The 131219-nt window shown below is 42.0% G+C and overlaps 26 protein-coding genes across 40 annotated transcripts; 9 read left to right on the top strand and 17 right to left on the bottom strand.

Moving 5' to 3' along the window:
- Window positions 1-476: 476 nt before the first annotated feature.
- On the bottom strand, window positions 477-7826 carry LOC106653566 (purine nucleoside phosphorylase-like). The gene is made up of 3 exons (XM_014373065.2): window positions 7399-7826; window positions 3019-3292; window positions 477-1799 (listed from the first exon to the last, which is right to left on the bottom strand). Exons 1-3 carry the CDS (start codon window positions 7536-7538, stop codon window positions 1197-1199), a joined length of 1017 nt encoding a protein of 338 aa, XP_014228551.1. The 5' UTR covers window positions 7539-7826; the 3' UTR covers window positions 477-1196.
- A 4564-nt stretch (window positions 7827-12390) lies between these two features.
- LOC106653452 (phosducin-like protein) lies at window positions 12391-14760 on the top strand. Of its 3 annotated transcripts, none has more exons than XM_023457950.1 (4): window positions 12391-12670; window positions 13243-13549; window positions 13623-14037; window positions 14104-14760. In XM_023457950.1, exons 2-4 carry the CDS (start codon window positions 13346-13348, stop codon window positions 14334-14336), a joined length of 852 nt encoding a protein of 283 aa, XP_023313718.1. In that variant the 5' UTR covers window positions 12391-12670; window positions 13243-13345; the 3' UTR covers window positions 14337-14760. The 3 variants fall into 3 exon arrangements, with proteins under 3 accessions (XP_023313718.1, XP_014228383.1, XP_014228384.1); XM_014372897.2 differs by having other exon boundaries at window positions 13238-13549; XM_014372898.2 differs by lacking the exon at window positions 12391-12670 and adding an exon at window positions 12990-13107 and having other exon boundaries at window positions 13238-13549.
- A 72-nt stretch (window positions 14761-14832) lies between these two features.
- LOC106653568 (DNA-binding protein Ets97D-like) lies at window positions 14833-16556 on the bottom strand. The gene is made up of 2 exons (XM_014373067.2): window positions 16312-16556; window positions 14833-16233 (listed from the first exon to the last, which is right to left on the bottom strand). Exon 2 carries the CDS (start codon window positions 16180-16182, stop codon window positions 14845-14847), a length of 1338 nt encoding a protein of 445 aa, XP_014228553.1. The 5' UTR covers window positions 16183-16233; window positions 16312-16556; the 3' UTR covers window positions 14833-14844.
- A 399-nt stretch (window positions 16557-16955) lies between these two features.
- Window positions 16956-19956, top strand: LOC106653567 (SUMO-activating enzyme subunit 2). The gene is made up of 6 exons (XM_014373066.2): window positions 16956-17184; window positions 17324-17478; window positions 17563-17850; window positions 17924-18471; window positions 18549-19168; window positions 19251-19956. Exons 1-6 carry the CDS (start codon window positions 17044-17046, stop codon window positions 19623-19625), a joined length of 2127 nt encoding a protein of 708 aa, XP_014228552.1. The 5' UTR covers window positions 16956-17043; the 3' UTR covers window positions 19626-19956.
- Window positions 19957-20015: 59 nt separating this feature from the next.
- Window positions 20016-21212, bottom strand: LOC106653370 (carbohydrate sulfotransferase 10-like). Its single transcript, XM_014372769.1, has 3 exons — window positions 20686-21212; window positions 20465-20608; window positions 20016-20400 (listed from the first exon to the last, which is right to left on the bottom strand). Exons 1-3 carry the CDS (start codon window positions 21210-21212, stop codon window positions 20016-20018), a joined length of 1056 nt encoding a protein of 351 aa, XP_014228255.1.
- A 312-nt stretch (window positions 21213-21524) lies between these two features.
- On the bottom strand, window positions 21525-27522 carry LOC106653525 (YTH domain-containing protein 1). Of its 6 annotated transcripts, none has more exons than XM_014372999.2 (6): window positions 27383-27522; window positions 24430-25069; window positions 24142-24358; window positions 23869-24073; window positions 23531-23789; window positions 21525-23437 (listed from the first exon to the last, which is right to left on the bottom strand). In XM_014372999.2, exons 2-6 carry the CDS (start codon window positions 24960-24962, stop codon window positions 23089-23091), a joined length of 1563 nt encoding a protein of 520 aa, XP_014228485.1. In that variant the 5' UTR covers window positions 24963-25069; window positions 27383-27522; the 3' UTR covers window positions 21525-23088. The 6 variants fall into 6 exon arrangements, with proteins under 6 accessions (XP_014228485.1, XP_014228484.1, XP_023313684.1 ...); XM_014372998.2 differs by lacking the exon at window positions 27383-27522 and adding an exon at window positions 26896-27341; XM_023457916.1 differs by lacking the exon at window positions 27383-27522 and adding an exon at window positions 26896-27341 and having other exon boundaries at window positions 21525-23428.
- Window positions 27523-28077: 555 nt separating this feature from the next.
- On the top strand, window positions 28078-31453 carry LOC106653528 (dolichyldiphosphatase 1-like). The gene is made up of 5 exons (XM_014373004.2): window positions 28078-28621; window positions 29617-29717; window positions 29792-29970; window positions 30042-30269; window positions 30355-31453. Exons 1-5 carry the CDS (start codon window positions 28549-28551, stop codon window positions 30482-30484), a joined length of 711 nt encoding a protein of 236 aa, XP_014228490.1. The 5' UTR covers window positions 28078-28548; the 3' UTR covers window positions 30485-31453.
- On the bottom strand, window positions 31445-35079 carry LOC106653527. The gene is made up of 3 exons (XM_014373003.2): window positions 34349-35079; window positions 33792-34266; window positions 31445-33724 (listed from the first exon to the last, which is right to left on the bottom strand). The coding sequence occupies exons 1-3, from the start codon at window positions 34367-34369 to the stop codon at window positions 32667-32669; spliced, it is 1554 nt and encodes a 517-aa protein (XP_014228489.1). The 5' UTR covers window positions 34370-35079; the 3' UTR covers window positions 31445-32666.
- Window positions 35080-35919: 840 nt separating this feature from the next.
- On the bottom strand, window positions 35920-37639 carry LOC106653446 (60S ribosomal protein L9-like). The gene is made up of 4 exons (XM_014372887.1): window positions 37580-37639; window positions 37026-37173; window positions 36227-36554; window positions 35920-36112 (listed from the first exon to the last, which is right to left on the bottom strand). Exons 2-4 carry the CDS (start codon window positions 37161-37163, stop codon window positions 36006-36008), a joined length of 573 nt encoding a protein of 190 aa, XP_014228373.1. The 5' UTR covers window positions 37164-37173; window positions 37580-37639; the 3' UTR covers window positions 35920-36005.
- A 707-nt stretch (window positions 37640-38346) lies between these two features.
- LOC106653472 (dolichol-phosphate mannose synthase subunit 2) lies at window positions 38347-39001 on the top strand. The gene is made up of 2 exons (XM_014372926.2): window positions 38347-38491; window positions 38615-39001. The coding sequence occupies exon 2, from the start codon at window positions 38738-38740 to the stop codon at window positions 38981-38983; it is 246 nt and encodes an 81-aa protein (XP_014228412.1). The 5' UTR covers window positions 38347-38491; window positions 38615-38737; the 3' UTR covers window positions 38984-39001.
- Window positions 39002-39119: 118 nt separating this feature from the next.
- LOC106653371 (nicotinamide riboside kinase 1) lies at window positions 39120-39811 on the top strand. The gene has a single exon (XM_014372770.2). It carries the CDS (start codon window positions 39129-39131, stop codon window positions 39789-39791), a length of 663 nt encoding a protein of 220 aa, XP_014228256.1. The 5' UTR covers window positions 39120-39128; the 3' UTR covers window positions 39792-39811.
- LOC106653445 (COP9 signalosome complex subunit 3) lies at window positions 39805-42182 on the bottom strand. The gene is made up of 5 exons (XM_014372886.2): window positions 41848-42182; window positions 41418-41678; window positions 40893-41337; window positions 40542-40812; window positions 39805-40466 (listed from the first exon to the last, which is right to left on the bottom strand). Exons 1-5 carry the CDS (start codon window positions 41900-41902, stop codon window positions 40167-40169), a joined length of 1332 nt encoding a protein of 443 aa, XP_014228372.1. The 5' UTR covers window positions 41903-42182; the 3' UTR covers window positions 39805-40166.
- A 721-nt stretch (window positions 42183-42903) lies between these two features.
- On the top strand, window positions 42904-49991 carry LOC106653372 (IQ and AAA domain-containing protein 1). The gene is made up of 7 exons (XM_014372772.2): window positions 42904-43473; window positions 43543-44689; window positions 45303-45547; window positions 46631-47011; window positions 47121-47238; window positions 47321-47518; window positions 49968-49991. Exons 1-6 carry the CDS (start codon window positions 42904-42906, stop codon window positions 47431-47433), a joined length of 2574 nt encoding a protein of 857 aa, XP_014228258.1. The 3' UTR covers window positions 47434-47518; window positions 49968-49991.
- A 606-nt stretch (window positions 49992-50597) lies between these two features.
- LOC106653506 (fatty acid synthase) lies at window positions 50598-65542 on the top strand. Of its 4 annotated transcripts, none has more exons than XM_014372961.2 (7): window positions 50598-51047; window positions 56822-57485; window positions 57569-61556; window positions 61645-63509; window positions 63596-64146; window positions 64225-64461; window positions 64552-65542. In XM_014372961.2, exons 2-7 carry the CDS (start codon window positions 56984-56986, stop codon window positions 64645-64647), a joined length of 7239 nt encoding a protein of 2412 aa, XP_014228447.1. In that variant the 5' UTR covers window positions 50598-51047; window positions 56822-56983; the 3' UTR covers window positions 64648-65542. The 4 variants fall into 4 exon arrangements, with proteins under 4 accessions (XP_014228447.1, XP_014228449.1, XP_023313751.1 ...); XM_014372963.2 differs by lacking the exon at window positions 50598-51047 and adding an exon at window positions 53760-53932; XM_023457983.1 differs by lacking the exon at window positions 50598-51047 and adding an exon at window positions 53760-53937 and having other exon boundaries at window positions 63599-64146.
- Window positions 65543-65583: 41 nt separating this feature from the next.
- Window positions 65584-67277, bottom strand: LOC106653507 (2-oxoglutarate and iron-dependent oxygenase domain-containing protein 3-like). The gene is made up of 4 exons (XM_014372964.2): window positions 67037-67277; window positions 66532-66969; window positions 66304-66457; window positions 65584-66235 (listed from the first exon to the last, which is right to left on the bottom strand). The coding sequence occupies exons 1-4, from the start codon at window positions 67165-67167 to the stop codon at window positions 65969-65971; spliced, it is 990 nt and encodes a 329-aa protein (XP_014228450.1). The 5' UTR covers window positions 67168-67277; the 3' UTR covers window positions 65584-65968.
- A 662-nt stretch (window positions 67278-67939) lies between these two features.
- On the top strand, window positions 67940-83982 carry LOC106653418 (serine/threonine-protein kinase ICK-like). Of its 3 annotated transcripts, none has more exons than XM_014372848.2 (8): window positions 67940-68173; window positions 77624-77823; window positions 77955-78902; window positions 79951-80130; window positions 80405-80587; window positions 80735-81076; window positions 82923-83224; window positions 83404-83982. In XM_014372848.2, exons 3-8 carry the CDS (start codon window positions 78058-78060, stop codon window positions 83523-83525), a joined length of 1974 nt encoding a protein of 657 aa, XP_014228334.1. In that variant the 5' UTR covers window positions 67940-68173; window positions 77624-77823; window positions 77955-78057; the 3' UTR covers window positions 83526-83982. The 3 variants fall into 3 exon arrangements, with proteins under 3 accessions (XP_014228334.1, XP_014228332.1, XP_014228330.1); XM_014372846.2 differs by having other exon boundaries at window positions 82902-83209; XM_014372844.2 differs by having other exon boundaries at window positions 82902-83224.
- LOC106653373 lies at window positions 69682-71155 on the bottom strand. The gene is made up of 3 exons (XM_014372773.1): window positions 71141-71155; window positions 70028-70801; window positions 69682-69933 (listed from the first exon to the last, which is right to left on the bottom strand). Exons 1-3 carry the CDS (start codon window positions 71153-71155, stop codon window positions 69682-69684), a joined length of 1041 nt encoding a protein of 346 aa, XP_014228259.1.
- Window positions 83983-84521: 539 nt separating the features above from the next.
- On the bottom strand, window positions 84522-91412 carry LOC106653395 (equilibrative nucleoside transporter 4). The gene is made up of 6 exons (XM_014372805.2): window positions 90880-91412; window positions 90268-90422; window positions 90074-90202; window positions 89817-89891; window positions 89001-89597; window positions 84522-88046 (listed from the first exon to the last, which is right to left on the bottom strand). Exons 1-6 carry the CDS (start codon window positions 91113-91115, stop codon window positions 87109-87111), a joined length of 2130 nt encoding a protein of 709 aa, XP_014228291.1. The 5' UTR covers window positions 91116-91412; the 3' UTR covers window positions 84522-87108.
- A 5461-nt stretch (window positions 91413-96873) lies between these two features.
- Window positions 96874-99514, bottom strand: LOC106653374 (serine/threonine-protein phosphatase 6 regulatory ankyrin repeat subunit A-like). Its single transcript, XM_014372774.2, has one exon. It carries the CDS (start codon window positions 99331-99333, stop codon window positions 96922-96924), a length of 2412 nt encoding a protein of 803 aa, XP_014228260.1. The 5' UTR covers window positions 99334-99514; the 3' UTR covers window positions 96874-96921.
- Window positions 99515-101911: 2397 nt separating this feature from the next.
- LOC106653462 lies at window positions 101912-103607 on the top strand. The gene is made up of 2 exons (XM_014372910.2): window positions 101912-102845; window positions 102920-103607. The coding sequence occupies exons 1-2, from the start codon at window positions 102077-102079 to the stop codon at window positions 103486-103488; spliced, it is 1338 nt and encodes a 445-aa protein (XP_014228396.1). The 5' UTR covers window positions 101912-102076; the 3' UTR covers window positions 103489-103607.
- Window positions 103608-107357: 3750 nt separating this feature from the next.
- Window positions 107358-109522, bottom strand: LOC111693412 (zinc finger protein OZF-like). Its single transcript, XM_023457969.1, has 3 exons — window positions 109366-109522; window positions 109176-109290; window positions 107358-109109 (listed from the first exon to the last, which is right to left on the bottom strand). Exons 1-3 carry the CDS (start codon window positions 109419-109421, stop codon window positions 107745-107747), a joined length of 1536 nt encoding a protein of 511 aa, XP_023313737.1. The 5' UTR covers window positions 109422-109522; the 3' UTR covers window positions 107358-107744.
- A 1766-nt stretch (window positions 109523-111288) lies between these two features.
- On the bottom strand, window positions 111289-112625 carry LOC106653375 (zinc finger protein 596-like). The gene is made up of 3 exons (XM_023457973.1): window positions 112577-112625; window positions 112385-112499; window positions 111289-112319 (listed from the first exon to the last, which is right to left on the bottom strand). Exons 1-3 carry the CDS (start codon window positions 112609-112611, stop codon window positions 111459-111461), a joined length of 1011 nt encoding a protein of 336 aa, XP_023313741.1. The 5' UTR covers window positions 112612-112625; the 3' UTR covers window positions 111289-111458.
- Window positions 112626-114637: 2012 nt separating this feature from the next.
- Window positions 114638-116147, bottom strand: LOC106653376 (zinc finger protein 182-like). The gene is made up of 4 exons (XM_023457933.1): window positions 116067-116147; window positions 115877-115991; window positions 115235-115810; window positions 114638-114940 (listed from the first exon to the last, which is right to left on the bottom strand). Exons 1-4 carry the CDS (start codon window positions 116120-116122, stop codon window positions 114638-114640), a joined length of 1050 nt encoding a protein of 349 aa, XP_023313701.1. The 5' UTR covers window positions 116123-116147.
- Window positions 116148-117120: 973 nt separating this feature from the next.
- Window positions 117121-119035, bottom strand: LOC106653423 (zinc finger protein OZF-like). Its single transcript, XM_014372856.2, has 3 exons — window positions 118954-119035; window positions 118761-118878; window positions 117121-118695 (listed from the first exon to the last, which is right to left on the bottom strand). The coding sequence occupies exons 1-3, from the start codon at window positions 119007-119009 to the stop codon at window positions 117481-117483; spliced, it is 1389 nt and encodes a 462-aa protein (XP_014228342.2). The 5' UTR covers window positions 119010-119035; the 3' UTR covers window positions 117121-117480.
- A 643-nt stretch (window positions 119036-119678) lies between these two features.
- Window positions 119679-121352, bottom strand: LOC106653377 (zinc finger protein OZF-like). 3 transcript variants are annotated; one of them, XM_023457976.1, is made up of 3 exons: window positions 121170-121352; window positions 120147-121090; window positions 119679-120062 (listed from the first exon to the last, which is right to left on the bottom strand). In XM_023457976.1, the coding sequence occupies exons 1-3, from the start codon at window positions 121278-121280 to the stop codon at window positions 119804-119806; spliced, it is 1314 nt and encodes a 437-aa protein (XP_023313744.1). In that variant the 5' UTR covers window positions 121281-121352; the 3' UTR covers window positions 119679-119803. The 3 variants fall into 3 exon arrangements, with proteins under 3 accessions (XP_023313744.1, XP_023313743.1, XP_023313742.1); XM_023457975.1 differs by having other exon boundaries at window positions 119679-120122; window positions 120207-121090; XM_023457974.1 differs by having other exon boundaries at window positions 119679-121090.
- A 2250-nt stretch (window positions 121353-123602) lies between these two features.
- On the bottom strand, window positions 123603-124980 carry LOC106653478 (zinc finger protein 182-like). The gene is made up of 3 exons (XM_014372931.2): window positions 124900-124980; window positions 124718-124832; window positions 123603-124651 (listed from the first exon to the last, which is right to left on the bottom strand). The coding sequence occupies exons 1-3, from the start codon at window positions 124953-124955 to the stop codon at window positions 123761-123763; spliced, it is 1062 nt and encodes a 353-aa protein (XP_014228417.2). The 5' UTR covers window positions 124956-124980; the 3' UTR covers window positions 123603-123760.
- Window positions 124981-131219: the final 6239 nt, after the last annotated feature.

The following is a 131219-nucleotide window of genomic DNA, read 5'->3' as shown; positions in this document are numbered from 1 at the left end:
GGGGGGGGGGGGGGGGGGGTGTGCATACATATACATGTATACTCGCGCACGCGTTCCGCAATACACGTACATACGGAATATGTGCGTGTGTGTGTGTGTGAGCGAAAGATTTTCGCATGTGTATTCGGAGTCAGTCGGCGGAGGCAGTGGCCGCGCTGCAGCGCAGCACTGACAGGTGATCCTCGCGCTCTCTCTACACACTACTACGATACGCGTATGCGGTATAGTATGCACCGTAGGCGCCGGTGTGCGTATCTACTATAACTACTACGGGCGCCTCGTATAACCGACGTCCAACGACATCTCTCGGAACGTTGGCGGACGTTGGCGGCGCAGGACGGTTTATCAATAATTTAAAAAAAAAAATAGAATCCGATTTCGAACTTTCTCTCTCGATCTCTCGCGGAATGTTGCTCGAACGTGTTTGCGCGTAGAAAATGTTTAATACCATTAAAAATGACAAATCGAGCGACGTGTTTAAAATGGTGAAATTATTTTAATCGTTTATTTATAATCTTATATGCGCCATGCGTTACAACGTTATACGAAACACCTCATCGCGACGCTTGTACAAATCGTTACTTATATTATAGACAAAACAAATATTTGAATATTTTTTTTTTGTTCCTTCTTTTTCTTTCGTAGATAGAAAAAAACACTCAACGCGACGAAATTATAAGCTACGAGCCAAAACTTAAAATTATACATTTATCGATCAGAGGTATAAAATCTTGCTCTCGAGCGTACATCGAAATTTGCTATAGTAACACAACTTTTATATAATAAATAATAGTAATTATTCTGTGCAACTAAATATAATGACATTTACGCATCTAACCGTGAATGCATGTGTTTGTATGTGTGTACAAGACGTGATAACAATGAGTCATTCTAGTCATTTATGTATTATATATATGACTTAAAAAACGAATTTGAAGCTTATGAATTATACAATCGACGAAGAAAATTTCACGTGTCGCGCCGATATAAAAAAAAAATAATATCGATCGATTCGACACTCGTACTCGTTCGCGCTAATACGAAAAATCTCGATAATAATAACGAGTGCTTATTTGGACTTTCAGCGAGTATACGATTATACGTTAATTAATTATAAATAAATTCGATATGATACATGAGACGTGTGCAATATTTATAATAACAATGATAATAATATCCTTAAAAAAGATAAGCGTCTATTTGGCCTCGTCGTCGCTCTTTCCGTCGAGCTCCTCCTTCACGTGGGCGACGATCCTCGAGACGAACTCCTTCAGCGTACCCTTCATGCGATTCGCCACCTGCACGACGTCGTCGTGGCTCGCCTCGGACTCGTCCTCGTAATCCGTCGCCCCGATATTGGTGATGAGCGAGAAGCCGAGACACTTGATGCCGCAGTGCACCGCCGTGATGACCTCGTACACGGTGGACATGCCCACGGCGTCGACCCCCAACATCTTGAGGGCTCGCATCTCCGCCACCGTCTCGAAATTCGGCCCACCGAGGCAGGTGTAGACGCCCTTGCGGACGATCTGCGACATGCCCATCTCGTCGACGACCTTGTCGCAGACGCGCAGCAGGTCGCGATCGTAGGCCTTGTGCATCATGGGGAAACGGTCGCCGAAGCGATCGTCGTTGGGCCCCTGGAGGGGATTGATGCCCGCGAAGCCCATGAAGTTGATGTGGTCCTTGATGAGCATGATGTCGCCGACGTTGTAGTCGGGGTTGATGCCGCCCGCGGCGTTCGTCACTATGAGGTGGGTCACGCCGACGAGCTTCATCACTCGCACGGGCATCGAGCACTGTAAATGAAAAAATGTAAATTGTTAGTTATCGATACGATACATTTATAATGTATTAATTTTAGATCGGATATTAAGATTATTTAACACTTTATTTTTCTTTATTTCAGTTCAAGTTAATTTATATTTTTTATTAATTGTAATGAAAAAGTTAACAAAAAAATATTTAATTCGGTACTACGAATTCAACATTTTGAATGAAAATGTACGTGTTTTTGTAATTGAACAAAAAAAATTATGAAATGTCAATTGTGTTTAAAGTCACTCTCCACCGCTAGATGGCGAGTACCTTTATCAGCAAATCCACAAGTGACAAAGTCGAAAAAATGGTATACGTCAAAATAAGATTTTAACAAAATTAAGTTGATCGTTTTCTCCTCTTAGAGTATTTCCACGTATTTTAACCCGCTGAATCCGAATTTTCAACTCTCACCTCGCTCAGATGGTCGAGTAATTTGTTATAAATAAATTAATTGATTACACTGCTATAATTCCCAAACTATTGAATATTTACCAAAACAATTATTTTTCCTTTATATTGCACACGAAAAGACAAAAATTTCCTTTTTTTATTCGTCTTGATACGAACATTAAAACCAGAAATATTATTAGTGAAAAATTGTGGTAGATGAACGATATATGGACATGGCAGTCCAAGCTCTACGCATTGATCTTATGCAATATCGTCATTTTTTACTATTTTAACGATATCTCCGGTTCTATTGGTCGTATCAAGACGAATAAAAAGAGGACATTTTTGTCTTTTTGTGTGGAATGTAAGAAAAAAAATTGTTTCTGTAAATAGTTTAGGAATTATAGCTGTATCAACAATTAATTTGAACATTCGGATTCAGTGGGTCAAAATACGTAGAAATACCCTTCACTTTTTGTGGGACCTTTCACACTCTTAGATTAATTCGATACAAGAATTAGCGAAGAATTCATTAAATTTAAATTTACAGATTCGATTCAGTTAACATTTTACATCTGAAATGTAGACAATAGCTAATAACTACTTGAAAATCAATGTGTAAGGCTCTAAGAAGTTATTTTTTTTACTTCTGAATCTACTTTCATGTAAAACATGCGGTCTGAATTAGATTTGAAAAATATTAAATATTTATAATTAAAATCGCCCTGGTTCCAATGCCTTTATACACAATCAAATTTCGTAAATATTTTTTCCAATAAAACCACGATACAAATAAAAGATAATCACCTTCCAGATGGGATATCCCTCGTAGTGATGGTATCTGCCCTGCATGCACATGACCGGCATGCCCTGCAGATAGCCGAACACCATCTGATTGGCGTGGCCCTTGACCATGGAGGTGGGGAAGTGCGGTATCTCCTCGTAGGGGAAGCACTGGCGCTGGGTCAGGGCCTCCGCGACGCTGCCCAGACCCGAGCCGCAGATGATGGCCACCCGCGGCCTGATGCTCGTCCGCTCCAGCATGTACTGGGCGCTCTCGTGCAGGGCGTCCCAGCAGAAGCTGCCCAACAAAAAAGTAAAGAAAATTATTTTAATTATTCATCGTAATTATCGATCGATTAATACGTTATTATTGATCGATCGAAAACTATCGCTCGTCTTATGCAAGTTTCTGAGCGGACCCCCAGTAGTCTTGAAAAACGTTTTGTTATCGCGTAATTTTATCTCCTCGCATGTGCATGGGTCGCGCAAATCGCGCTGGACATTACATGCGCGAACGCATATAATACGCAAACACATTCGTATATACGCGCGAGTATCAATGAGCGATTGGAATTTTACTTATCTTACCGAGATATTATATATATGTGACTGATTGATCGGCGACGCTCGCGCGCGCGCGTGAAACCGATTATTATTGACATGTTTTTCCGCTGCTCCGTGTGGATATTTTTTAATATATTTTTTTCCTTTTTCCTCGATCAGAGATTATACATACGAGCCTTGTGCTTAATAGACACACACGTACACACACATATTCGCGAGCGATGTTTTCGTCGAAATATGAGTTACGAAAAATTGACAATCGGCGAAATTCAATTCCTTTCCTGCGCTCGGTGCTGTGTGTGTGTGTGTGTGTGTGGGGAGTCAGAGTCGGTGTCTCGTATTACGGGAGACAGACATCTCGACGAGAGAAAAAAAAAGAACCTTATGTTTTCATGACGATTACGTTTCTCGACTTCTCGACTGCGTCGAATATCGCGCGCCAAAAGCTTCGCGAACGCCAGATGACCCCCTCTCGATTATTACATGGACAATATTTGCGTCGGGAATATATACTCGATCGATTGTAACTGACGATTTTCATTATGCAATTACATACATAACTAGATCGAACCAGAGACGAAAATCACAATGTCATCCTAGACTTGTAACGTAAAAACCTGCTCTATACTTTTTTTTTTTATTTTTGCATTTCCGCGATTGTGGCGCGCGCGACGCGGTATTAATTGCTCTATTTGCGTCGTCCATTATATATTTATCTCTCGCATACTCTATTCATTTACATCGAAGAAGAAGAAAAAAAAGGAGAAGAAGGCCTAGGCCTCCATTTCAAAGTCCCTTGAGCATAATGACACGCGCACGCTCGATTCACGCCTAAAGCTCCTCCATTAACTTTACGCTAATTAAGTTGTAATAGCTCCGCGTAATATACACGCATCTATTAACGCGATTTTGCGAGCAATAATTTAAAGCACAAACACGTGTCTATGTGTGTAGTAATGATGATGTTCGATCGCACTCGATCGAGCTTTGATCCATTGGCGATCGCGCGGGGGGTCATACACTAGAGAGAGTGTGTGTGTTTACGTTCGTAATATAACGTGTGTACGGTGTGATTAAAACTCGACGTTAACAACGTTGCGTCACGATTTTTTTTCTTTCTTTTTTTTCTGCTCTTTTTTTCGTAATCGATCGTTTCCACGATATTCGCCGCGATAGAGAAAGAGAGAGAGAGAGAGAGAGAGAGAATGTTGTATAAGAAGCTTCTGTGCGCGCAGAAATCTGAATAATCGATGCGCGCGGGATCCTCGGGCAATTACTTGGGCCAAGAGAGAGAGAGAGACAAGAAGAAGGAAAAAAATTGATAGTGTGTATAGGGGGATGAAGGGAGGAGAGGGTGCAAGGACCCGGGGATTAATTTATTAGAGTTAATGGCCCTTCGATCGCGATGAAGCGACTAGGAGACTACTACTCGTTACTTCTTTTCTTGTTATTTTTTTTTTTTTTTTTTTGCGAGGCACATCGACGATCCTCGCTCTCGGTTTTTGCTCGAGACGACCCAACGTCTTTTCTCGTAAGAAAATTTTTTTTTCTGGAAGGGTCGATGAGTTTTTTTGACATTGGATATAATTTCGTGCTCGATTGACTTTTGAGTAATATCCGAAGACGACGGTTATAGTATAGTTAAAAAGAGGGCAAATTTGCGTAAGAAAGAAGGAAGCATCGACGCACGAGACAGATCGTTTTGTTATAATAAATTACTCGCGCATGATTAAGATATTAATTTTCGCTGGAAAATAAGTGACGAATCGGCCACCGCGCGCCGAGTAGTTGCGCAGCGATTTTCATTGTTATCCGCCGCGGGACGATATATTATATCCAACACATTCTTGCCAGCGCGACACAATAAAAAATCCGAAAAAATCGCAATCTCATTATCTCGTCGTCCACGCGCTCGTCTATACTATCGGGGGGAGGGGGGGCTAGAAGCGATATTATATTATTCGAACGGACCGTACATACGGGATCGATAGCGTATTCGAGCGATTGAAAAGTTTTTTTCCCCCTTTTTTTTTATATACACGCGAAAATATAATCGAAATTAAACGAGGAAGAGTTTCATTTCGCGGAGGCTCTGTTGAGAGTACTAGACGAGAGCAGACCACCGCCGCCCTTCCAATAAAGGCTACTTTTTGCATTTAATTCCGATGTCTCCGCTGCTGTGTGTATACACTCGAGAGACGAGAGTTGGCCCGATACTTTCTTAATTTCGCGAGATCCGATCGCCGGTTTCCGGTGTATCGGTTGTAAATAACATTCGCGACTATATACGCGAGAGGTTGTAATAATAATAGCCGAGCGATTCGAGGTGGACCAGTGCACGGGATTATAAAGTCATTTAAAATCGAGACGAAAATAGAGAGAACATCGGCGATGGTATCCTTAATATATAAATCTCCCGCGGAGGAATGTCGAAATACGAGTTCGCGATCTCGTCAAAAAAAAAAAAAAAATGCAAAAAAAGGAAAGAGGAAATAATACGTGACGTTGTACGCTGATGCAATTTTCACACAATTGCGTGTCGCCCGAGACAGTCGCTTTGTTATAACATACACAGACTTGACGTATATTATAAGATCGCTCGGATCGCGTATCGATACACGCGGCTGTAATATATATACCCGCGAGCGAGCGATCGGTCAGCGTTATATACAACCAAGTTCAAGATCAACGAACGGTCGTCGATTTTTCATGGCCACGCGCGAATGATCTCCTCGTTGTTCCTGAATTGTGTTTTCGTTCATATTTTTTTATTATAATCATAGGAAACAAAGCATAAGCGTTAATGCAAACAATCGACGCGATTCGATTCGCGTCATTACGTATAAGCCCAAAACGGTGCAACTCTTTTTTTTCGTTGTCTCGTTCTTTAACCGAACACACAGGCGGACATATAGGTGACACATCCTTCGAGCCGCGCGCGCGCGTTTACAACTTTTTTTTATATATGTATACGGCCACGAGGAATTTGACTCCCCTCCCCCGCCGCTCTCAGTCCGGATAAATGTTATTTTACACGTGCTGTTAAATATGTCACTGACGCCGTTAAGTTATGTACGATTCGAAAAATGCACACGCCGATCTACATTAGAATACACCAACACACACACATAGATGTATGTAGATCGCGGAGAGATATAGGAGTAGAGAGAGAGAGAGCGATTAACGGGTCGCGGCGGTGCACACGGTGGTGAATGAAAATTCTCGACTATTTCTATATAAACGATATACTATGCGACACATCTTATGTAAGTAAATTACAGGTTTTCGCCACTCACAGTGCCGCAGCATGCACACACAGAAGCAAAGAGTGAAACCTTGACGCACGCACCGAGTGTTTTTTTCTCTCTCTCTCTCTCTCTCTCTCGTTTTTTTTTTAATTGCCACTTTATGCACAACGCGCGAATATTATCGATATTATATGCTACACTAATTTCTGACATGTTATCGCGTGGCGCAGATGAAGAAAAAAAAAGCAGCAGCACGCGCAAAACAAAAATTGAATCGAGAACGATCGAATTGTGTTGGCTTCTGTTCTGATTTTTTTTCTCTTTTTTTTTATATATATTTTGAGTATAGAAATTTTACATTCATACACGATATCGATTTATCGTGTAAAACGAGCGTAACACGATGATTCTCATAAGGGTTTCGTCGTCGTCGTCGTGGATAATCTTGTCAAACGGAGGGTGGTGGTATTTCGACACCCCCGCGTGACGATACTACCCCCATCGCCGAGTAATACGAGTGCGCCACTTTCGTCGAGATGAAAAAAAAACAACAAAAAAACAGGAGAGGCGAAAGGCAAGAAAAGAAACTCACTTTGACTGGACTGCATTGGGGGCCTGCTGCTGTTGCTGCTGTTGCTGTTTCACCACCGTGTGCAAGAAGTCGTTGTCGCTGGGCCTCTTGTTGGCGGCGCTGATGTTGTTGTGTCCGTTTTTCTTGTCGACCATCGGCATCTTGTTTGTTGTTGCTGTTTTTTTACCTCGAAATATCCTCACAAAAAAATCTGTTCACTCCTTCTTCTAACTCTTCTTTCTCGTAGAGAGCTTGCAAGTATAACTTTTTTTTTTATGTATAAATACAGTACGACTTGGTTCACGCTTTTATTATTTTTTTTTGTCGTCGTTGTGCTTTGCTTTTTTATCTTAGCGTCGAGACACGCGATCCGCCCGAAGGGTACTGAACGACTGTCGGCACGAGTATCGGTTTGAGTCCGGCCGAACCGCTGGTCTTTATACCGATCGCAGCTCCCCGGAGGAGGCCTCCTCGGCGCGGCGCGATATTTACTCGCCGTGACTGCACACACACACACACACACATACACGTACACACGTCTATATTATATATACACGTAACGTAGCATATAATGTGTCGTTGCTCGCCTCATTGGTGCTGGTTCACGAGATGTGACAGAAGTGGGGATCGGGAATTGGCTCGTATACATGTGTGTGTGTGTATGCATATTATATGTATATGTGCGAGATCGTTTGACGTTTTGTGCGCCTTCACTATATACACACAGACGAGTACGTACGTGTATAAATATTTATTATATTTATTTTTGATAGATAAAAAGAGCCGATCGCTTGCTCGGCCGAGCGATACGGCGAAATAATAATAATAAAAAAAAGAAGAGAATTAAGAACAAGAAAAATCTCCGAGGGAGAGGCAATATAATAATTATACATACACTCGAGTGCTAATTGTTCTTTATTCTCTCGAAAAACTTCAAATTATAATGAATCCGAAAACGATCGAATCGAGTGCTCGAGTCGAGTCGCACAATATATACGACCAACTGCGTTACGCCGATTTCTTTATTGAGATATTATTAACAACCTAAGCGTTATCGAAGATAAGCAATTTGTATATATGATAATATATGCAAGTGTGCGTAATACGCGGATATCGCACGTTTACGCACATGTGTGCGTGTACATCGACTCGGACCCCCTATACGGCTAATATATCGCGGGGTATCGGTAAATCGTTATTTTTGTTGTACTCTTGAAGTATCGTCGCGTGACCGTGTACAGAGACTCGATGATTATCCTCCCGCGCGTGGAACGTTACAGCAGGTGTATGAAACAAAGCAAACGATCTTCGATTGTGATTTTTTTTTTCTTTCGTTAGATACTGTACAAAAACATAATCCGACGAAACGAGATCGGCAAGAGGAATAATAAGTCACGCGCAGAAGTAAAAATCTGTTTTACGCAATCCGATTAATAATTTCGACAATATTATAAACTTCTTGGCGAGTGACTTTGATTTGATAAATATACAGTGGCATAAACACACACACCAACGTGTGGCTTATATTATGCGTTGTATATATAAGTATATACGACATGTATAATAAAACGTAATAACAAGTTTACTGGCGAGTCGAGGCGATGATCGCGTCGAAAGTAAAATATTTGCAAATTCAGCCGATAATCTTCCTTCGCTCGCGCGAGTCTCAATGACGTAATTGGAGCGACACATACACACACAGATGGATGGACAGGCGAATTATAAATGTGTGTTTATGCGTTAATATTGGCAGTCAAATATATAAAAACGAATCGAATCGGGCCGATTTTTCTGCTCGCTCGCGCCGAATGATTTAGAACAAATAATTGCTGTATTATTATTACGTATAATCTTTATTTTTTTTATCATAATTATAAAACGGAGGAAAGCTTCGAGTAACGCGAGGCACGGAAATTTCTGGCTAAATTTATTACTTCGATCTCGCAGAAAGCGCAGCTTTCGATACCGATCACTGTCTCTCAATTGGCGCCTGCTGCCGGTTGCACGTGTTTATGTTTACAAATTATTTTTCGTGTAAAAAAATTATCCGATCATCTTCCTCCTCTTCCTCCTACTTTTTTTTTTACCGATCATCATCGCGATCATCATTATTTTGCGATGTTAAAGCCGCACAGGAATGCATACATCACACACGCGCGTCGACGACGATTAACATTACATTAAACGCCGGTGTGGAATTCAATATTGTATGTATATCGAAGAGATATTGCGCCTCTCGACCGGCACATAATGCAGGGTCAACAAACCAAGCTAATATGCGTGAGCGCAGAAAGAAAAGAGATAAATAAAAAAAAAAAAAGAAAGAAACGTAGTAGTAGAAGAAGAAGAGCAAACATATAAGATACACGAGTTCGAGATCTCCGTATGCGGATTCACGTGCGCAATTCGTTTCGATTATTGCGACAAAGTCGTGTGCTGCGCACCGACAGATCGATTGGAAAGTTTTTTTCGATTCGCGATTATACTCTCGCTTAGCGCATCTCTTGTTTGTCCCCGGTAAATACATGTAATACAATAATTCCATTATTAATTCACGTACATTCAATAATTGCATTACGTTCGATAATAACGCAGCGAATGCGTCGTCGTCGATGTTATAGTTGCGCACCTCGATATATATACGAATGAATCCGCGCGATTTTTCGTCGATTAAACATCATCCATAGATTCCATTATTATTGTAACGCGCGCGGCCGGTTATAAAGCGCGATAAGCGGCCACTTGGGAGGTGTGACACTTTATTATTACCGATATATATGTATATAAAACTCGCCCCGCGGCCTAGCTCGTGTTTGTGTGTGTGTGTGTGTTCGTAGTGAGTCTGACGAAATGCGAGGCTGTTTTATCGCTCTTGTTATTGTGTTTTACTCTCTCTCTCGATATCGCGCACTATAATAATGATTTGATTTTTCGGAAATATATAGTGTGTGCGTGTGTCGCAATCGACGAGGTCGAGCCTCTTTTTTTTTGTTGTTTTTTAATTTCTCGATTTCGTCTTTTAAATTCGAATACACGAGAATTACATTTTTTACGTCGACTCGTTCGAGGTTTGATTTTTGCTGCGGGGCCATCGATTAATCATTGCCGCACTACTAGTATGAAATTCAAATATTATACATCGGTTACCTTTTGCATATATATATAACCGAGGGAACAATCCTGGCCCGACTTTCATCCCGCGCGGAGAAAGAGAGCTATATACGCGGAGCTATTATACACGGTTATAACAGCGGCGAAATTCTTAATTAGAATTTCGCTTTTCCGAATTATCGGTTTCGTTATGGCCTGTGCTATACGACAATTAATGAATATCCTCTCTCTCTCTCTCTCTCTCCTTCATTTTATGAATATTTATTATGGTGCACTTCATCGGCAAGGAGGAAGGAAGGTGTGTGGGTGGGCACAACGAAGGTTTATGTATATATAATGAAAGAAATATAAGAGAAGAGAAGAGAGAGACAAAGAGCGCGAAAAATAACCGAAGAAATGCTAAACGAGCTATCCGTGCGCAGCACCGAGAATTCACAGTACTACGCTTTATCGGCCTCGGAATATCCATCTCGAAGTTTCGTTCGGTTACGGTTCTTAAAACTAATAGTAAAAATTCATAATTTCTCGCTGCCGCCGCCGCCGCCGCTGTGGCAACTGCTTAAAAATCTTTCATCAGCGTCGGGAAAAACTTATTCCGGATAGCGTGCGCGTACTCGTTGTATCTTTACAATGGAAAATTTTATCGAAATTTTTTTTTTCTGTTTCGTTGCCGCTGTTGTTGGCTATATACTTCCCCCCCGCGCGTAAGATGAGAGCTTTTATTTTATTTTTTTATTTACTTTTTTATTTTTATCAATCGCGACGCGTTTGACCCAAGCGAGATCACGTTGCTGTACACACACACACTCGTACACACACGCGCGCGCAAAAACAAAAAGAGAACTTTCGATTATGAGAATATAAACAATTGCGACAGCAGCAGCAGCAGCAGCTCCGGAGTTCGACTTCGAAGGCGAAAAATCTTTATGAATATAATAGGCACACATTATTGAAATAATGAATCAACTTTTATTGGACGTTCCCGATAGTCCCCGAGGCCGTGATTTTTCTCCTACATCGTCGTGATTCGTGTCGCAAATGAGTTGCGACATACATTTAAATAGGCCTGCGCATCCATGCACAGGACGCGCGAAAAAAAAAAGTATCCGATCGATCAAGCTCAATGAGAGAGAGATTTTCCCTCATCCTCCTCGTTCGAGAGGGTATTAAGCGCATCGGCGAGTAAAACTTTCTCGAATCTCTGCTTCCACGTTGTGGTATATACGTGATTGATACTGTATCATCGATCAAAAACAATATTATACGCGACGCGCGAGGATCATGTCCGGCAATGATCGAACCAAATGCCAAGAAAGCGAGAGAAGAAGGAGAAGACGAAGAGGGAAAAATTATAATGGAATTTAATATAATTCTATTAAGCGCACGGGGGGATTCGATTCAATTGGCTTTCATTATCGACGCAGGAAATTGTGGAAATAATAATGAAACGCGCAAAAGGCCATCGTCGATTAATAATTTATAATAATATATCGCGCGGCCAATGTGGGATATATGCATGCGCAACACAATAATTAATACTGCATAGGGGGGCTCTCTCTTGCTCTGCTGCTGCTGCTGCTGCTGCACATCTCGCGCGTCGTCTTATCTCTCCAGCGACTCTGTTTTTGCTGATTTATGCGCTTATTTGCGACGACGACGACGACGACGACGACGACGACGACGATGACACTCGGTTGGCGCCGAGTGTACTGATTTTTTCATCCTCTCTCTCTTTGCATCGCGTGTTACATGCCGCCGTTTGAAATTTTTCCGCGGGAAAATTGGCGCGAGATTCGCGCGCCATCGGACGACGACGAGCTCAAACGACGTAATGTATAGTAAGTAAGGGCGTGCCTCGAGGCTCAGTCATTCATATACGTTATATATCGCAGCGTGTGTAAAGTAAAGTCGATAAAACAGATTCTCCAGCTTTTATTTTAGGCTCACCCAAATAATGCTCATACATATATAGTAGTATATGGCTGCTGCCCACGCCGCGAATATAATATTGATAAACACACGTTGCTGCTGCTCGCGTCGTTGTTGCATGCGTGGTGATCTGACCCGCGCGTTTACGTATTTTTTACGGTAATATACTTACACCCGCGGAGCGGAGTAGAGTCGAGGCAGTCATCATCATCATCATCGCCTTACTATACGATAATACGCGGCATAATACGAGGTGAGTGAGTAATCTTGTATTATTATATATACCAAAACATCGATCTCAGCAGAAACAAAAAACTCGTGCGCGCGATCCACGTCCTGTTTTTATTTTTAGAAGGTAAATAAAGAGGAGCATGCGAGTTAGATGCACCCGCGAGACTCGTGCTGGCCAGTGACACATTATATTATTTTCATATATAACAACACCAGCACTACACGCGATTCATCATAACCTTGGCTATCGATCTATATGCTTCTTATAATACGCTGTGCACTGTGCACTGTGTTTATATCGCGTATGTATGTGCATGTGCATTCGACGCCTCGCGCGCGTCGTCTCTCTCACGACATTCATTATTCATATCCTTCGACTCGAACGTGTGTGACTAGTGGATTTCGAGAAAACGATATCTTTTCTTTTCGTCGGACTCCGAATTCTACGCATTTATAGAGGTAGCTGTCATTGATCCTAACTCGTATATATCCTACCCCTCATACTGACATCGATCCATTTTCATATTATAAGCTTTTTTTTGCAAGCTCAGGTTTTCTCAAGGCTTTTTTTTCGTGTGTTTTGTTATAGTATAGGCGAGAACGAGCGGTGGTGAGCTGTGTGCCGGCTCACGGAATATAATAGATAATAATAATTGAGCTTTAATCGAAGAAGAAGAGATCACACACAGAGACAGTCATGGCTACGCTCGAGGACAAGATTTTGGGCGAGAAGTCGCAGTACTACTGCAGCAGTTCGTCGGAGGACGAGGATGAGTCGAATTCCGACAAGGAGGAGGACGCGGCAGCCGGGGCGGCGTCGGCCCAGCCCGAGCAGACCTCCACCGAGTTTTCGGAGTGGGACGGCACGTCGAGCAACACAGGACCCAAGGGTGTCATCAGAGTGAGTTTTTGTTTTTTTAGAGCTTTCCTCCGTAGCAGAGCTTTTGTAAACAATTGTTGTTGTTGCGACACAGGATTGGCAGCGATTCAAGCAGATCGAGACGGAGAAGCGCGCGGAACAGGAGAAGGAGCGCGTCGAGCTGATGAAGAAGCTCAGCTTCACCTGCCAGAGCCAGCTCGACGAGGAGCGGGCAAAGATGCTGGAGACGGATCCGGACCTCGCCGAGCTCATGGCCGACCAGTTCCTCCTCGACTATCAGAAGCAGCGCATGATGGAGATGATGGCCAAGGCCGAGAAGCTGCACTTCGGCCAGCTGTTCGAGTTGGCAGGCAGCGAGGACTTTCTCAACGCCATCGACAACGAGGACAAGACCGTGACGGTGATCGTGCACATCTACCAGAAGGACGTGCCGGCCTGCGACGCCATGAACGGCTGCCTCATCACCCTCGCCGAGGAGTATCCGGCTGTCAAGTTCTGCAAGATAATTGGTACGTTATTGTGAGCTTTTTTATTGGGATATATTGACTGACAGTGCTTTTTTTTTACCTTCTCAGCGTCCAAGGTTGGTGTCAGTAAACACTTCAAGAAGGAAGGTGTTCCTGCCTTATTAGTCTACAAAAACGGCCAGATCATCGGCAACTTTGTTCAATTATCCGCTAGTCTAGGCGATGACTTTTACTCATCCGACGTAGAATCATTCCTGATCGAGCACGGCCTACTCAATGACAAACGATGCGTTCCAGCAATCATCAAAAGCAAAGAAGACGATGATTCCGATAGCGATTAAAGTATGACATGATCTCTCTCTCTCTCTTTCTCACAATCCCTCTGATGCGAATGAGGAACTATAGAAGACTGTATCACTACATTTACACAACTTATACTTACCACTGTCTCTAAAAACTTAAATCCAAAGTATGATATTTTTTGAGGAGGATTGTATGTACTCATTATAAATTATAGTTTGAAAACTCATGATATTTCAAATGTCATTAATCTGTATTAAACACCTTTGTTTATAATTTATTTAATAGTATTAACAGTGTAACAATCTTATTTTGTTTTGTTTTTTATATTCGTAATTCTAAACATGTTATAAAAATATTGTGAATATAATTTTTACACTTCTGAATTAGCATGATAGAAAAACATTCAAAATGTATTAATAATATATAAATTTAGAGAAATACACAATTTATTAAAAAACTATATACAGAGCTACTATTATTATAAATATTACAAAAATGTACAATCTTAGAATAATCTTGTTTACCAAGAATTACTTTTAATAGCACTCACTCCCTTGAACCACAGGTAACTTCTTGAGTTTCAAGAACTAATTTTTTTAGTTCTGATGCAGAATAACCTATTAATTGTTTTAAATCACACACAAATTTGTAAACAAACCGTTTACCTGGAACCTTGGAAATCATGTCACCGTCATAGTAGTACCTCAACGCTCTGCTTAATTTTTCATAATTCATTGATGGTTTATTTTTTCTTGTGCCCCAAAGTCTTGCTACTTCTTCTGGGACATTCAATTTAAATTCACCTTCTTCCCCAATCCAATGAATTATACCTAGATACGCATGATCTGTCAATAGCTCGAGCAAAAATTGCCATAACTGAATTTGTCCACTGGTTGCTGATCTATTGACAGTCATATTTGGTTGTGGCGAAGTTTCTTTAGTTTCAAAAGATTGGTAATTATATGCTTCTTGATTGTTTGACACAGCCACAGGTTTTGGTTTGCTACTCTTTTCAACTTTGTTTTTTACAGGGCTTTTAGGTGACGGAGAAGCAGAATCGCTACTACTTTCTATTTGTGGTTTTTGTACAACTGCAACAAATTTGCATTTTCTTAATAATTCAAAATGAGTCCAAAATACATCACCAGGATCATGAGGAACTTTTCTTTGAAACTGTTTTATATCTAATTTACAAAGTTCTTCTCCTGCAATATTCCAATCGGCTAATTTCACTGAAATTAGTTTAAAATGCCTAACAGCCCACTGTATCCAATGTTTCACATGAGCTATGCTCCATTTTTCAGGATCACATGGAATTTTTAGTCTATCTTGTTCTTTTTTGTACTGAGCATCCACCATCCACCGGATGACATTCTGATCATCTGGGATTGGTGTTGGTTCTGCGCTCGATTCGTCCGATTGACTGTTACCATTTCTTTCTGGATTATTAACATAATCGTTCGCTGGCTTAAGTACATCGACTATATAAATTTGTTTTTGGCTTATTTTAATTTGGAGATTCACTTGGACAATGCCCGAGCCTTGAACACACTGATCCACCAGAGTTTTATCATCCTCTATCAGGATAGTACCTTGCAGATAACAAGCGTAATCGGCCAATGATATTTCTAGTTTCTTTTCCAGTAAAATTTTCAAATTAGCCATTGTCTCCGTTATATCCATGTGCTGCATAAATATCTGGTCCTCGTCGATTTCATGGTAGGACGAATCGTCGCTCTTTTTGTATGAATTATCGTTGGGACTGGTCGACATTTCAGTCATGAAATCCTCTCGGAAGCCCATGACAACGGGCTCCATTTTAATCTGTGCCATTTGAAAGTCGTCGTCGAAGTCTTCCATCGAAGTGTCGTCGTTTAAATCCATCCCGTATAAATTAATAATAAATTATTAACTGGCACATAACCTAACACTGGCCTTAACGTGTAGAATTTTTTTATTATCTTAATTGTATACAGTCAGGAAATACTCCTTTGTTTTTTTTAATGCACTTACGGTGTCAAGTACTCATTGTTGACGATTTCGGAATTTTCGCTCGAACAACCGCGTTGTAATGACACGAATCATTACTTGTCGTTACATACGAAAACAATACACAAAACACCACGAGTACGGAGGACAGTAGTAGCAGAGCACACCGCACGAGTTTCACAATTGAATTTCTGGTTCTCTTTTTACGATGATTTTTCTCACCAGATCCTAGGGTACTTTGTGATCTCGTTACAAAGGCGGTGTAAATTCGAAATCGTCTTTTTCAAACTAGTCAACGGTAAATAAAAATAAATTTTCGATGCTTCAGAAGTGTTTGTTATTGTTTACGTAAGGAGACATCGTGACGTATCATTTATCCATCAAAATTTTAAGTTAATTCACGAATCAATTGAATTCTTTAATTTTTTGCAGCGCACATAGTACCAACGTAAATTCAGTCTTTATGAGGTTAAGTTCGCCCCCATTGTCAACATCAGTTATATACGCCAGAGACTCTGATTTCAGCTTGATTACCGGCAATATCCACCACGCATCGGCGCCGCGCTGCAACACGTTCCATAATAATCATAACAATAATAGGCGCAAATCCATTGCTCGCGCGGCGCGGCACATAGCGGCACTCGGCGAATCGCACGCAATCGTGTGTGGTTAATACACACATAGTCTCTCTCTCTTTTCCTCGAAGTACACGTTGTTGTTGTACTTTTACAAGTAAATATTATTTAAGGCGCAAAAATGGCAGCGATCGAGGGTGTTTTACAAGAGCCCCTGAGGCAGTCCATCCTCGACAGCAAGGTACTCGTCGTCGGGGCCGGTGGCATCGGCTGCGAGATCTTGAAGAATCTCGTGCTGTCCGGCTTTCTTGACATCGAAATCGTAAGTAGTTGTAGTAGTAGTAGATACGAGACTTGGTTGTTTGGTTAACCACAACACAGACGTCTCTTGATTGATCGTTTACGAACGCGAAAAACAATGGGAAGTACGATTGAGAGTGAAATTTGGGTGCTTTTTCCAGATTGATTTGGATACCATTGATGTGAGTAACTTGAATAGACAGTTTTTGTTTCAAAAAGAACATGTTGGCAAGTCCAAAGCCATAGTTGCGAGAGAGTCGGCTATGCAGTACAATACTAAGGTCAACATCATTGCTCACCACGCTAGCGTGATGAAGTGAGTTATTGTTTTTATTCTGTTGACGATGATGTATCGGAGAGAAATTTTATTAACAATATATTTGTATCGCTTACTTTACAGTCAAGAATATAGCGTTAACTACTTCAAGAAATTCAACCTTGTTATGAATGCATTAGACAACAGAGCTGCTAGAAATCATGTAAATCGCATGTGTCTCGCTGCAGATGTACCGCTGCTTGAATCAGGAACAGCGGGTTACGACGGACAAGTTGAGCTGATTAGAAAAGGTTTGACCCAGTGTTATGAGTGTATGCCCAAGGCACCTCAGAAAACGTTTCCTGGTTGTACCATTAGAAATACACCAAGTGAACCAATTCATTGCATTGTTTGGGCAAAACATTTGTTCAAGTAAGTGTTTCTTTTTTGTTTTACATCATGAGTAAATTGGATGCATTATAAATAATTGAAATTATGTTTACAGTCAACTTTTTGGGGAAGAAGATCCTGATCAAGATGTGTCACCTGATACTGCTGATCCAGAAGCTGCTGGTGATACAGCTGGAGAAGAAGCTCTACAAAAAGAAGCTAATGAACAAGGCAATGTTGACAGAGTATCTACTAGAACATGGGCACAATCTACTAACTATAATCCAGAAAAAATATTCAACAAACTTTTCCATGATGATATAAAATATCTGTTGAGTATGGATAATTTGTGGAAAAAACGCAAACCTCCAGTACCACTAGAATGGAGTACATTACCTGAACTTTTAACTGAACTCAACAAGGAAGAAAATCAAGCTGGTCTTAAAGATCAGAAGCACTGGAGTATAGCCAAATGTGGAGAAGTGTTTGCAGATTCTATAGGTAAATTGAGCAAGGCCTTTGAAGAATGCAGGAAAAAAGCAGCAGATGACCATCTTGTATGGGATAAGGATGATGAAGCGGCAATGGACTTTGTGGCAGCTTGTGCTAATATCAGAGCTTACATTTTTGGCATTGCGCAGAAAACGAGATTTGATATCAAATGTAAGTAATATTAAGTAACCATATTGAATTCCTTGTGATCAATAGTATGTTTTACTAATTTAACTCAATATTTCCAGCAATGGCCGGTAACATTATCCCAGCTATAGCCACAACAAATGCCATCATTGCCGGTATTGTTGTCCTTTACGCTTTCCGCGTTCTTCAATCTAAATTTGATGAATGCAAATCTGTATACCTGCGACCCAAAATGAACCATCGCAATCAGCTCATTGTCCCAGAAAAACGTCTGAATCCACCGAATCCAAACTGTTACGTGTGCGCCCCTACGAACTGTTGTGCCATGGCGGTCGACACAAAGACAATGTCAGTTCTAGAATTTCAAGAATACGTATTACAAAAAGGCTTGAACATGATCGAGCCAGACGTAATAATTGATGGAAAAGGAATTGTTGTCATTAGCAGCGAACCCGGCGAGACCGAAGAAAACAACAAGAAGACATTGGAAGAAGTTGGCATCGTAGATGGAACAATACTGGCGATCGACGATTTCCAACAGAATTACTCGTTGAAAGCAACGATAGTGCACAGAGAAAAGCCGCCCGCGCACATGAAACTGCCAGATTGGATAATAGAGCACGCAGCTAAAGATTTTACGCCGCAAGATTTGATGACAAACGAAGAAAGAGCCGATAAAGAGAAGAAAGCCGAAGAAACGCCTTCGACGTCAAATGGCAATGTAACTATCGCATTAATTCGATTTGCGCAATTCCTATTTAATTACCTCATTAATATAAATATTTTTACCATCTTTTTTACAGTCCCATCTCAAATCAGTCTCGTCCGAATCTCCGGAGCCGTCAGGACCGGGCTCGGCGAAGAAACGCAAAATCGAGGATTCAACTGTAGATGATACCCCGACCAAAAAGCTGAAAATCGAGGATTCGACTATAGATACACCCACCAAGAGGCTCCAAATCGATAGCAACTCGCCGATGTCCGCTGACAGCGACGACGACTGCTGCATAATTATGGACGACGACGAAGAGCAGCCCTCCTCGGCTAGTGGTGAACCAGTCGCGTCGACCTCCAAGCACAGGCCAACGGAGGACGACGACGACGACTGTTTCATCGTGGAAGACGACGACGACGACAGCGACGACGTCAACATGATCGGCGAGGTCATCAATAACTAGATTTATAGCAAAGAAAGAGCAGAGGGGAGGAAACTTATTTTCTGTAAATTTATACAATAAGTTAGCTAGTATACTTTGTACTATTACTATTAATATTTAATATTTCATTTTCTTTTGTCAACTTCCATAGGTCATTTTTCACTACGAAAATAATTTTTTGTAAACAAATGTTTTCATATTGAAAAACTTCTTATTTAATAGCAAAATGAACGTGTAACGCGCGTTCAACTCTTTTCCTATATTTACAAGCAAGTGTACCTTTGTATCAAACGTTATAAGATGACATATATTTTTCTTTCTTCGAATAAATCATTCGACATTGTACACAAAAACTCCGCAACTGCGTCAACTACTCATTCATGTGTGTGTGTGTGTGTGTGTGTCTGTCTGTCAATCGCCCTCGGTGCACTCGAAGTACCGATCGAAGTCGTAATCAAACATGTCGAAGTCCACGCGATACCTGTCGTACAGGCTGACGACCGCCCGATGCGTCAGATTCTTGAAGTAGGCGCAGGTGCGCTCGAAGTCGGTGGGGCCGCTTCTCGTGCTCTCGAGCCGGCCGAGTCTGACCCCGGCCACGTCGCGGACGTTCATACGACGATAGACGTAGTCCAGAGCCTCGCGGGTCTGATTGTCGAGCTTGAGCACGTAATCGTAGCGCACCGAGCACAGCGAGCAGTGCCTGTGATACTGGTTCCAGTGATGGTCGTCCTTGGCGGGGTCTTGCTGCAGCAGCCAGTCGACGAATTCACCGAACGTCGGTACGAGTTTGAGTCTGTCGAATATAACAAATATTTGTAACTCGATGCTTCGTACAAGAGATCTTATGAATCATATACCTTCTGTCGTCGTGAAACATCCTGCTCAGCGACAGATCGACGGTCCCTGGAGACTCGAATATTTCCGGCCTCGTCAAGTGGAATATCTTCGGCACGTAGATCCACGCCTGCGCCGTGTATCTCGTGTTATCCTCGATTCGGTCTCTTTCGAGCAAAGGAAAGATCTAAATCTTCGTGTTACCGGGCCCGACTTTTAGGGTCAAAAGTTACATACAGCTTACCTGTAGGCCGAGACCAGACGCTCGAAGGGATGCCTGACGACGAGCAATTTAAAGGTCCCACGGCTGCCGAGCAGATCGACCAGCTGCGAGTCGCTGCGCGGCGTTATGTGATTCAGCTCGCGGTAATAATTGTCGCCCGTGATCCAGCGATTGTTCAGCTCGGAGAAGAGCTTGGTGAAGCTCGTCGAGCCGGCCTTTCTTATCCAGCAGCAGAGGGCTCGATTAGCCGAGCTGTAGAGGAAGTGTCTCCTCGTCGCGATCGTCGTCGTTGTCTCGGTCAGATTGTTTTCCCGACAGGTTTGCGCTATCCGATCGAGCATCGCTCTGTTGTCTTTGAGTATCTTCGCGTCGACCTGCCATCGTTTTTTCGATGCGAAATCACCGAGGACGAAGTTGCCGCGATACTTTGGCGCGTATTTCACGGTCGACGGTCGACGAGCGTTGCCGATCAGATTGTTGTAGACGATTCCGCAGAGGAAGAGCAGCAGGATCAGGGCGAATCTGAGGAAAAAATCTCTGCGTGTCATGGTGTGGAACTCGCGTTGCAAACCACCTCGACGGTGGACGATTCGAAACTGAAAATGTGCCTGTGTATACATATGAATTCCCTCGCATCTGCGAGCGCGGCGCGCAACTTCCTGTGTCTCGAGATCTCGGCGCACACATGCCGACACTATATATACACATCTCGTGTATATAGTAGCAGTAGTAGGCGTACTGGGATGAAACTGATAAATTCTTATCTCGCTCGAATTTCCCTGGCACATTATTATATATTATTATACATGGAGAGTAATTTTTTGAAAGGGGGAGAAAAAGAAGGAACCGCAGCGGCGAGATTCGGTTTATATAGAGGCTTCAATCGTCTGTCAGCCGTGATTTTTATTATTTTTCTCAATCTATATCGGTTTATAATCGTCTATGCCACAAAATTAAATAGTTTTTCATGGAGATCGCTAAATAAAAGAAAAGAGCTTCCCGCTTGGAGAGGAAACCAAAATAAAACGGGAGTTTACAGGCGGTCATTTTTCTTTTTTCGTCTAGGAATAATTAGTCACAAATACTGTTATCGTAACGCAATATATGATACTTTTGTTTGCGTTTTCATTTTCTTTTTTAAATTATAAAAAATATAATCGTATACAAATTGTAGATCATCGAATTTTTTCATCATCTTTTGCTGGTATCGAAAAAAAAGTAGTTAATGCTTTTCTCGCTTGTGATCGTGCATTTACGAATTTCTTTCGAGAAAAGAAAGTATCGTCGGTTGTGGAATAATTTATTATGCATGGATATTCGGTGAAGAATGCATGCATGAATGAATTAATTCCAAACGAATATTAACTAATTTTTTTTTTATTATTTTACTTTATCGTAATCTAGTGAGAAGTCTACGTTTGATTTACAAAAAAATAAGTATTTATGTATAGTGAATTACACAATCTATACAAAGATCTTCTGCTTTGAGGAACAAATTTCGTTTTACACATTTAATCATAAACGATTGTGCTGAAATATTCTTTGTCGCAATTTACAGTGAAAAATCCACCATTCACACTTTCATCCTTGAATTTAGAATGTCTTTTGTAGTAAAAGGCCAAGACCGCATACATTATCATCGATCATTTTTATCCTTAAGTTGTACATTTATAATGTAACTTTATTTCAATCACGAGAAATCGTGAAACATCTCTTGTACACGATTATTGGCATTTGTTATTTCTCTTTTTATTCATCGGCTTATATACGCATCGCTCTACCATAATAATTTACCTTGTAAAAAGAGAAATGGCAAAGTCTAAGGCAATCCTTCGAGTGCTTTATCATACAACGACTTAATTCCATAAGTTAAACAAAAAATGTTACGTTATAGTCCATGGCTATCAGCGCTTCGCGAAAATTATGGAACAAAAAAGATATACTTTAGCTTCATTAAAAAGATTAAATCGTTCGCTTCAAGTTCAGGTTACATTTTGTACAAAGTTACGAATTAATTTGTATGAGATCGATACATGATTTACTTTCTCATTCACATTGAATCATATGCAAAACTAACAACCGAAATGATATATCATTTTGCGTACTAATCACCTCGAAAGAGGCGTTACAAAATCTTATAAAAGTTACTTGATAATCACATACACACACACGCGTACATTAATTTTTTTACACCGCAGGTAAAATAAACAGCTTCAACGCTACTTTACTCTCATTTACTTAAAGTAAAAAAAAAAGTTAAGGAAAACGAATGTCATTCGCAACGGAAGACGCACGCCATCGTTACATACACACGCGCACACACACACGCATCAGTGAGAAAAAAGATTATACAGTATTCGTGAATTTTCGTCGTAAAAAAAGGTCGTAGTTTTTTGTTGTTGCTGTTGTTTGTCTCGTCTCCGTTCATTTGCGATCGCGATGACGATGATGGTGATGATGGTCGCGCGACGACCTGCTGCTGTGCTCGTGCCTGCTGCTGCTGCTGCCGCTCCGACTCGTGCGCCACAAAAACTCGTCGACGCTCCTCTCGTAGCTGCGCTTCTCGAAGTTCTTCGCCACGGCGGCGGCCGCCGCCGCGCCGTAATCCGGCGGCAGCGGTAGGCCCTCGTAGTAGCGCGGAGGCGGCGGAGGCGCCGCTGCCAGGGTGTCGTACGAGATCGGGTACGGGAGTCGAGGCAGCTGGTGCATGCTGCGCATGTAGTCGGCTACGTAGGCCTCGGCTGCTGCTTGCGCCGCCGCTCCGCTGTATCCCCTGGGCGGGGTTGTCGAGAAAGAAAAAAACGTGTAACAACGATTTACCGCAGAAAGAAAAAAATTTTGTTCGTCAATGGGGTTGTATACTGACTTGGCGTAACCCGCTCGGTTGAACCAGCCCGGATATCGGTGGGCATCCCGATGATTGCGATGATCGTTGCCCAGATGATCGCCACGAGCCAGCGAAGCCAGTCGAGATCTCGACGTCAGGAACAGTCTCCTGCCTCGTCCACGAGTGCGTATGAATCGGGGCGTGATCACGGTGCGATCGCGGTGTCTGTTCGATGTCGATTTTACAACGTGTTTGGCGGCTTCTTTCGATTTACGCAGTATCGGCGTCATCTCGATTCCTGTTGAATGCATAAATCGTGAGGTCATTGAACCGTTTGTTTACATTAATTTTACTTTATAAATGAGTAGTTCAAGTACCGTCGTCTTCGGGAAATAGTCTGCACAGTTCCTCGGCCACTCTCGGCTCGATTTCTTGACCGTCTCGACCGATTTTCACCTGCTTGCCGTCGTTCCAGGGATTGTACAAGTGTAGCGTCGATGTGAAAGGCAGCTCTTTTCGACAGATCCAGTCGACTTTGAATACACCGCCCAATGCCTTGGCTGACAATCCGGGTGGTAGCACCTGATAATTGAAAAATTCATAGTACAAAGGTTCTAAAAACTATTTTATAATGTCAAATAAAATCTTACCCAAGACACCGGAGTACCATCTCTTCTCGATTCTGTGCTGAGTCTCGCGAATCCAGCGAATTTTCCTGATTCTTTGACGGAAAATATAAGTAAAACGTTTCTGCACTCTTTGTACGCAGAATTCAAATTGGCTTCATTTTGAGGAAGAGTACTCCAGACTCCTTTAGCTTTTGACAGGGTAACGTTTTCTGCATTATTTGATTTTATTATGAAAAACCTGCAACAGTAAATAATTATAGTCAAGCTAGTTAAAAACTCTATAGTTTTATTTCAACTACAATGAATTACCTAGCATCTCTGAACAAGTAATTTAACTTGGTTGTATAATCATATGTTTTACTGGAAGAATTACTTTTACTCTTGGACTTGGAGCTTTCTTTCGATCTAGCTCTCTTGTTAGGCTCTGGACTGGAAGACGAATCTCTGGACAATCTACGCTTGACCGCACTCCGGCTGTTATTTCTTTTTGTAGCTTCTTTCGACGATTTCGACGAGTCCGAGTCTTGTGATTTTGTGCTCGAGTCGTCGTCGTCTTCCTCCGATTCTTCTTCGGATTCGGATTCCGAACTGCTCGACGATACCTCGCTTCTCGTGTCGTAAGTTTCGTCAGCGCCGATTTTTAATTCGTCTCCAGCGTCGTTTTCTCCGCTACTGAGATTTGCATTATCATCAGTGTTTTTATCATTCTTTTCCTTGTCCTCATCGTGTTTGTTTTTCGAATTTTTTTCCACCACTTCTTCTTTTACCTTTCTTTCTGGCTTTTCACGTTTTTCTGATTTGTCGTGCTTCTTTGCTTTGTCGTTTTTTTCATTACTGTCCATTTTGAAGAGGTTTAATACTTGTAAATTTGAGATTCAAGAACAATCATCCAGGTAATGTGTCCTCCGAAACACCGATCAACTGATGGTTAATAGGTAAACCACTGTGCCTGAAATGTAAATAATAATTTAGATAAAATTTAGTATTAAGTTTGATTAAAATATTGTAGCCTTGGCTATTGAAATATATTAATAAGTGCATGGTGGCTACAGAAGTAACTATTTACTCTAAATTGTCAAAGACCACACAAGAACAGGTCTGCGACATAAAAATAATCCAAGTTTCAACTGCTTCCAATTCAGAAGTTTCAATTTGTTTGACCACCATGCTTTAAAAGTGAGAAAACAATGAAATTTGAAGCTACGTTAACACAATCAGTAATTTTTGAGACAATTTGTAATATGTTGAACCAGACCTCCAGAAATAATAATCATTATGCATGATAGTATAATTGCTGTTAAAGTTTTTCATAGCAATTAATAAAAGTTGATCAATTTCCATATCACTTATTCAATGCGTTAACAAGATATTTATAACAACAGAATTGATATAAACAAATATCAATTGGCATTGATATGCCAAGTTAAGTTTATATCTGACACCATAAAGCAGATCATCACTTTTTGAATACTAAACGTAGTTCTGCTTTTAAAACTACAGAAACAAAATACACAATAATGAGTCCTTTTGTAAGGCAATTTGAAGAACGGTAGTTCTATTTTGAGGGAAAATCTACACGACACTTATAATCACCAGGGAACAATTTGATAGCACTTTGGATTAGATATATGAGCTGAAAAGTTCATTGATAAATCACAGATATCGAGGCGCTAAGAGAGAATTAGAATCAAGTTCATTGGCTCAATAATCCTCAGAAGAAACGACACACTCTGCAACGAATGCACTTGTCTGACAAGAGTGCAACTGCAATTTTTACAGAGACATGATCCACACACACACACACATACACACAATCACCTTTTGTATATATCCTACACGTAAATAAATTCATGAGGTTTGCCTCAATTTTTTATATCAATACGTATGTGTGTGTGTCTATATAAATGCCTACGTAGGGACATAAATACATTATTCGATTATCAATAATGGAGAGAAGAGCCGCGCGAAGCCGATCGGTCGTTGTTATATTATTGATTTTTGGACGAAAAAAGCCAGCCCTTTCGTCTCTCGGATTATTATGCTATTAATTTTTTTTTTTTCACGCTCGTAGTCCTCTCGGCCGCTCTCACTTGGATAGATTTTTCCTTCCTTTCTTTCTTTCTTTCTCTCTCTCACGCTCACGCTTTTCGATCATCATCGTCACCGTTCTCTTTCATTTCAATTTCTTTCTCGCTCTCTTTCTCTCTCTCGCTCTCCCTCCTTATATATTAACTATAACACGGCATATATCTCTCTCTAAGAAACTTATAACAACACCAATAGAGTCTATTTTTGTTTAATATTATTAATTGGATTATACTGTTGCGCACTAATTACAATTTAGTTTGTCGTGCTTATCACGTCACACAGAGAACAACAATGTGCAGCAGGAGAGACACTCCGGAGCAGCAGTAGAGTAGTAGTCGGCTTTCTTCGTGTCTCTCTCGCTTTTTTTTCGAGCTGCTACTGCGTTCGCTGCCGCGGCTGCCGCTCAGCCACCACTGCTGTTGCTGCTGCTGCTGTTGCCGTTCGGAGACGACGACGACGGCGGCGGCGGCGTCGGCGGTGGATCAGCTCGACTTCATTCACCGGAGCTTATGATTCTCTGTCGAACGTGTGTAAATAAACTCCAAAATGATGCGTCGTTGCGTTTCACACGCAGGCACACGTTTATATGCGATACGGTTATATTTAATTACGATCTTACTTCTTGATCGACTTATAACAATAACGAACCAAAAAAAAAAGGAGTGAACATAAAAAAAAAATACTAACACAACACCCGCGAGCGACTTTATTGTTCGATATAATAATGCGGCGGACACGATAATCGGACGTCGTGCTGCAGACTGTAGTTCGCTGCTGCCGCCGCTGCTGCTGATGTTTTTTGTTGTTTAAAGATCACGGCAAGGTGATATCTCTCTCTCTCTACCCGCGCGCAATAGGACACAATGCACGGCACACAACACGCGTAGTGTATATACGACTCGACGACCGAGAGACTATATTATATTATTTCTCTCCGTCTGTCTTTCTCTCTCCTATGTGTAATACTTTTATTTTTCTTTTACTCTCTCGTGTTATGTGTACGCAGTCCATATAAACGCGTTCTCTCGTTGGTACACTACACACACACACGCACACACTGTGTATGCGTGTAAACGCCGCGCGATACGCGACACAAAGAACCTGCGAAGCGGTGAACTTTATCTATACGCTATCCCCCGTATATATACAACACAACACACGGGAACACACTTACACTGCGATATATAAGTATAGCTAAGCGGCCTCTCAGAGGAGCTGTGTGTAGGCAGGCAAAAGTAAAACTGTATATTATAGTATCGGTGTGTGTATGTGACTCCACACGTACTTCGGAGTCCGACGCATGCGTCGTCGTCGTTCCCCGACACGATATATTACTCTCTCAGTTTTGAGTTTTCCGAATTCGACGACTACATAGCACACATATATACAGACACGCGTATGTGTGTATAACGCGCGGTGCACCGCCGCCGCCGCCAACGCCGTGATTATATGCAAGCGAGCATACAGCGCGCTGCGAGTTTACGAGAGTGCAGAGAACAGCACATTGAAATATGCATTCGTATATAAAAGAAGCCCCCCCTCCCCCGCCCCCCACCGACGCCGCAGGGGGATATAAGTATTATATACACGCGTGCAGAAAAACGACGATGTATTATAATGAAAACGTCGTGGTTATTCGAGCTTCGTGTATGCCAAGAAGCTCGGATAGCCGTTTCCTTGCCCTAGCGAAAATTGAGACGTACGCCAATGATAAATGCGAATCTCCCCCCTGCGTATAATATCGCATCCCGCGCTAATTGTCCAGGGTAAAGATTATATTGCGATCCGTATAGACGCGCGCAGCTCTCACATATACCTATATGTACATTGTATACATATATCGCATCGTTTTTGCTGGGGCTCGATTCTGCACGCGCCTCCACCACCACCGCCGCGGCCGTGTCAGCCGCTGCCGAGCCGAGCTGCCAAATAGTCCGCCAGGCCAGGCAGCACTGGCAGGCTTGCACAGGCTGCTGCTGTGCTGATCGTCGCGCGGTGCTGTGTGCACGGACACAACGACAGACAGACAAGACAGACAGGCCGCCCCCGCGCGCGATACTGTCGTTTTGTTGTTGTTGTTATTTATTATTGTTTGTTTGTTGTTGTTGTTGTTGTTTTTTATTTATTTATTATTAATTTGTACGGGGCAACGGATCTGTGATTTTTTTTTGTTTACGCGGCGCAGCAGCAGCGGTGGGCAGAGCAAGCGACACACGCGAGGATCTATCATCGCCGTCGTCAGCAGTATTACTTTACGCATATAAGGAAAATATACACAACACACGGACACGTAGAGTTCGTGTCCATCGTCGTCTTCGCGTATACATCATCGTGGTCGTCATGTCGTCGAGCTTCAGTCACGACCCCGAGGCGTGGGTGCCGCTCTCGCTCACCCTCGTCGAGTATCCAAAAGGTAAAGACCAAAAAGAAAAAAAAAACAACGTTGCCCAAAAAAGTGTCCGTCTGTCTGTGCGTGCTGCCGCTAGCCTAGCACACACAGTACACACTGCACATGCTTTGTTTTTGTTTTCCTCCTTAATACGCGTTTCTTCCGTAATTTCTTTTCCCACTACTTTTTTCGACGGCGTGAACGAGCGACTGCCGCGGAGTAGTCGTTACCGAGTTTTCAATGGATTTCTCTCTCTCTCTTCGTGGGTCTAATTTTATCTTCCGTTTCCCGTTTTTTTTTTCTGGACACGTTGTCGTCGTCTTAGACGAGTCGCATACACGTAGGCAAAAGGCGTTGCGGGGGGCTCTGAAACAACAAGGCCATGGAACACATCTGTTCCTTGAATGATGATCGATGATACTCGATTCCCGAATGAAATGCACGTGTGGCGGTGTACTAGCCGCCTTTCTAATTTTTTTTTTTTTTTCGTCAACTTGTAACCTGCAGCTTTTCTTCCCGTCGAGTTTTATCCATCTTTTTGATCCATTATATAATTTTCACCATGGTGCATTTATTTGATAATTTTTGGGTAAGGTTCGGGCACTGGGCCGTGAACGAGAACAGAGTCGCTGCATCGATGGTCTTGCTGTTTCTGTATAGCCATATTATATTTTGTAACGTTTTTGGAATATTTGTTGCATGGTACATTTTTTTGACACTTTTTGGGTAAAGTTCGGGCATTGGGCCGTGAACGATAACAGAATCGTTGCATCGATGGTCTTGCTGTTTCTGTATATGCATGTTATATTTTGTAACTTTTTTGCAGCATTTGTTGTGTGGGTATGATTTATAATTTTCTTTATATTTATATTTATATTTATGATTTATAATCATCTTTATAATTTTCTTACTTGTTTTTTTTTTCTCCAACGAATGAATATTCAATGGTTCATTTTCATAAAAATAAATCCTAAGTAAATTGCAATAAATCCATATTAATGAATTTACTATTTTTTCAGGCAATTTACTAGGCTTAATACTGGCTATCATTAGTCTTACTCCATTTGCCGTTATAGCTGGTTTTTTAACATTGATGATTTTTAGGAGAGATTTACACACTGTAAGTATAAAATTTAAAAGACAATCATTCAAAGTAAATGATTGTTTCTCTTATGAATGTTATTTCTGTTTAAGATTGCATTTTTTGGAGGCGTAACTGCCAATGAGATTATTAACTTTTTACTCAAGCACACAATTCAAGAAGCTCGACCTATGAGAAGAGATGGCCTGTACTCTGAATATGGAATGCCATCAACTCATGCACAATTCATGTGGTTTTTTGCCACTTACATGACTCTGTTTATGATATTCAGGTAAATAGAAGATGCCTTCACTATTTTCACTGCTTTTAGGAGTGACTATATGAAAATTGTACTTATTGCAGATCTCACCAAAACAATAATATTTCGTTGTCGGAGAGATTTTGGCGATTACTTACCATGGGAATATGTATTGGTTTTGCCATATTAGTGACCTACAGTAGAATTTATCTGCAATACCATTCTACTTCTCAAGTATTATGGGGGACTGTTATAGGAAGTGTTTTAGGTATTATTTGGTTCGTAATTGTTCATCTAGTTCTAACTCCATTCTTCCCAGTGATTGTATCATGGTATGCCATCATTCTTGTAATTTATGCTTTTTTAAACATAATTAATACCATTATTAATTGAAATTTTGTTAAATTTAATTTTTAGGAAAATATCAGAGTATTTACTACTTCGAGATACTACTCTTATACCAAATATTTTTTGGTTTGAGTATACAAATGTACGTACAGAAGCTAGAGCTCGTGGAAGGAAATTAGTGTCCATGAAGTCACAGTAATTGACTGATATACAACATGTGTTCATCCTAAAAAAGTTTTACACATTTTAGCCATGTTGACTGATTTACAAAAATATTTTCAAATAATAATACGAGATAATTTGAAGAATTTACCAATCTTGAAATTTGGTTTTTAAAGGAAAATATCATATAGAGGAGAGTATAAAATAGCATGAACAAATAACTTATAATTGCATCATTATAATCATTGTGAAAACGAAAAAGTATTGTAATATATAATTGAATTTCAAAATACAGGGTCACAACGTGGTGTAGAAAAATACTTAGCATAATTGTTTTCCAAAAAGTAACGTTTTTTAGAATTTCCAAGCAATTATTATTATTCAATTGTAGCATTGCTGAAAAAGTAAAACTTAGAATGGTCCTGGAGTCCACAGAAGATCGAAACTGAAGTTTGGAAAAGATAGATCCAACACACTTTGATCCATCTTTTCCAAACGTCCCTTCTGTGGGCTCCAAGACTAGAATTAACGGATGGGTATCGTATTAGTTTCAAATGGCCTAAACAGTTACTTATTTATATACATGTTTTTACATAAATCATCAAAATATATATACAGGAATACATAAGTAGATCTTGTTTCCATCAGAATTGTATCTTAGAGTGATAATGAAGTTTTTTAATAGATGGTATTGGCAATAGATTTCGAATTTTGATAATAAAAGATTCAATGGATAATAAATTTAAGAAAATAAGCATGTGTGATTGCACTAGAATAAAAGTTTCAATGTGAGAATGATGTGTAAATACACGTAATTTTTCCCTCATAAGTTTTCGAATACTTTACACTTTAATTCAAGGTGTGATTTGTAAAAACTTGTACGTAGCATTAGAAAAATTTTAGAGTGAATTTTTTATTGTTTTGTACAAAAAAATATAAATTTTTATTGTAAGGATTTATTGTTTACAATGATATTACTGAATAAAGAAACCAGTTATTAATGAAACTTAGAAATTTATTGATATATCAAACAATGATTTGACATAGATATGTACAAATAGTGTTAGATGCGCTTTGGCATTGAAACTAACGTAATTACTTTTTTACATTTTTACACAAACACGTATAAATAACAAAAATACAAATAAATTTTTTCATTTTAACAATGAGCTCTATGCATTTTACTTAATTATTTTCTACAATATATTCAGATTTCCTAAAATCGGTTGTCAAAACTAATAAAATTGTAACTTATAAGGTATCTGATTTAAATAATAGCTAACAGTGCAAACGATTAATAAATCAATGATGCTTAAATTCGAGTTATCTGTTTAAGCAGCTATAAAATGCAAAATGTGTAATTTCTTGTTGAATTATTTTTGCTTTTCGCTTTATTTCAAGGTAAACTCTAGGTAACTTATATCTATTTGGTAAATTAAAAAAAAAATCACACTTGAATTAACCAAACTAAAGCTATATGTAATAGAATTATTTACACGACTTGATTTAACTACATACCTTAACTTTTATATTAAACTATATAAATCTATATACATCAATTTGGTTGTACAAATTGCGCTCGAATTTTCATCTTAGCACTTATAGTCTCATTAGAAACGTGCGTCCGCGTACACAGATTTGCGCATTTTTCCTTGCTGTTTTCTTTTTACTTATCTCATCGCAAAGTCGAGTGTGAAAAAAATTCGTTGTCGTCATTCTCGACGCTTTTTGATGATCATTGCGCAACACGTTCACGAATTTATATATGTGTGCGCGCGGATCGGAGCTGCTAAGAAAATCTCTGTGAATCATATCAAAGCTGAAATCGTTGCGATAGAATTATATATATACAACTCCCCCTCGGGCCGAAAAAAAATTGTAATGGTTGTCTAAAGCGCGAGGCCGAAGAACGGCGCGAGCCGTGTAACAAGAAAAAGCTTCGCAAGCTCCGTATTTTGAAAATTTAACGATCGAAACGAGTTAAACAAAATATTTTTCTCTGCGTCTTCCTCTCTTTTTTTTTTTTTTGTTCGAGCGAAAAACGAAACACGAGCTTAATTTTGTTTTGTGATTTTCGACGAAAATGACACGAAGCAAAATCGATTCCGTAACGTTGCCATTCTCTCGACAAACAAAAAAAAAGCAGGAAAAACAAACGAGTTTCACCAATCATAGGAGTAATTGGAACAAACAAAAAAAGATCTCGTCAAAAGGGGCATCTAACGTCCTCTGAGACGATCGACCGACGAGACGAGACCCGCCGATCTGTGATCCACGAAGATATTGTCGTTGATCTTCTCGTTCTCGTCGAGCCTCTTGACTCTCATCTGGATTTTCACCATGTCGTGATTATCACCGGCGCCGCACGGACAATCGTCGGTTGGCGGCGCCTCGGTCACATGGTCTTTTCGCAGCAGCTTCTTGCAGTCGACCGTGAACTCCTTGACCTCTCGCTCGTATCTGCCCATGGGCACGAAGAACTTGACTTTGCGACGACACTCGTACGAGGAGGACGTCTGCACGGCGATCCCGTAAGCAGCAGGCGACGACGACTCGTCGGCGGCGAGGCCGTCGTCGAGCTCGCGGGTCCAACCCAGTCTCTCGCAGCTGAGCCTGAGCTGCATCCGCTTCAAATGGATCTTGATGACGAACAGCTGATCGTGACAGCTCAGGCAGATCGTGTAGATGCAGCCCCTGGTCTCGTGACTGATCTTGGCCCGGAACTGGCCTATCTCCAGGGCGAACGCGCGGCCCTCCAGCACCCTGAGCTTGTGATGCTCGTCCAGATGCTCGGCGATCTCGCGGGTCGTGCCGAGCCAGCCGCACTTGACGGTGGTGCGTCCCACCGGGCACTCGATCTGGCCGTAGCGGCAGGTGGCCTCGTGGCCGCGGCGAGTCTCGCCCGTGCAGTCGCGCGCGCAGCCCTGCCTCGCGTTCCGGCAGGGCAGCACGAGGCGATCGACGAAACGCTCGAGGGCCCGATTGGGCTCGAGGGGCCGAGCCGAGCGACAGAAGGCGCAGTGCTTGAGGCGGCCCGCGCAACCCTGACAGACGGCGTTGGCGCAAACGGGACAGCAGCGGATTTGGCCGCCCTGGAGGCACTCGAGACAGACGGCGCACTCGACGAGCTGGGCCAGGCCGCGACAGTTCGAGCAGGCGCAGATATTACGTCGCGCGCTGGTGGTGGTTGTGGTGGTAGTGGTAGAGGACGGCGACGTGGATACGTTGGTCGTCAACGACGTCGATGCTTTGGCTGCTAGCCCTTGCTCCTCCGATGCTGCGAATTAAACACGATACAGTAAAGACACGTACACGTTGGATTCGAAGAAATCGACACCGCATACCTTCGTTCTTTTGACAATCGTCGACGTCGAGCAAGGAGTCGTCGTTCACGTTCGTAATGGATAACGCTGCGTTATCGTCGTCGTTTCCGTTGTCGTCGTTGCTGCTGCTGCTGCTGCTGCTGCTGGTGTTGCTGCTGCGACGACTGCAATGATGACAGTCCGGATCGGCCGGATTCGGTCGAGTCCCGTGAAAACTCTTGCTCCTCGTCGTTGCTGCTGCTGTTACAGCCGTGGCGGCAACGGAATTGGCTCTCGCTGCCACTGTGGCCGCGGCGGCGGCTACAGCCGCATCGCGAGCACCGGCCGCTGTCCTCGTCGCGGCTGCGGTCGCGGTCACCGTCGCGGATTTCTCGATTCTCCTCCTGGTCGGCTGCTGCTGCTGCTGCATTGGTGGTGCTGCGGCTGCGGCCACAGGCTGTGCAGGCCTGATCTTGTTGACGTCGTTTCGTTCCTTTCTCGATGAGAATTTTCTGCGCTGTTTTATTAGAAAATGTCTCGAGTTATTATTATTAATTAATTAAATTCCGACGACGAGGTAAATGATATATGATACTTGCCAAACTTTTCAAAACAAACATGATGATGGGTAGTAAGTTCGCCGTGTAATAGCTGTATACGATCCTCGCCCGGGATTACTGTTCGAATGAAACAGTTGTATCAATTTGTACGGACGGAAAGTCCAAATTTCTCTTTCTCTCTCTCTGGTTCGCTTCTTTATCATCTAAATATGTTCGTCATTCTTATCCTGCTACATACACACATCTCTCGCGAGTCTCGAGATGTCAATGGCAATCGCGTATCCATACGATATCTCCTCGTAAGTACGTCTGCACATGATAATCAGATATGCGTTACAAGAGTGTATTTCAAGCTCTTTTGCCTCGTTGATTTATTATTATTTATTATTATTATTTTCTTTCACACACACACATACACACACAATATTTATTAATAATAAACCACTGCACACACGGAGAAATATATTTTCCGAATGGTCCTTCGGAATTATTTCTCGCGGGATATGAAAAAATAAATATAGCACCTGCACTCGCGAGTGCGCGATACCAAAATAAACGAATATTACGTTCGAATTGTCAGTTTATTTAACCGCTGCCTAATTTTTATTGTTTTTTTATTCCGAATCATCGAATATCGTTGATAACCGATCGATTTTCAAGCACCGACGGAACGATAAAGTACGCGAATCAGGGGGACGCGAGCTCGCGACGACGTGCTGTGTTGCGAGCGACGCGAATCTCTCGAGAAAACTGGCGGCAGACAGGCGATTTCGCGTTGTGTGTCGTGTGTGTATATATATCGGCGCACACATGTTTATACACATATAACGTCGTTGCGGTGTCGTTGCGAGAATCCAAGATCTCTCCGAAATGTAATGATTTCGGCGTTGTGTTGTCGATTCTGCGGATCGAGGCATGAGTAGCGATGACCCGCGAGTTTTGCATGCGCCACGATGATGCGAACGAAATTACGCCGAAAATCTAACACACGAACTCACAAGCACACATAGACACTCGGCGCGAAGAGTCGTTCGAAAATTTTTGAAATAACGGAGATACTTTATGCGAAACGATTCTTCATTTTTTGCGCACTAGGTCGCAGCGAGCGATAACGAGTTCTGCGTTGATTTCCGCACATCTGGGGTGACAGTCATTTCGAAAAGCGGTCACTGTGTTGGAACGTGCTTGACGATTTTTCAAAACGCGACACGCTTTTCAGCGATTCTACAGTCAGAAAGCAATTAAAATTAAACGAGCTTTTGGAATGTCGATCTGATTTACGATTATAAGATCTCACGAGTATAGCTCGATTTGGTATATTATTTTCATAAGGAAGGCTTTGATTCAAGAATCACACGCAACAGTAGCTATTAATTTGAATGATTATGGAGCATCAAGTATACCATCAAATTAAAAAAAGTGAGTACTCAGCATCGAGTAATTGATTCATCAATAACTAATTTTTACTTTTAGTTTATAAAGAAAAATATGATAAACAAATTCAATGACTTATTGATCCATCATTTTAGCATCCGGTTTTTTCAATGTTAAAAATTATTTTCAAGTATATTGTCCATTGTAAATAAGGGTAAAAGTTTGATTAAAAAAAATAGATTTTCAGTGCAAATGTTTTTGTATTTACACTTATATTTAAGATTTTATATTTATATTTGTTTTATAAACAATTCGATCTAGCTTATTCCTCATCTTGAACAACAGTGGTCTTTTCTGACACATAGAGACCATCCAAGAACTTTCTGATGTCCTTATTTTTGACAGATGTAGATTGCTGGATGAGAGCGGCTGAAAAAAAAATTCAAGAATGAAACACATGACCATTACCAAAATAAAGTATATAAAAAAATAAAGTAGAATCTCTTTACACATAAAAGTTTCAACTTGTGATGAATAACTTACCAGATCTAGAAACATCTTCCAAAGAGTTTCCTTCCAAGATCAGCTCGTCTTTTTGAGCTTTGGAGTTGGTGACTGTAACACCTGGAGCCATCTCGACTCTGCGGATGAATTTCTCACCCAAGAAATTTCTGATTTCAATGGTGGAGCCCTCGTTAGTGCATACGCAGTTGATGGGGAAATGGGCATATACGGATCTCATTTTGTATTGATATCCTTTAGTGACTCCTTTGAGCATGTTCTCAATGTGAGAGCATACTGTCCTTACTGCAGCCAATTCCTTTTTGGTTCCAAACCACTTCTCTACCCTCAATAATCTTGGGTTGACCATCTGAAATACCAAAAATCAATGTAAAATGGATGCCAATAACATATTAAAGTGTTTGAATGAACTGGTTGTATCAGAAACGAATTAATCATTTATAATTAAATGAAGGGGAATCCACAATATCATCATAGAATAAACAATGAGATCTGAATAAAATATGAATTAAGGGTTCAAATAATTTTATATATCTATTTATAGTATTGAGCTGAAAAAGTGAACAATTTTTTTTTAGACAACAGATATAACAGCCTTTTTCAATACCCTTTTAGAAAGTACTTTGTCCTGTGAGATATTTACAAAGACTTAAATATACTGGTATCAGTCTAAAGATCTTCAGCGATAAGCATAGAAAAAGGCTCTTATGCCTGTTTTCTAAAAAAAATGTTATTCAAATTTCAGCTTAATAATATGAATAAAAATATAAAATTATTCAAGCCTTCTTAAGCCCTTAATAAGAAATTAATTTGTACTCACTCTGATGTCAAGAGCGAGATGTTTGAAACAGCGTTTCAATACACCCCTTGGTCCCTTTACGGTGACAGTCCTGGATTTGACTGAGACAGTCAAACCCTGAGGGATTTTCACTGTTTGATAAGTGTTTATCGTCTTCATCTTGCAATTACTGTGAAAATAAAAATTGTTCAATAAATAAGAGGATATTTCAGTGTTAAATATGCAACAATCATCAAATGCAACACAAGTGTTACTAAAATATGCTGGTCAAGTAAACAAAATAGGCATGTACAATATGAATACAATGATTATCAAAAATTGATCAAGTTGTAACAAAGTTGCTTCCAGCTATGAATAATTCTTCTAGCATCAGAAAACCTTAAAATTATACGAAGATATTTGCAATGGAGGTTAGGACGCTCGTAAATAGCACGTGTTAATAAGTAAATTGTCACTATTTTCAACATGTGAAGCGAAAAATCATCTTCGGTGCGAATAATGAAACATGCAAGTTTGCTTAGAACTATTTTTACATACATTAATTGTTTAAAAACTATGCAAAACTTGTACCATACCTGTGCAACACTCAGAACGGCCAGCTAAAAAAGACCGAGAAAGCCTAGAAGCGGCATAAGCATGAATTATACGCGTGGTAGAAACTGAACGGCGGCGCACTCCAAAAACTGTGGGTGCACCCAAAGAGAGTGGCAAATTTAAATTTGTACATACAGAAATGAATTTCTTTAATTGTCTACTTTTGTTTTATACATTTTATTTTCGACAATCTCAAAAAAATAATAACTCGCTCGATACTCTTCCAAACACTATCATACTGTTCAGCAACCCTAGAATTTAAATTATTATTTTTTTGGGTTTGCAGACTTAATATAAGAGTGACAATAAAATTTTTATCCTAATAAATTCTGAAGAAAATTTTACAATAGATATTGAAAATTTCTTTTTTGATATAAAATGGAATTTCGCATTCAGATGACATGAATTAAAAAATAACTCGCAAAGTGTTAAATAATAATTTTATTTAATGTTGTTATTTAAAAAAATTGTCAATAAAAAGTCATATGCTTTCGTGCTTAATTATACCAGTAAATGTATAATCGATGTTAATAATTTTTATTTATTATATAGAAGAGTTGACGTGAAAAGCCAATACAAGTGTTTAACCAGTAATACACGTTGTGTTAATAGTATTATAAAACTTAATTGTCATCACTTCTATTTAACGATGAAGATCGAAATCCAAATGAAAGTTTAAAAAATTACGCGAGTTTAGCGCATTCAGCCGCTGTCGGCTGTGCTGCAATAGAAACACACGTAAATGGTCGATACACATGCACAGCTTATTTACGCTGCGTGTTGCATTGCAGGAGTTACATTGAAAACTTGGCATTTGCTGCGATTGGAAGGTAGAAAAAATAATAGAAGGTCGTCGGATGAGCTTATCAATTTGAAAAGCAACGAAAGGAGCGGTAAGTGTGTACCGTAAGGCATGAGTGACAATTTTTTACGAGTCAATTGTTCACTTTGTTGACATTGCAGCTAGCAGAAGTTTAATGCGTAAAACTGTTATTTTTTTCTTTTATCTTTTACAGGTTTAAATTGAAGAATGTGAAGTATGATAATACATCGTACAAAGTGTCGGCTGATTGCATTAATGACGTGTACAAGCAGATAGTAATTAAAACTTCACCGTTGCACCGCATCATTGAAGTATAATGTTAAGCGACAGAGAAAAAGGAAAAGTCATATTAATATCTGCAAGTGTCATTTTTCTGTACTATACGCTATGGGTTATTGGTTATCCCTTTTTCGAAGATGACAGATTGAAAGCAATGTTTATGTCGCACAGTATTGCCTTGTTTGTACCAGCTATAAGTGGGCTCATTTTCATAGGAGGTTTAACTATTTTCACAATTTATCATATAAGGCTTCACTTGAACAATAAGGCAAAGAATAGATAAGAAAGGAATCATTTCCTGTGTTCAAAAAGTACAAATAATTAGTTTTTTTATGTACCATCAATTGCCATAAAATGTTGAATAAGACTCATAATTGTACAATATCAAGTGATTATATAACTATTAAGATAACAACTTACATGCTCACATGAGTTGGAAAATAATCTTAGTTACCTATAAACTGCGTAAGCAAGCTCTGCATTGGTTGTGCTGTAGTAATAATAGTGCACTCAAAATGAAGTATCTTGTAATTGGAATATCAGGACCAACTTGTAGCGGAAAGACAAGTGTTTCAAAAAAAGTACATGAACACTTTAAAGATTCAGTATTAATAAATCAGGATTCGTATTTTTTACCAGAAGATGATAAGCGGCATACCCTTGTATCAGAATTGAATCACTTCAATTGGGAAATAATGTCAAGTATGGATATGCCGCAGATGTATGAAGATGTGAAACAAACAATCAACTCATTTAATCAAGAAAATGGCGTGGATAGGAAAATTTTAATTTTAGAAGGATTTTTATTATACAACTATAAACCAATTGCTGATTTGTGTGATAAAAAGTATTTTTTGCATATAAGTAAAGAAGTTTGCTGGAATAGAAGAAAAAATCGTGTTTACAACCCTCCAGATGTTCCTGGATATTTTGATAAAGTTGTGTGGCCTGAATATTTGAAACATAGGTTGGAAATAATGAATAATGAAAAGTTAGAAAGTGAAATACAGTTTCTTGATGGAACAGAGAGTATAGATGAATTAAGTAAAATAATTATTAAAGATGTTACCACATTGTTTTATAAACAATAAAATAAACCAAATATTAAATTTATTTTTTGTTGTTTTATTTTAATAAATACAAAAAAGCCGTCAGTTTGCTGACAACCTGTGACCAAGACGATTGAGAATCGAAAAAACTATTAATTTTAAAACTATAAATTTTTTATTTTTAAAGTTAGTTTGGCAAAGTTTTCGACCATTTGCTTTAGTGCAAAAGTTCAACATCTTAAAATGATGTAAGCACATCTTCTCCGTTTAAATTCCAAACATTCGTAATTTGATATCACATGTTTAAAATTTTTTATATAAATTTGCTTTTAACAACTAATTGAAATATTTAATTTCAGTTGTCAGTTCAATCTTTTTAAATTATCATCTGGATATCTAGTTCAAAATATGCTTGTTTTACATTGTATAAGTATTCTGTTTTCCTTGAACTTGAGTTGTGGTTGCATTTTGAGCAGGTGAATTAGCAAGAGCTTGTTCTTCTTGTTCATTTCCTCCACAAACTTTGCGGATGTAAATAGGAGCAGTTATAACTTCTTCTTCCATTTTTAGAACTTTCTTACCAAGTTCTACACATTCTTCCATTTCCTTTTCAAGTTTTGCAAGCATTCTTGGAGAGTTATATTTTTCAGGATCATCAAGAAAAACAACCATTCCATCTGTTTGGTTTATTACAGCAAAAATTTCAGCATCTTCAATCTAAAATAAATTAATATCAGTATCAAGTATTGAAGAATAATTTTTTAATATCTCTTTAAAAATATTCATATTTACCATATTCAGTATATATTTTTCTGCTTCAGCTATGTTTGATAATTTTACTCTGGCAGCTACATCAGTTAAACTTAAAGTAAGAAATGTGTTTGTGAGCCTTTGGATATTTTTTTTGTACAAAGAATTGAGAACTTGATTGGCTAATCCAAGATTTTTATCTCTAATGAGTGATTCTTCGTATTTTCGTATGACTCTTTTCATTTCATCACAATTATTTGTACAATAAACATTTGATAATTCAACATATGGCGCACATAATCTTTTAACATGTCTGAAAAATTTGCAAAACAAAATTTGATGAATATGCACGTATATCAAGGTTTTTTTCTATAGAATACTATAAGATATTACCTTTTAACTAAATTACAAGTGTAGTTGGGGAGAAACTGTACTTTTCCAATTAAAATTGGAGACACTAGCATGAACTTTTTATAGGCTTCAACCATTATATGACTGATAGCCTGTGCTGGCGTCATTGTACAAACTTCAAAGCAGTACAGAGCTTTTTCATACTTTTTCAACGCTGTGTAGATCATGCCACCATAATAAAAGTAAAGTAAAAATTGCTTTGCATCCTCTCCAGTGTCAATCTGACTTATGTCTTTCTCTAGGTATTTCAGAGCTGGCTTCAAGCACTTGGATGCCAGACAGAGCTTGCAAAGATCAGCATGTACAGCAGTCAAATGTGTGTCCTTAGACTGAAGTTTTTTGATGGCTCTCATCATGAGTTTGATTCCAGTAATGGGTATTCCAAAGTCGATGAGCTGGTTCGTTATTAGGTGACACAAATCGGCAACTAGTCAAAACATGGGTGAAAAATTTTTAACTCAACTATCACGTAGCCCGCAGAATCTAAAATCAGTACCATCGACTTACACGTTTCCCAGGCGAACGAAATTTGTTCTTTGTTACAACAGTGGATGAACTCTTGGAGCTGCGGTAACAACAGTTTGAACTGCTCAAGCGTACTGTTGTTGCTGTTGGCGAAAAGGTTCATCTTGACGTACATGACGGCTAGCATCCCAATAGTGTGGTGGCTTAGGTCCAGCGTCTCCAGCACATTATCCAGATGCTGGTGATTCCGCGTCAGTATCTCGATGTGTTTCGGCAGCAGCGTGACCAGCTCCTTAAAGTCACCTGCGTAATAACGAACACACGCATTAAGTCAAAAAACATCAAAAAACAATCAAAACAAACCGCCCGTTTGTAGGTTATGACGATGCTGGGTTAAGGGGAAGATTGCTTCGAGGGATTTTTGATAAATAAATAGGATAGATATTAGAGGCGTGTGCATCATTATTCTCACCCGCGGAACTGAGACTCCTCGTGCTCATGACAATCTGCTCGAGGCTGCTCGACATGATGATCGATTGGGATTTATTCACTGTTCTGTTTTCAGCGATACTTCTTCTCGTTCAAAAGGCCGAGACTCGAGCGGGTGTACGCACGCACAAGCCAGCACAACACGGTGCCTCGTATATTCTTTATAAACGTTGAGTGAAAAACACAAGCACCGTCTTGGGTATAAGCGTCAACTCGTATAAACTTATTCAACAGGACCACAATTTGCACGTAAGGGGCAACGATGATCAGCGTGTACATACAGCAGCGGCGACGAGAGACGATTTCGATATTGCAGAAGTGTTGTGGTATATTTGCGCAGCGGCCGGCGGGGGCGCCAAACGTCAACTTCTTATTATTATTGTGTTGGGCGCTGCAGTGGCGATAACATACCGGCTTTTTGCCGCATATACACCTATGCATATATAGGCAATATCATCCACTCGTGTAACGAATTTTTCGCGCGTTCGATTCCGTCCCTCCGATTTCGAACGAAATTCGATATGGCAGTTTGTTGAGACAACGCGAACACGAAGCAACCAGTATTATCACGTTTATAATAAACAAATATCGCGCGTGCCGAGTATAAGAAGATTATCGACCAAACCTTATCCCTTCTTTCTCCTCCTCCTCTGTATACGTAATACCGCATGCGGAAACTGCATCGTTGCTATATACCCACCTCTCTCTATGGGGGTGTGTGGGTGGCCGGCCGGCCACTGCTGCTGCGGTGTTTTGCGCCAAAACAAAAGAAGGAAAAGAAAAAACTTGGCACACGCGATATGCACCCGCAGCAGTACAGTGGCCCAGTAGATGTACACCCGCGAGCGCGTGTGGATGATCGTACGTTGCGTAAAGTTAGTGAGTGAAAGTTATATTAAAAAAAAATAATGTCGATCAACAAATCGTTCAAGCAGGACATCCTCATCCTGGCCGTGTTTCTGCTTCTCTTTCTCGTCCTGCTCTTCGTTCTCGAGTACGTTTACGTGCGATCTTAAAACGATCGATATAATAATAATCAATGGCCAACAGTCTGTGCGACGAGCTCTGGGCCAAGTGCCAGGATCAGCTGGAGCTCCTCGTGCAGGATGACACCGACTGGACCCAACGATCTCGGAGCAGCACCGAAGGTGGCGGCGGTGGCGCAGGCAAGAGGGAACGCGCCTCGGAGGTCCGTGGCCGTCTGGCCGGCCTCTACGCGCGCTACGTCGACTGCGCCAATCGGCTCGAGGACTGCCACGATCAGTGCCTGCAGCCCCAGAAGCGCGAGCTGCTGCGACGCCTGCTGGACGGCTGTTTGGGCCGCGTGATCGAGTTGAAGCACGAGCTCGTCGAGGTGGAGCTGAGCGAGCACGCCTGGGCTCGAGATCAGGCGCTGCTGTCAGGGCGTCTGGAGGAGGAGGACCCGACGACGAGGCTGACCCCGGAACAGGTCGAGAGCCGGATACCGAGGTATTTTAGGCGCGAGAGAGCCCGTGAGATCGCCGAGAGGAGGCAGCTGATCGAGAGGACGCTGAGGGCGCTGGGCCATCTCGAGGACAGGACGGAGAAAAGGATCATGACCGAGCGAGCGGCCGTTAGGCTCATTCAGGTAAGTTTATAAATGGTTGCTTTCAAAAACTATTTATTATTACTCAAGCGAGAACATTATTTTTTATAGGCACACGAGCGCGCGCGACAAGGCCGAGTCCGCTTCCAATTCATGAAGGAGATCCTGGACATGAAGGAGCGCTCGAGCATACGCGCGGCCGAGGCCAAGGACGCGCGCGACCCCCTCGTCGCCGAGAGATCGGCCCTGCTGATACAGCGGGTCTGGCGAGGCTGGCGCGCCCGTGCCCGAGTCCGACAGCGCAAACTCGACGAGATGTCGCTGATCGGCATGCTGCCGCCGGCCCAGCAGCTCACCGAGACGGCCAGGAAGCTGGAGAGGATCACGCGCGATCGGTACGAGCTGCAGGACTCGTATCAGGCCGAGTACGAGCAGCTGAGGGTGGAGGTGAAGCGGAGGATCAAGGCGGAGAGGAGCGCCATTATGGAGGAGCGGATGAGGGCGGAGATCAGGGCGTGGATCGGCGCGCATTACAGGCAGACCGGGAAGATACCGGACATACCGTCGGCCGAGAACGGCGGCTCGAGGCTGATATTCAGCCGGCAGGACACCGAGAGCTCGCTCAGCAAGTCCACCGGGGTGTCGTCGTCCAAGGACGGAGGCGGGGCCGGTGGCTCCAAGAAGTCACGAAAATCGGCGGGCAAAGCCGGCGGCAACGCCGACGCCGATCAGCAGCAGGCGCAGGCCGAGTCCGAGGCCGAGTCGGAGATGGGCTACTTCCGACCTCAACCCTCCAATCATCTGGCCGAGTTGGCCCGTGCCTCGCAGGAGTACCGCGAGATCTGGCGCGGCAAGGACGAGTCCGCCAACACCGCGCAGTCGGCCTACCTGGACATGATCGCTGCGGCGGCGGAGCGCGAGGTCGAGCGCGAGGTGCGCCTCGAGGTGGATCAGGCGCTGCGCGCCGACGTCGAGGCCCTCCAAGCGGCCCTGGATCGCGACCGAGGCTACAAGGGTAAACGGGGTGCGGCTGCAAAGAAGTCGCAGAAGCGCGCGCGACGCAGCGGCAAGAAGAACAAGCGCAAGAAGGAGAAGGACCTGACGCCCGATCGGACGACCGAGTCGCTGCTCGAGGAGCTGCTGGAGCAGGGCATCGTCAGGACGTATCCCGAGATCGAGCTCGACAGCTATCAGGGCCAGTGCTCCTACGGCGAGTTTCATCTGGGCCAGAGGGGCAAGGATCCGCTCCCAGCCATAGGTACTATATGAGCGTCGGGTTTTTTTTTCTTCGCTCTTCACGATTGGTTGAGATGTGAAAAAAATACCCTGATTCGTCATTTTTTATTAAGAAACGCATGACACGTTGATATGAATTTTTATTTTGAAAACGAATGCTTCAAATATGTCAAGTTTAATGCACTTTTGCTAGCTCGTCTTTAAATTTATAATAATATTTTTTATCTTTCTTATGATTAAAATCTTTGATAAGGATTAACTTTGTGAAAATTTTATTTTTTGTAGAATCAAACGAAGCTCGACGAACGTTTACTGAAAATGAGTACAATTTTTCAAACCATTGTTAGACTTTACGGAAATCGGGACTATCATTGCAAAAAACCCATCTTTATTCAGCGAAAATTGTCACGTACCATCGTGTCGAAGTTTCTGTTTCGATATTCTTCCAAAGAAAGTGGGCCATCCGCCACATTTTATACTTCCGTGCGAAATTCGAATTACCCACATACTCGTCGTAAAAACACGTCATTCCAAGGGATTTTTTTTTTCCAATAAAACTTCGACCATTACACACATTCTCCTCTACGAACGAATGAAAAAACAAACAATTAACATTCTTTCTTAATTACACACAGGTGACATCAGACAGCTGATAAGGGAGTACTGCATCCTGCCGCTGGGCAGCGAGTTGGTGCGCGAGACCACGCCGCTGGTGCGCTCGGTGCTGCTCGCCGGGCCGCGTGGCAGCGGCAAGCGCATGCTGGTCAACGCCGTGTGCCACGAGCTCGGCGCCACCCTCTTCGACCTGACCCCGGCCAATCTGGCCGGCAAGTATCCCGGCAAGTCGGGCTTAGTCATGCTGCTACATCTTATCTCCAAGGTTTGCGTACACGCGTTACTTACTTTTTTTTTTCACGTTACGGCACATTGTTTTCTTTAATGGGAGCGCTATACGGCTCGCGTATACGGAGAAGAGGCGAAATTCTTTTTTTTTATTGCGTACGACGGATTTCCAGTTATTATTTTCAAACATTGCGATAATGCGTACGCGGCGCAGGTATATGGTATTGATATAAGTATGCGAAACGAGTCATCTTCGCGTTTCTTTTTTTTTGATATTTTCCCCGACGCGCCCAAAGAACGTTATATAGATAATACAACGAGGTATGTCGAAACCTTGACCGCGCAGATATCCGCGTACCTCGTGAAGAAAGAAAAACAATACGACGATTGTAGAGCGACAACGCCTCGGCGTTTTTTTTTTTTCGCGATTATAAATATAAAGTCCTACGTCCCGTAAGCCGTTATCGTCAGTCGTTCGCTCGTCGCGAGTCTCAACGTACCTATATATATAATACCACTGTGCGTGTGTGTGCACCATATAAATCACTCGTCCAAGATGTTCGTCAAGAGCAGCGTCAGCCTCGTTGCCCTTGTGCTGCTGTTGGTTTGCTGCGTCGGTTTCGGCGCCGCCAAGCCCTTCGGCTTCCTCTTCGGCTCGGCCCAGAGATATCCCGTCAACTACTATCCGATCAATCAGCCGGGCTACGGGCCGTACGGGCCCTACGGATCCCAGATCGGTGGCATCAGGCCCGGCTACGGCGGCGGCACTCCCTTCTACTCGCCCTACGGTGGCGGCCAACTCCCCTACGGAGCTTACGGCATGAACGGATATTACGGATAGGGATATAGTGCGCGACGAAAATAAATAATTATTATTTAATTATTGTTAATTATTGCGTGCTACGAATTTATGTGCAATTGACGCATTGTAAAAGTATTACTTGGATTCGATATGGAATCAATTTGTACAGTTATATAACTTGCCTCTATAAATAAATTATAATTTTATACATTAAAAAATTTTGTTGTTTATTCGCTACACACACTTTTGTCACACACACGATTCATCACGTTGTGGAGATAATTAAAAAATTTGTCAAAATGAAATAATCCTCCGCAGGTCTCGAGGCTGCTGCAACCATCCGTGATATTCATGGAGGGCGCGGAGAAGCCGTTCGTCAAGAAGGTCCCGAAGACCGATCGCACCGACCCCAAGCGGCTCAAGAAGGACCTGGCCAAGCTCGTCAAGGGCATCGGCCCGGAGGACCGTGTGATCGTGATCGGCACGTCGCGCTCGCCCTGGGAGGCCGATCAGAAGCTCATGTATCAGGCCTACGACAAGGTGATCTACGTGCCGAGGCCCGATTACGGCTCGATGTCGCGCGTCTGGAAGGGTCTGCTCTACAGGTACTCGGGGCTGAGTCGCGAGTTCGACACGTCGGCCATGGCCCGACTGTGCGACGGCTTCACCATCGGCACCGTGGTCGAGGCCATTAACGAGGTTGGTTATCGGATATTGATGATACGAGAGATATAATGCGATACGATACGCGACGATGAAGAATCGAATCGATTGTTAAACGATCCGTTTTACGTGTATCATCATCAAGGTAATGACGACTAAACGGATGGTACAATTGAAAGTGCGACCGCTGACGCACATCGAGCTGATCAACGCGCTCAGCACGAGGGAGCCGGTCTACAAGGAGGAAGAGGACACTTTCCTTAGTGAGTTTTTTTTTTTTGTTCACTCATTCGTATACATGAAGGGTATAGAAAAAACTGAATTCGTTGATTTTTTTTCTATCAGACTGGTACTCGAAGACGCCCACCTGTCGAAAAAAGCAGAGGTCGATCGAGCTGGAGCTGGCCAGAGAGGAGGAAGCCAACGAGAAGCGAAAGAAGAAGGGCAGCAAAAAGTAAAGAGCGAAAGAACGGATACAGAAAAATGATGTGTGCTGACTCCAGTGGCACATGCCCCGTACGTGACACACGAAACGAGGAAAATGTGGGTATCGATCGTAATGCAACGACGCGATCGACGATTTATCTAATAATTTAAACGCTGACACTATGTATGCATTTATTTTGCGCGCGAAATAGATCCGCAGAATCTGCATTAAATGTATATTATGTGGCGTACGTTATGCAACGCGGACGGACGGACGTTTGGCGCTGTACACACGATATACACACATAATGACGCGCGATGATCGGACGTCGTACGTATGTACAATTTGCATCGGCCGGCGGATTCGATAACGATCTCGTTTCCGCGACCTTCCGCGATCGCCGTTGCATGCGCACTGTGCACTCTAATACACGGAGTCGAAGTTAGGGAGAAAGTCAGGAATTGATTTTTCGAAGAGAGACAAAGTTCGAGGTTGGAAAAGAGAGTAGTAGTTCACACAGATTTAAATTACGATGGGGATCAGATTTTAAAGCGCGTCGGTTATTGTAAAGTCAGGTGATCCGCGAGAGAGAGAGAGAAAATCTCGAAAATCGACGATGAGTATGGGAAAAGCATGAAGAGAGCATCGCCGAGCTATGTAGCACTTTCGACCGTACGACTCCGACTGATCTCACTTTTTTCTTTTTCACCTCACGAATTTTGGATTCTCCGCAGCGCTCTATTCCACATACCTGCCTTCAGAGAAAATGTCTATTACGTGCACACGAGTCAAAAAAAAAAAAACCATTAAAGTCATCCGTACGAGTGTGTTAGCCAGCATATATTGCGCGGTTACGTTATGTTTACACGTCGAGCGAGAGCCTATCCTATCCATCAATCGACTCGCGAGCTTTTTCAATGTTTAGATAAGGTTGTGCAACGTTTGAAGAACGAAGAAGAAGAAAAAAATGGTCTCGCGCGCGCGCGGATCGCGCCATGTATCGCAGTATAGAGTTCAAATACGCACTCACAATCTTCTTGAGTTGAAAAAAAAAAAAAAAAAAAATGGATATAAATGTTCCGTGGCGATGATATTGTAAATGCTTTGCTTGGCACTTTTCTCTCTCTGTCTTTAACTTTTACTATCGTTATTATCATCATTATTACGTCGCAGAAATCGATGATTAAAAAGTAACGTTTCACGGTCAAAAAGAAAAAAAAACTCGTAGCATTTCGGCGATACGATCGTTACTCTTTTTTTTTTTATCTACGATTCGGCTTCTTTTTTTTTTTGGCTCCGAGGTCGTCGAACTCTAAAATTCGCCGACTCCGTGTATACATACAAAATATAACACTATGTAAACTACCTGCTCGCGCAGCGCAACGCGCCAATTATTGGCCACCGACGACACGTTCGATAAAAGTTCGCGCTCAAAGATCATCGTCATCCGGGTTCGATTTAATAGCGCGACTGCCGATAATGTGTAATATAATATAATATTCGCACGCGACGAGCACGTGGTGGACACCCATCTCGCTTTCGCTCGAGCACACGGACGCCGATTGTATGTATCGATGATTCAATGTATCGGAAGACTCGCTCGGCGTGGAAAAAAGGCTCTCGCGGTATCGATCGGACGATGATCCCGTTTTGTAACAACGTCCCGCGCACTTGAACTTCAAATATTCCAAATTTCTTCGGTAAATAGGCTCCTCCTCCGTACGATCGTACGATCGGTTAATTATATATATATGTAGCGCGCGGATGCTGCGTAACCGAAATCTGGATTATTTGGGTCAGTATGTAAGGCAGGCCCCGGTTAAAACAAGTAGCTTCTTTTTACCTTTTTTTTTTCTCTACTTTTGAAAATCAAACATCTCTCGCTCGAATTTTTCTCGACTCCGTTACAGCTATACCTGTATCGAGGATATGTAACGTCTCGATAACAGCGTCGCGCGTAGCGTTTTAATCGATGTGCGAGATTTTCGACATCGTTAGACGCAGGTGCCGTTGACGTTAGAAAATCGTACGACGCCTACGCACCGCGCGATAAAAGCCGCGATAACAAAACATTACATACACATAGGCAGCGGTAATAGGTGCGCTGTGTGTGTGTGTTGTGTGACAAAAAATAATAATGATATACGAGTATACACGATCGAGCGCCGACTTGCGGCCATGCAAACACCTGCATCGTGTATATATGTGACTTAATGCCGAAGAGCGACGAAAGCTCGCAAGTCGTAGCGAGAGTCGAGTGCAAATTTAAAGCTGTGATTCGCACCGGCGCCCATGACAACCCCGCAAACGCTTTCTGTCGGAGCTTGTCATCGATTTGGTAGCGCAATCGTGTAGGTCAATGGGGTTTTCGTCGTTTAAATTACGATCGATATATAGGTGTACACAGTACACACCCGGCATCCTAGCTAGCTCAGCCGGCCTTTTTTCCTCGTAGTTCTTAATTAATTGTATAACGTAGCTACATCTAGCTAGCTCTCGCTTTCTGCATCGCGTCCAACGTAATGTCATACGAGTAAAAGTATTATTTTATAACGTGTATTACAGGCAACGAGAAGAAAACAGCCGGCCTTCAAGTACTCTCTGTGCAGAAGACGGGTAAGAAAAACAGGCGCATGCGCCACCCGGTGAGAGCCCCAGACTGCAGACAGTATATACAGTGAATAGTACTCCCCAGAGCAGCCTGCCTGCCTGCCTGCCAGCCGCGAGAGAGAGACACGACTCGTCGCCCATTGGTCGGCGTCGCATGGTCCGACATCGGACCACGAGTAGCAGCAGAGCACCACAGCCGCACAGCCAAAGCAGCGCGCAGCAACAACGATAGAGAGAAGCTATATGAACACCTAAGGAGCAATAGGACGCGTTGTGCGCGTTATACGACCGCTATACGTTGTGTGCGTGTTTTCTGCTGCGGAAAAGAAAGACAGAGAGAGAGAGAGAGACAGTGACTCATGTGCACACACGTTAGTCTCTTACAACTATATAGCTAACGTCGTGTCCCTCTCTCTCTATCGTCGCCTCGCGAGACTCCGAGCCACGCGTGGAAAGATCCGATTCACATGCGTTGTGTGCTGCGACTCCGGACTGACTCTATATACTTTATACTACCACGCCGCGCGGCGCGCGTATAATAGAAAAAGAGATGCGCCCCCGTTGTTGAGAGAGAGAGCGACGACGACGACGACGACGACGACAACGACGTTATATATTAGCAGTCGAGGCACCGTCGGCGCGCAGTTCCAGAGTGGTAGTCCTTACTCGTCAGCCGCCCGAGACGGACGTGCAGACAGCCAAAGAAAACGAGAAAAAAGAAAATTACAGTTGACACGCGGCGCAAATTAGAATATCGATTGCCAAGCGTTTGAATTCGTTCGATAATACACAACGCTGACACGCTCTCTCTGCATTTCGGCTGCGGTGCAACGAGTAGTTGAAAGTGACAATATAAAAAATACTCTCTATCTCATCGTACATCGTAGTGTAACTTTTTTTACAACATTTGCTATTTATATATAAGAAAATATTCAGTCGACGAGAGATACAGTTTTTCTAACGTACAACTGCCAACGACAACGATCACACACGTCAACGAAGATTTTCCCTCCGATATCGGCCGTTACAAGAAAGGTAAAGTGACGCACGCCCGAAAAAGCTCTTGCCTCATTTCTTCTTCTCTTTTTTTTTTGTTATATTATTTTTTGCAGGTTACGTTTAATGCGTTCGTTATCGTTCTACTTTTGGCCGTTTCCAAGCTTTTTTTTTTATTTTAAATAATATAATGCACGCCAGCTAGCTCATATTGATCTCGCGAAAAAGTGCCACGAAGGACGCGCTTTATACTATGAGTTTCGTATACGCTACTATCGAATGCGTATCGATCGCGTTCGGTGTGTGAGTGTGGCCTGTATAGGTATATACTACTGCTGTAACTGCAGTAGTGACGGCTCTATATGCACACGTATATCGTATAGATGTAACGCCGCGTCTCTCGCTAATGTTTGTATTGCATATATACACATCGAATATACACCTGCCGTTACGTATATAGTAGAACTCTTCGTGCGATTTTGACTTTTCTTCTTTTCAATTTTTTGTTTTTTCGAGAAATTACTCGGGCGATCGGCGGCGGCGACGCGTCTCGAATCGGTGTCTCTTGCATATACGCGCATAATTCGGTCTTCGAGGTAATTCGCGAAAAATCGACATGAATGAAATCAATTGGCCCGAGAAGCCGCATTACAAATGCATTTAAGCAAGAAAGCTGAATTTAGACAGGAAACGGCGCGCGTCAGTGCGAAAGCAAATTTGCACGCGTAAAAATGCCACTGCTTGCGCTGCTCAACCATTACTTTTCGCGCACACACACACACACATACACACCTCTTTATAATAATCCGGGGGGCCATAGCCGCCACCGCCGCCGCCGTCGTCGTCGTCATCGCATGTACATAGTCTATTGCGCTTTCGCGTGAATTTACGTCACCGCAATACATAAAAAAAAAAAAGCCACGAGAACAAAGTGTTACATTGTATTCGTCCGAAAAATTTTCTTCTGTTTCTCGACGTGTCTCTTTCTACCCGGTTCTTTGTTTTTTTTTTTTTTTCGGCACCTCGACGAAATACAGCTGTTTCGACGCACTATCGGAGCTTCGACAGTTCTTTCTTCGAAAAAGGTTGGCGTGCATCGTACGATTACAGATGGATACACAACGATGTGTATCGGTTGCTCCGATATAATTGACTTGGTTGGTGTCTCTCTCTCTAACGTTTTAACGGTTTTCCTGTGTAGCTCGCTGCTGCTGCTGCGCTGCAGCAAGTGGCTTTCGAAAACTATGTTTACAATTATAACTGCCGTTTTTCGCGCGCGCTACATTACGAGCGAGCCGAGTAGTACGAATAATTGTCGCATTTATGTACATCGATGTAACGAAATATATAGACCGCGAGTCGCGGAGGAAGAAAAAAAAAGAAGCAAGGATGAGAGTAAAAAAAAAAGCCGTCTCGCGTCTAATGATAATAATGAGGCGGTCGATTGGGTAAAAATCGTACGATCCGCGGGAATCGTGTGCTGTGTGTGTGTGTGTGTTACAGTTTCACAAGCCACGCGTGCAATCTGTACAACACACGTATATATCGTTATAGAAGAACGTTACGGAGAAGGAACGAAAAGCTTCAAGTTCGAGAACGACTTTTTCTTTTTTTTTTCCGTCATCTCAATTTCTTTATTATTTATTTATTTATTTATTTTTAATACATCGTTGCGTCCTCTCTGTTTGTAATAATGCTCGCGTGGATGGATCATCATCATCATCATCATCATCGCGTGTACCGAGCGTAATTGGGATTTTGGTGGGGGCGGCAACACACCGTTTTTTCCGTATTATATATATAATGCTACTATATATATATTCCGCGTGTTGTTGAAAATCACGCGATCACGTGATCGTCTTCCGATCCCATCTCCACGGCACAGCTGACTCGCACAGCACCGCGTGTATACTATGAGTCGTGTTTGTTGTATATATATAGGTATATCGTCGGCTCGTCGGCGTTGTGGAGCAGAGCAACACGTGTACCGCGCGAAACTATATAGATATACCCGTAGCGGTGCGTAAGGTACACGTAAGTGTGTATGAATGACGACGACGACGTGTCTCTCAGGGTGTTTACGTATTTAATAATCGATTTAACACGCAGGACAATACCCATTATTACCCGAGAGAAAAAAAATAAGCCATTGTCATCCGTGGTTATTTCTTTCTTTCGTTAAATTCCAAATCGGTTTTTCGATCGAAAGGAGTAATGGAGCTGCTGTTTGTCGATCGGTTGCTCCGATATAATTGACTTGGTTCGAGCTTCTCTGTACTTTTTTCGGAGTCGAGATTATATATATCTCTCTCTGCCTTTGTCGCAGGCGACGAGGAAAAGTCGAGAGCAGCAGCAGCAGCGTCGAGAAAAAAATTTGTATACGAATGAAGAAAAATATCGTACGATCTTCCGTAATTACCATATATATTATATACCTACTACTTTCGCTATCGGGCGTTACAATCAAAAATCTTTCACGCGCGTTTATGCTCCGTTATGCCGTATAATTTATGTGTATATTTAAAATATCTTTATGGAGAAGGCAAATGTGTTCACTTCTGTATTATAACGTATTAGATATATCATAGAAATTCGTTGGCGTTAACTCGAGTGTGTGTGCGCGCGTACAAGTAAGTAAGTGTTTATGTCGCTTCCGTGTATGTGTGTGTGCGAGTTTAACCGAAGTGTGTCCCCCTCGCGCGGGGTCTAGTGCTGCTGCGCTCTCCGTATAGCACTATAATAATGCTCAAGTTCACCCATCAGTCAGTTAGTGATCGGCGTTTGCTGCTGCTGGGACGATAGACAAAGTCTCGCGTCGTTCTCTCCTGTGTATAACGAAGCACGTCCAAGACACGCTCAGGACAGAGAGAATCAGACAGACAGACACACACTCGCACACACAAGGAGAAAAAAAGAAGTGATTTGTAAAGTAACGTTTAATAATTATTTTGTCTCTCTCTTTCTCTCGCTCGATAATTAAGACGAACGGAAAAATTCTAGTTTTTTTTTCGATTTTTTTCTTGCTCTCGTTAGTGTCCTTTTTTTTTATTATTGTAAAATATAATTAGTCCGCTTTAAGTGTGTGTGTGTGTGTATGTGCGTGCTGTATTGCAAACATCGAAGAATTTGCGTCGTTGTGTGTACATCACACGCACCTTATTCCTATATACATCGTCGTCGTCGTCGTAATAGACATTTTCGCGCTGTGCGGTTAATTTTCGTGAAATATAAACATAACACGGACACGACGACGAAGAGATACACATATATATATCGGCCGCGTGTTACACGCAGCAGGTATATATATCTGTCTATATACAACATCAAAACGCGACACGATATTTGAATTGCAAAAGTCCATCCGACTACGCGAGAACGACTATTGCCTATTATCAAATAGCTCTTTCCGCTTTTTTTTTTACCTGTCTTTTTTTCTTGCATATTTATATTACTTCTTCGCCTCCTTCTTCGTGTCTTCCCCGATCGTGATTAATTAAAAAAAAAAAAAAAAAATATTGAATCGTCGAATTTCCGGTGCCGGCGCGAGAAGTGTCAATCGTGCATTTCCGATCGCGAGCAAGCTAAGCGCTGTGTGTGCCCCGACCCGAGACCTTGTCGCGATAATGTACATCAAAACGAATCGGAACGCGTCTAATTGTCGCGCGAGTAATCGTCAAGTGTACCGATATCGATACGGTGATCTTCTTCCTTCCACTTCGTCTTCTTCGACTTTTTTATATTTTATTTTTAGTGATGGGGAAATTTTTTATCACTTTTGACATCTGCGTGTGAACATCGGCTGACTTCTATATATGTATAATATAAAAAAGAATATCGCGATAGTGGTGCGGTTATATCTCGACGCAAGCTGTACTACGCGGCTCGCGATAATCTCTGTATGTATATCCGCGTGTATCTCTCTCGTTGAACAGAGAGAGAGAGAGAGAGAGAGAAGCCGTACGATATTTTATATATATAATATACTTTACGTAATACATATATGCTCTGCAGAAGTGTAAACTTCAGGCCTACACGTGTATAATAATAATCGTAATAAGCAGCAGCAGCAGCAGTGCGGCCTTTGGAGCGCAGAGTGTGACAAACGTCAAGTTCAAGGTCACGATCAGGCAGCAGCAGCAGCAGCAGCACAGCGCCCACGTGCTGTGTTGTCTGCGGCGCGCGTGCGTCTCTTTTTCGAATTCTTGCACGCGGTTGTATGTGTATATATATATTAGCAGTGTGCCGATTCTGCGTGCGGCGTTTATAAAAGAAAAAGAAGAAAGAGAGAGAATTTAAATAGCCAGAGACACGGGTTTTTTAAAGCGAAAACACAAAAAAAAAAATCGTCTGCGGGTGACAACGAAACGAGCAAAAAAGAAAGAATGAGAGAAAACGGTGCTATCGGTGATTTATAAAGCCCGAGAGATAAAAGAAAAATAACGTTTGATTTCTCGTGTGACATAGATGAGATATATTACATTACACGCATATATCAGCTCTCCGCGAGTAGTGTTATGCAGATTGTGTTTTCTGGCCAGAGATTTTCCGTCGCGCGGTGCATTGCAGGCCACGGGGACACACATTGCGTTATATACCTCCCACGAACTCGAGATTTCGATTTTTGCTCTGCACCGATTATATCGATATAATATTAATGTGTGCATTTCTCTTTCGCGCGAGCTGTCACGCACTGTCCGGGGGAGAAAATTTTCTGCGCGTGATCGCCACCAGTAATTGTATAGAAGTTTCGTCACACACACACACACACAGACACGCTTCGTTTCGGAGCCGCCGAGTCAGCTATTAGCATTTTTGTCTCTCTCTCTCTCTCTCTCGCGAGGCTCTCGGCTTACATTATTTATACACGTTAAATAGCCAACGTAATTGAAAAGTAAATATTATAATGTATACTTTTCGCGCCAATCTTTCGTCACAGACACTTGACAAAACGTAGACATATACCAATCGTGTGCGTGTATGTGTGTGTGTGCGCTCGAAATAATCATAATAAATAATAATTAATAATAACTCCAGATTGCATCGATCTACAATTGAACCTGATCGATCGCGTACACTTGAATCGAGTTGTCGTCGCCGATGCGCGCATTAATTCATTATCTAAATTACAATAAGCGAGAGCGTATATTAAATCACGCTCGCGATTATCGACGAGAGCAAAAAAAAAAAAAAAAAGACACGCGAGCAAAGCGAGCGAGCGCCGCCGGTCAATTGTATTGAGATTATCTCGCTCAATTACACGCACACTCGCGCGCTATATGTACATATTCTCGTTGTCGAACGATATGTGTCGTTCCGTCGTACTTATAATATAACGCTGTATAAGCGACCGAGAGAGCGAGAAACGATCAATTTTCGCTACGGCCTTCCGAGTGAGGTGACCAGGTTACACATGCTATATGTATTATTATACGCTCCGCAGCGGTGACGGAATAAGAATGAATAAAAAAAAGCAGAAAAATTACGATTATTCTCTCTCTCTCGCTCTCGTCGCGTATCGCTTTACAGAGACGCGTGGAGTAATGACGTATTTTATAACTGGACGATAATAAACATTTTTTTATCGTGCGTATTTATTACGTAGAAGCGAAATTCCGCGCATCGATCGCGCGATGCAATTTTTGCGCGATTCTTTTCTAATCCGCATCGAAACGCGCAAGCGCGAGTCGAGTCGCGGAGGGGACGACGACGACGACGAGTGCACTTGAACTTGTCGCGTGCTCCGCTTTGCTGTTAATACAACGATGAATGAAGAACGCTCCGAGACTCATGTTTTTATTCGCTCTCTGTTTCAGTTTATTTGTCCACGAAACTTTTTTGACGCTCCGTTCGAAGAGAAGCAAAAATCTTGACTCCGATTCCCGGCACTAAGCAAAGCACACGCAGAGGATCGCTTGATTCGTTACATATAATTCTCTTGTATACGCGACACAGCAACAACAAAAAAACAAACCAAGATGCCCGCTAGATCGACCACCAGTGGTTCAATGATGCCGGAGCCGCCGCGCAACGGCGTCGCTCAGCAACAACGGCACGGCGCCCAAATGGCCGGCGGACGGCCCGCCTTCCAGCTCGACGACGAGATCGTCGTGTCGGGCTTCTCGGGCCGCCTGCCCGAGTCCTCGTCGATCGAGGAGTTCAAGGACCAGCTGTTCGCCGGCGTCGATCTGGTCACCGACGACGAGCGCCGCTGGCCCTCGGGCATACACGGCCTGCCCGCGCGCACCGGCAAACTGAAGGATCTCGCGTCGTTCGACGCCACGTTCTTCGGCGTGCACGCCAAGCAAGCCAACGTGATGGATCCGCAGCTGCGCATGCTGCTCGAGTTGACGCACGAGGCCATCGTCGACGCCGGCCTGAATCCGAGCGAGGTGCGCGGCACCAAGACCGGCGTGTTCGTCGGCGTGTCCGATTCAGAGTCGGACGAGTACTGGACCTCCGATCCCGATATGGTTAACGGTAGGTTTAATTCGATTGTTAAATTTTTATAAAAGAAAAATTCACAGTTCGCTAATTGAAATTTTATTCATTCTCTTCGCCAGGATACGGATTGACCGGCTGCTGTCGCGCCATGTTCCCCAACAGAATCTCCTACACCTTCGACTTCTCGGGGCCGTCGTTCGCCCTCGACACGGCCTGCTCGTCGTCGCTCTACGCGATGCATCACGCCGTGGCGGCGATGCGCAGCGGCCAGTGCGACTCGGCCATCGTCGCGGGCGTCAATCTACTTCTCAAGCCCACGAGCTCGCTCCAGTTCCACAGACTGTCGATGCTGTCGCCGGACGGCGCCTGCAAGGCCTTCGACGCCTCGGGCAACGGCTACGTCCGCTCCGAGGCGGCCGTCGTCATATTCCTGCAGAAGAGCCGTAGCGCGCGCCGCGTCTACGCCACCGTGGTGAACAGCAAGTGCAACACCGACGGCCACAAGGACCAGGGCATCACCTTCCCCAACGGCAACATGCAGAACAGGCTGATGCGCGAGGTGTACGCCGAGGCCGGCATCGATCCGCGCGACGTGGCCTACGTCGAGGCCCACGGCACCGGCACCAAGGTCGGCGATCCGCAGGAGGTCAACTCCATCGCCGAGCTGTTCTGCAAGGACCGCCAGGGACCCCTGCTCATGGGCTCGGTCAAGTCTAACATGGGCCACTCGGAGCCCGCCAGCGGTCTCTGCTCGATCGCCAAGGTGCTCGTGGCCATGGAGCGCGGCGTCATACCGCAGAATCTCCACTTCAAGAGCCCGAACCTCGACATCCCGGCGCTGTCGGACGGCCGCATCAAGGTCGTGAGCGAGAACACGCCCTGGGAGGGCGGCCTCGTCGGCGTCAACTCGTTCGGCTTCGGCGGCGCCAACGCCCACGTGGTGCTGCGCAGCAATCCCAAATCCAAGAAGACGCCGGTCATCCAGACCGAGAGCAGCCCCGTTCCACGGGCCGTCGCTGTCTCCGGCCGCACCGAGGAGGCCGTAGCCGCTCTCCTCGACGCCGTCAAGCAGAACGAGCACGACGAAGAGTTTCTCGCTCTCGTGCACAGCATCCACTCGAAAAACATACCCGGCCACTCGTACCGCGGCTACGAGATCCTGGGCTCGATCAACGAGCGCGAGATCAGCGAGTACCACAGCGCCGAGAAACGACCCGTCTGGTACGTCTTCTCGGGCATGGGCAGCCAATGGGCCGGCATGGGCAAGGAGCTCCTCTGCATTCCCACGTTCAAGATCTCGATGCTCAGGTGCGCCGCGGCGCTCAAGCCATGCGGCGTCGATCTCATGGATCTGATAATGAACGGCACCAACGAGACCTACGAGGACGTGCTCAACAGTTTCGTGACCATCGCCGCCATTCAGGTCTGCCTGTGCGACCTCCTGACGCTGTTCGGCATCGCGCCCGACGGCATCGTCGGCCACTCGGTCGGCGAGGTCGGCTGCGCCTACGCCGACGGCACGTTCACCGCTGAGCAAGCCGTGCTCGCGGCCTACTGGCGAGGCCACTCGCTCAAGGTCGCCGGCCTTGCGCCAAACATGGGTATGGCCGCCGTGGGTCTCAGCTGGGAGGAAGCCAAGAGACGCTGCCCCGCCGACGTGTTCCCAGCCTGTCACAATTCCGCCGACTCCGTCTCCATCTCCGGACCCCTGGCCTCGATCGAGAAATTCGTCGAGGAGCTCAAGGCCGAGGATATCTTCGCCAAGCAGGTCAAGAGCTCGGGCGTCGCCTTCCACAGCAAATACATCGCCTCGGCCGGCCCGACTCTGCGCAAAAATCTCGAGAACATCATCCCGTATCCGAAGAGGCGTACGGCTAGATGGATTTCCAGCTCCATTCCCGAGGACAAGTGGGGCACTCCTCTGGCCGAGCTCAGCTCGCCAGCCTATCACGTGAACAATCTCCTGTCCCCCGTGCTGTTCCAAGAGGCTCTCGCCCACGTGCCCGACAACGCGATCGTCATCGAGATCGCGCCTCACTGCCTGCTGCAGGCCATCCTCAGGAGATCCCTGCCCAAGACCGTGACCAACGTGGGTCTGCACAAGCGCGATCACACCAACAACATGGCCTTCCTCCTCGGCAACATCGGCAAGGTCTACAACGCCGGCGGTCAGCCCCAGTTCCAGAACCTGTACCCGTTGGTCAGCTTCCCCGTGAGCTGCGGCACGCCCATGCTCAATTCGCTGGTCAAGTGGGACCACTCCATCCAGTGGGACGTGGCCGATTTCTCCGGCAAAAATTCGCGCTCCGGCGAGAGCGTGATCGAGATCGATCTGTCGAAGGACACCGACGCGGCCCTCGCCGGCCACGCCATCGACGGTCGCGTGCTGTTCCCCGCCACGGGCTACCTCACCATCGTCTGGCGCACGTTCGCCAAGCTGCGCGGCGTCGAGTACGAGAAGCTCCCGGTCGTCCTCGAGGACGTGCAGTTCCAGCGCGCCACCATCATGCCCAAGGAGGGCTCGGTGAAGTTCCTCATCAACATCTTCGACGGCACTGGCGACTTCGAGATATGCGAAGGAGGCTCCGTAGCCGTGATCGGTAAAATCCGCGTACCCGAGGACGTCGAGAAGGAACAGCTGGCTCTCGAGCCACCGACCGTAGCCCAAGATCCCAGCCTCCTCGAGCTCACCACCGAGGACGCTTACAAAGAGCTTCGTCTTCGTGGCTACGACTACACCGGAATCTTCCGCGGCATCAAGTCGGCCGACAGTCACGCCGCCGCCGGCAAGCTCGCCTGGTCGGAGGACTGGATCTCGTTCATCGACACCATGCTGCAGTTCTCCATCCTGGCCAAGGACACGCGCGATCTCTACCTGCCGACCAGACTGCAACAGGCCATCATCAATCCGGCCAAGCATCGCGAGCTCGTCGAGAGCCTCGGCGAGGGCGAGGGCGTGCCCTGCTACAACTATCCCGAGATCGGCGTCATCAAGTCCGGCGGCATCGAGCTGCGCGGCATGAAGGCCTCGCTCGCCCCGAGACGCCAGCAGACCCAGGCGCCGCCCAAGCACGAGCGCTACCTCTTCGTGCCCTACGACAACGCCACGCCGCTGGTCGAGGACCCGACTCGCGCCAGACTTCACGCACTCACCGTGCTGCTGCAGGTGGTGCGCGAGAACCTGGGCGGACTGAAGCTCAAGGTCGCCGAGATCGCTGGCGAGCGCGCCTCCGAGGCCCTCATGGCCCCGACGGTGCTCGACGTGCTCCTCAGCGAGCCCCAGTTGAGCGTCGACCTGCAACTGGTCACCGTCGCGCCCGACAGTCACGCTCACCTGCTCGAACAGTCCGGCATCAAGGCCATCGTCAAGGACGCCCAGGCCGGACCCGTGGCTCAAGATCTGCACCTGATCCTCGCCGCCGACCTGCTGACCAACAATCAGCTGGCCGTGCTGAAGAACGTCTCGGCCTCCATCAAATCGGGCGGATACGCTCTGCTCGAGGAGACCGGCAAGACCCTGGCGTCGATCGCGCGCAAGGGCGGCCTCGAGATCGTCGCCCAACAGGCCATCTTCGGCAAGAACTACGTGCTCCTGAAGAAGGTCGAGGAAACCAGCGAGCCCATCGTCATTCAGATAACCGAGAAGAACTTCATGTGGGTCGAGGGCCTGAAGAACGCCCTGAAAAAGGCCGAGACCGAGAACCACAAGGTGCTGCTGGTCTGCCAAGGCGAGGAGCTCCTCGGTCTCGTGGGTCTGATGACCTGCGTACGCCAAGAGGCCGGCGGTCACAACGTCAGCTACGTCTTCATTCAGGACAAGAACGCCCAGAAGTTCTCCACGCAGGATCCGTTCTATCAGGAGCAGCTGTCCAAGCAGCTCATGTCCAACGTCCTCAAGGGCCAGCAGTGGGGCAGCTACAGACATCTGAGGCTCGATCAGCAGACCGACGTGTCGTCTCTGCACGTCGAGCACGCCTACATCAACGCCCTGGTCAGAGGCGATCTCAGCAGCTTGAGATGGATCGAAGGCCCGCTCAGCTATTATCGCCCAGAGGAGCATCCCAACAAGGAATTCTGCAGCGTCTACTATGCACCGCTCAATTTCCGGTAAGTTACAACCTCCATGAAAAATTCATTCACCCATAGATTACTCGTGGAACGATTACTGATCGAATTCGCTCTTCTTTTCTCGCAGTGACATCATGTTGGCCACCGGCAAGCTCAACGCCGACGCTCTGCCCGGCGACCTGGCCGGCCAGGACTGCATCCTCGGTCTCGAATTCTCGGGCCGCGACTCCAAGGGCAAGCGCGTCATGGGTATGATCGCGGCGCGCGGTCTCGCCACCACCCTGCTGGCCGATCCGGGCTTCACCTGGCCCGTGCCCGACAAGTGGAGCCTCGAGCAGGCCGCCACCATTCCCGTGGTCTACGCCACGAGCTACTACGCGCTGTGCGTGCGCGGCCGCATGCGCCCCGGCGAGAGCGTCCTCATTCACGCCGGTAGCGGTGGCGTCGGCCAGGCCAGTATCGCCATCGCCCTGCACATGGGCTGCACCGTCTTCACCACCGTCAGCTCCAAGGAGAAGCGCGACTTCCTCAAGGCCAACTTCCCGCAGCTCAAGGACTCGAACATCGGCAACTCGCGCGACACCAGCTTCGAGCAGTTGGTGCTCACCCAGACCAAGGGTCGCGGTGTCGATCTCGTCCTGAACTCGCTGGCCGGCGACAAGTTGCAGGCCAGCGTGCGCTGCCTCGCCAACGGCGGTCGCTTCTGCGAGATCGGCAAGTTCGATCTGTCGAACAACACCGCGCTGGGCATGTCGCTGTTCCTCAAGAACACGTCGTTCCACGGCATTCTGCTGGACGCCTTGTTCGACTCAGACGGCCCAGAGAAGCGCGAAGTCGTCAGGCTCGTGAACGAGGGTATCGAGAACGGCGCGGTGAGACCACTACCGTCCACCGTGTTCAGCGAGCAGCAGATCGAGCAAGGTTTCCGATTCATGGCCACCGGCAAGCACATCGGCAAAGTCCTGCTTAAGATCCGCGACGAGGAGCCGGCCAAGGTCACCCAGCCCACTCCCAAGACGATCGCCTCGATTCCGCGCACCTACATGAACCCCAACAAGTCCTACGTGCTCGTCGGAGGTCTCGGTGGCTTCGGTCTCGAGCTCGCCAACTGGATGATCACGCGCGGAGCCCGCCACATCGTGCTCACCTCGAGATCGGGCGTGCGCACCGGCTATCAAGCTCTCTGCATCAGAAGATGGCGCGCTCTGGGCATCCGCATCGACGTCTCCACCAAGGACGTGACCACCCTGGAGGGAGCCGAGCAACTTCTCGCTGCCGCCAAGCCCGTCGGTGGTATCTTCAATCTGGCCGCCGTGCTGCGCGACGCTCTCCTCGAGAATCTCGACGAGAAGCAGTTCAAGACCGTGGCACTGCCCAAGGTCGACGGCACGAAGAATCTCGATCTCGCCTCGCGCAAACACTGCCCCGACCTCGACTACTTCGTCTGCTTCTCGTCCGTGTCCTGCGGACGCGGTAACGCCGGTCAAACCAATTACGGCCTGGCCAACTCCGCCATGGAGCGCATCTGCGAGCAGAGACAGGCCCTGGGACTGCCGGGTCTCTCCATTCAGTGGGGCGCCATCGGCGACGTCGGCCTCATCCTCGAGACCATGGGCAACAACGAGACCGAGGTTGGCGGCACCCTGCCCCAACGTATGTCCAGCTGTCTAGCCACCATGGACGTGTTCCTACAGCAGCCGCATCCGGTCCTCGCCTCGATGGTGCTGGCCGACAAGAACAAAGCCGCCGACGCCGGCAGCCAGGTCGGTCTGCTCGAAGCCGTCGGTAATATCCTCGGCATCAAGGACGTCAAGGCCGTGAATCCCAACAACAGTCTGGCCGATCTCGGCATGGACTCGCTCATGGGTACGGAGATCAAGCAGACGCTCGAGAGAAATTACGACATCGTGCTGAGCCCACAGGAGATCCGAGGACTGACCTTCGCGAAATTGAAAGAATTCGCGTCGAGCAGCGGCGAAACCTCCGACACACGTAAGTATATCTTAATTATTCTCTCGAAGCCTTGAATAATTGATGATAAAAAGACACCACTTAACCGTATCGACCTTTCTTCTTAGCAGCCGCATCGCCAACTCACAGTGCCACAGCCGAGAACAGCCCGGACTCCCTGCTCTTCCAGTGCTCCGGCGCTGAGATCATTCCACGCACGTCGCTCATCAAGCTCGAGACCCGCGGCGCCGAAGGCACCCCCGTCTTCGTCGTCTCGGCCATCGAGGGCGTCATCGCCTCGCTCAAGAGTCTCGCCTCCGAAATCACACGTCCCGTCTGGGGTCTTCAGTGCACCAAGGACACGCCTCTGGACTCGATCTCCGACTTCGCCACGCATACCATCAAACAGATCAGGGACGTGCAGGCCAAGGGACCATACACCCTCGTGGGCTACTCATTCGGTGCGCTGGTCGCATTCGAGATCGCCCTGCAGCTCGAGACAGCCGGTGAACAGGTCGTGCTGACGCTCCTCGACGGCTCGCCCGAGTTCATTACCCAGCACTGCCGCACCATCGGCAAACAGACCGGTTCCGATGCCGAGAACTTCGAGGTCGACGGCGTCAGAAAGGCCCTGGCTTACTTCGTGAGACAGATGAATCCCAATATCGGATTCTTGAAGGTAAATTTTTCTTTCCCTTCGTTTACTTTTACTCGCTTTGAAATTGCATGTTCGTAATGAAATAATTATTTTGCGCAGGCTTACAACATGCTCCGAGAAACCACAAATGACGATGATATGTACAAAAAGATGTTGGAACTCATTGGACAGACGCCTTTCAACAAGGACGACGTGAAAGAAGCCAGTCTTCTGTTCTACAAGAAATTGAGGGCAGCTAACTCCTACAAACCTGTGGGCAAATATCAAGGACAAGTAACGCTTTGCAAAGCCAAAGATAACTTTGTCACTCTCAATTTGGATTATGGATTGTCACAGGTAATTTTTACTTTCTCCTGACGATCACTCGTAACTGAAATGACATTTAAACGAATCATGTGAATAATCAAACATTTTTACTTTTTACAGATCTGTAACCAAACTGTGAAAATCGAAGAAATCTCGGGCAACCACAGAACCATCTTGTCCGGTGAAGGCGTCAAGCAAATAGCGGAAATTATTTAAGTCGTTGTAGTCAATTATCTAGATTTACCAAAAGCCAGAGATTCAAGTTAAATTTTCGTACGTAAGACGGAAAGATAATGTGATTTACTAATGTACAAAGATATATTTCTACTGGAAAATTCTCTGCACACAACTTATTTATATTAATCATTATCTCGCTATCATTTGTTACAAATTCATGATTCTTCATCATCATTTAGAGTTTAATTACTAATAATACTATATATAATATTGTAAAAAGTAGATTGATTCATTTTGCCAAGTTTTTTGCGCTTCATTGTGAATGAACGCGTTGGGATCTTAACAAATATGTAAAAAATGTAATTATTTATGAAAAAACATAGATGATTTGACAATTAGCATGTAAGATAAGTTTAATTATTTTTGATTTGTAGTGGAGTTATTTCTCTAATTTTTACTCTGACGGATGTACTCTGTTAACTTAATAATGGAAAAATTAAACTTTGCGACTTTTTTATGTACATCAGTGGACAGGTGGCCATAATTAAGTTGTATAAAACATAAATGTATTTGACTATTGTTTGTGCGTTGAAAGTATACCTTAATAATTGCTTAAGTAGCAGATGCAGTTGTTGGACACAATTTGTAATTGATTTTTTTACATTAAAGAAACTGTTATGTTAATAATTAGTTAAAATAAGTCGAAGATTTTTTTATTACATCTGTACAATTGATTTGAAAAAGTTATGATTTATACATTCGATTAGTACAAGCTCATTCAAAATAATTTTAATTCCTAGAAATAAGTATAACGAAATATAATGGAATAAAATCACTGTAAAATTTGCATGCTGTGCATTTATTCAACTTTGCATTTAAAAAATGCATAATGTTTGATGTATGAACACTTATGATAAATAAACAATATAAAAAATATTCTGTTATGCTTATACTTTCAAATCTTTATTCGTTAATATTTTTAAACAATCAATACAATATAATTATCCTTACATAACTAAAACAATATTAAAGTCTTTTACTCTTGCTAAATGCCTTAAATAATCAGTGCGTTTGATAATTCAGTACAATAATTTGTTCGTTGCTGAAATTCCTATGTAACTTTAATTTTTCTAATCAACAAGTTACAAATTGCTTGTAGATATAGATACAAAAATAAGTTTGTGCATCATTTGTTTCAAAACATTATTTCCATCAAAGTTTATAGGTATATAACTCATCAATTCACTATGATAAAATTGATCTTTGTTTATTCAAAGTTCATACACTGGAAGGTAGATCAATTTTACATTCGATTTCAACTATTTGGAATGTAAAAAACACTCAAGCACACAAGTGGGTTTTACTTCTTCAGCGTTGGATCCGGAGTAGCAAACTTTTTGTCACAAGTGAAAGCTACTGTAAATGCCATACGCGTGCCCGAAGTAACTTTTTCAACAGCGTGCAAATTTTCTTTACCAGAAGTGAACATTAAAACTCTTCCTTTTCTAGGTTCCACTGTGGTATTTACATTATTTTGATCTATGAAAATGAATCTTCCACCTTTGAAGTCCTCACCGTAGTCATTTAAATATAGTAAAGCTGTGTAGTGGAACGATTCATAGGAGTCCTGAAATAAGAGTTATTTTTAATAAATTTTGAATTAATTCAAAAAGTAAAATCAAGATTGTAACTAACTTTGTCAATGTGTGGATTCCAATACTCATCGTGAATTCTCTTAGCACTCTTATTAGTTATTTTAGAGAAAAAAGTTGGATACGTCAAGTATATGCTTTTAACGTCTACTCCAAAGTGATGAGCTATGGCGGACTGTATTTTTGTTCTGACAACCCTGAAACAGCGTAAAATTCAATGTCATTACGCTCCAAAGTCACAACAAACAACTTCAATTTTCAAAATACATACTTGAACGCCGCGAAATCCTCCTGCTGGAAGATGTCGCGCTCGCGATGGATCTTGAACGCGTCGACGAACTGCAGACCCTTGCTCAGAGCGCCGGTCTGCAGGTCCAGGGTGCTGGCCCCGCCGTCGGACTCGCCGTGCTCGAAGCCCGCCCCGGCTATTCTCAGCAGGGCGTCGATCTCCCGGGCTGTGAGCAGCTTGTCCGTGACCACGCGGGCGCACTTCTCCGGCACGCAGCCGGGAAACTTGGCCAGATCCGCGCGGTACTCCGGCGAGCATCGAACCTCGGCCGTGCGACCCATGAGCACGTCCCTGCGCTGGGCCAGGGCCACCTCCTTGCCGGCCTTGCTGTTGTACCAGACGATCAGCATGACTCCGACGATGAGGACGCATCTCGACCAGACTCTCTGATAGGGGAAGGTCACGTGAGGACCGTATTTTCTGTAAAAAATGAAGAAGTTGTAGTGGTAGTAACTGTCAAAATTGATAAAAATCCAGGCTCACTCACGGCTTGACTAGTTCGTCCTCGTTCTTGTCCTTGTTACTGCCGCTCGTCCTCTTCTCGTCGACGTTCTTCGTCGTCTCCTTGTCGCTCCTCTTGCCCTCGATCGTCCTCTTCTTCACTGTGTTCTGTGCCATTTTACAGTTTTTTTACCGATACTAATCAACAAAGCTTTAACAACAACGATATCATTCTTTATCGTTCCCGGCTGCTCATATTGATTACAAACACACACGGACGGTAGTTTAGTAACTCGTCTGCTAGACCTACCTACCCCCCCATAGTTGTGTGTCAAATCAGCTGCAAACATGTCTCCTCTCTACGCATGCGTTCGAGCGCGAAGTTTAAAAAAAAACCACTAAAGAAAACGATAATAATTAAATCGATACGCGGCGAGAGATTGAGATTGAACCGTAAATAAAAAAAATCGATTCAGACCTTTAACGAAATTGGAGCCTCAATCGCCGCGCACACGTGTATGTAATATGTATATAACAAGTGTAAATACTATAAGCCACTGATATATATATAACATTGAAACTATGTATAACTCTCGAGCGTATACAATTGTAAGTAAAAAAAGAAAGAAGAAAATAGGAGGGTTATTATCCACGAGCGTGCCTATATACTTATCCGATTTTCCGCGCCCACACACATGTATAGTATAATATGAAGCATATAATATAACGCTATAACGCGCGAAACAGAGTTTGTGTGTTCCGTCGGTCGAGTTTGTTGCCAAGGAAACGACGACGACGACGATAGCCGTGTGTGCACCACTGCGCCGGATAACTCCCTGCGTGTACACACGACGACGATATCTATATATAGAGCGACACGGCCGACGAAATAATGCTGCACCTCGTCGCCGTCGACAGCCGCAGTAGTCTATTATTGTTGTTACGCCCGTCGACGACGATACACACGACGACGACTTTTTATTATTCTCAGTAGTGCTGCCGTTGATGCGTCGCGTGTGACTTTTGACTTTTATAATATTATGTTGTGACTGACAGCTTTGATTTGTTTTCATTTGGTGCGTGAGGATATATAGTGTTTTTGTACATCGATCGACGTCGTTGTTGTTCTTCGAATCCGCACCTTCGAGTACATCAATTGGCCTATCCACGCATAAGCATTCGGGTAAGTTTCTCAAATATTCAGCGCATTATATATGCCTTCTCGCTTTCGAGTTATCGGTACGATTGATCTCGATCGATCGCGCACCGATGCGAACGCGATGATTCATTCCCCCCCACTGCACCCCACCTCTCGAAACCTTGCGGCGGTGGTGTAAATTTTGCAGCCCCCCCCAGCCCAGCGTGTGTGTATGTATGTGTGTAAATACGCAGTAACTCGAAAATAACTTTTATTATACGGCCGATATAGAGAATACGGATGTACAAAATGTGCATAATAACGAGAATGCTAATATCCGTACGTACATTAAGGATATATACGACCGGCGTGGAGTAGCTCGCGGACTGGGGTAGCTCGTTATAACACACACTGTAACTATGTAGGTAGGACATTACACCGAAACTTAAATTGTGTCCCAGTTCCTAAGAGTGTCCTCGATCCCTACATAATACAATAGCACTGGCACGCGAGTATTGAGCTTGTCGATATTCATTATGCTTAGGGCCTCGTCGAGGCGGTATTTTACGCGTTTTTTTTCTTTTTTTTTATTTTTAAGTGAAGTTTCGATCGCTTACCGATCTTTGCGATTCCGAGAGCGATAGTTAACGATAATGACGATGTATCATCGATGATGCCGTTGTTACTGAAAGTAAAGAAAAAGAATAATAATTCATAGTTTATACCGATGGTGAAGTTTTATTCATCATTTACTTCAATCAATCAATTAATAATTATTACACATCGGACTAGATTTAATGATCGATTTTTCGTCGAAATTGAACCGGACATAAATCTTTTGTTTTCATGTAATTTATTAACTCTGAATATTTTAATGATCTTTGGGATACCGATGTTTTTGACAGCGACAGTGCTGTCAAACCTGCCAATCGGAAATCTGAAAAACAAAAATAATTGCCCTATTTGCAATCGAGGTGATGAATGCCTTGAACCGATCGAAGCACTTGAGACTTTTCAAAAATATCGACCATCGCGAGTCAGTTCGAGGCCTCTGACCACAAAGGTCACTCTTGCCTCTCAATCCTTTATCGAAGATCGCTGAGCTTCATTTGTGTATGGAAGGAATTCGATCGTGATTCATGATCATTTTCTATATATTATGTACTATAGGTCTAATAATTGAATAAATTAATCCTTTTTTTTTTTTTATATATAAAAAAATACAAAACAATTTATTTTTTATTCTCGTGTGGTAATACAATGGTGCAAAAAAATTATTTATAACTAGTTTGGTTGTCCAGCGAATCTCCGACGCTTTTTTTCTGTGAGGAGATCCTCTCGACGACGCTGTTTTTTTTTTCACCCTCACAAATTGGCTTTACAGTATACGGCATATCTACGGTATAAACAAAACACAATTCGTCGCTGGTTTCTTTTCTTTCTTTTTCTTTTCACTTTTTTTAAGTTATCACAATTTTAAACGAAGCTATTTAAAAAAAAAAAACAAAAGACGCGCGGGCACTCTTCACTCTCATCCGAAAAAAGACACAAATTTAGTATGGGCCTTCCTCGTGGTGGTGCTCCTCGACGTGGCTACCACCGTGGACGGCGGTGTCGTGGTGGGCCTCGGCGTGGGCACCGCTGACTTGGTGGACACCACCGTGGCTCTGGACGGCCTCGACGTTGTGTCCGAGGACCTGGCTGAGCTGCTCCTCGATTCCGTTAAGGACGTGCTGGTGCTCGTGTCCGGAGACGGCGTGCTCAAGTCCGGAGTGCAGGGAAGCGTCGCGGTTCTCGCCTTCCTTCTGTCGGTCGGAAATAACAAAAAAAATATTAGTTTTTGTTTTTTTTTTTGGAATTTCGAAAGCGAGTGAATGAGTCTTGGCAATTTTTACTGACCTGTGCCTTGTACTTGATGAAGAATACTTCTGGTTTGGTGGGTGTGGCTGGCTGAGCAGCTGGGATCACGACCTCTTGTTGCTCTTCTGGCTTCTTGACCAAGACGTAGATCAGGGTCTTCTCCTCGTTCTGGACGGCTGGGGCGTGGACAATTGGAGCTGGCTGTTGGACGGTCGGGGCCTTGATGAAGACGATCTTGTAGTGCTTCTGGGGCTGGGCTGGGGCGGTGCGGATGACGGTTGGGGCCAAGTGCTCATCGGCCTCTGGTGGTGGCAGATGGACGTAGACGTGCTTGTGCACGACGGCTTCCTGGCTGGCCTCCTGGTGTCCTTGGCCGTAGTGGTAGCCCGAGTGGGAGCTGCCGGAGCTGTGGCTACCGGCTTGGTTGTGGCTCGGTGCGTTGTACTCGTAGCCGGAGTTGAAGTTGGTGGCTGGCACCACGGGGAGGAGTGGAGCCGGGGCTGGGGTCTGGGCTACCGGCACGTGAGCAACGGTTTCACGGACTTGCTGGACTGGCAGGGCGTGTCCTTGGCTGGCGATCGGGCCGCTGTAGTAGGTGCTCTCGCGGACTTGTTGCTGCTGGGCCGGGATGTAGACGTTGGAGGGTGGGCCGTAGACCTTGGCGGGTGGGCCGTACTGCTGAGCCGGGGTGCCCAGGGGCTGGCCGTAGCTGTCGACCTGGCCGTGCTGGGCCTGGGCCTGGAGGAGGGCCTGCTGGCGCAGTTTCAGACCGATGTCCGGCCTGGCCAAGGCCACCGAGGCGACGCACAGGATCTGATGAGAAGAGAGAGAAAAAAAAAGGAAGGTCAAGCACGTGCCGAGGTACACTTCGGAAAAGATTTTCGTTGAATATTTTTCTATAAAATTAGAAGAATATTTTTAGTTTAGCTAAAATATTCGACGACACTGTCTCTAAGTTTTAACAATAATAATTGAACCAGTGCGCAAATTTTCTATTTCTATCAACTGTCAAAGCTCGATCTTGGCAAAAAAAATCGGAACACGACTATGTATCGGCACACAAGTTCTGGACTGCTGCTGCTGCTGACGACGACGATGCACAAAAAATCTCGACGAGCACAATAAACAATCACTGTATTAATCAACACTTACCAAGAATGCCTTCATGTTGTTGTTGTTGCTGTAAGTTCAAGATTGGAACTGATGCCTTTGACTCGATCTCCGGCCTCTTTTATACTCGAAAAAAGTCAATCCGAGCCCGCGCGCGCGAAAGAGAGATGATTCCCCACCCAAAAAAAAAATAAAATAAAATAAAAATATTCGCGCGCGCTACTACCTACTCCCGATCGACCCTATCATCGCTCGTCGTTATTATTATTTCTTCTCTTGTATTCCTTTATTTTTTTTCTCTCTCTCTCTCACTCACTCACACTCGACTCTCGAGATTCGACTCCTCTCACAGTGTCATCCGACCTTTCTCTCTCTCTCGCTCGGCCGCGCGGTAATCGCGCATCGTTTGGTCATTTTTTTTTCCTCGTGTGTATATGTATATCTCTCTCTCTCACCTCTCGAGGCATATACATACATTATTATGTGAGACGCAAGGAGAAGCCTCAGAGAAGAGGCGAAAGCCGTCGTGGCGCAGCGCCCCGGTCTGCCTTGAATTTTTTGATAAATTCGACAAACTTTATTATTATAATCGCTTTTTTTTTTAATATAAACCATCGAACTAAGACGTATTGGGCTTGTTTGAACGTTGAAACTAATCGTTGATCGTCGACCGTCGCTCTTAAATATTAGCGCGACGTTTATACATTTCGCATATTCATGAGCAGAGGATCGATCGCGAAATTCTATCTTTCGGGCATAAAATTTTTACAACTTCTTCGCTGAATAATTCCCTCCGTCTCTCAGTTCGAGGTCCTACCGTTCTAATTTTCAATTTTGTGTTTTTATTTATTCTCTTCTTCTCTTTGAACGGCCTTGGAGAGCGTGTGTTTTTATTTATTTTTAAAAAAAGTTCGCGATGGGCTTTGAATTGATTGGTGTTGAACAGACTTTTTGAGATTTCCATTCAATATTTTTCTGGATCCACTTCGTTTTTTGAAAATTTCAGAAAAAGAGTTTTAAATATTTATATTAGAGCCTGCGGCTTTGATATCTCCTAAAAATGTGTGAATCGGTAGAATGCATTAATTCAAGAACATCTGACTTAACTCTTGATGAAATAGATTCCATAATACATTATCGCTTCTTGGAAGGATTTCGGAAAGTCTTCGAAAATTATTTTTTAATAGCTATGATTCAATAATTGCTCGTGCTTCTGCAATTTTTTTGCTTCTTAAATCTAATTGCCGATTTACAATTGCGCAGATTACCCAATACCTAGATTAGTACGTGCTAATTTTTCATTTTATCCTAAATGAACGAAAATCTCGAGCGTGAATTATTTTGCATTAATCAATCCAGAAAACCTCATTAGTTCTGAATGCGAATGGCCAACGACTAACTAACCAGTGTTTTGATTCCATTTTAGGCAATTTAAATGTACATAATACATACATGTGCCTAAAATATTCGTCTGACACAGGTTGAGCCGTGCGCGGGTTCAGCCTGACCAAACTTTGCGCAACCCATATGCTAATTGGGCTGATTAGCCGCTATTATTATTCATCATCGATTGCTTCTAACTCGAGACGAGCCCACAGACTGCAAAACTTTCGATTCGATCTCGTCTCTCTGTCTCTCGTTAAAAAAAATACGCGAATAACGTTTGCGTGTATTAGAATTAAAAGGAAGCATCGATTCGTTCTAATGCCAAGAGCGCGAGAGGGAGAGAGAGAGAGAAGGAAGAAAAGTTCATTGACTCCGCCGATTCGTACTTATACATATGCGAATCTCATATTAGATAATCCAAGGCCGTTCGAGAACCTATTGAAAATTCATCGTCTTATTATATTACACCTGAATTTTTTTTTACGATTCCCTTAATGCGTGTTCACACCGAAACCCAACGATTAATGTTACAAGCACATACGGCGAGCGTGAATATTACGAGTGATTTATGCGCGTGTCGCTGCTTAAATTTTCAAAAAAATTACGGAATAACGAATGTGCTTTTTTTACCTAAAATAAAATTCGCGGATTATAAAGAGTTCAATATACTTCAAATTGCCGCATACGTGACATAATACGTGGCGGACACCATACCATCGCTCGTGAAATCGTTCGGTTATTAATTTTTATTTTTATATAGGGAAAATTTCGGCACAAGAAAGAAAATACTGGATAAATTTGGCAAGTGCGCACACGGTTACCAACGCACGATTAATGAATAAAGCAATTAAGATGTTAATGACAAAAAAAATATCTCGATGTCTCGCAAAACAAATTTTGTTACACATATACGAGCGTATTTTTATCGAAAGAAAGTAACGCAGATTTCGCGCGCGAAACGCAGAAGCCCGCCAAAACAATCACTTTTCTCATTTCGAATCGTATGCAAGTATTTAGACGTAGATTCTAGTCACCGCGTGCTACTTTTCTTCCTTAGAGACACGGAAAAAAGAGGAGATGAAGCGGCGTATCCAAGACCCTAGTTAAATCGATACACCGAGCTTATTATATACATCTTTTTTTTTGTCATCTATTGTTGCATAGTCCACAGGCAAGTGTACAAGGAGTGGCGCTCGACTTCCAACTTCGAGAGACGCCGTCGAGAGTACACGCGGATTTCGGGACTATAGTTCTGGAACGATCGTTACGGGGGTCACGAGACGTGTTTGAACTAATTAAATAAGCGGGATTTTAGTTTTTTTTTTGGCCTCGGCTCAATCGGCATAATTAGATTGGCCAATGTGTTTGTGTGTGTTTGTTCTAAGCGCGAAGCGAGCTGGTGAAGTTTTTTTTTTCTCGAAATCAAAGCAAGTGCGACTAACGACGTGTTTTCGAGCACTTGATCTTGATTTATTTCGAAGCGAAGGACAGCAATAAACGTGTCGCGCGAGTAGACGGAATATTTTAAAATCTAACGCAATAGACACGTTGGTTTTAACGATTATTATTTTTCCGACCGATGCTCGGATACCTTTTAATCGATTAATTAATTATTTATTTATTTATACTCAATATTTTTTTTTGAAAATAACACGAAAAATAAAGTCTTCCGCGATGAATAAAATTTCAGCCCGATACGATCAAGGATCATTCCATTAATCGTCTTATCATTCCAAAGCATAAATAACTCTCGAAAATTTATAATAATAATGCACGCCTCGAGAATCGGCAATAAGTTAAATCCTGCTCCAGACGTCTCTAATTTCGCGGGCTAATATTTTTTTTCCATAAACTTTCTCTCTCGTCTAACGTTTGCGCGCGAACACACACGCATACACACACACCCACGACACCGTTTGGAGTATATTAACCTTTGCTTAGAGCCGGTTCAAAGAATCGATCGGTCGAGTTGGTCATTGAAAAAAAAAACAGCAACTGCAAAAGAATTGAAAAAATTGTCAAGCGATATCGAATGGCTTTGTTATGTATAATTCATGTATATAACATCGACACCCTCTTGCGCCGCTATACATGCGCCGGAGGAAAAGGTGGCGACGACGTGCGTGTATAATTCCTCTAGTTGTTGACGCACTGCGCCGTTTAGTGATTTTACGGTAAAGGTATTTTAACGATTTTAATTTCATGCCTAAATGACTTGTATTTTTTTGTTGTTTTTAATTTAGTTTTTTTTAGTTTATAGGAATGTCCGGCATAAATGCGTAGATTTATTTTTTTCAGGAAAAATTTAAGCTCAATAACGACTCGTTGATATTCAAGATCACATTTTTGAAATAAAATCACGTACGCTTCGGCTGATGCTGCACACCCCGGAGAAAATCCTTGCTGGTCATTACTACCACCACGTTAGAAATTTGACCATGACAGAGTCTCGTGTTGTCCTTCTTTGTTTTTATAACGCAGAATAAAAATTGTATGTTTTCAAGGATGCGCGCCTTCTTGCCCATAATAACGTCCACAAATCCCCTAAATCCTCTTACATAACGCCAAAATTCGACCGTCTATCCGTCTCTCTATCTCCGTCTCTCTCTCGCTTTTTTCACAAGGAAGAGGCAGAGATTTTTTTGCTTCTGCTGCTGCTGCTGCCTTTGTAGTCGTTTTCTCTAAACCAGATTCCATCGTGGCCAAGTGGCCTTTGCGTAAGTTTTGAGCATTCGTTATTCATGCAAATTACGTACGCCTTCGAGCCGCGATATAACGCAATAATCGTCTCTCTCGTCGTTCCTATTAATTTAGGCTGTTATTTGCTGATTTTCGAGCTTCCATCGGGCATATAATGCGCGCGCGCGCGCGCCACGGCGTTATTATCCAATTATTAAACATTACGACAGGCCCGAGAGCAGAATGAAAAAATGAAAATAAAAAAAAAAATATTTATCAATCGAAATGTATTATAAAAGAAAGAAAAAAAGAAAAATAATTTATGAATAATCTCGCGCAATAAATTATATAAGTAAATCAGAGCGCAACCGATCGTATCGAATGCAAATTTCTCTCTCTGTGTTTTGTTTTGTATATATATTTATGTATCATGTAAGCGCGCGCGCAGGAGGATCGATCGAGGCGATCGCTGCGATTATAAGAGATGCTCGTTAACGATCGGGGATCGCGATCGCGGGCGTATATTCATACAAAGATACAAACGCGTCTCTCGATTCCGCATTGAAAATAATTAAATTTTTCAAGCTCGCGATTATTCGTTCGGAGCTATATAATACGCTTTTGCGTTCATTACCCTGACCCGTTTGCCGCGCCGTACGCGGTCGTCCTACACACGCACCGATCGAAAGAGAGACACGATGACCGTACGCGGCATAGGAAATTGATATAACTTCTTTAAAGTCGAAGTTTTTCACATTTTTTGCATTATTTTTTCGTTCATCCGCGAGTTCTCTTCTCCCGATCCGGAGTCGAAAAATGATCGGCTCGCCATTGCTTCTTCTCTCTCTCTCTCTCTCACTCTGTCTTGGAGCAGATGGTGTAAGGTCAACAAGTTTACGAGCCGCCCGTGGAATGCACACGCACACACGTATAACTACAGCGCGACGATATTATTATATAAAAAAAATGCGCGCGGAATATCTATGTCGCATTAATACATCAACTTCCTCGGAATACCCGCGTAAAAAAAATTCACGTTTCGCGAAACTTTTGCGAAACTTAAAATCCGCAAGTTGATCTAAACTTCATATGAACTTTGGGCCATGAGACTCGCCAAACTTTGATTTCGGTGACTTCTAGTAGTGCAAGTTTGGCGAAACTTTCGCGATAGTTTCGCGAAAGTTTAATTTTCATTTCAAGCATTAATGAATAATAAAAAAAATTATTCATTTCTTAGCTTCCAGTGTAGGCTTAATGAAGAATTAGATAATCGATTAAAACTTCGCAGGCATTTAAAAGATTTTTTTGTGTTAAAGATTTTTTTGAGAGAGTCCGCGGGTAGGATTTGAACCTGGGTCCTTGAGAGTGGGAGTCGTGAACGGTACCAATTGAGCCATGTGCGTAATTTACGTCGGACACAAAAATAAGATATTTATGAAAAAGTTATTATTGAAGCTGAAAACCAATAAAAAGCCAAATCAGACATTCATTAATTGTAATTTATAGTAATTTTTTAGTTTTTTATAAATATTTACGATTTTTCATATAAACAATTTTTGTTCGGGACATGCTACACTACTCAACAAAAGTATTGAAAAAAAAGTTTCATCAAAATGTTGTCAATTTTCAAATGCTTCTATCTATCTTTGTCTATATTCATCGTATCGAGACGAACTTTTTTTTGATTTCTTGGAAAAAAGTTCCAAGTTACAAAAAGCAAAGTTTAGCGAGTTGTATGAACGAAAGTTCGTACGAAGTGTATATTAACTGTGCGGAATGCAGAAATTTACGCAAAATGTACATTAAGTTTCGCGAAACTTTTGCTATCAATGGCTCTACGAAGATGTTAGTTTGGTGAGTCGTTTGGGCCAAGGTTTCTACAAAGTTTATATGAGTTTTACGGAATGTTTCGCAAAACTTATGCGAAACTTTCGCCAAACTTGCACAATCAATGAGTCCATGAAAACGTAAGTTTGGCAGAGTCTCACGGGCCAAAGTTCATATGAAGTTCATATAAATTCGGCAAAATCGCCAAACTTAAAAAAAGTTCCGCGAAACCTAAATTTTTTTACGCGGGTATCATTTTGCCCGCGTTAAAAAAAGAGATTTTTGCGCGAGATATTATAAATCCTCGACCGAGAGTGCGACGGATCCCAAACGACTCTCTAGGCGTCGTTCTCCCCCGTGTCTGCTTCGTAATAATAATAAAAGAAAAAAAAATGTATACCTATAGATACACGCACGATAAACAATAAAAAAAATTCCAGTTTGGCGTTACATTACATAACCCAATATTTATATGTATTATACAACGACGCACACGCAGGGCCTACATATATACGCCGGGATTAGTCGCGAATATAAAGAAAAAAGGCAGAAACAAAGAAAATTATGTATTAAATTCTCTCTCTCTTTTTTTTTCATCCGCCTCTCTCTCTCACGTGCTGCTGCGTGTTTCAGGTATTATGCAAAGATGCGTCGCGAAGAGAAGTGAACTCGATACACTCTCGCTCTCGTTCGTGAATCATTGACGAGATAAAAAAAAAGAAAGAGACAGCAGCAGCAGCCCAGAAATAAAGAGAGAAGCGAACCAAGTTAATACGACGACGACGACGACGACACGCCTCCCGCATCGGACCTTGAATATTTCAAGAGACAAGGTAGTGTGCGCTATAATGCAATGCACTTGAATAATAATTATAATGCACGTATATAGCCTTTGACCCGCTTCGATCTCCTCGTAAATATACGTAACGATAATAATAACAATTGTATATCTTTCGACACGCAGATGCGCGCGAGACGAAAATCCAGCAGGAGTGCGGCAGCAACGGCAAAGACAATGAAATAAAACAAAAAGAAGAAAAAAAGGATAATCACAACGACACTATTACATGACGATGAATCGCTACATCCAGCTGAATCAGCTGGGCGACGGTACGTTCGGCTCGGTGGTGCTCGGCGAGCGCATCGACACGGGCGAGCGCGTCGCCATCAAGCGCATGAAGCGCAAGTACTACAGCTGGGAGGAGGCCATGAATCTGCGCGAGGTCAAGTCCCTGAAGAAGCTCAGCCACGCCAACGTCGTCAAGCTCAAGGAGGTGATACGCGAGAACGACGTCCTCTACTTCGTCTTCGAGTACATGAAGGAGAATCTCTATCAGCTGATGAAGGATAGGGACAAGCTGTTCCCCGAGCCGACCATCAAGAACATGGTGTTCCAGGTGCTGCAGGGTCTGGCCTTCATGCACAAGCACGGCTTCTTTCATCGCGACATGAAGCCCGAGAATCTGCTCTGCATGGGCCCGGAGCTGGTGAAGATCGCGGATTTCGGCCTGGCCCGAGAGATACGCTCGAGGCCGCCCTACACGGATTACGTGTCGACCCGATGGTATCGGGCGCCCGAGGTTCTCCTCCACTCGACCTCTTACAACAGTCCCATCGACGTCTGGGCGGTGGGCTGCATCATGGCCGAGCTGTACACGTTCAGGCCGTTGTTTCCGGGCAAGAGCGAGATCGACGAGATATTCAAGATATGCTCGGTGATCGGGACGCCCGACAGGCAGGACTGGCCCGAGGGATATCAGCTGGCGGCGGCGATGAACTTTCGATTTCCGAATTTCACGAGGACGTCGCTGCAGGTGCTGATACCCAATGCGGGACACGAGGCGGTGGTGCTGATGGAGGACATGCTGCAGTGGAATCCGGCCAAGAGGCCCACGGCTCAGCAAGCTCTGAGGTAACGAATATAGTAAGATTAAATCTTGTCATCGATTAGAATAAAAGGGCACAAGTCAGATGTTCAAATTTCTTTATTTTCATGACCCTCTTCGGATGAACTAGGGACCGAAACGACGTTAAAATAAAGAAATTTGAACATCTGACTAATGCCCTTTTATTCCAATTGATGACAAGATTTAATTTTATTACACAAAACACGGGGCAATGGAAGATAATTTTACTGTTATGAAAGAAAGATGTTTTTTAAAGGGCTATACGCGATTGCCTAGAAAAATATTAGGGAGGCAAACCAGTGTTTAAGCCCGTAAATTGAAAAATTGTGAAAATTTAATGTTGATACCTTCGATTACTAAAATTAGTTCAGGGACTATCTACTATGAATTATGATTGTAAAGCCGTATAATGATGTCTAACTTTAATTTTTGACTTTTTTTTTGTATTTTAGTACGTCAAAAATTTAACTAGCCTTTTATTGAAATATGTCGGCATAACACTTAGTTATCAAAATTCATTATGGATTAATACTGAACTAATTCAAATAATTAAAAGTATTTTCCGACGTAAAAAAACTTGCAAAAAATATTTTTACATTAACAATGTAAAAATGTCAAAATTGACATTGAATTTTCATGTTTTTAATTTGCATTTTATTTGCACACTGGTTCGTCCCTTTAAACGGATAAATATCGCGATATCGCGTATCGAAAATTTTCAATTTTCTCGACCTCTGTCATCGCGCGGACGTATACATCTTCTTTAATTTACGAGAGAAAGCATCGCGCGCGAGTGAATAAGGCAGAGGCACTTGGTTTATATTATGTAGCTTTGTACACAGACAATCGTAATGCTCCTCCTTCCGAAGTGGCCTTTGATCTTGAGCTACATTCGTATATAAGCCTATAACCATAAGTGCGCTCGCTCGATGCACTCGAGTCTATAGTCAAACAAACGTTATACAGTCAACCTCGAGTGCCAGAGTACACATTTATACCACTACTGCTGCTACTATGACAATTTCACTTTCGATCGTGCGCGTACTACCGCAGGTATCCGTACTTTCAATTGGGCAATCAGCGCCTCATCACCGGCAAAAAGATGTCGGCCCAGCGCGAGCTCGTGATGAACAAGGTGAATCTGCCGCCGCCTCAGGCTGGCCTCGTTCAACAGCAGCAGCTGCCCAACGGCAACGGCAGCGTCAAGACGATAGGCAGCGGCGCGGAAAACAGGTGGGTGTGCGATCGATGCGTCGACACGTTCTCTGCTACTGCTTTCTTGGCTATCTTCATAGTACAGCGGATCTTTTTCTTTTTCTTTCTTTTTTTTTCTTCTTCTTCTCTTTCTCTTCGTTTCCGTTCCGTTCTATGCAGCGCTTGTGCTATAAACGACGTTAAAAGAAACAAACGCAAACAAGTGAAAAATTGTCCGTAAAAAACAACCCCCGCCCCTTGTGGTACCAACCTACGTACACACACACTATCCCCATCCCTCGCACCATTGCAGAGCATCGGCGGAAGCGACGTTGATCAGGCAGCAGAAGGTGATCCAGCCGGTGCAGCCGTTGGTCCAGAACGGACTGCCGCTGCTGGCGCGAGCTGGCTTGAAAAAGGACGGGACGAGCGCCACCGGACAATTGCCGACTCAGAAGAAATGGGACGACGACGAGTTCGCCAACGAGTTGCTCGGGTGAGTTTTAGAGATGTACGATGCAAAATTAATGTGTTGCAAGTTGGTAGAAAGTTTTAAATGATATAAATGAAAAATAATAAAAAAAAACAATAAGAGAAGAAGAGATCTAACTTATGCCCTTTTTTATTCGTTTCATATATCTAGGAATATCCTCAATCGCGATGACGTCAAGTCGAGGCTACTACCCGAGCGAGTCTACAAAGAGAATCGAGCCAACTGGAACGGAAACTATCATCAAGCCGACAATCTCAGCGGCTTGGGTAGCGGCCAGTTGCACCATCAACAACACCAAAGGACCAACTTGCCCGGCTGGTACGAGCAGATGCCGCACGTCAACAATCGCGTCAAGCAGCAACAACCCTCGGCCACGACGTCGACGATTTTCGGCCAAAACGTCGTGTCGGCGGCGGCTCACGGCCGCCGAGTCTCGGCCAAGATGCCCGCGAGATACGGCCTCGCGCAGTCGCCCAGTCAGCTGCCGTCCAGGTACAGTTTTGACACACGTTTCGATGAATTCGTATATGGTTGATTCTCCCGAAATCTGCTTTTTGCATGACTACATGCCGTGTTTTTAAAATAGTAAAAGTTAAAGCCAAAATTGGCTCGGTCGTTCATTCAGTATTGTTGTATTTCTGCTGATCGGACATAAAAAATTTCAATTTTTTAGTGCCAGTTAAATTTGCCGTGGAGATGTACATTCTGCCAAATGTCACCTCCGTGGCGTGTCTAAATCACAAAATCAACTCGTATTTGTGTATACCATGCATTTTCATGAGCGCTTGGCCCTATGAAGACTACGAGACCACGTTCTATACATCCAAAGTAAAGTTTAAGTGTGCATAGGGCTTTAAAAAGTGTTTTAAAAAAATCTATCATACAATTGAAAAATGTCCCAATTTTCGATTAGTGTAGTTTGTGGGTTCAAATTTTACATGTTAGTAAAGCAGTGATAATTATTCTGTTGAAAACTTCATGTGTTTGAAAAAAACTGCCCCCTCCCCGGACATGAATATTTTGAGCTAGGATCATTCTTTTCAACTGCTTGCACTGTCAAAAGAGTCGTTTTTCATGACCGAATTTCGGGTTGTGCGGAAAATTATGTGCGTTTCTTATTTTTCCAAGGCTCCAGATTCAATGGTCACTCATATTTTATGGTTTAAAAAAAGGGTAAATTAGTTCGCGCCGTTCAATGCGAAAAAAAATTCTCACCATTTTTACATTTTCAATACCCAACAAAGCAGGTATTTCGGGAGAATCAATCATATACGTTTTTTTTCATTCCTCTCATCTCTCCTTCATCGCGCGCTGAAACACGTACATCCCTTTCTCTGTTGGTCCCTGTGTCTCCTTGTCCTCTCCTCCTCTTTCTGCTCGATGAGCAGCAGCAGTAGTCGAGAGGGCAGCCACGCGTTCATCAACAACGTCCAACCGTTGCACTTGGTCATCGTCGCCTTTTGCCTGGTGAATCTGGTCGCCGCGGCGACCACCACCTGGACCAAGCTCAACGTGAACAACGACTTCGTCGGCGAAGACGAGGAGGAAGACGACGATTATTATTATCGACGAGGACGACGCATCGACGCGCATCAGCTCGTCGAGATTCTCCGCAAGCTCGATTATCGCGAACTGTTGGCGCTCTGCTGCGAGCTGATCTGGCTACTGGTCGCCTCGATTCTGCGCTATCTCGGCCATCTGCTGGCCAATTACGGCCGATCGCCGATCGATCCGCGGATCATCGCGAATTTTCTGCGATTTCGCGAGAACGTCCAGGAGGACATGGAGACGACGATGCCCATGGAGATGGATGAGTTGGAAGACAAGGATAACGACATTAGCAATTCCACCTGCGATTGCTGCTCCAGCTACGTCGAGGAGCTGACCAATTGGAAAAAGTTGTTCCTGTTCAGTGTGGCGATCATGGCCTGCGAGCTGCTGATCTTTTGCTGCAATCAGCTCTTCAGACGGGCTCGAGCCACTCGCTGCTTCGATAAAAAATCCACCACCCGCGTACTGTTGATCGTCGGCTCTGTCGCGCTGCCGCTCGTCTACTGTATTGTGTACTTTTAAATAAATCGTTCTTAATTTTTTACTTTTACGTCCTACCTAAATAAAAACCAATTGTGTCTGCGTTCAGTTCGATTGAAAAAAAAAAAATTTCTCCTATTACATTATTCATTCGTTCGTAAGTTGTTGTTGTTGTTGTGGATATCGACGGCGGATCGCGAGCTTTTTCCCGAAAAGCTCTCTCGCGATCCGCCGTATTACTTTGTAAACATGACGCGAGCGCCGACGCTACGATTAATCCGCCAAGTGCTTTGAAAAAATTTCACAGGACCAACAGCGAGGCGGCCCACTCGGGCAGCGGACTGCCGATGCCGCCGAGCGCCGCAGCGGCGGCTACCAAGATAGAGTCCGCGAGTTCGGCGGCCTACTGGCCGAGCATCATGAGGGAAACGCAGCCGCATCATCATCCTCATCATCCTCATCAGAGCACAGCCGTGATTCAACCCTTTAGGCATCAGCAGCAGCCAGCGCTGCGAGGTCGATTGTCGACCATCGAGCAACAGCAACAGCAGCAGCAGCAGCAAAACACGAGGCTGCCTTATCCCAGCGTTTACGGTACACAGAACATAAGTATGAATCTCTCGCTTTTAATCTCCCACCGCGACGCGACTGAAAAAAAAAACTTGAATAATTCATAACGATTTTTGCGATAATATCGATCGAGATCGATTATTGTATGTAGTGTGTACCAATAATAATCTTTTAACGCGCGTGTTTTGCGTTCTCTGTCTGTCCTGCCTGTGTTGCAGAACCTGCAAATAAGCTGCTGCTTAATGGCTTGTTGAATAATCGGCCTGCGAACGGTGTGACGACGACTACGACGACGACGACTACGGCGCGGACAGATTGGCCTGTCAAGTTTACGAAGTGAAATCTCTTCTCTCATCTCTCTCTCTTTTTCTTAATAATAAATGATCTGTGATACGTACATCTAGGTGTATATATATATTATAAAATATGGTATTGTGACAGCTGATGTATCGGGTAAGGGGCGAAGGGGAAAAAAATGATGTATTATTGTGTATATTAATAATAAATAATAATAATTGGGTGTTCTTACAAAGATGAAGTTTTGTACTCTCTCTGCCTTATTGAAATCCACTGCATCAAAAGATAAAGAATGAAGAATTGAAAAGAGGAATTAAGGATTTGCCGACGTACTTGAAAACGTGAATTGCGTATATACATTCGCGCGAATCTTTAAACTTCGTTCCTCGGTTGGTAATTCGCAGATTAATTTTCGCATTAAGAGCCGACGATGGGTTTCGCGAAACGAGAGAGGAGAGCCTCGACGAGATTTCCAGTATGGTATTTCATATATATTTTTTTTAATATAAATATACAGATATGCGTGAAGCGCAACTTTTTTTTACATATTAACGATGAAAATTTACAATGATCTCGTTTACCTTGTCTAAAATAAAGCGGAAAACGAGAAAAAGGACGACGCGCGAACGTGCGTAAAAAAAAATAAAATAAAATAATTTATCGTATTTTTAGATCGTAAAAATTCCTACGCGCATTATTTTACACGCGCCCGAGGAGATCGTTGATCCTTTTTTGATTTTTTTTTTTCATTTAATTCGGAGCAAGGTAAACAATTATAGTAGTTGTAGAAATTCCGATAAATTCCAAGATCCCAAAACCGCAGCAGAAGATCGGTCAGAAAAAAAATAACATTTTTATACGCTTCAAGGCAGCTGATGATACTCTTAATTATCTGTTTTTTTTAATAATATAATATCTGCTGACGAGCGTGTAAGTAATTAGTCCAAAAAGATTTTTATTGTTTTTGCTCCGTTGTTATATTTGACATCTTTATTTTTATATACAATACAATATTAAAACGCATGAATTGACTGTATTGCCAACGAATCTTTTTTTTTTTTGCTTCATTCGTTAATTTGTTTTTTAACGAGAAAGAACATACGCACATTTAATCATTGTTTACTAATAACATATTACCTAATAATGTCATAATCCATTTGGAATCGCTTCGTCGACGTCGTTATATAAAAATATATCATATCGTCATCCGATGAGTTCACTCCAAAGATACATAGGAAATATCGAATTTTTTTTGTACATAATAATACGAATTTCATCGCGAATATGTTATGCACGGTCAAGCGGCAAAAATGCTCGCACAAAATTCCTAATATTACAAAAAACTGTAACGTGGAAGGCCGCTCGATAAATTTTTCATTTTGATTTTAATTTTTATGGTGATCAATCAAAGATGCAGGTCGATAAGAAATTAGAAAGAGTGAGAAATTTGTGCCCTTTGCTTTGAAAAAATCGAGTGAGCTTGATTCAAAAGCTCTAATAAAATCGTGCAATAACAATGTACCAAAGTTCTTCAAGTTGTATATAAGAAAATAATATTTATTTTTTTGTCCATTTTCTTGTAAACTTAACAAAATGCTAATTACACTTGGAAAACTAATGAATTATATTTATTTCCTATAATATATATATATTTATATGAAAAACAGTACTATAAGAACAGCGTTAACATTGATATATTTTAGAAGCTCAAAAATGTAATTACTCATATACACACCCTGGTAGAAATGCTCAACATTACCAATGATCCGATGACCAAAAAATTACCATTTAAAATTTTCAAGAATACATGATCATTAATTGTCTGTTTCCGATGTTTTTACTGTTGGCTTCACTTACGTTAAAAGTATTATGCGCATTTGAAATGATTTGTTTCCAAAAATTTAGACTAAATTTTAAGCACTTTACTACGATAATGCCGGTTCATGCTTTCACCACTAGATGGCGAGTATCTTCATCTGTAAACCTGCAAGTAGCAAAGTCAAAATAGTTGTATAAGTCGGAGCATGGTTTTCAAGAGTTATAACTCTTGTGACGAAACTTGTAAAGATTGTAGCCAGCTTCCACCACTAGATGGCGAGTACCATTACCCCTACGAATCTGCAAGTGACAATGTCAAAGTATTGTATAAGTCATTGCAAGATCAAAGTAACCTGTAGTATTAATGCCTGGATTATTGAATTCAAAATAACCAATTTAATATAATTACTGTACTCCTTTTCAAATGCAGAAAACCTACTCTTGTAAGAGCATTTTTGTATCGTAAAAAAAGTGGTCATTCACTGAACATAGGGCATTACAAGATCATAAAATGATTGAAATGAAAGATTTCACTCTTCAGTTTCTAAGTTCAAGAAACTTTTTCGTTCGTCAAAAAACTAGCCACGAAATATCAAGCATTTTTACCAGGGATAGATAAACCAGCTTTTTATCTGCACTTTGCGCATTACGTCAAGAACAATATACAACTTCTTCCTTTGATATTTTTTGGTTTTAACATTCATTACATAGATATGGTCGTATTATATTACACTTATACGTACAGGTATATCGAGGAAAAAAGAGATCCAGCATCGATCATCGCAGACCGTATAAAACAGGTGAAATAGTTTCTCGCATTCCATCGCGAGAGAGAGGTGAAAAATACGCACTTCTTTTTTCCACTCGCGCGTCGATAAACGAGCGCGCGTCATAATTATTTTTGTTTACACGGAATTCACATTATCCTTCTTCGTCTTTTTTTTTTCTTTTTTTTTGTTAATATTATATAGGAAGAGCCTCAACCGCGTGTAATGAGGTGCAACCTTCGAGGTCCACATCGCCAACATACGTATATAATAATGTCGCGCGCTATAAACGACCGGCACCTTTTGTATTATACGATATTTACAACCATTAAATCCGCGAGCGAGAAATTTTTCTCCCTCTCACTTATTTTATACATATAGCGATCGGCACGTGAGAGTAGTAGTACTGTACGTGTTGTACGCGCGAAATTCAGGAAGGAACACGTGTATAGGATTATTATACCGGATTAATTCAGTGTCATCGGCATCGTCGTCGCTATTACCTTTGCAAATCGAGGTAATGGGTTTATGAGGAATTATATTATTATTACGCGGGCAATGGACGCACAAAAAAAGAAGAAGAAGGAGAAGAGAAAAAATCTTATAATAAATGTACATATATATTCTCCTTTATATCCTAATCGTCGATTAATATACTATACACATTTATAGTAAAAAAAAAGAAGAAGAATACAGCAGTCTCGACCAATGATATTGGTTCTTCGTTCAAGATTACGTACCGTGATATGTTACGGGGGGTGACTAGAGATATCAATTTTTTTATCATTATGTTTTTCGTTTTCTTTGGAATCGTATATATCACAAGTTTACACAGAGGTAGGTATATGAGGTAGTAAATTGGTTTTTTTTTTAAATTTAAATTTACGATCAGACGTGTTTTGAAAACGGGGGAGGTATATAGGTTTATACAAAACGTTACAACGGCCTAAATCGTAAAATATTTACAACGCGGCTCGCGCGAAAAAATAATTATGTACACACACACGCGCGCGCTATATTATATACACACGTACACAGGATTTAGTCGGCGTTGACGAACGCCTGCGCCGTGGCGTTGGCCACCAATCGGGTCACGTTGCCGATCAATCCGACCTCCGAGTTGGCCTCCATCGTCGTCATGTAGGCCGTGGTGAAGAGGCTCGTCAGCGTCGTGGTCATCGCCGTCGTCGTCGTCGTTCTGAGTTTCGGCAATTTCGTTCGCTGCTTCTTCGTCATTCTTTCCAGACTCGCCAGACTCGTGCTCAGTAAGCTCGCCATCGTCGTAGCCGCCCTCGTCGTCGACGCAGTAGTAGTAGTAGTAGTAGTCGTTGGTCTCGGAGTGCTCGTCGCGAAGCCGTACGGATGAAACGTGAATAAATGACTGGTCAAGATGTGCGTGCTGTTGGTCGTCGTCGTCGTGACGGGTGATGGCGGTGGTGGTGCGCAGAGCCGCCAAAAAGTCACCGGTGGCCCGAGGCAGGCCTCGAACATGTAGGCCATGATCGAGCCCAGACACAGGCCCGTCGTGTAGGACAGCGTCATGATGTTGCCGGCCAGCTCTCGTAGCTCCTCAGGCACCTTGGCCGGGGCCTGTATCATCGGCACGCTGCCGAATATGCCGTTGCTGAGGCCGAGCACGATCGACAGCACGATGGGCGACAGCTCCGAGCGGAGGATGGGGGCGTAACGGGGTATGGCGCACATGAGGAAGAGGGGGATGAGAAAGAGACGCGAGAACGAGAAGTTGAGCAGTTGCGAGCGCGTCCACTGGATGGGCAGGGTGGCGAGGATCTTGCCGACGAGATCGGCCCCGTTGAAGCAGGCCATGAGGATGACGGGCATCCAGGAGCCGAAGCGACACGAGGCGATCTCCGAGATGATGCCCGGGTAGAGGCAGAGAGTGACGAAGTAGGCCATGCCGATGCTGGCCATGTACGGGTAGATGAGCTTGGAGACCTCGAGGCGAGCCAGCATACCGCCTGTGGAAGAATAAATGAGTTTATGGTTACAGAGTGAATTTAAAGCGAGAAAAATTCTGTAGGAAAAATTAATACGTCGAGAGGTGAGACCACCCTAGAATGGTTTAACATTGCTGAAATTCAAAAATAGCCCATGGAAATAAGAAACTAAGTTTATATTGAAGTTGAAGACTTTTTTAAATAAAGTATTGTAAATGGACGCTTTTTAAAAAAGTTAAATTTTCGTCAAAAATGTTTCCGAAAATTGTTTTAAAAAATCATAGTAATGAACGAATCGAAAAACGTCTACGAAACTCTTTCATAAATTACTTTGAAGCTATAGTACACGTTTTAACTTAATCCGTTTAATGATTTTCCGAGACATTGAAAACAAAATCTTTCAAGAAATGAGTATAAGTAGAGAAAATTAATAAAAAGAGCAACTTCAAATTATTTTTTCATCTTATAAAATCATTGGGACCTATGATTCTTGACACTCAAAAGAAACCTTTTCTCGCGAAAAAGAGAATTTAGTTTTGAAAAATATTACAGGTGTGTTACCCTCTTAATATTAACCGAAGGATATACACGAAAATGTTCAAAAGAGTTGATGTTTAAAATTAAATTTTACAACATTACACAATAAAATTTGCTATAACATAGAAATTGATGTAATTGAATATTTTCAAGTAATACTTAATTGTTGTATTGTTTCGACAGAGGTACTTTTTCGTTATATTCAATTAAATTGGTCTAATATTTCATCTGAATGATATAATTCTTGCATCTGATATTTCATAGATTACATTGATTTTATCAAAATTGCATATATTCAATGCTTCTTTCAATACAACCAATCAAGTACACGAAATATCCAATAAAATTTCTACCGTTGGTGCAATAATTTATACGCAAATTTTCTCATGTACCCATCGACTTCTACAACCATATAAATTACAAACAGTTCGCGCTTACGTTTGATACCCGACCAGCGCTTGCTCATCCTCGAGGGCGGCGCCCGTATGCGCTCGTTGCCGTAATTGCCACCCCTCATCACCACGATGTCCTCGACCTTGTAGGTCGTCCCGCCGCCGCTGCTTCCACCGCCACTGCTCATACCCGGCGGAGGCTGAGATGTCGGCGCCGTCGGATCGTACACCGGATTGCTGAACGAGAACTCGAACAACTGGCCCGTGCTGTCGCTCCCGCCGTCTCCAGCTCCGGTCGTCTCGCTGTTCGGCGGCGGGCTCGTGTGCAGCTTCAGCACTCCGTACTGTCCCCTCGAAGCGCTATCTCCCCCTGCGCTACCGCCGTCCATCGTCGGGTCCATCAGTCCGCTTGCCGCCAGATCGTCCTGATAGTCCTGCGGCTCGAGGACGATGCGATTCCTCTCCTGGCACTGGGCCACGTGGTACTGCACGAACTCGGTCTTGTGTATGATCTTTTGCATGACGTAGCTCAGCACGATGGTGAGTATGGACATGTAGAAGAAGGCCGAGGTGTTGCCGCGCTCGTCGTCGATCAGCGATTTCGAGATCAGCCGATTGAGCGACACCCAGAAGCCCGCGAGACCTGTGCGCGGCGATGATGACAGAACGATTTTGTTTCATACATTTTCTCTCTCTATCTCTATCTTTTTAATCGATGTTTATCGTAATGTATGGTAATAATTAATGAGCAAGCTGCGGCCAAAAGGAGCCGAATTGCCGAATATTGACAGCTGCGTAGTACTACATGATGAATGAAGTGTACATTATTACATTACACATATATAAATGTATATATACTCACTTTCACCAGCCATGACTGCCTGAGTGTATCGGCTCGGTAGCATCGACGTGAAGCCGTAAAAGCTCGACTGTTGCACTACAGTTGTGTCGAAACAAAAGAGAGACATAAAAGTGAGATTATAAAAAAAATAAGAAACGAAAGTTCAATCGATACGATCGATTTGCTTTGTTTTTCTTTTCTCGCGCGTTAAATAATTAATAAAATTCTGTCGTAAGCCCATATAAGTATAATAAGTACTATATGGATGCGATAATTACCCGTGCAGCCGAGCGAGACCACGGCCACGGCCACGAGATTGATCGTGTAGGAGGTGGACAGGCTGAACAGGTCCCAGAGTATCTCGCACGTGGCGACGAAGTTCAGCGTGACGAACGACACGAAGTATCCTGGAGCAAAGAAAAAATCATTTTACGTGAGAAAAAGTATAAAAAAAATAATTGAAAACGCGTACCGAAGATGATCCTCGTGCCGAGCGACAGGGTCTCGACGAGGACATTGTTGAGCAGCACCGCGAAGAAGGCCGTGATGATGTAGACGACGGACATGTCGAACACCACCGTGGTGCCGGGATAACGATCCTGAAAGTAATCCACGGCGATGATGAAGCTGCGAAAGAAAAAATAAAGTGCGTTGATAAACACATCAAGAAGGGAAGAAAAAAAAGTGTAAACAATCGGTGGCACAGGTAGTATCATTGATTTTTGGGCTCGCGCGCGTGTCTCGCTGCTCCCTCCCTGTATACACATTCATCGTATATACACGCGAACCCCTCGCTTCGCTGCTAAAAAGGGGGAAAACTTCGTATTCACACACACACACACACACGTACGACGATTCTCAAGTCGAGAGAGAGTCAGCTGATACGAGTATATGTGTGTCAGTAGTATAAGCTCGCAGCACACGCATACGCCACCCGCTACATTATCTCTCTCTCTTTTACTCTCTTACTCTCTTACTCTCAACGGCATTCGTCATATACATACTATATATACGCTCAATGTCACTTTCGCTCGAGAGCAACAACTCACATAATAAAACGAGAGATATTTGCACACACACGCACCTATTGTAAGGCAAAAGAAAGCCAGCACCAGCGAGCAGGAGCGACAGGTATACGAGATTCCATCTGTCGACCGGAGGGGCGACGCGCGCGAATCCTCCTCCTTCGCCAGCGCCAGCCGATGATCCTCCCGATGCCGTATGATGATGATGATGATGATGATGATCGCTGAACTTGAACTCGTTCATTCTTCTGGCCTTGCCGAGCTGGACGTAGCCCCGCGACAGATTCTCGTCCATTTTGTTTTTGTTTTCGAATGATTTTTAACGACCGGGTGAATTTTCCACTAGGTTAACGCGGATTCACGCACCTCCCCGCGCACTTTGAATCGATCGAAATTATTATCGAGCTTGCGAAAGCTCGACGCAGTAGCTGCTGCCGTCGGTCATGCTTTTGTATCGCGCGTATATAATAACGATGCAGACGACGACGACTACGACTCCGAGCTCCCCGGGATTCTACTACTGCTGCTACTGCTGCTGCTGTGTATTACAGGATTCCTGGATTTGGGGCTCGCGTGTCTGTGTATGATGCTACTGCGCCGCCTCCGGTAAAAGCTGGGCTATACTACTACTACTATGATACGATTCGGGGGGTGCGAACTAGTAGCAGCAGCAGCAGCGGTATAGTGAGAATCGCCGAGGGATGCATTGATTTCTGCGCGCGCAAGCTTTATACGCGCCGAGCGGCTATCGCGTTGCATTATAGGTATACACATTATACGCTGACTCGACTGTCCCTTTGTGCGTCCGTCTGCGTACGAGAAGTTTGATAGGCACACGAATAGAGATAAATGTCTCGTTATTCGCGTTGGAGCTTACTTATATTGTTCGCTGCATCGATTTGTATATCGAGAAAAGCTCGCATTGTATCGCCCGATGCAAGCGATATATAATACTCGACCCCATACCCAGCAATTCGATCGTCGAGTTGATCGATGATCAGATACGCGCTTTGTGCGTAACTTTATATATCGTCTTACGACGAGCGATTACAGCGCCAGCGGTCGAGTTACGCACTTTCTCGAATGATAACGCTTCGTTCGATTTCTCTACTTTACCCACGATTGATAAGAGGGTAAATATAAACGGGCAACTAACTTTGCTCTTTCTTATAAAGAGGTCCCTGGTAGCTCGATTTTTAGAGATTGTTTTACTGCATTTAAATGAGAACGTGATAAAGAAAATGAAAAACTTGCGATCTCATCTATCTCAGTATTGGAAAAGGCTCATTCTACTTAAAAAATTTTTACTCGAAAAGCTCAAAACTCTGGTTCAAAGGTATCGTCTTGCCGAGAAAAGCTGTAGTGATCACTTATTTATACGTAGTTTTCCCGAAAAAATATTGTTTCCAACGACGAATGTAAATGTGTCGAGGATATTAATTCAGTTGAGCATATTTTTGGAAATTGTAAGTTCTTTAAAGCTCCTGGGGTCAAATTATTGACTCGCTTAAATAAAAATATTTAGTTGTCGCCCATATTTTGTGATAGCGCTATTAGGATCGAAAAACATTCAAGTTTTACAGAGTATCTTTCAAACTTTGACTTTATACTTGAAATTGACTGTAAACTTTGGCATTTAAGATTTTTATTACAATTTTCACTTCAGTATCAATTTTATGTACTTGTATTCGTGGTTTTGTACAATACGATCGATGATAAAACAATTTTCCATTCAAATTCCATTCAAAATCATTTCAAGAGCAGTCATAAACAAACAAATGATTAAATATATATAAGACAATGGTTTATGGTGATAAATTAAACCAATGATGTTGCACTAAAAAACAGTGTTTTATTTATTATTATAAAATATTATCATATTATTATACAACTATTTACAATTTATACAAGCTCACCTAAAAAACAGTGAAACGACAATTTAAGTTCAATTCTATCTCCTCTCAATTTCTCAAATATTATTCTCTCCAATACTGTTTCTTCAACTGTTATTATAACTCTGATACCTATTTACAATTAAGCATTAACAACAGCCGACACTCGAGCACGCGACATGCGCAGAACGTGCGAGACTTATTTAAGAAATTATAATTTCTTTACATATATATTGGGAAAGTTTTAAAATTATAACTTTTTAATAATAAAACTGAAATAAAATCAAATGACAGAAAAATAAAACGATTGAAATGAAAGTCAATCGATGAATTCAACGTAATCGAGTAGCCTTTGGGTTTCAAGCGCTCGTAGAAATGCGCCTGGGTGGGGAAAACGAAGCTCGCGAGATCGGCGCCACCGAAGTATAGGATACACTCGTGCGTATGCAAACGCGGCAATAATGAGAAAAGCACACGGTTATAGGCATATGCAACTTCCGCACTTCCGAAAGTGTTCGAAAGCGACCGGCTAACACTTTCTAATCGCTGCGCTACCGAGTTAATACCTGCAACAGATGGCCCGGAAGCTGACCGGATTTACGTAACGATTTCGGACTCCGCAGCGTTCTTCAGCGCTTCTATAGGCGTTGCATCGATTTTACGAGGCTGATTCTCTCAAAGTAACGACTTTTCTTGAAAAATGATTTCGATGCCTTCCAAAGAAGACTTTAGGAAATTTCTATAAAATTAGTAATCACATATGGTCTGGTCAAAAAATAAACTATCATTGCAACTTGTTTATTGTCATGGATGTTTTATTAAAATTTTAGAACAGTTTGTACTTGAACATCTATACGAATTTCAATATATATTTACCATTTCAGATAAAGCAGTATTTTTTATTAGTTCACTGATGAGATGAAACGTTATTTTCTTAAAAACTATATTTATGTCTACAATGAGTTTGAGAAATTCGTTTATGCCACAATTTATTCGTACTGGATTATCATTTGTCATGAAATTGGATAAAATTGCACATATCATCGATTATGAGAAAAAATAACGTATTTATCACATACGTAATGTTGTAAAAATTGTCTGAAGGATTGATTCTGAGAATTTCATAGATTGTTTTTCGTTGTCAACTTAAATTCAAAGGAGATACACAAAATCTTAATGATCTTGTTGAACCGTAATTTCGTGACTCAAAAAATCGGATTTATTTCCAAATTTCCTCTTGCTCTTTGTTGCGTGCATAATCTTGGTGAACCTTATGGACTGTCTTTTGGTGCCTCATCAAACTCGATTTTTCTCCAAATTTTTTTTCACACTTATCGCATGAATAATCTTTACGACCTTCGTGTACTGTTTTTTGGTGTGAAAGTAAAATCCGTTTTAATGCAAATTTCTTCTCACATTTGTCGCATGCGAAATCTTTACGACCTTCGTGAACTGTCTTTTTATGCATTAAGAAACTCGTTTTTTGTCCAAATTTCTTCTCACATATGTCGCATGCAAAATCTTTTCGACCTTCGTGGACTGTCTTTTGATGTTTGATCAAAGTGCCTCGTTCCCCAAATTTCTTTTCACACTTATCGCATGAGTAATCTTTGCAACCTTCGTGAACTGTCTTTTGGTGGACTTGTAAATGCTGTTTTTTTCCATATTTCTTTTCGCACTTGTCACATGCGTAGTCTTTACGACCTTCGTGTACTGTCTTTTTGTGCATTAACAAATTCGTTTTTTGTCCAAATTTCTTCTCACATATGTCGCATGCAAAATCTTTTCGACCTTCGTGGAATATTTTTTGGTGTTTTCTTAAATTACTCATTTGTCCGAATTTTCTCTCGCAGTTATCGCATGCGTAGTCCTTACTACCCTCATGTACTGTCTTTTGGTGCTGAATCATAATCCATTTAAATCCAAATGTCTTCTCACATTTATCGCAAGTGTAATCTTTCTGACCTTTGTGGAATATTTTTTGGTGTTTTCTTAAATTACTCATTTGTCCGAATTTTCTCTCGCAGTTATCGCATGCGTAGTCCTTACTACCCTCATGGACTGTTTTTTGGTGCTTCAACAAATCTGATTTACTCACACATTTCCTTTCGCAATTGTCGCATGAGTAATCTTTGCGACCTTCATGGGCTGTGTTTTGGTGGAAGATCAAATTCGATTTTCGATTAAATATTCTCTCGCGCTCGTCACCTGCAAAATCTCCACAATCCTCATGTACTGTCTTAATATGCCTAAGCAAATTATGTTTATTTTCAAATCTCTTGGCACACTTTTCACATAAGTAATCTCTGAAAACTTCATGGAATATTTTTTTGTGCTTTAGTAAAGTTGATTTATTTTCAAATTTTCTCTCGCACTTGTTGCGAGTGAAATTTTCGCGAGCTTTGTGTACCAATTTTTGATGAGTAAACAAACTTAATTTTTTCACAAATTTCTTTTCGCATTCGTTACATGCAAAATCTTTGCGGCCTTTGTGTTCTGATATTTGGTGTCTACTTAAATGACTTCGGAACTGGAATTTCTTTTTGCACTTGTCACAAGAGTAATTTTTTGGCTCATTGTGAATTTTGTCTCGGTGTGTTATCATACTTGACTCTAGTGTAAATTCCTGCTGGCAAAGATCATCAACGTTATGTTTGTGGTCTGAAATAACAATGTCGTGTTCACTTGAATTATCTTCGGAGACATCTTTCTCTGATTTTTCATCACTTTTTTTCATTTTGGTGCTTAAAATAAACTATAGATATTTCTCTTTGGTGTCACAGAAATGTAATAAGTAAACTTTATCTTTTGGTATTATGACTTGTTTCATAGAGAAAGATAATTTTCAACCTAGTTTGATTTTAATATAAACACGACCAGTGTATTGAGGAAATATATCAAAATAGTTTAAGATCATATTGTTTACACTTAAGTTACCTATTCATCTATGTATACATTCCCTTTAAAAATTTGAACCATTTTAAAATTCTAATTTACAAGCAGACCTTCTCCCCTCTGGATCACGGATTTTTACCAAAATTTTTTTAGGGTCTCCAGGAATTTCATAATACTAGTAACTTTCAGGCGCGCTTCGCGAGCATAAATTTTTCAGTAGGGTTTTAAAAAAGTTACTATTTTGACCAAAGGTGTCACTTTATTGCATTTCGTCTCGAGGCAAAAGTAACTCGACCAATTATAGGCCGTATAAAGTGAGCAAAAGTGAGAAGGTCTTCTTGTTAGTGACGTCGATGAATTTTTGGCCTTAAACTAAATATACTGGCGTCCCACGTTATACGCGGATTTTTTATCCGCGAATTTGTTGTCCACGGATTCTTCATTTGCAACCGACCCGTGGTACACTGATAGAAATTTACGAACTCCGTCATGAAATCTGGTTGGCTCAAGAATTATAGGATTTCATGAACCAAAACCACATTTTACCTGGGACAGGTAATTTTTCTTCATGCGGCAAGAAAATCGATTTTTTTAATCGAATATGCTGTTTTTCCCGATTGTTGGAGTTCATCGTGTGTGCACAATCAAAATTTCGTTCGGAGAATTCTCATAAGCATTGGTTACTCATAATGGGTCTATTAGAAAGTGAAAACCATCGCAACACCCAAGGGTTAGCGCTTTGAAGTTGCTTAAAATTCAAATTTACATTTTTCTTTAAATACACACTATCAAGAGTTGACTTATCGAGATCGCACAGTGATTTTCTTTCATTGTAAGTTAAATGATGAGCTTTCAAAGGTTGAGAACGAGGATTTGAGAAATTCGGGAAATATTGGACAGTCTAGTGTCGAGATAATACGTCAAAATCTTTATGATCATATCGTTTACAAATTACCAATTTATCTGCTTATATTTTCTCCTTCCAAATTCGAACCATTTTAAAGTTTTCGCTTGGGGATGATTCCTTCGAGGAATTTTTTGGCGCTCTAAAACTAAATATTCTTAAAAAAAAATTGTGTAGTATCTGGTCAATGGATCCTTATACAATATATCGAAAAACAAAAAAAAATAATCAAAATGCTATTCAATCTATGAATAATATTTTTATTCATATTTTTTCATTTATTATATTACTAATTATATTAAATTATAATTATAAATTATGTATAATTACATATTATATAAAATTGTATTATATTGAATTACATTAAATTATATTTGCATAATTTAATAGCGCGAAACGCGAAAAAAACTTTAATTATTCTGATTTCCTTCGCAAGCCTGTTGAATCTCCACCGCCAAGCAAATATTGAACAAATCCTCGAGGTTCAGATTTTCGATGATCTTTACGCAGCAGATAGGCGGCAATCGGTTGTGAATCAGTATCACGAAAGGGTCCAGGGCCCAGGTCAAGAAAAATCTCGTCCACATTATCTTGCACAGATGCGCGAGACAAGTCACTCTGGTCCGGTCGGCCTCGAATTTCCGCACTTTCTTTTCGTCGCGCGCGAGTTCGAAGTAGTCCTGGCACGTGAATCGTTTCGCCGCCACCTCGAGCGGCAACACGAGCAGATCGTGGAGCGTCGTAGGGTCGCCGTCGTTTTTTACCTTAATATCTCGCGCTGCCGTGACGAACTGCGTGTTTTCGAGCAAGCCAGTCACGGGACGATCCACCTCTATCCGGAACAAATCGAGCTTTTCGATGATTCTCATCATCGTCATGGCGTTGCTTCGGTCCAGCTCGTATCCTCGTCTCTCGAGGCGCTCGATCATGGTCGAGGCGCTGATCGCTATTCTCAATTTTAACTCGTTCGAGCGGGTCTCCGCAGGTCTCAAGAGCTCGTCGAACTGTGCCTCGGTGGGGAAAACGAGCTGCGTGATATCGGCGCGACGATCCAGGAGAGCATCGACGGTTCCCGGACTGAGACTCGTCACGGCCAACTGAAGAGGTGTCCGGCCCTGATTGTCGCTGGCATTGACGGGCAACGGCCATCGTCCTTGATCGGCGATCGCGAAAAACATCCTTATCAAGTCCCCGTCCACGAGGTCTTTTTTCAAACAGATCAAGTGCAGAGGCGTCGTGCCGCGCTGGTCGGGCAACGTCGGATCGGCGCCCAGGCCCAGCAGCGCCCGGACCTCCGCCCGGCAGTCGACGTAGAACGTTCTCAGCACCACGTGCAGGGGCGTCTCGCCGTCCTCGTCCTGGCTGTTGACGGCGGCCTGCAGCGACCGGTCGTTTTCGCGACAGGTCGCGAGGAACTCCAGCAGGCGCGAGTCCGCGTCTATCCGGCAGACCTCGTGCAGAGCCGTGGATCCCCTGGCGTCGGCCAGATTCGGATCGGCGTCCAGGCACAGCAGCGCGTGGACCTCCGCGCCGCTTACGTCGCGGAACCTTCTCAGCGCCAAGTTCAGGAGTGTGTTGCCCCGCTTGTCCCGTACGTTGGCGGCGCCCGCCAGCGACTGGCGGATTCGGCGACAGGTATCGAGAAAGTCCAGAAAGAACGAGTTCGCGTCCACCCTGTAGGCCTCGTGCAGAGGAGCGAATCCCTCGGCGTTGAGCAAATTCGGGTCGGCACCCTCTTCCAGCAGCAGCAGGGTCATCCGTCGATGGCCGCCCCTCGCGGCCAAGTGCAGCGGCGTATCGCCGAACTTGTCCTGGACGTCGAGCCGCACGGGTCTATTTCCGTGCTCGTCGAGCCGCACGACTCGATTTCCGTGCTGGTCGACGTCGAGCACGCGCTCCATCAAGGATAAATTGCTCTCCTGCCGAGCGATAAAGTGCAGTGGAGTCGTGGCGAAGCCGCTGCTGACCGAATTAGGATCGGCCCCATGACTGAGCAGCCACTCGGCCACCCTGGCCTGGTAGTCGGTCATCGGGTCTCTCAAGCCGATGCAGAGCCGGTGAAACGGCGTGAAGCCCAACCAGTCGCGGGCGTCGATCCACTCGCGGCTGAGTATTATCGCTTCGCGGCTCATTCTGAGCAATACGCGATACCAGAAGTCCATGGAAGATTCGTGGTTTTCCTTGGCTACGAGATGCAGAGTAGTCTCGCCCTGGTCGTTGGCCAATCTCGGGTCGGCGCCTAGTACCAGCATCGTTCGGGCCAATTCCTCGAGTCTGTTCAGCATCCGAAACGTTGCCGTGTCTCGATTGTACGCGTAAGCCTCGACCACGAATCCCAAAGACGTCCAGCCCTGCGGACTTTCCAACATCGGATTGGCCCCTTTGGCCAGCAGCAATTCCACCAAGTCGCCGTCCCTGGACACGGTCAGGGCCAATTGCAGGGGCGTCCAGCCCCCGTTGTCCCGGGCGTCGAGCTGCAACCACATCCGTCGCCTCGCGCACGTCTCGAAGAATACCGCAGCCGTGAAGAAGGCGGAGTGTGGAAGCCCGCAGATGACGTGCAGTGGAGTCGTTCCGTGCTTGTTGGTCATGATCGGATTGGCGCCGTGGCACAGCAGCAGGTCGAGCATCTCCGTACGGAAGTGCTGCAGAATCAAGTTGAGCGGCGGATCGATTCCGGCCTCGATCTGCTCGGGGCTGCAGTTGGGGTTCAGGCCGCGCTCGAGGTAATACTCGACCTCGTCCAAGCTGCCGTACACGCAGGCCTCGAGAAACCTAATGTCCTCGTCGTCGGGTATCTCCATTGCGTCGAGTATCTCCATTGCGTCCAATGATAATCGCGAGAATCACTTGCCGATTTTCTTTTCTGCTCGTATACTTATGGGCGTCGTGACGTAACTACTGATTCATGCGGCAACGGGCCCCACTTCGCTGGACGATCTTCGCACTTTCTAATCGTTACCGCTTCGAGAGACGTTGTACACAAAGGATGGCACTCACACTGATTTACGTAAAAATCTTGTGTACTTCTACGGTGTTTCTCGGCGTTTCTGTTGATTTTCTCAAAAGTTAAATGTCTAAAATTCATATAAGTTCAATCACTTTTGCCATTACCAAAGTAAAAAAATTAGTAAACTTCGAAACGTCGTAACTCAGTCAATAAGAGTCGTATCAAGATTTTGAACCGACCATTTGAAAGATCCTTTCAAGCCCTTTCTAACCATATAAATTAGTGATAGGATTATTCATTTATTCACTTATTATCTTTAACAATTAACAAGTCGAAAAAAAAGTTTTTCTGGTCTTTGCTATTTCTGCTGTCAGTTTAGTAAGAAGACTTGTAGAAACATTCTGAGCCCATCAATTTATAGATTTTGTCAAGACCTTTAAATCGCTTTTTTTAAAACAGGGTCCGGCAGTGTAAATGTATAAATTGTTGATGAAAGTTATTGATCTCTGTAGAAAAAGGGAAAAAGAGAGAGAGAGAAATCGATTCATCAACGAATTTCCCAGCTGTGTTTCATCAAAATTTTTGTGATATATATTAGGACCTGCACAGCCGCAGCCGACGCGCGAGAGATTTATCCGATTAACGAAATGTGATTTGTTCACTTTTCATGAGATCGTTGCATGCAGTGCCCTTCGGCACACAAACACACACACCGAAGAGAGTATAATTCGAGGGGAAAAGTTTCTCTCTTTTTCGCGCAAACTTTTCATCTACATACATACGCCCCATTTCTGCATTTACGTCGAGGGGAAAATCTGGACTTTTCGTTTATTCACTCGCTCCCGATGAGGGGGTGTAAAGGGGGGGGGGGCGCAATACAAGCGGCGTATTAAAACAATTAACGAAGTTTCGTTGCCGCGCCGGGCGCCGAAAGTTTTCTGTACGCTATTCCAGCTGGTCGTCAGTACGAAAATTCAATTTTCCGAGTGAACCAGGTCAAAAGCATATTTCCGATAAAAAGAATGGACTCGGGGCTTGTTACACGCGCCCGCGCGCTCGGGTGATACGAGATGATTCAAATGTGGAAAAAAGTTTCGGCTTCTGTACTTACTCGAGAGAGGCGTTCTAATATGGTGGTAGAAATGTTAAAAGTTAATAATGGTCTGATGATGAAAAAAATGAACATTTCAAGAGTTTCAAAATACATCACCATTGACTTGTCTATTTTCTTGACATTTTTCCTGTTTAAAATTTCAATATATTTGAAACAAGCTAGACCAGTTCTGAAGCGATGATACAATTTTTAGTATCCACCACTAGATGGCGAGTACCTTCATTTGTAAATCTGCAAGTGGCAAAGTCGAAATAATTGTATAAGTCACAGCAAGATTAAAATAATTATTCATAATGAATGAGGGTTCAGTGTCGATTGCTCACGTTGGTGTGTTAGCGTTCTCATATTTCATTAAAAATGTAGAAATCGGTCTGATATAAAAAGAACTCGGATGATTTTTCGGAAAAACCGTAAAAATAAAGAGAATAAAAGAAAAGGAAAGAAAGACTTGATTTTGCAAGAAGATATTACGTCCAAGTTTTTACGAGCCCCGAGAGCTCGCATCTTCTTCTCTCGTTATGCCTAAATCACCGGTCCACTTTGCAAGTGTAAAAACGCAAGTGTCGCGTCTCGATCTTTTCGCAATTTCGATGCTGCGCGGACGTTGGCACAAGGTGGTTATTTTTATGTAATCTAGTCGAGTCTGCCCATGGTGAAAGACGCGAATGCAACTTTTTCCAAGCGCCTATACAAGAGCGTATCATCAAATATGAGTCAATTCATCGTCAATCGAATGAAAATTTTTTGTTGTATAGAATTTGTTTTCCGAGTTGATTTCATTTCCTTACGTCTAACTAAAAATGCTTGTATCAGCGATCCAAGTATTCTTCATAACGCACCGATTGCGTTATGCACTGGTCGAAATTATTTTGCGCATACAAAATTGGTCCCGTAAAAATTTTATTTCTAAATGAATAGATTATTTGAAGGGCGTTTTGTTAAAAATACGAGAATTTTGACTGCAAAAATTTTTTAAATCTGGAAAATTCTAATAAAGCTTGCGGTTATAAATTTTTAACGCAAAAACCTCGAAAATGTTAATACATTTACTATGTTTCATGTGTATTGATTTTGATTTATTAATTTTTATTTTCGAAAAAGTCTGACGAAATTCGAGGTTGTTCAAATAGTTATTTTTACATGTTACAAAAGATACTTGAATTAGGTCAAAATTTGAAAACTCTTCACAAAGGATTATTAAAGAAATATATAAACTGAACAATAACTAATTTTATAAACGATAGCGCGTTTTTTTAAAGCTAATGTTATACACTCTAAAATTCATTTAAACATCTAATTCTAATTTACTTTCTAAAATGTGTACTCAATCACGAGACACGATGCCGATCTTCAGTCGGCACAAGTACGTAGAGATGTTTACATCGTCGTAGTTCTCAGCTCCCTTTCTCTTTCTCAACCGTCGGAACAGTTTCGATCTCACGCAGGCCCGTGTACGTTCAAGTAGGTTTGGCATTGAAATCGAAAAAAAAAAAAAATTATCATGGCACCAAGACCTCAACCCTACGACCTCCAGAATAGCCCGCGACTACGTAGGATGCAACACTTGGAGCAAACGATGAAACCGTGGTTCTCATTGCAAGCAAAGAAACCGACGAAGAACGATCACCAGAAGAGGAGGATAATGAGTCAGGACGATTTCACCTACTTGAACGCGGCCTGCGCGCGCGGCGACACCGTAACGGCGCTGGAACTGTTGCGCGAGGGCGCCGACGTCGATCAGGCCGGCTGCACGAGGTCGCCCCTGCACTACGCCGCGCACCTGGGCCAAGCGGCGGTCGTCCGGATACTGCTGGAGCACGGGGCGGATCCGAATCGGCCGGATCACGAGGACGGATCGACGGCGCTTCACGCGCTCGCCAACGCCGACGATTACGGCCGGGAAGAGGAGAGGGCAACGGCGCTGAGAACGATCGTCGAGCTGCTCGTTGCGGCCGGGGCGAGCGTCGAGGCGCGAAACTTCGCGGGCCAGAGCCCCCTGGGACTTGCGGTGTCTCGCTTCGAGTTCGGCCTGGCGAGACTGCTGCTGGAGCGAGCCGGCGCCGCGAGTCTGGACGGGCTGCAGAGCGAGAATTTGGCGTTGGACGCCGACGACGAGCGACCCAGAACCTTCTGCGTAGCCAAGATGATGGACCTGTTGGTGGCGCACGGATTCTACATGGATTTCGAGAACAGACTGAGGTTTTTAAAATGCTGGTTGAGAGCTCGAGCGAGGGATAACGAGTTTTCGGAGCCGAAAGTCTGCGAAATTCGTAAGTGATGCACATCATTCGAGAAGCGTAAATAATTTCATAGAATCAATTATTCGTCTCTCGTTTTCGCGCAGTGGGCCACGGTAGGACCGATTTCATTCTAAATGATCTCGACACTCGCCTGGCCATCCGCAAAAAGTTCGATTTTTACATGGGCCAAGGGACCGAGGATCGTTTGCTGGAGAAACGCGAACGACTGCTCGATACGTACGTGCCGGGAAACAAAACGCGCGGCAAGCTGCGCACGTACTATCGTTGGCGGTTCAACGAGGTCGAGGCGGAGGCCGACGCGGCCAAACTCAAGGCCATCATGCTGACCGAGAGCCTCTCGCTGTATCGAGCCTGTCAGCTGAGTCCCGCCGCGGCCGCCTCGATTCTGAGGAGCAGCAGCAGGAGGAATAATTGGCTGAGGCGCGTCTTTCCGGGGCCGCACCTGGAACATCTGGGCCTGTTCGTGCAGAGACACGTGGCGGAAATCTTCGCGAGGATACAGTTCGAATTTTTCGCCGCCGATCTGTTCATGACCGAGGGGTGTAGATTGAATCTGCCGCACGCCGTTTGCTCGCTCGTGGCGGAGAGAATGAGCGACGAGGAGCTGTATCGGCTGTGCGAGCAGACGAGCGAAACGAATTGGGTGGATTGATCGTCCGTCGATTGGGCGAGATTTGGCATAATTTCAATGCTGATTTTATCATTATTACGAAAGAGAGCACTTGTAAATTTTACATCGAAAGGATGTAAAATTATTCTTAAAAGCTTAAAATTATTCTTAAAAGAAAGAGAGCACTTGTAAATTTTATGTCGGAAGGATGTAAAATTATTCTTAAAAAAATATTTCAATGTACGAGCACGATCATTAAACATTCACGCGTCACCGCGTATGCAATATTTGAATAAAACGAAAGACATGTTCAAATTCAAAGAATATCCTTTTAATTCTACTTGACCGATCACATATAGTCATCCCACGTGATTTTACCAGCTGATCACGTGACTTCATTAGCCGACAACGTGGTCTATATCTCACGATGTTTATTTTCAAAGTTTTATTTATAAATTTACTTGAACATAAGAAAATATAGGAATTATTTTAGTAATTGAAATATTAACATTTGAAATAAGTTGAACCATCGTTAAAATTAAATTGAAATTTAGTTTTAAACTTTTTTTTCAACTTCAACTAATGGCTTGGCAGCAGCTTTTATACAAATGATGGATTGATGACGTTATCAATATAAACGTGCTAAAATCATTCGTTAGATTTGGGTATAGGTATAAACTGCGGTGCATCACGTAAGAGTATTTTTATTACGCAATCGAGTACGAGAATCCATTCGAGCTTAGAAGTATACTGATTTTTGTCCTGGTATCTCAAGAATAAGAAGAAAAATTACAGTCGAGTGAAATCCAGAGTGATCGCGATGTAATTGTGTGCGTAATAAATTGTAATAAAAAGAAATTCTTCTCGCTGGATCAAAAAGGACCAGCTTCCGTCTCGATGAGCATCGCGAGCTCATAACTCGTTATAATAAACTCATCGTCGTCGTCGTCGTCATCAGAAATCGCGAGAAATTAGCCCAGTTGAGCGTGAAAGGATGGCAATTACTTAGTTCTCTCTCTCTCTCTTTATCTATATCCAAGGAAGCTGTCAAAAAAAAGAAAAAAAAATAACGAGATAGTAGGGTGGAAAAAAAAATGATCATCGCGTGAAAATTAGAAACGTCAACGCTTCCCCAGCAAAAGCAGCAGCAGCAGCAGCAAGCTTGCAATCGCTGAACTTTGCTAATGAATCTTGCTTCATTACGTTATATACTCTCACATACACACACAAACTTGTATTATTATAGTTACTCGAGTCCTCGTGTACACGTATTTTATTCCGAGCTGCGCTGCACACTGCACGCGCACACAGGAGAGCCGATGTTAATTGAAAGCTCGGCTAAAAAAAGGCGCACGAGAAAGACGTAGGGTAATAATAATAAAAAAATTGTTTGCGCACCCTCTGCAATCAATTTTCGCTCGCGCCTCTACACTCAATAATACATAATAAATCTTAACGCAATAATATAAAAAAAAAAAATTGACGTACGTAAGGGCCGTCCTAACTACGACGTCGTCGGGAATATAGAGAGCAAATTTTCATCCTGCGCCTGTATATATATGTAGGTGACATAATATACACAGAGAGAAATTTGCAAGTAAGAATAGACTCGGCTGCAGTGCACTGCACGCTGCATATACGCACGCACGTACAGTAAATATATATACACACTAGTGTACATGTATAATACCGAACCGGGAACATAAACCTATTTACGCTTGGGCTATATAACGGGGAGGGGAAGGCCGCTGCATCACGTATAACGGCCTCTCCCTCGCCCTCGCAAACACACACATGTATACGCACTATATGATACATCCCCTTTGAGCATATTACATAAGATTATAAACTTTAATGCGAATTCGTGCGTCGCGTGTACAATAACAACAACGACGACGACGACGACGACGACGACACACAAAAATCATATCGATGCTGCTCTCTTATAATGTAAACGCATTCGATGTTCCGCTTTGTGCGCGCGTTATAACACGTCCTCCATCCGATTCAATTAATCAAGCTCCGCGCGTCATTCCGCATACGACGACGACGAGAGGGAGCTTATATTGCCATTGGAGTTTTCGACGTTTTTGCTGCTGCAGCGACGCTCAGCTTTAGCCTCTGCTGCTGCTCGAGGCGGTGTAGTTGCAGCTCGGGTATATAAACGTGGGTGTGTGCGTGTGTTTGCAAGTATAAAGGGCTATTTGCCTCCGTTATCATATAAATTGCCGTTTTAACGGTCTTGTAAGCTATAAGCCTGGCTTCAATTCAATATCCTCGAAAGAGAGACTGCTAGAGAGAGAGAGAGAGAGAGAACGTCTTATAAGGATAATGCTCGGGGATGGATACAGCATCGTCGCGCAGAAGGATGAAGAGATAGGAAACTCCTTTACGCGTATATACATAGTTATTATCGCTCATTGTTATTTTTGCATGACGAAAAATTGTCATCATCTATTCTATGTATAATAGTAGCAGGAGTCTAGGATCGAGATCGATCGATCCTACTAGCGCAGAGAAAAATGTTTTTCTTGTTATATTATACACCCCCCGCGAGCTGCTGCTGCCGTGTTGTAACAATTTTTTTGCTTCCGTTCCGCGCTCTCGACGACTTAGTATTCCGCGTTGAGCATCTTAAAAAAAATGGACCACACGCGGAAAGTAAGGAAAAAAAAGAAAAGAAAAGGAGAGAGGAAAGAGAGAGAGAAGGAGACAGGAGTAAGAGAAAAATTCTCGAGTAGAAAATTCAATTTCCTCTTTCCTTAGCTTCCATCAGCCATATATGAATGTTTTCTCAACGCCAAGCAGTACTCTCCTTTTCCTCTCTCTCTCTATCCTGTGAAGATGTACGTTTGTAGAGCAAAAGCAACATAAAAAAAAACACCCGCGCGCGCACACGCACACATAATACACAGCGAAGGGGTGGAGAGAGAAAAAAAGAGGAAGAAGAAGAAAAGGGAAGAAGTTGAACGAAAATATCGCGGCGCAGACGAAATTATCCAGAAAAAAGCCATGCAGCGCCCAGCCAGCGTGCACACACACACACACACATACATTGCGCCTGGGTTGCGCTTCGCTTCTTCTTCTTCTACTTCTTCTCTCTTGCGCTCTCCTTTTTTTTTCGCCAGTATTTCGTCAGACGTTTCGTGTACGAAACGGCTACTGTGCCGCACTCGAGACTCTTGCCAACTGCTGTTTTCTCTCTCTCTCTCTCTCTTTTCTTTACCAGTGCAGTATGTATACTAAATGTAGGCAACTGCCAAGGGTAGAGGGAGAGAGAGAGAGACAGAGTTGCAGGTCACGCGGTGATGCAGCTTTATATGCATGCAATACTGCTACTGTCTATGTATGTGCGTTACTGTACTTTGCTACCACCGACGCCGCTGCGTTGCTCTACGTGGCACGGGGTTGGATTGTTTCGCCTATGCACCGCATCGCTTTGCCGATTCGTTTATAGCGTCTGCGCTCGCGTATGCATGATATTTTCTTTTTTATCTATATATTTATGCCGCGGCGGGCTCTTGCACTTTTGTCAATTGGCGCCGCGTTTCCTCTTCATTTTTTGCGCGTATAGTTGTGGATTGTATAGGAAGAAATCAATCAGCGGCAAGGGATTACTTCAATTTTTTTCGATTTTTTAAATTTACAGTTTAATTATATACACAGTGAATATTATCATTTGAAGTAAGTTTTTGTTCACTATAGATGTGTTTATTCTCATGTAAAATTTAAGAAAATCAATGTGATTTGAATATTTAAATATTTATTCACAAATAATTTAACATTAATATACATTAAATTTAATATTTGATTGTTCAAATTTAATTTAGATAATATTAATTTTAAATCTTTTACGTGAAAGTCGATTCATATGCATAAAGAAAAAAAACTTCATACGTCTAATCCTCGTTGAAAAAATTTTGAAATTTACTGGACCGATTATCTCTAAATTTTTACCATGACTCTAATGACTTTATAGCGCTAATATAATGATCTTTGATTGAGGCATAATTGACAAAATGTGGTATACATATATTTCGGGAAATTAAGAAAAAACGTTTCTTTATCAATATTTTTGTCAATAAATATTTTTGAAATCAAAATTTCAAAAAACGTCTCGTATGCGTTGTAGTTATTGTGAGTGTATGGTAACAATTTTGAGAGACACTATTCAGTTTTTTTTTTTTTCAAAAATTCTTCAACAAGGTATCAAAAATTTTTTTATTTCAGTCTTCTGAACAATTACACTGTATCGTACATCAAAATTTTTAACACATTTGAACATAAATAATGAATATTTAACATGTCTGATTACGTGACTTATGCGCCGTGTCGATATGAGCTTTAAGATTTTTTTTCTGTCCGAATGGCTTTCCGCATGTCGCGCATTTATGAATGATGCCATTATGCGAAGATTTGACATGCTTACTCAGATTAGTTTGATATTTATATTTTTTTCCACAAAAATCACATGAATAGGTGATTCCAATATGCTCTGCATCCATATGCTTTTTGAAACTACTCTTGTCTGAGAATGTCTTTAGGCATTTATCACATGAATATCGGACCCGGTTGTGCACCGAATTGATGTGATATCTGAGATTACTTTTGGTTGAGAATGTCTTTAAGCATATATCGCATGGATGCGTAATTTTACGGTGCACCGAATCGGTGTGGACTTTGAGTTGACAATTCTGTGTGAATGTCTTTCCACATACGTCACATGCATGTGAAATACCATAATGCACCGATTCGGTGTGGGTTTTGAGATGACTTTTTTGTGAGAATGTCTTTTCACAAATGTCACATGCATGTCCGTCTCGCTTGTGCACCGAATCGATGTGCCTCTTTAGACTACTCTTGTCTGAGAATGTCGTTTGGCATATATCGCATGCATGTCTGACACCATTATGCACCGAATCGATGTGTTTTTTAAGATTACTCTTGTCTAAGAACGTCTTTTGGCATATATCGCATGTATGCCTGACTTCATTATGCGCCGAATCTATGTGGCGTTTGAGACCAGTTCTTTGTTTGAACATATTTCCGCAAATATCGCATGCATGTCTGTCACCATTATGCACCGATTTGATGTGGATTGTGAGATAAGCTTTTTGTGTGAATATCTTTTGGCATATACCACATGAATGCGTGATTTTACGGTGCACCGAATCGATGTGATTTCTGAGATTACTTCTGTCTGAGAATGTCTTTTGCCATGTATCGCATGCATGCCTAATTTTACAATGCACCGAATCCATGTGTGTTTGGAGATTACTCTTATATTTGAATGATTTTCCGCAAATATCACAATCATGTGTGATTTTATTATGCCTAGTATCATTGTGAGTTTTGAGCCTATTTTCATTGTTCAGCTCTTTTGAGGCAGTTCCTGTTTTATTTTGCTCGCTGAGTCCACGTCTGAAATTCAAATCAGTCTCTTCTTCGCTTAAAATTTTCTTCTTCACTGTCCCGACAGTTTCGAGTTTTATTTTGCTTCCGCTTTTATAATCATCGCTATCCTGCCATTGATTTGGAGAATGATCTTCAATTTTCGCAACCGCCAATAAATTGGGCTTCATGTCTATACATTCCAATTCGATTTGGATGTTATCACGTTCATTTTCGTGATTTTCGTCATAAATTTGAAGAAGCTTTTGGGTCTGAACAAATTAAAATTATGAGAAAAGTTTTATTAATGATAGTGAAACATAATTATCAATTCTTACTGAATTTTTGGGCTGGAACCTTTCGTATTTAATATTTTGAGTGACGGGTGTCGTGACAATTATTTTATAACCATCATCATCATTGAGAGGGTCATCACGAGGCTCATCTTTCACTCTGAAATAGATTTAATGAAATTAAGTATTTTTTAATAAGATTTTCGTAGTGTAAAACTTATAAAATACAAATTACCTAATATCAGGATTGAATAAATTACCAGATTCCATCTTCCTCGTTGGAAATATCATTTGCGACTTACTCTTTCAATACTAACGTTACGGGTCGAACTAGCTCAAACCGAATTAAATAATATTTACTAATCATGATGTGGAAATTGAAAGTAATGTAAACAAAGTAATGTAAACATTGATTAAATTATGTTATCGATCTACCTGATGAATAACAATTATTTTTCTATGAATAATATTTTATTTGAAAGAAATAAAAAAGCTATGAAAATGAGCGCATCCTTTAAGGAAGCTGAGCACCGCCCTGCAGGCTGACCAATTTGTTTCGGCAGCAATGCTTCCCAAGTTTAGAGTAGCCGAGAGACCGAATCTCACAAAATTTGCCACAGGACGAGTCTTTGCCGTTCAGATCTGCGGCAATTCCAGAAAACATGGTTTAGACTCTCCTCCGAGGAGCCACAGGGAGAGGCTGTGACGATTGCAATTCGTATACGTTGGATCATGACAATAACGGAGCTTGAAAGTTATTTTTCAAAGTACCACGGGGGCGATCCAAAAACTCGAAGGAGATCATATGCCTTTGGTTAGACCACCGGCTTTGCACCGATACATCGTATCACAGCGAGAGAGTCGAACTTGAAAGCGACGATGTTTCAGAAATTTAAGTAAAAAAATAATTCTCACCATGGTATATTTTTATGGAATATTTTTATAAATTTATACTCATCAAATAAATACTACCTAACAGCAGGATTGAATAAATCACCAGATTCCATCTTACTCGCTAGAAATATTAATTGCGACTTACTCTTTCAATACTAATGTTACGAATCGAGCTGACTCAAACTGAATTCAATAAAATTTACTAATCGTGCTGTAGAAATTGAAACTAATAGAAACGAAGAAACATTATATAAGACAAATTACTGTTGTCTGTTGAAAAACTTTTAAAATCTACTGAACCGATTCTCTCAAAATTGTTACCATGCACTCTTGATGGCTCTTTAGCACTTACAGAAGGATTTTTGATTATTGCAAAATTGACAAAATGATAGATATATTTCGAAAAATTACGAAAAAACGGGCTTTTTTCAACGATTTTGTCAATAATAAATTTTTAAAACCAAATTTTTAATTATACTATACGATAATACCCGAATTTGAAGCATTTTTAAGCGGCTTTAATCAGTCGATCAATTTTTGGCTCGATCAAAAGCGACGTTTACAGTGAAAATTGAAAAAGACACGCGTTAAAATGTTTTTGCTAGAAAAATTTTGATTCGAAGCAGTTTCATAAAGGGTAAATCATGAGTTAAGCTAGACAGATTATTCGAGTGAAATATCCCTGGTAGAAATCATAACATTTATTATGGCCTGGAGAGCAGTTAATGCCCGGCATAAATGTTAAAAAAATGTACTCATAGAACTGTCAAATAACTAGTGCTGTATTGGCTAGAAAATGAATTGCTTGTTAGTTGCAGCATCCAAAAAGAGAGATGTCTCCTTATAAGAATCAAGTCCATTAATGGTCAAAAAATGTGCATTAAATGTCAGTACTGACCAAAAAATGCTAAAAAACTGCTTTGTTGCTGGTCATGATAATCGTTACTTAACCTAATCACCTAATGATCATAATAATAAATCCAGGGTATTTTGATGCACAACATTTTTTGGACATTTTTTGGACATTTCTACTAAAATATTTTTCCTGGCGGTAAACTGGTCCAAAAATTGTTTCATTTAGGGATTAATAATCGCCAATTCGCTTGCCCAGTTTTTGGTCAGGTTACATTTTAATTATTTGGTAAATGGCCAAAAAAAAGTTACGATTTCTACCAGGGATATCAACTCATAATTATGAATCAAGCAAAATTATTTAACACTGACAAAATTGATTCATCGGGTAAAATTAATGATACATTTCTGATTCGATAAATAGTGCATTCTTTACTTTTACATAATTCTAGAGAATTTCATCATATCATAGATACAATTTTTTAAACTTAGTCTTTCGATCAATTACACTGGATCGTACATCAAAATTGTTAACGCAATTGAACATGAATTATATACATTTATTAGGTATGATTGCGTGACTCAATGAGCCACATCGATATGAGCTTTCAGATTTCGTTTCTGTCCGAACGTTTTTCCGCATATCTTGCATTTATAAGTGATGTCATTATGCGACGATTTGACATGCCTATTGAGTTGAGTTTGATATTTAAATTTTTTTTCACAAAAATCACATGCTTGGGTGATTTCATTGTGTACTGCGTCAATGTGTTTTTTGAGATTACTTTTGACTGAGAATGTCTTTGGGCATTTATCGCATGCTTGTCGGACTTGATTATGCACCGAATCGATGTGACGTTTGAGATCGCCTTTATGTTTAATAACATTTCCGCAAATATTACATTCGTGACTGACACAATTATGCATCGAATCGATGTGACGTTTGAGATTACTCTTGTCTGAGTATGTCTTTCCGCAAATGTCACATGCATGGCGGACACTGTTATGCACCGAATCGATGTGCCTATTGAGATCAACTGTTCGTTTGAATACATTGCCGCATATTTCACATGCGTGCGTGACATCTTTGCGGACTGCATCGACGTGTCTTTTTAGATGACTTGCAGGAGTGATTCCATTATGCGCAGTGTCAATTTGAGTTTCGAGACTATGTTTACAGTTCATACTTTTTGAAACACATTCAACTTTAATCACAGTGGCTTCTTCACTAAAAATTTCTTTTTTCACTGTCCCGAAAGTTTCTAATTTAATTTTGCTTTCAGTTTTGTAATCATTGCTATCCTGAAACTGATTTGGAGAGAAATCTTCAATTTTCGATACTGCCAATAAATTGGGCTTCGTGTCGGTACATTCCAATTCGATTTGAATGTCGTCGAGTTCATTTTCGTGATTTTCGTCATATTCCTGAAGAAGCTCCTGGGTCTGAAGAAAAATAAAATTATTAGGAGTTTCATTAATGATTGTCGAACATGATTATCAACACTTACTGAATTTTCATGCCAAGACTTCTCGTATTTAACATTTTGAGGAACTGCAAGAGTCGTGTCAATTATGTCATAAACATTATTATCGAGAAGCTCATGCCGAGGCTCTTCTTTCACTCTGAAATAGATTTGATAAGATTAAGTATTTTTTGTTTTAATATATCCGTAGTTTAATCCTAATAAAATAAAAATTACGTTATAGCAGGATCGAATAAATCACCAGATTCCATCTTACTCGTGGGAAATCTCATTTGCGACTGACTCTTTCAATACTAACGCTGTGAGTCTAACTATCTCAAACGAAGTTCAATAATATTTACTAATCGTGCTGTAGAAATTGAAACTAATAGAAACGAAGAAACATTATATAAGACAAATTACTGTTGTCTGTTGAAAAACTTTTAAAATCTACTGAACCGATTATCTCAAAATTGTTACCATGTACTCTTGATGGCTCTTTAGCACTGACAGAAGGATTTTTGATTATTGCAAAATTGACAAAATTATAGACATATTTCGGAAAATTAAGAAAAAACGGGCTTTTTTGAACGATTTTGTCAATAATAAATTTTAAAAACAAAATTCCGAAAAAACTTCATGTATGTGCTATATTCAAGAGCGGATGGTAGAAATTTGGAAAGGATTGATTCATTTTTTTTCTAAAATTCTTGAACAAGGTATCGAAAAACGTTGTTTGTCGTAAAATGCGCTCAAAGTTTTCGAATACCTCTGAGCGCCGCGCCTTGTATAAGCTCATACTCAGTCCTGATTTTCACTGATTTAGAATTTCCCTACCAAAATTAAGAATGTTATAATTAAGCAATTCGAAAATGCAACAATAAAAAAATTGATTTTTCGAAAATCAGCGAAATGTTCGACCCTAAGTAGTTAATGAATAATAATTACTAAAATGTGGATATTGTGTTAGCACACGAGAATGGCGCAATAATTCTTATAAGAGCAGCTGCAAGGTGTGAAACTTTTTTTATAATTATTGCAAACAAATATAGGATAAAATTAAAACACAAAACAACGTCGATACGAAAGCAAAATTGGGAACTTTTAAATATCGTACTCTGACTTATACAATTATTTTAACTTTGTCACTTGCAGATTTACGGATAACGGGTACTCGCCATCTGACGGTGGAGACTGCAAGTTGTATTATAATATCAAAACTGGTCAAATTTTCTGAAATATTTAGATTGTAACAGAAAAATCGATAAAAACACGGTAATTGATTGTCACGTATTTAAAATATTTAAAACCATCATATTTTGGGCATTAGTTCAATGTTATTAATGTTGAAAATTGCTACAGCGGAATTTTTTCCACATTTTCAATCAGTGGCTGTATTTCACGACGCGATGTGATTTATTCCGTGATTTTTTAATAAAATTTTAAAGATAAATATCCAAAGTGGATCCTCTGCAGATCCACGAGCGATAGAACTAGTGAGCTCAAATTGTCATTTCTCAATGTATTTTTCAAGACTTTATTTCAATTTTTATACTAGACATATTACGTTGTGACTATAGTTTGGCCCATGCGGGTAATATATATGTCACGGAACCAAGTGTAATATATCGCACAAGCGGAGCACTCGAGAGTACATTATAGCTTACATATCATCCATAATAGTATCATCTATCCATCCATATGTATACATCCGAGAGTAAATGAAATGTACACACAAACATATTCGCTCTCTCACTCTCAAAGTTGAATAAACCGAAGTCAACTGTTGCTGCTGCAGTAATAGTGAACTTACTCGCGATTGGAGTGCAGCAGTATATATTCACACTGCTGCTGATTCTGATTAATGGCAAAGGGCCGCGTACACTTTCTCTACACACAAACACACGTACACATACTCGTACACATTTTGAAAGTCATGCATACCGGCGTGGGAGGAAAAATTTTGATTCGAAGTAGTTTCATAAAGGGTAAATCATGAGATAAGCGAGGCAGATTATTCGAGTGAAATATATCAGCTCATAATTATGAATCAAGCAAAATTATTTAACACTGACAAAATTGATTTATCGGCAAAATTAGTGATACATTTCTGATTCGATAAATAGTGCATTCTTTTAATGACAGTTACTTTTTTTACATAACACTAGAAAAATTCATCATATCATAAATACAAGTTTTTAAAGTCAGTCTTTCAATCAATTACACTGGATCGTACATCAAAATTATTAACGTAATTGAACATGAATTATATACATTTTTTAGGTATGATTGCGTGACTCAATGAGCCACATCGATATGAGCTTTCAGATTTCGTTTCTGTCCGAACGTTTTTCCGCATATCTTGCATTTATAAGTGATGTCATTATGCGACGATTTGACATGCCTATTGAGTTGAGTTTGATATTTAAATTTTTTTTCACAAAAATCACATGCTTGGGTGATTCTATTGTGGACTATGTCGGTGTGGATTTTGAGATGAACTTTTTGTGAGAATGTCTTTCCACAAATGTCACATGCATGTCTGACTCGCTTGTGCACCGAATCGGTGTGCCTTCTGAGATTACTCTTGTCTGAGAATGTCTTTGGGCATTTATCACAAGGATGCGTGATTTTATGATGTATCGACTCGACGTAGATTTTGAGATAATCTTTTCGAGTAAATGTCTTTTCACAAATATCACATGCATGTGAAACACCATTATGCACCGATTCGATATGTATTTTGAGATTACTCTTCTGTGTGAATGTCTTTTGGCATTTATCACATGGATGCGTGATTTTATGATGTATCGACTAGACGTGGGTTTTGAGATGATTTTTTCGAGTAAATGTCATTTCACAAATATCACATGCATGTGAAACACCATTATGTACCGATTCAGTGTGGGTTCTAAGATAATCTTTTCGTGAGAATATCTTTTCACAAATGTAACATGCATGTCTAACACCATTATGCACCCAATCGATGTGTTTTTTGAGACTCCTTTTGTCCGAGTATGTCTTTGGACATATATTGCACGTATGTGAAATTCCATTATGCACCGACTCTATGTGCCTATTGAGATCAGGTTTTTTTGAGAATGTCTTTTGGCATATATCGCATGTATTGTTGATACCACTTTGCACTATACCCACGTGTGCTTTGAGACTCTTCTTACAGTTTGACTTTTCAACACATTCTTTCTCATTTTTTTCGTTCAGTCCACGTCCAAAATTCAATTCAGTGGCTTCTTCGCTTAAAATTTCTTTCTTCAGCACCCCAACAGTTTCTAATTTAATTTTGCTTCCAGTTTTATACTCGTCACTATTCGGCCATTGATTTGGAGAATAATCTTCAATTTTTGCAACCGCCAATAAGTTGGGCTTCATGTCTATACATTCCAATTCGATTTGGATGTTATCACGTTCATTTTCGTGATTTTCGTCATAATTTTGAAGAAGCTTTTGGGTCTGAACAAATTAAAATTATTAGGAAAGTTTTATTAATGATAGTGGAATATAATTATCAACACTTACTGAATTCTCATATCGAAACCTTTCGCATTTAACATTTTGAGTAACTGCAAGGGTCGTGTCAATTATTTCATAATTATCATCATCGTGAAGTTCATGCCGAGGCTCTTCTTTAACTCTGAAATAGATTTAATGAAATTAAGTATTTTTTAATAAGATTTTCGTAGTGTAAAACTTATAAAATACAAATTACCTAATATCAGGATTGAATAAATTACCAGATTCCATCTTACTCGTTGGAAATATCATTTGCGACTTACTCTTTCAATACTAACGTTACGGGTCGAACTAGCTCAAACCGAATTAAATAATATTTACTAATCATGATGTGGAAATTGAAAGTAATGTAAACAAAGTAATGTAAACATTGATTAAATTATGTTATCGATCTACCTGATGAATAACAATTATTTTTCTATGAATAATATTTTATTTGAAAGAAATAAAAAAGCTATGAAAATGAGCGCATCCTTTAAGGAAGCTGAGCACCGCCCTGCAGGCTGACCAATTTGTTTCGGCAGCAATGCTTCCCAAGTTTAGAGTAGCCGAGAGACCGAATCTCACAAAATTTGCCACAGGACGAGTCTTTGCCGTTCAGATCTGCGGCAATTCCAGAAAACATGGTTTAGACTCTCCTCCGAGGAGCCACAGGGAGAGGCTGTGACGATTGCAATTCGTATACGTTGGATCATGACAATAACGGAGCTTGAAAGTTATTTTCCAAAGTACCACGGGGGCGATCCAACGCGGCAATGAAAAAACTCGAAGGAGATCATATGCCTATGGTTAGACCACCGGCTTTGCACCGCTACATCGTATCACAGCGAGAGAGTCGAGTTTGAAAGCAACGATGTTTCAGAAATTTAAGTGAAAAAATAATTCTCACCAAGGTGGAGAGATAGCAAGTAACATCGAGTACGAAAGAACATATCTATAAAACTTGTAATGGCCGCGACTTCTCAAAAATAAAGAAACGAGCGATATTATAAAGTCAACGGATTCAACACAGGTCCACGACATGCTCAATAATTGACTCTCGATTTTGGGAACTCTGTCCATTGGAAGTATTGCGTCGACGTTATTTATATCTTTCCATATTGCAGTGAAAGGTCGAGGAATAAAATTCACACTCATACACTTATTATAAAACTGCATAAGTAAACAGCGCACTTTTTATACAGATAAAACAAACAATTTTATTACAGAGATTAAATTCGTTTGTAGTAAGGTAGAACATATGTAAAAAGGAAAAAATAATTAAGGAGCTGTTTGTACGGCGAACAAAATAGGTAGGAACTTCCGTGCAGCAAAAACGACGGAGTCGGCGAGAAAAGAAATTGGTCGGGTGCATACATATTACATAATTATCACTTCATTTGCACACACGCTGCGATTCAGCTTGATACATAGTGGCGGCCGCCGGGCTTATGTGCCGTCAGTTTTGACATGTAACTATATTATCATAGCATATAACAACATATAATAACATAACACAAAGAATTCACCTTATGATAAATAAAAATTATATAAATTCAGTTATTTGAAGAGATACACTTGATTTTATATTTGGATTTTTAACACAAATTAACATAAATTTTAATTATAAGTTAGGTTCTGATGCGCGAATTATGAGCCATATCGATGTGGGCTATAAGACTCCTTTTCTGGCCAAATGTCTTTCCGCATGTCCCGCATGAATGGGTTATAACATTATGCGACGATTTCACATGCTTATTGAGATAAGTTTTACATTTAAATTTTTTTTCACAAAAATCACATTCGTGACTGACACCATTATGCATCGAATCGATGTGAATTTTGAGACTATTTTTCTGTGCGAATGTCTTTTGGCATTTATTACATGCATGTCTTATTTTATGATGCATCGAATCGATGTGCTTTTTGAGATCGTCTTTACGTTTAAAAACATTTCCACAAATATTACATTCGTGACTGACACCATTATGTATCGAATCGATGTGAATTTTGAGACTCTTTTTCTTTGCGAATGTCTTTTGGCATTTATCACACGCATGTGAAATACCATTATGCACCGATTGTATGTGATATTTGAGACTAATCTTCTGTGTGAATGTCTTTTGGCATGTATCGCATGCATGCCTTTTTTTATGATGCACCACATCGACGTGAGTTTTGAGATCGCCTCTTCGTTTAAAAATATTTCCGCAAATATTACATGCGTGACTGACACCATAATGCACCGAATCGATGTGGATTTTGAGATGACTCTTCTGTGTGAATGTGTTTTGGCATATATCGCATGGATGCGTGATTTTACGATGTAACGAATCGATGTGTCTTTGGAGATGACCCTTATATCTGAATGATTTTCCGCATACATCACATCCATACCTAATTTTACGATGCACCGAGTCGATGTGAATTTTTAGAGAATCTCTTTGTTTGAATACATTGCCGCATATTTCACATGCGTGCGTGACAGCTTTGCGGACTGCATCGACGTGTCTTTTTAGATGACTTGCAGGAGTGATTCCATTATGCGCAATGTCAATTTCAGTTTCGAGACTATGTTTATAGTTCATAATTTTTGAAACACGTTCAACAATAATCAAAGAGGCTTCTTCACTAAAAATTTCTTTTTTCACTGTCCCGACAGTTTCTAATTTAATTTTGCTTCCAGTTTTGTAATCATTGCTATCCTGAAACTGATTTGGAGAGAAATCTTCAATTTTCGAAACAGCCAAAAAATTGGGCTTCATGTCTGTACATTCCAATTCGATTTGAATGTCGTCGAGTTCATTTTCGTGATTTTCGTCATATTCCTGAAGAAGCTCTTGGGTCTGAAGAAAAATAAAATTATTAGGAGTTTCATTAAAGATTGTCGAACATAATTATCAACACTTACTGAATTTTCATGCCAAGACTTCTCGTATTTAACATTTTGAGGAACTGCAAGAGTCGTGTCAATTATTTTATAACCATCATTATCATTGAGAGGGTCATCCTGAGCCTCTTCTTTCACTCTGAAATAGATTTAATGAAATTAAGTATTTTTTTTAAATATATCCGTAGTTTAATCCTAATAAAATAAAAATTACGTTATAGCAGGATCGAATAAATCACCAGATTCCATCTTACTCGCTGGAAATATCATTTGCGACTTACTCGTTTCAATACTAACGCTGTGAGTCTAACTATCTCAAACGAAGTTCAATAATATTTACATATCATGACGTGGAAATGGAAACAAATCGAAACGAAGCAACTTAATTTTCATAACATCGAGCAAATTACGTTATTGATTCACCTCAAGATAACAATTATTTTTTTAGCAATAATATTTCTTAACAATGGAATTAAAAATGTGCAAAAAGTGATTGTACAACTGGCGTAGGCCAAAAATTTAAAAGCCCTCCCCTCTCCCTTATTTATGCTGCGGCGCGCTCTTGCACTTTTGTCAATGGCGCCGCGTTTTCTCTTCATTTTTTACGCTTACTAGACATTTAAGACGCGCTCCGCGCGCGTCAATTTTTTTATTTGTGTTTTGTGGTTAGTTTGAGATTCACAAATAGTACGTTTCAAACGCGCTTCACGCGCGTCAATTTTTTCTGTCGTGTTTTGAGGTTTGTTTAAGATTCAGAAATAGTTTGTTTAAGATTTGTCAAATTGACAAAGTGGGATACATACTTCGAAAAATAACGAAAAAACGTTTTTTTTTCAACATTTTTGTTAATAAATATTTCCAAATCAAAATTTCAAAAAACGTCTCGTATGCGATTTAGTTATTGTGGGTGTATGGTGAAAATTTTGAGAGACACGATTCGGTTTTTTTTTTCAAAAACTCTTCAACAAGGTATCAAAAATTTTTTTATTTCAATCTTCTGAACAATTGCACTGTATCGTACATCAGAATTTTTAACACTTTAGAAAATAAATAATGAATATTTATCAGGTCTGATTACGTGACTTAATATGCGCCGTGTCGATATGAGCTTTAAGATTTTTTTTCTGTCCGAATGTCTTTGCGCATGTCGCGCATGAATAAGTGGTGCCATTATGAGACAATTTGTTGACATTGTGTACTACGTCAATATGGTTTTGGAGATGAATTTTTCGTATGAATGTTGCTCCACATGTATCGCATGGATGCGTAATTTTATGATGCATCGAATCCATGTGACGTTTGAGATAACTCTTGTCTGAAAATGTCTTTTGGCATGTATTGCACGAATGTCGGACACTATTATGCACCGAAATGATGTGCTTCCTAAGACTACTCTTGTCTGAAAATGTCTTTTGGCATGTATTGCACGAATGTCGGACACTATTATGCACCGAAATGATGTGCTTCCTAAGACTACTCTTGTCTGAGAATGTCTTTGGGCATACATCGCATGGATGCGTGATTTTACGATGCACCGAGTCGATGTGGATTTTAAGATTATAGTTCGTTGTGAATTTCTTTTCGCAAATATCGCATGCATGTCTAACACCATTATGCTTCGAATCGATGTGCTTTTTGATATTACTCTTGGCTGAGAATGTCTTTTGGCATATATAGCATGGATGCATGATTTTACGATGTACCGAAGCGATGTGTCTTTGGAGATCATTTTTCCTTGGAAAAGTCTTTCCACATGAATCACATGCGTGTTTGACTTGATTATGCACGGCATCGATGTGGATTGTAAGATAATACTTGTCTGAATATGTCTTTTGGCATATATTACAAGGATGCATAATTTTATGATGTACCGAATCGATGTGCTGTTTGAGAGGATCTTTTCGATTGAATGTCTTTCCACAAACATCACACGCATAGGAAACACCATTATGCACCGTATCGATGTACTTCTTGAGATAACCTCTTCGTTTGAATACATTTCCGCATATTTCACATGCGTATGTGACATCCTTGTGGACTGTATCAATGTGGACTTTCAGATGAGTCTTTTGCCTGGATGATTTTCCGGAATTATAACATGCAGGTGTGATTCCATTATGTGCAGAGTCAAATACTTCTTCATTTAACATTTCTTTCTTTACTGTCCCGACGTTTTCTAATTTGACTTTGTTTCCTGTTTTATACTCATCGCTATCCTTCTGATTTTTAGAACAATCTTCAATTTTTGCCACCGCCAAAAAATTGGGCTTCATGTCTGTACATTCTATTTCGATTTCCAGGTCGTCAAGTTCATTTTCATGATTTTCGACATATTCTTGAATCATTTGGTCCTAAAAAAAAATTAAATTATGAGGAAAGTTTTGTGAAAAGTGGGTACTGGGATAGTCGCATATAGTTATTAATACTTACTGAATTTCCTTGCCAAATCCTTTCGTATTTAATATTCTGAGTAACGGGTATCCTGTTAATTATTTTGTAATCATAATCATCGAGTGCCTCATTTTTCACTCTGAAATACATTTAATAAAATTTCATGATCATGTTCACCAGATCCATCTTGCTCGCTGGAAATATTAATTGCGACTTACTCTATCATTACTAATGTTACGAGTCGAGCTAACTCAAACTGAATTCAATAATATTTACTAATCGTGCTGTAGAAATTGAAACTAATAGAAACGAAGAATCATTATATAAGACAAATTACTGTTGTCCGTTGAAAAACTTTTAAAATCTACTGAACCGATTCTCTAAAAATTTTTACCATGTTCTTTTACTGACTCTTTAGCACTTACAGAAGGATTTTTGACTATTGCAAAATTGACAAAATTATAGACATATTTCGGAAAATTACGAAAAAACGGACTTTTTTGAACGATTTTGTCAATAATAAATTTTAAAAACAAAATTCCGAAAAAACTTCATGTATGTGCTATAGTCAAGAGCGGATGGTCGAAATTTGGAGAGGATTGATTCATTTTTTTTTTTACATCCTTGAACAAGGTATCGAAAAACGTTGTTTATCGTAAAATTCGTTCAAAGTTTACAAATACCTCTGAGCGCCGCGCCTTGTATAAGCTCATATTCAGTCCTGATTTTCACTGATTTAGAATTTCCCTACCAAAATTAAGAATGTTATAATTAAGCAATTCGAAAATGCAACAATAAAAAAATTGATTTTTCGAAAATCAGCGAAATGTTCGACCCTAAGTAGTTAATGAATAATAATTACTTAAATGTGGTTATTTTGATAGCACACGAGAATGGCGCAATAATTCTTATAAGAGCAGCTGCAAGATGTGAAAATTTTTTTATAATTATTGCAAACAAATATAGGATAAAATTAAAACACAGAACAACGTCGATACGAAAGCAAAATTGGGAACTTTTAAATATCGTAATCTGACTTATACAATTATTTTGACTTTGTCACTTGCAGATTTACGGATAACGGGTACTCGCCATCTGGCGGTGGAGACTGAAAGTTGTATTATAACATCAAAACTGGTCAAATTTTCTGAAATATTTAGATTGTAACAGAAAAATCGATAAAAACACGGTAATTGATTGTCACGTATTTAAAATATTTAAAACCATCATATTTTGGGCATTAGTTCAATGTTATTAATGTTGAAAATTGCTACAGCGGAATTTTTTCCACATTTTCAATCAGTGGCTGTATTTCACGACGCGATGTGATTTATTCCGTGATTTTTTAATAAAATTTTAAAGATAAATATCCAAAGTGGATCCTCTGCAGATCCACGAGCGATAGAACTAGTGAGCTCAAATTTTCATTTCTCAATGTATTCTTTAAGACTATTTCATTCATTTCAATTTTTATACTAGACATATTACGTTGTGACTATAGTTTGGCCCATGCGTGTAATATATATGTCACGGAACCAAGTGTAATATATCGCACAAGCGCAGCACTCGAAAGTACATTATAGCTTACGTATCATCCATAATAGTATCATCTATCCATCCATATGTAAACATCCGAGAGTAAATGAACTATACACACAAACATATTCGTTCTCTCACTCTCAAAGTTGAATAAACCGAAGTCAACTGCTGCTGCTGCAGTAACAGTGAACTTACTCGCGATTGGAGTGCAGCAGTCATTGCTGATACTGTACACACACAAATGCTGCACACACACACACACAGACGGAGACACTACAGGCAGTTGTAGCTACTATTGCACTGTGCGATATATTCACACTGCTGCTGATTCTGATTGATGGCAAAGGGCCACGTACACTTTCTCTACACACAAACACACGTACGCATACTCGTACACATTTTGGAAGTCATGTATACCGCAGCGGGATAACTTAATAACTTTTTCTGTGTGTTTGTGTGTGAATGATATAATACGACGCATTTCTTACTTCCACGCGCGATCTATTTGCCACGTGCTTAAAATAAAGTTTGATATCCTCAAATTCATAAATCCTTATTAGCTATCAAACGATGTAATTAAGGACATTTTTATCTGCCAAAGCAATACTTTTTTATTTATATTATACGATAATACCCGAATGTGAAGGATTTTAAAGCGGCTTCAATCAGCCGAACAATTTTTGGCTCGATCAAAAGTGACGTTTACAGTGAAAATTGAAATAAACACGCGTTAAAATGTTTTTGCTAGAAAAATTTTGATTCGAAGCAGTTTCATTAAGGGTAAATCATGAGATAAGCGAGACAGATTATTCGAGAGAAATATATCAGCTCATAATTATGAATCAAGCAAAATTATTTAACACTGGCAAAATTGATTTATCGGGTAAAATTGATGATACATTTCTGATTCGATAAATAGTGCATTCTTTTAATGACAGTTACTTTTTTTACATAACACTAGAAAAATTCATCATATCATAAATACAAATTTTTAATTTCAGTCTTTCGATCAATTACACTGGATCGTACATCAAAATTGTTAACGTAATTGAACATGAATCATATACATTTGTTAGGTATGATTGCGTGACTCAATGAGCCACATCGATATGAGCTTTCAGATTTCGTTTCTGTCCGAACGTTTTTCCGCATATCTTGCATTTATAAGTGTTGTCATTATGCGACGATTTGACATGCGTATTGAGTTGAGTTTGATATCTAAATTTTTTTTCACAAAAATCACATGCTTGGGTGATTCTATTGTGCACTGCGTCGGTGTGGATTTTGAGATGAACTTTTTGTGAGAATGTCTTTCCACAAATGTCACATGCATGTCTGACTCGCTTGTGCACCGAATCGATGTGTTTTCTGAGATTACTCTTGTCTGAGAATGTCTTTGGGCATATATTGCACGTATGTGAAATTCCATTATGCACCGACTCTATGTGCCTATTGAGATCACGTTTTTTTGAGAATGTCTTTTGGCATTTATTACAAGGATGCTTGATTTTATGATGTATCGACTCGACGTGGATTTTGAGATGATCTTTTCGAGTAAATGTCTTTCCACAAATATCACAAGCATGTCTAACACCATTATGCACCGAATCGATGTGCCTATTGAGATCAACTCTTCGTTTGAATACATTGCCGCATATTTCACATGCGTGCGTGACATCTTTGCAGACTGCATCGACGTGTCTTTTTAGATGACTTGCAGGAGTGCTTCCATTATTTTTTGAAACACATTCAACATTAATCACAGTGGCTTCTTCACTAAAAATTTCTTTTTTCACTGTCCCGACGGGTTCTAATTTAATTTTGCTCCCAGTTTTATACTCGTCACTATCCTGCCAGTGATTTAGAGAGAAATCTTCAATTTTAACTGCTAAATTAGGCTTCATGTCCATACATTCCAATTCGATTTGGATGTCGTTATGTCCATTTTTATGACTTTCGTCATATTCTTGCAGCATGTGGTCCTGAAAAAATTAAAATTATGAGAAAAGTTTTATTAATGATAGTGGAAGATAATTATCAACACTCACTGAATTTTCATGCTGAAACTTTTCGTATTTAACATTTTGAGTAACGGTAAGTGTCGTGTCAATTATTTCATAATTATAATGATCGTGAAGTTCATGCCGAGGCTCTTCTTTCACTCTGAAATAGATTTTAAGTATTTTGTTATAAGATTTTCGTAGTGTAATCCTTATAAAATACAAATTACCTAATATCAGGATTGAATAAATCACCAGATTCCATATTACTCGTGGGAAATCTCATTTGCGACTGACTCTTTCAATACTAACGCTGTGAGTCTAACTATCTCAAACGAAGTTCAATAATATTTACATATCATGACGTGGAAATGGAAACAAATCGAAACGAAGCAACTTAATTTTCATAACATCGAGCAAATTCCGTTATTGATCTACCTCAAGACAACAATTATTTTTCTAGCAATAATATTTCTTAACAATGAAATTAAAAATTTGTAAAAAGTGATTGTACAACCGGCGTAGGCCAAAAATTTAAAAGCTATCTCCTCTCTCTCGCTTTCTCCGAGCCGTTTGAAAATGAGATAAGCCTCGCGATGTACATCTACTATAATATATCCACGAATACGAAGCCTCGGCTTGAAGTAATTTTTTTAATTTTGCTCCTCTTTCTCTCGAACGAGTTACAAAAGCTCAACGCACACACACACACACACACACGTGCGCATACGAGATAGCCATGAGCGAGCTTTGCACGCGGTCTACTTATGCATACTTCTACGTATAGTACAATGTAATAAGTATGTATTATACAGTCGCGAAGAGTCGAGTGGTGTGCAGCGCAGCAGACTAGGCCGCGACCACTACCACCACCGCCGCCGCCCACGTATTACGTCTGACGTTTTCATTAACTTCATTAGAGGCATCTCGTCTTTCGCGTCCATCCAAGCCCTCTCACCCTGTTCCGTGCAACCCTTCGTACCCCTCTTTTACGTGCACGTATAACAAAGGGTTCTTTTACATTCGCATTACGTGCCCCTCTATCTCTCTCTCCTTTGCATAAGTATAATGTAAAGCGTTGGTATAATACGCGTAAAGCTCGCAAATTTGGCATGCGAATGTATGCGTGTGTGTGTGTATGTAACTTTACGAGCTATTTGCATCTTATTTAGTTACGGGAGCTTCCCTACTTTTTCTTTTTTTTACTCCGCGTCTCGTCTGTCTCCTTATAATGCGCTAATTATTAGCTTAATTATATACTTTTTTTATCCTCTTTTTTTCTTTCTCTCCCTCTCGTTACCAAGTACAAGGCAATGAATAGAGTCCAGCCGGTGGAGCTGGGATAGAAGAATCCTTCAAGAAGGCAAAGTACAACAAACAAAAAACAAAACCTCTCCCCCCCCCAAAAAAACGAAACTTTTCACCTCACTGCAGAATTGAAAGTTTTCGCCCTAACCAACGATGGGATTTGCATCCACTCGCGCGCGTTCAACTTTCTATATCTTTCAAAAAGCGAGGTGGGGCGTAAAAAAAAAAAAAAATAGACAGACGAGTTGGTAAACCAGATTCGAAGCTTTCAGGGCGAACACGCGCGGAGTATCTGCTGCCTATACACCATTCATTTTTTTGAGCTATATACGTGTTTTGACATTTTATCCTTTTGATAGATATCTGCCGCTGTACGCGGGCCGTTGTCGAGTTTTTTCAATGCAATACACTCACGCGACGCCGCGCGCGCGAGGATCGCGTCGAAACATTTTTGGAATAGAGACAACGAGAAAAAATGCCAACAAAAAAAAGGGAGAGAAATAAATAAAGAAGGGGATAGAACGTTAATGAAGCTCGAAGAAAATTACCCCGACAACAAGTTAACAAGTGTACAGTCCAGTTTCTAGGAACGAAAGCTCTCAAAGCAATTGCATTCCGACTGAAAAAAAAACAAGAAGAAAAAGAGGTAAAGCACCTGAAAGGCTGCGCGGTGAGGTGTACTTTGCCACACACACAGACACATTGGTATATATACCGCTAGTTACAAGTTTTGAGCGATGCCTCGGAATCTAACGCGCGAAAGGGAAGATAGGAAGAGCCGAAGGAGAAAGAGAGAGAGAGAGAGAGAGAAACCCGCAAACTTGGACACGTAAACTTCCGGAAAAATCTCCGCACTCTTCGCTTCTTTTCCGCCCTCGCGCGCTCGCGAGCTTCTTCTCTTCTTCTGCTTCTTTTTTTTTCATCTTGTTTCGAGTCTGCGAGGCTGTGTATACTGGCAGTATATATGCACTTTCGTTCGTCGTTCTTTTTTTTTTTTATGTCGGTCGGAAGTATCTTGATGAGCGTACCCTATCGTTCCGTTTTATCAATGTCCGAGGCGGAGATAAAAAAAAAAGAAGAAAATATCGTTGTAATATATAATCATAGCGTATCTGAGAATTTTATCAAAATGAAAAGATAAAAAAGAAAAAAAGAAGTAAGTAATCGGTTTCTTTTGTAAAGACGACGAGTACGCTGCCCACCGTCGAAACGCACGGGTTCGTATGGAAATATTTTTGTTTAATATAAAAATGTTGTTTACCCTTTCTCAAGAGAGAGAGACTTAGAGCACGCGCAAATTTCATCGATTTTTTATTATGAGTTTGACGCTGTACTGCTTCTGCTCGCTGCGCTTCGAGCCATTGTGCTCCGGCCTTATATTGGCGAGTGCATAATATTTTTTCAGCATATTCTATATATGCCGAGCTCGCTTCTTTTCTCATCTCTATATTTCTCTCTCTCTCTTTTGTAACATGTTTTTCTTCCCTTTTCTGTCGGGAGAAATCTTCATTCTTATAAATAGCTTACGACGTAGACGACGGCGCGAGGAGGAGGAGGAGAGAAATTTTTCGTTGCTCATCGCGCGTGACCCTTTTTTTATTTTTTATTTTTCACATTTCGTTCAAAAACGCGCTGAATGCTCGAGTTTAAAGCAAAAAAAGAGGAGAGAGAAAGAACCAGAGCCCCGTAATGTGCATTTATTTACCTTTTTTACCTACCCCCTTTTTTCCGCGCGTTTTCAAATTTTCGAGACAAACTTCATCGTTTTCGCGTGAAGTGTGAGGAAAAAAAAAATTTTATTTTCTCGCTTCGCTGTGCGCAGCAGCAGCAGCAACTTCGACGAGAGAAAAATATACACATTAAATTTTCTCACGCGTTAAATTTGCATTGAAATCTTTTATCAATGAGTTACAGATGTGCGCCCGAGAAAAGTGTGCCAAAGCTCTATCTTTTTTCTCTCTCTCTCTCTCTTTCTCTCTCTTTTTAGCGTACTTGCTGGATGTTAGAAAATATTATATGCCCGCGTCGCCGCGGGCTCATTAGCAATGAAATCGCGTAGCGAACAGAAAAAGAAGCGCGGCTCGTTATTCATACATACCTAAAAAGGCTTCTGACGTTTTTTTACCTCGCGCGTGCGACTACTCGTTACTACCATAGTTCACAAGGCCGTGCAAAGATTTTTATGTACCGTAAAAATCACATGAGTCGAAATCGTAGTTTCGATTGTCGACGTTGTTCGATTTTCTCAGTGTGTATACATGGGTCATATCAGAAATGAGTTGATAGGTCCAAAAATGACCTATCAACTAAATGCATTTCTTAAAAGTACATGAAAAAACAAAACTTTTCATGTGTTTAAAAAGTGCCATGGTTCCTTCCTTCAAAATCTACAGCTGCTCAAAGTTAGAATCTGAAAACTAACTTTTTTCTCCATAGGCCCAATGTAGCTCTGAAAAATAAATCAAACATAGTATTTTTATGTATTTTTTGATAAGGAATTCATTGGTGATATGTAAAAAGTGATTCAGATACTCTTACACCATTAAAAATCAAAAAAATGCATTTTAGGCCCAAAATAGATGTGTTTGTCCTCTTGGATTTGCCTGAAATTAATAGAGTATCAATACAACATCAAATTAAAGCCCTCTACCAAGTGGCATTATCGGTTGGCCAATATCGAGGAAGATACACTATGAAATGCGGCCATCTTTCACTTTTACATCATGATAGACTGAATGTCGACTATCGATACTGCCTAGAGCAATATTTTAATCACTTTCTTTTGATTTTTTCACCCTTCCAACAACACAAGCAGATCAAGTAAATTATTTGAACGAGGTTTATGTTTTTGACTCGTATTGCATAAAACACTAGCTTTTGGTTGCGACCATGTCCAATTGGCTATTGAACAAAATAAAACCACATAGTCTTTATTAGATTAATGCTCGCTCTTGGATTTCTACGATAGGTAGCTTAGATGTGTTTAAAGCTTGTGTTGTGTGTCAACACAATTTCTATATTGATGTACTTAACTGTTTCTAAATATCTAACTGCACAAAATACTTTCAAATAGGGTATTGAAAAGAGTTATCAGGTGTTTTCTTGAAAAAAAAATTTTTTTTCACTTTTACAGCCTAGTACTGTAACTGAAAATTGAAAAATAATTAAGCCCCCTTTTAGCCCTTAAAACATTGAAATTTTTCCCTTCACATTCTCAGTGGCCCACACATAAATCTCACTCACACTTTACTCATCCTCAGAGTGGATTGACCCACTTTCATGTGGCGTGCGCGTTCGGCCGTCTATACGACGACTCAATCGAACGATACCTCGACCAAGCCGGTGTGAATCCGAATGATTGTGTGCTGCCGGCAACTGGTGATACTCCTCTACATTTGGCTTTGAATCAACGCGGAGACTTTAAAAATCGGTTTCACGTGCTGTCATGTCTATTGAGGGCTGATGCTGATCCGAACGCGATCAACATAGTCAATGGATTTACCCCTCTTCATGTTATCTGCCAGAAATCGTGGACTGATCGCGACATGGTAAATGAATTCTGCCATATGTGTGCACTCAGTGACCGACAAGTAAACGTAGATGCTCAAGACTATTTTGGCAATACACCACTGCATATTGCCGCATACTGTAAAAATTACGAGGCTGTCAAGACGCTGCTGAAACTTGGAGCGAACCCGAATATCGCTAACTTCATGTGATTTGTCTTGTAGGACCAGACGATGAAGATCTGATGGATGCATGCTTTGAAATGAACAAAAAACTGCAGCTCGACGTTCGCGACGAAAGAGACAGGACGCCATTGGAATTGGCTCTGTCTCATGGCTACCGAAATTTAGCCGAATCGCTACTGAGACATGGGTGCGATCCGAACTCAGCTAATAGTCGAGGAATGACTCCGCTTCATGTTTCTTACATTACTAGTAAAATAAATATTTAATAAATCTGTTCCTATCCTATCTATTCCTGTTAGTCTATTATTTATTTCCAGAACTTTACCTTTTCTCTTGCGATTTTTCGAAGATTCAAGCGTGTGCCATCTGGCGGTAAATAAGGTACTATTTGACGATTTGCTTGATTAGGACGAGGTTTATCGACTAATCAAATTAGATTTTAAACGATATATGTTTAATGTTGGGTGAAATATCTCATAACTTAAATAATTTTCTACTCAGCCGGCACCAAACGACGACTACGAATTTATATTTTTTTGGAAACGTTTTTATACTCCTTTTTAAATTTTTTTCTTTCTTCTCTCTCTCTCTCTCTCTCTCTCTCTCTCTTTCTTTCAAAAATTCCGAAATTTCTCGAACTCTTCGACAATTTTTTCACTCGAGCCAAAAAAAGGGGTGGAAAAAGAAACACTGGGAGATTAAATTTATATTGAATCATGCGTCGATATAAAACAAAGGGAATTAAAACAAGCTCGGACTTTAATCACGGTTCCGGCCTTGAAGCGATAAAGATTCGGGTGAGAAATTTATTACGGCAGCATCGCGACTATATAGCTATATATATGCAGCAGCAGTGGGAAAGGATGGAAATGGGCGAAACGGACCGTGGCAGCCCCTCGTTCGCAGAGCTGCAGACTGCACTGCATACAGAGCTGCATCCCCTCGGCTGCTGCTGCAGTTGCTGCTACTGCGACGCCGAGTGACAAACGGCCGAGGCAGTGCAAACGCCAGATGCGATTCTTTCGGTGCCGAAGACACCGCGACGATCGATGCCATAATTGCCTCCTCCTCCTCCTCGTGCGGATATATAAGCGCGGCTCGTTCGAAATAAAAGACGAGGCTCGATAAATCCGAATCGAACTGCCACTACAACTATTGCCGCACAATCGACTCTGGTCGAATGCAAATGCGGGGAGCATCGGCACTCGTGCAACTGACAATGAATCGGCGCCAGTAGTCGCCTTTTAAGTCTCAACGAGTCGCTCACTGCACTGCTCGTTTCGTCGCCGGGACTTTGTCCACTTTGGCCATTTCATCGCGAGGATCGAGTTTTACCCTTACCCACCGTCGACGCGACGACGATACAGCTGGTCATTATGCTGTGGGGTACTCGCAGGACTCGAGTGGCAATCGACGCAGCCATTAACGTTGGATGCGGCTTATTTGTTCTCGATGTAAATCAATTTGGCCCGATGACTCGCCGCCGGTGGTAGGAGAAAAACGATCGGATATCGCCGCTGCTGCTGATTTCCACAAAGCCAAACAGAAGC

This window comes from Trichogramma pretiosum, unplaced genomic scaffold, assembly GCF_000599845.2.
Source record: "Trichogramma pretiosum strain Unisexual culture from Peru unplaced genomic scaffold, Tpre_2.0 scaffold35, whole genome shotgun sequence".
NCBI lineage: Eukaryota > Metazoa > Arthropoda > Insecta > Hymenoptera > Trichogrammatidae > Trichogramma > Trichogramma pretiosum.
Note: the sequence above shows the minus strand (reverse complement) of the source record. Positions and strands in the feature narration are given on the sequence as shown.

Excerpts from the sequence above, each read along its gene's own strand:
- LOC106653566 (XM_014373065.2), bottom strand. The coding sequence starts at position 7,538 with ATGCCGATGGTCGACAAGAAAAACGGACACAACAACATCAGCGCCGCC. Across the intron at positions 3,293-7,398 it reads CCCAATGCAGTCCAGTCAAA|CTTCTGCTGGGACGCCCTGC; the intron begins GTGAGTTTCTTT and ends TTTGTTGGGCAG. Across the intron at positions 1,800-3,018 it reads AGGGATATCCCATCTGGAAG|TGCTCGATGCCCGTGCGAGT; the intron begins GTGATTATCTTT and ends TTTCATTTACAG.
- LOC106653452 (XM_023457950.1), top strand. The coding sequence starts at position 13,346 with ATGGCTACGCTCGAGGACAAGATTTTGGGCGAGAAGTCGCAGTACTAC. Across the intron at positions 13,550-13,622 it reads GACCCAAGGGTGTCATCAGA|GATTGGCAGCGATTCAAGCA; the intron begins GTGAGTTTTTGT and ends GTTGCGACACAG. Across the intron at positions 14,038-14,103 it reads CAAGTTCTGCAAGATAATTG|CGTCCAAGGTTGGTGTCAGT; the intron begins GTACGTTATTGT and ends TTACCTTCTCAG.
- LOC106653568 (XM_014373067.2), bottom strand. The coding sequence starts at position 16,182 with ATGGATTTAAACGACGACACTTCGATGGAAGACTTCGACGACGACTTT.
- LOC106653567 (XM_014373066.2), top strand. The coding sequence starts at position 17,044 with ATGGCAGCGATCGAGGGTGTTTTACAAGAGCCCCTGAGGCAGTCCATC. Across the intron at positions 17,479-17,562 it reads CACCACGCTAGCGTGATGAA|TCAAGAATATAGCGTTAACT; the intron begins GTGAGTTATTGT and ends CTTACTTTACAG. Across the intron at positions 17,851-17,923 it reads TGGGCAAAACATTTGTTCAA|TCAACTTTTTGGGGAAGAAG; the intron begins GTAAGTGTTTCT and ends TTATGTTTACAG.
- LOC106653370 (XM_014372769.1), bottom strand. The coding sequence starts at position 21,212 with ATGACACGCAGAGATTTTTTCCTCAGATTCGCCCTGATCCTGCTGCTC. Across the intron at positions 20,609-20,685 it reads CGTCTGGTCTCGGCCTACAG|AGACCGAATCGAGGATAACA; the intron begins GTAAGCTGTATG and ends TTTGCTCGAAAG. Across the intron at positions 20,401-20,464 it reads ATGTTTCACGACGACAGAAG|ACTCAAACTCGTACCGACGT; the intron begins GTATATGATTCA and ends TATATTCGACAG.
- LOC106653525 (XM_014372999.2), bottom strand. The coding sequence starts at position 24,962 with ATGGACAGTAATGAAAAAAACGACAAAGCAAAGAAGCACGACAAATCA. Across the intron at positions 24,359-24,429 it reads TACTTGTTCAGAGATGCTAG|GTTTTTCATAATAAAATCAA; the intron begins GTAATTCATTGT and ends TTACTGTTGCAG. Across the intron at positions 24,074-24,141 it reads ATGGTACTCCGGTGTCTTGG|GTGCTACCACCCGGATTGTC; the intron begins GTAAGATTTTAT and ends TTCAATTATCAG.
- LOC106653528 (XM_014373004.2), top strand. The coding sequence starts at position 28,549 with ATGTCGTCGAGCTTCAGTCACGACCCCGAGGCGTGGGTGCCGCTCTCG. Across the intron at positions 29,718-29,791 it reads TTAGGAGAGATTTACACACT|ATTGCATTTTTTGGAGGCGT; the intron begins GTAAGTATAAAA and ends TTTCTGTTTAAG. Across the intron at positions 30,270-30,354 it reads TTCCCAGTGATTGTATCATG|GAAAATATCAGAGTATTTAC; the intron begins GTATGCCATCAT and ends TTTAATTTTTAG.
- LOC106653527 (XM_014373003.2), bottom strand. The coding sequence starts at position 34,369 with ATGTTTGTTTTGAAAAGTTTG. Across the intron at positions 34,267-34,348 it reads TGTTTGTTTTGAAAAGTTTG|CGCAGAAAATTCTCATCGAG; the intron begins GCAAGTATCATA and ends CTAATAAAACAG. Across the intron at positions 33,725-33,791 it reads CGATTGTCAAAAGAACGAAG|CATCGGAGGAGCAAGGGCTA; the intron begins GTATGCGGTGTC and ends TTTAATTCGCAG.
- LOC106653446 (XM_014372887.1), bottom strand. The coding sequence starts at position 37,163 with ATGAAGACGATAAACACTTATCAAACAGTGAAAATCCCTCAGGGTTTG. Across the intron at positions 36,555-37,025 it reads ATCTCGCTCTTGACATCAGA|ATGGTCAACCCAAGATTATT; the intron begins GTGAGTACAAAT and ends TTGGTATTTCAG. Across the intron at positions 36,113-36,226 it reads GGAAGATGTTTCTAGATCTG|CCGCTCTCATCCAGCAATCT; the intron begins GTAAGTTATTCA and ends TTTTTTTTTCAG.
- LOC106653472 (XM_014372926.2), top strand. The coding sequence starts at position 38,738 with ATGTTAAGCGACAGAGAAAAAGGAAAAGTCATATTAATATCTGCAAGT.
- LOC106653371 (XM_014372770.2), top strand. The coding sequence starts at position 39,129 with ATGAGTTGGAAAATAATCTTAGTTACCTATAAACTGCGTAAGCAAGCT.
- LOC106653445 (XM_014372886.2), bottom strand. The coding sequence starts at position 41,902 with ATGTCGAGCAGCCTCGAGCAGATTGTCATGAGCACGAGGAGTCTCAGT. Across the intron at positions 41,679-41,847 it reads GAGGAGTCTCAGTTCCGCGG|GTGACTTTAAGGAGCTGGTC; the intron begins GTGAGAATAATG and ends GTTATTACGCAG. Across the intron at positions 40,467-40,541 it reads AAAAATATATACTGAATATG|ATTGAAGATGCTGAAATTTT; the intron begins GTAAATATGAAT and ends AATTTATTTTAG.
- LOC106653372 (XM_014372772.2), top strand. The coding sequence starts at position 42,904 with ATGGCCAACAGTCTGTGCGACGAGCTCTGGGCCAAGTGCCAGGATCAG. Across the intron at positions 43,474-43,542 it reads CGGCCGTTAGGCTCATTCAG|GCACACGAGCGCGCGCGACA; the intron begins GTAAGTTTATAA and ends TATTTTTTATAG. Across the intron at positions 47,239-47,320 it reads GGAAGAGGACACTTTCCTTA|ACTGGTACTCGAAGACGCCC; the intron begins GTGAGTTTTTTT and ends TTTTTCTATCAG.
- LOC106653506 (XM_014372961.2), top strand. The coding sequence starts at position 56,984 with ATGCCCGCTAGATCGACCACCAGTGGTTCAATGATGCCGGAGCCGCCG. Across the intron at positions 57,486-57,568 it reads CGATCCCGATATGGTTAACG|GATACGGATTGACCGGCTGC; the intron begins GTAGGTTTAATT and ends TCTCTTCGCCAG. Across the intron at positions 64,462-64,551 it reads TGGATTATGGATTGTCACAG|ATCTGTAACCAAACTGTGAA; the intron begins GTAATTTTTACT and ends TACTTTTTACAG.
- LOC106653507 (XM_014372964.2), bottom strand. The coding sequence starts at position 67,167 with ATGGCACAGAACACAGTGAAGAAGAGGACGATCGAGGGCAAGAGGAGC. Across the intron at positions 66,970-67,036 it reads GAGGACGAACTAGTCAAGCC|AAAATACGGTCCTCACGTGA; the intron begins GTGAGTGAGCCT and ends CATTTTTTACAG. Across the intron at positions 66,236-66,303 it reads GGAATCCACACATTGACAAA|GACTCCTATGAATCGTTCCA; the intron begins GTTAGTTACAAT and ends CTCTTATTTCAG.
- LOC106653373 (XM_014372773.1), bottom strand. Across the intron at positions 69,934-70,027 it reads TCATCAAGTACAAGGCACAG|AAGGAAGGCGAGAACCGCGA; the intron begins GTCAGTAAAAAT and ends TCCGACCGACAG.
- LOC106653418 (XM_014372844.2), top strand. The coding sequence starts at position 78,058 with ATGACGATGAATCGCTACATCCAGCTGAATCAGCTGGGCGACGGTACG. Across the intron at positions 78,903-79,950 it reads ACGGCTCAGCAAGCTCTGAG|GTATCCGTACTTTCAATTGG; the intron begins GTAACGAATATA and ends GTACTACCGCAG. Across the intron at positions 83,225-83,403 it reads TTACGGTACACAGAACATAA|AACCTGCAAATAAGCTGCTG; the intron begins GTATGAATCTCT and ends CCTGTGTTGCAG.
- LOC106653395 (XM_014372805.2), bottom strand. The coding sequence starts at position 91,115 with ATGGACGAGAATCTGTCGCGGGGCTACGTCCAGCTCGGCAAGGCCAGA. Across the intron at positions 90,423-90,879 it reads TTTCTTTTGCCTTACAATAG|CTTCATCATCGCCGTGGATT; the intron begins GTGCGTGTGTGT and ends TTTCTTTCGCAG. Across the intron at positions 89,598-89,816 it reads GGCAGTCATGGCTGGTGAAA|GTCTCGCGGGCTTCTGGGTG; the intron begins GTGAGTATATAT and ends CGCCGCGCACAG.
- LOC106653374 (XM_014372774.2), bottom strand. The coding sequence starts at position 99,333 with ATGGAGATACTCGACGCAATGGAGATACCCGACGACGAGGACATTAGG.
- LOC106653462 (XM_014372910.2), top strand. The coding sequence starts at position 102,077 with ATGGCACCAAGACCTCAACCCTACGACCTCCAGAATAGCCCGCGACTA. Across the intron at positions 102,846-102,919 it reads GCCGAAAGTCTGCGAAATTC|TGGGCCACGGTAGGACCGAT; the intron begins GTAAGTGATGCA and ends GTTTTCGCGCAG.
- LOC111693412 (XM_023457969.1), bottom strand. The coding sequence starts at position 109,421 with ATGATATTTCCAACGAGGAAGATGGAATCTGGTAATTTATTCAATCCT. Across the intron at positions 109,291-109,365 it reads TTATTCAATCCTGATATTAG|AGTGAAAGATGAGCCTCGTG; the intron begins GTAATTTGTATT and ends AATCTATTTCAG. Across the intron at positions 109,110-109,175 it reads GGTTCCAGCCCAAAAATTCA|ACCCAAAAGCTTCTTCAAAT; the intron begins GTAAGAATTGAT and ends TAATTTGTTCAG.
- LOC106653375 (XM_023457973.1), bottom strand. The coding sequence starts at position 112,611 with ATGGAATCTGGTGATTTATTCGATCCTGCTATAAC. Across the intron at positions 112,500-112,576 it reads TTATTCGATCCTGCTATAAC|AGTGAAAGAAGAGCCTCGGC; the intron begins GTAATTTTTATT and ends AATCTATTTCAG. Across the intron at positions 112,320-112,384 it reads AGTCTTGGCATGAAAATTCA|ACCCAGGAGCTTCTTCAGGA; the intron begins GTAAGTGTTGAT and ends ATTTTTCTTCAG.
- LOC106653376 (XM_023457933.1), bottom strand. The coding sequence starts at position 116,122 with ATGATATTTCCAACGAGTAAGATGGAATCTGGTAATTTATTCAATCCT. Across the intron at positions 115,992-116,066 it reads TTATTCAATCCTGATATTAG|AGTTAAAGAAGAGCCTCGGC; the intron begins GTAATTTGTATT and ends AATCTATTTCAG. Across the intron at positions 114,941-115,234 it reads TTAGAACCCACACTGAATCG|ACATTCTCAGACAAGAGTAA; the intron begins GTACATAATGGT and ends AAATGCCCAAAG.
- LOC106653423 (XM_014372856.2), bottom strand. The coding sequence starts at position 119,009 with ATGATATTTCCAGCGAGTAAGATGGAATCTGGTGATTTATTCGATCCT. Across the intron at positions 118,879-118,953 it reads TTATTCGATCCTGCTATAAC|AGTGAAAGAAGAGGCTCAGG; the intron begins GTAATTTTTATT and ends AATCTATTTCAG. Across the intron at positions 118,696-118,760 it reads AGTCTTGGCATGAAAATTCA|ACCCAAGAGCTTCTTCAGGA; the intron begins GTAAGTGTTGAT and ends ATTTTTCTTCAG.
- LOC106653377 (XM_023457974.1), bottom strand. The coding sequence starts at position 121,280 with ATGTATTTCAGAGTGAAAAATGAGGCACTCGATGATTATGATTACAAA. Across the intron at positions 121,091-121,169 it reads GGATTTGGCAAGGAAATTCA|GACCAAATGATTCAAGAATA; the intron begins GTAAGTATTAAT and ends ATTTTTTTTTAG.
- LOC106653478 (XM_014372931.2), bottom strand. The coding sequence starts at position 124,955 with ATGAGATTTCCCACGAGTAATATGGAATCTGGTGATTTATTCAATCCT. Across the intron at positions 124,833-124,899 it reads TTATTCAATCCTGATATTAG|AGTGAAAGAAGAGCCTCGGC; the intron begins GTAATTTGTATT and ends AATCTATTTCAG. Across the intron at positions 124,652-124,717 it reads AGTTTCAGCATGAAAATTCA|GACCACATGCTGCAAGAATA; the intron begins GTGAGTGTTGAT and ends TAATTTTTTCAG.